The 141,891-nt window shown below is 42.0% G+C and overlaps 9 protein-coding genes across 19 annotated transcripts; 5 read left to right on the plus strand and 4 right to left on the minus strand.

The window, feature by feature from the left end:
- The first annotated feature begins 5,527 nt into the window (after positions 1-5,527).
- On the plus strand, positions 5,528-19,659 carry LOC103700901 (probable inactive receptor kinase At5g10020). Of its 3 annotated transcripts, none has more exons than XM_039130016.1 (3): positions 5,528-6,728; positions 11,232-12,884; positions 18,938-19,659. In XM_039130016.1, the coding sequence occupies exons 1-3, from the start codon at positions 5,795-5,797 to the stop codon at positions 19,045-19,047; spliced, it is 2,697 nt and encodes an 898-aa protein (XP_038985944.1). In that variant the 5' UTR covers positions 5,528-5,794; the 3' UTR covers positions 19,048-19,659. The 3 variants fall into 3 exon arrangements, with proteins under 3 accessions (XP_038985944.1, XP_038985945.1, XP_008781022.2); XM_039130017.1 differs by lacking the exon at positions 18,938-19,659 and adding an exon at positions 17,901-18,056; XM_008782800.4 differs by having other exon boundaries at positions 5,533-6,728; positions 18,081-19,463.
- A 9,002-nt stretch (positions 19,660-28,661) lies between these two features.
- On the plus strand, positions 28,662-36,704 carry LOC103700724 (alanine--glyoxylate aminotransferase 2 homolog 1, mitochondrial). The gene is made up of 9 exons (XM_008782608.4): positions 28,662-29,076; positions 29,514-29,744; positions 29,985-30,155; positions 33,647-33,790; positions 33,904-34,083; positions 34,293-34,518; positions 35,874-35,987; positions 36,093-36,179; positions 36,277-36,704. The coding sequence occupies exons 1-9, from the start codon at positions 28,855-28,857 to the stop codon at positions 36,318-36,320; spliced, it is 1,419 nt and encodes a 472-aa protein (XP_008780830.2). The 5' UTR covers positions 28,662-28,854; the 3' UTR covers positions 36,321-36,704.
- A 6,195-nt stretch (positions 36,705-42,899) lies between these two features.
- LOC103700736 (40S ribosomal protein S27-2) lies at positions 42,900-44,242 on the minus strand. Its single transcript, XM_008782616.3, has 4 exons — positions 43,997-44,242; positions 43,770-43,871; positions 43,632-43,660; positions 42,900-43,328 (listed from the first exon to the last, which is right to left on the minus strand). The coding sequence occupies exons 1-4, from the start codon at positions 43,997-43,999 to the stop codon at positions 43,202-43,204; spliced, it is 261 nt and encodes an 86-aa protein (XP_008780838.1). The 5' UTR covers positions 44,000-44,242; the 3' UTR covers positions 42,900-43,201.
- Positions 44,243-47,107: 2,865 nt separating this feature from the next.
- Positions 47,108-48,578, plus strand: LOC103700902 (ABSCISIC ACID-INSENSITIVE 5-like protein 2). Its single transcript, XM_017841263.2, has 2 exons — positions 47,108-47,898; positions 47,992-48,578. The coding sequence occupies exons 1-2, from the start codon at positions 47,125-47,127 to the stop codon at positions 48,103-48,105; spliced, it is 888 nt and encodes a 295-aa protein (XP_017696752.2). The 5' UTR covers positions 47,108-47,124; the 3' UTR covers positions 48,106-48,578.
- Positions 48,579-52,308: 3,730 nt separating this feature from the next.
- Positions 52,309-62,413, minus strand: LOC103700747 (UBP1-associated protein 2B-like). 2 transcript variants are annotated; one of them, XM_008782629.4, is made up of 2 exons: positions 61,006-62,413; positions 52,309-52,622 (listed from the first exon to the last, which is right to left on the minus strand). In XM_008782629.4, the coding sequence occupies exons 1-2, from the start codon at positions 62,302-62,304 to the stop codon at positions 52,617-52,619; spliced, it is 1,305 nt and encodes a 434-aa protein (XP_008780851.1). In that variant the 5' UTR covers positions 62,305-62,413; the 3' UTR covers positions 52,309-52,616. The 2 variants fall into 2 exon arrangements, with proteins under 2 accessions (XP_008780851.1, XP_008780845.1); XM_008782623.4 differs by having other exon boundaries at positions 61,001-62,412.
- Positions 62,414-79,382: 16,969 nt separating this feature from the next.
- LOC103700765 lies at positions 79,383-89,026 on the minus strand. 2 transcript variants are annotated; one of them, XM_008782636.4, is made up of 12 exons: positions 88,714-89,026; positions 88,487-88,574; positions 87,276-87,375; positions 87,102-87,175; positions 86,909-86,980; positions 85,639-85,716; positions 82,925-83,061; positions 82,542-82,614; positions 82,083-82,144; positions 81,611-81,991; positions 80,017-80,116; positions 79,383-79,928 (listed from the first exon to the last, which is right to left on the minus strand). In XM_008782636.4, exons 1-12 carry the CDS (start codon positions 88,794-88,796, stop codon positions 79,728-79,730), a joined length of 1,449 nt encoding a protein of 482 aa, XP_008780858.2. In that variant the 5' UTR covers positions 88,797-89,026; the 3' UTR covers positions 79,383-79,727. The 2 variants fall into 2 exon arrangements, with proteins under 2 accessions (XP_008780858.2, XP_008780862.2); XM_008782640.4 differs by having other exon boundaries at positions 82,925-83,049; positions 88,714-89,025.
- A 2,898-nt stretch (positions 89,027-91,924) lies between these two features.
- On the plus strand, positions 91,925-95,655 carry LOC103700782 (40S ribosomal protein S16-like). 2 transcript variants are annotated; one of them, XR_003384480.2, is made up of 3 exons: positions 91,925-92,548; positions 94,641-95,368; positions 95,450-95,655. XR_003384480.2 is itself a non-coding variant. In XM_008782643.3 (2 exons), exon 1 carries the CDS (start codon positions 91,948-91,950, stop codon positions 92,527-92,529), a length of 582 nt encoding a protein of 193 aa, XP_008780865.2. In that variant the 5' UTR covers positions 91,925-91,947; the 3' UTR covers positions 92,530-92,548; positions 94,641-95,655. The 2 variants fall into 2 exon arrangements, 1 of the variants encoding a protein (XP_008780865.2); XM_008782643.3 differs by having other exon boundaries at positions 94,641-95,655.
- Positions 95,656-110,204: 14,549 nt separating this feature from the next.
- Positions 110,205-118,573, plus strand: LOC103700793 (myosin-11-like). 6 transcript variants are annotated; one of them, XR_005513295.1, is made up of 5 exons: positions 110,205-115,160; positions 115,728-116,194; positions 116,679-116,786; positions 116,875-117,017; positions 117,887-118,573. XR_005513295.1 is itself a non-coding variant. In XM_039130018.1 (5 exons), exons 1-5 carry the CDS (start codon positions 110,631-110,633, stop codon positions 118,038-118,040), a joined length of 5,061 nt encoding a protein of 1,686 aa, XP_038985946.1. In that variant the 5' UTR covers positions 110,205-110,630; the 3' UTR covers positions 118,041-118,573. The 6 variants fall into 6 exon arrangements, 5 of the variants coding, with proteins under 5 accessions (XP_038985946.1, XP_038985948.1, XP_017696771.2 ...); XM_039130018.1 differs by having other exon boundaries at positions 115,728-115,853; XM_039130020.1 differs by lacking the exon at positions 117,887-118,573 and having other exon boundaries at positions 115,728-115,853; positions 116,679-116,684; positions 116,767-116,786; positions 116,875-117,016.
- A 506-nt stretch (positions 118,574-119,079) lies between these two features.
- Positions 119,080-138,674, minus strand: LOC103700796 (membrane-anchored ubiquitin-fold protein 3-like). Its single transcript, XM_008782654.4, has 3 exons — positions 137,933-138,674; positions 134,928-135,098; positions 119,080-119,539 (listed from the first exon to the last, which is right to left on the minus strand). The coding sequence occupies exons 1-3, from the start codon at positions 138,060-138,062 to the stop codon at positions 119,484-119,486; spliced, it is 357 nt and encodes a 118-aa protein (XP_008780876.2). The 5' UTR covers positions 138,063-138,674; the 3' UTR covers positions 119,080-119,483.
- Between the last annotated feature and the right edge of the window lie 3,217 nt (positions 138,675-141,891).

Genomic DNA, 141,891 nt, shown 5'->3' on the forward strand with positions numbered 1-141,891 from the left:
GATTCTTACTTTCTGATGAGCATTCAGAAACTTCTACTAGCTAATAAACCCAAACACAAATGCATCACTCTCTGTAAAACCGTTTATTAAAAGGAAAGATTCAAATAAAAGTCCAGCATGGAGGTAATCGTATCTAAGCAAGTGAAAAAAATGATGCAAATGTACTTGCAGATATGCATGGGTGCCTATGCGTGTACGTGCGCACGCATTCATGCAGAGAGAGAAGCCTCTCCTTGGTCAATTAAACCCCCTCTCTTTAATTTCAGGAGTAATTAAAGATTTTACGTATGCCAAATTTCTTGTTATTCCTCCCTTACATCTTGTCTCAGTATATAACGGTCACACCTTTTTATCTAGCAACCATAAGTTTAAGGGTTCAAATCTTAGATGATGCATGTCCAAATATTTGGATTTAGTATGAATGAGTCTCTTTGCCTTTTTCTTTTTCTCAATATAGAGAACATCTACTTTCATAATTCAAAAGAAGGGATAATATTCTACTTAATATTTCTCAAAAATAAAAGAGACTTCCATATTTTGACAATTAGGATTTGAGGAAATCTAATTGAAATCAAAATGAGGGTGGGATCGAATCCAAGTTCCTGGTATCTAACATCTAACGACTCCCCCAAGGAAAATACTGAGGTAACATAAATATATCAATCAAGATAATCACTCAAAGCAAACCTAAATTCATAGCAACTCAACCCTGACTTGGAATATATATATATATATAAACAAACAAGATCAGTTTTATATTTCCCTATGAAGTAAGAAAATTGGGAATTGCCACCTAGTGATGTCATGGTTAGATAGCATGTGGAAGCTTTTTAAAATTCTAAGTTTCTTACTCGGCCAGTATACCTAGTTTGGCCTGCCTAATAATATGAACATTTTTTTACCCTCAGGTTCAAATGCTGGTGCGGGACCCGAATATTAGGTAAGTTGGTCCGTCACAGACACATACCTAAGAATCTTCAATCTTTTCAGTTTCCGGTTCTGGGTTTCTTTTCCTCTTTCAAGCCACCATTCATGAGTCATGGAATGGAAGCAAGAACCTATCTCAATCAATCAAACCTTTCTGAAGAGTGACATGGGAGCATCAAAGCAAGAGGGAGATAAAATAAGAACGACGGCAGGAGCGAGGGAGATTGTGGGGGACAAAAGGGTGCGAGAGAGGAGAGGGGGACTGACCTTGGCCCGTGAAAGCTCTAGCTTTTCCTATGTTGCTTTTCCCCGTGTCAAAGTCAACTAGCTTGTTTCCTTGATCTGGTGAGAGGTCCCTTGGAAATCCCTTTTGAAGGGCCCAGAGGCTGTAATGCTGAAACTGGTCGGCTCTCCGGTCAGGTTTAGGAATTAGGCATGGTTGAGTTTGATCCTTAATTGGATTATGTTGTCATCATCACCATCTTCATATTATCCTCTCTTTTGTTTTTTTGTTTTTTTTTTGCATCAAAATGGAAGTGGCTGTGGAACACAACCTGAATCCGGAAATGTCCAAGACAAAAATTTGAAATAGATTAAAAATTGAAGATAATACGTCTTGAAACTAACCATAGTCGACAAGGCAGGCTGGCTGATTAGAGTTTGCCACGAAGCCTCCGACCAACTAGTCAAAACCTGCCATGTGGTTGACTCTAGAGTTGTGCAAAGAGTCTTGGAACTCTTCCTCCAACTGGAGGCACCTTGACACAATCATGAATGATTGTCCATAATCGCACGATGAACAAAAGAGGTGTGCGGAGCTTGATGCACGGGTGGAACGCCCATGCATGATCTTTGGGGCGTATAATCAGTTACCAAAACACGACCAATTCGCATACTCGAACTCTTCGACGACAGGCACTGATCCTTGTCTATAAAATCCTTTTCTCAGGGGCTTCTAGATAAGTGCTCTCAAGCCTTTTTACGTTCTTGTACTACCATATGGCCTATCTCACAGCATCTTCTTGAGAGTTCGTTTGACTTCGCCATCAGAGAATCCTCGCTGGACATTCTTTGGCAAGAGGACTTCTCTGTTTTGCTGTTTCAGATCGGATCCAACATCAGAGCGAAAGTCCAGGCACGATCATTTGTACCCAGTACTATTTTAGGAGCGACCAGCATTAAAACCATCATCACCCGAGCATAGTAGCCATTACATTGCCATCTCGAAGACACATTGCGATCTTCAACCGATCTTTACAATCTAAATAACTGATCGTCCAAGCAATCCACTAGCATAGCCAGCTCGACATTGTGGTCGAATCGATTTCTAACAAAAATAGAAGACGATGCAGTTATACTTGGATTTTGTTTAAAATGAATGCAATTGGTCGTTTAGGCTCCGGGTATATCAAGTCACAATCATCCCAAACACAATCAAATAATTGGACTACATTTAGGATGTCATTAGTGGCTCATTAGTTTCCAGATTCCAAAGAGGTTTAGGATGGTTAGGAAACAAACGCATGCATCTGTTTCGAGTCACATCGGGTCGACAAGTCTCAGAGTATCCTTGACCCATCCAAATCTTAGAGGAACTTAAAAAGTTTTGGAGCCAAGCTTGAACCAAACAATTCAAATTTAAACTCGAGTGGATCATTTTCAGACGAAAAACAGATTGATGAAATCCACTTCCAGCTCAGGATGTCACCACCATTTCAAACATATAATGCATGCCATCATGCATGTTGGGAACCGAAATTATTGGGGTTCACCGTAATGGAAAACATGCTACTATAATTTCTTAAATAAAGTAAAAGTTTATTGTAATGGTTATTATTAGCTATTAATTAGCTTATAGTCGACTATAGAATCATTGGTATTTGTATTTAAACAACTATACTATATGATATATAAAGCTTATTATCATGAAAAATAGAAGTCATGCGACTTTTTTGGTCATGAAATCACGTAATAGCGAATGTCACCAATTGCTACAATGGATTGGTTAACTTAACTTTGAGAATCATTTGGCCAATAAATAGCCAAAAGTTATTGCAAAGTTATCCCATAATCTACGGAATACTTTAAGCAGGGCACTAGCACACTACCCCAATCCCATCCCCAAATGAGAGTTTCTAAGGGTATTGGGCCTGTGCAATCTGGGTCGACACAACCGGATGCCCAAGGTGGGCTTTTTCTGGTGATGGTACCAGTATCCAATGCGCTGGATGGTCCCCCAATAGCACTCCTGTGTCCGCAGAGACACAGGAGGTGGGGATATGATTCGTTGATGCCCACATTATCACAGCCGTCTGTCTTTATGCTGGTACCGGTGTGGGTAGCTTCAGCAAAACCCATGCCCTCCCACCCACCATCCTGTTTGAAGATTAGTCTCACAACAAGTGGGACCCCCTGGGGGGACTGTAAACCTAAAAGAAATTATTGGACGGACCAAATCCAATCGTGAATCGAGGATGAAATTATTTTTGTAAAGACTTGTGCAGATATGCGTTTAGTCTCATATCAGTTATTCGCTGGATAGATCTTGCATACTTATGCAAGATCAAGAAACCGAAATAATACCTTGTAGCTAGTCATTTTGGATGAGATCCTGAATTGTTACAAATTGTATTAGAGTGAATCCGGCTCATAACCTATATGAACTAGGAAACACTGCAACACGAATTTATTGGGGCTGACGATAGGCCGATCATGGTGCTTGCGATTAGATTTGAATGGATTCGAATCCTTAGCCTCATGAGGACGTCAGGACATAAATAGAGAAATTATTTCATCCTACATCCACAGTGGATCTTACAGATCTTACATGGGCCCTATCTTTGAAGAAAGGGAGTTGCAGAGAAGGGAAGCAACAGGGAACATACATGGAAGTCAGAAAAAAGAGTAGGTCAACCAAGGTTGTTGGCTTCCTCCATGTGCTCGCAAACACAAGGGCCAACGTCTCTTTTATTTTTTTTCCTTGACCTGAACCTATAGCTCTGGTTTTAGATGCCACTTGGGATTCACATGGAATACAGGGCACAGGCTTCACAATCCAGACTATTTTCTTGATGATTTGGTCAGAGAGTTTAGGAAGAGAGGCAGGAAAAGACTTCATACATTATTCTGATTTTGACAATGCATTGTTCTCTGCTGTAATTCAAAGGACGAGCTCCGCAAAGCAAACGACATGAATAGTAGATTAGTAGTTTTAAATCACGAAATAGCTGTAGTTTGGGGCCAAGGGCTTGTTCTCCAACCAACAACGAAGCCTAGGGAGGAAACTTTTTCTCTGGGGCAGGTACCCTACCAACCAGGACCAGCACCCACTCACAAGAGCCCTGTGTTTGTTGTGCCCTCTCAGCTAGGACTAGGAGACTTTGGGCAGACTTCTAGCACTAGCCTTTGTGCTCTCATGATATTAAGAAATTAGAATGAGGTGCAACTGCAGAGCTTTTAAATTCATGCATACCTTTCCCATTCCAAGCATACGAACATCGGTGGTCATAACATCATCAGCAACAACAAACTGCGTTTACATCAACGATGGCAGCTAATAATATAACATTTCAACTTTCTAGGATTACTGCATCTTAACCCCCACCAATGTGAAAAATAATAACTTTTGATTAATCCAGCTTAACCATCCTGTTGAACCACAAAAATTTCGCCTCAGCTTGCACCTCACACGTTAATCTAACATAATCTGACTCGTACTAGTAAATTATCGGTGAAATCTCGCCACATAAAATTACGATCATTGATCTGGCTCGAAGATTTTAGGGAGATCACCCGGCCTTTGTAAACTGTAGGATGCTTAATTATAACTAGTGATAGATAAAACAATAATGATTATGAAGAAATCTTAATTATCACCATGCGAAAAAAATGAGTTTTTTTGCATGAATATCCTTCGAACAATTCAAATTTGCATGAATATCCTTTTAAAATTTATATTTATTTCTGTATCTTAAGAAAATACTATTTTTGCATAAATGCTTCAAATATAACGGTTCTTCTATGACCGTTAATAAAAATCATATTTATTTTAATTAAAAATAAAATATAATTTTGAAATTACTTTTTTGTTTTTCATCGCGATTGTCTTATAAATATTTTTTTTTGTATATCTACCCATTAAAGATATTTTAGTAATTTAAAACTATTAAGTTTTTAACGACGTTAGATGATGTTGGTACATATGCAAAAACAAGGATAAAAAAAAAGGGTAGAATAGCAAAATAAGTGTTTTACGAGGGTATACATGTATATATCAATTTTGGAAGAATATTTATACAAAATTCAATATTTAGAAGGATATTTATGTAAAAAAGTCTGAAAAAAAAGCATTTTAGCTAGTCTAATCCAAGGGCCTTGACCCAGGAACACCATGAGCAAATTACCAACTACAGCTACTTATAAATCATAACCACTTAACCATAATAAATCTAGATAGTGAGGATTTAAGATGACAACACAAAAGAAAATTATACAATTAAAACATATGCCATATGATAGTAAACTTTTTCCCGTGAGTTTAAAGAATACGATGCTGAAGTAGAATTCCCATGGGCTCCATAAATCATGTGCGGGTGTGGGAGGGCTTTGTTCCATTCGAAGTCACATTGTCCTTCACCGCCTGTGTTTGTTGTTCCTTCTTAGTTCTTCTCTCCACTCTCTCTCTCTCTCTCTCTCTCTCTCTCTCTCTCTCTCTGTGCACTGCACAATCCCCAACCTCCCTCTATATAAAAACCCGTCCTCTCCGCTCCCTCCGGTCTTCTTTCCCTTCTTTTTCTCCTCCATGTCCATTTCTAGGGTTTCTTCTTCCTCCTCCTCTTGAGCCGAGGGGGGAGCAAGAGACGACGAGATGAACCCCCACCTCCATCTCCTCCTCCTCTTCCACCTCCTCTTCTTCTACGCGCTCCGCCGGCTGTCCGCCGCCTCGCCCTCCGACGACATCCGCTCTCTCCTGGAGTTCAAGAAGGGCATCCTCACCGACCCCTCCCGTGTCGTCGACTCCTGGAAGCCCCCGCCGGCGGGATCCGCCGCCTGCCCCCGCGACTGGCGCGGGATCTCCTGCGACAACTCGGGCGCCGTCGTCTCCCTCGCCCTCGATGGCCTCGGCCTCGCCGGCGACCTTAAGTTCACCACCCTCACTGGCCTCAAGTCGCTCCGGAATCTCACCCTCTCCGGCAATGCCTTCACTGGCCGCCTGGTCCCGGCCATCGGGACCATGGCCTCGCTGCAGCACCTCGATCTGTCCGGCAACCAGTTCTACGGTCCGGTCCCCCGGCGGATCACGGAGCTGTCCAGGCTCGTCCACCTCAACCTCTCGAGGAACCACTTCACACAGGGATTCCCAACCGGGATCTGGAAACTCCAGCAGCTGAGGGTGCTGGACCTACGGTCCAATAACCTTTGGGGGGACATTGCGGTGCTGCTGTCCGAGCTCTGGAACGTTGAGTCAATTGATCTGAGTAACAATGCTTTCTATGGGGGGATCAGCATGGACTCGGGCAACCTCTCGAGCTTGGGGAATACACTCCGGTACTTGAACTTGAGCAACAATAAGCTAAATGGTGGCTTCTTGTCAAGCAATTCTTTACGGGTGTTTAAGAGCTTGGAGGTTTTGGATTTGGGTTACAATCAGCTTACTGGGGAGCTTCCGCCTTTCGATTCTTTGTACAATTTAAAAGTTTTCCAGGCGGCTAGCAATCAGCTGTATGGATATGTACCAGAAGCGCTCTTTGGGAGTACAATGCGGTTGATGGAGCTTGATCTCAGTGGGAATGGATTTACAGGTAAATGTATTTTAGCTTGTGGAAGCTGATTTTAGTTTTATGCCTGGTTGCTTTAGATGAAATGCTCATCCTTTTATGTCCGCCAACTTATTAAGAACCTGAGAAACTTACTAGAAATAATAAAAAAAGAAATGGAAATCTGCACCAATTTCATAGTTGCTTAGCCTGTTGGATTACAATATTATTTGAGGATCAACTAATGCTTTGAAACCAATGCTGCTAGGAAATGGCTGTCATTAAAAGTATTGGTGAAAGAAGTCCATGTTTCGTTAAGAAAAAATCTGATAGCAACATCTAACTAGAGCTTGAGGAACCTTTCATGTTTCCATCGAACAGGGAGATGGATGGAACTAGATGATGTTGGAACCATATGCAGAGGGATTGGTATTTGGCAAATGAACCTAGTGTAGTTATATCTACCTTTAAGAAGAATAGGGGGTTGTAACTAAACCAAAAGGAAAAGTTTGATGCACACACATGGCCACTTACATGCACGAGCTTTCACACTGATGGGCCTGCACATGGTTGGCTGTGCAGACTTGCACTGATGGGCCTGTACGTGATTGGTCGTGTGCCACATTAATTGCACTCTCAGGCCCGTGCATGGCTAGTTGTGTGCAAGCACATGTAGAAGTTGTTATGTGCCACGTGTATTGCAATCATAGGACCTGTGCATGGAAATGGCCGTGCATGTCTATAGGACCACTCTTTTTTGGTTTGTTAGGTAGAAGGATCTGATTGAATTGATGTTACTTACTAATAGCTTTGACAATCCAGATTTAGGGAAAAGCCTTCCATGTCAAGATATCTTGCTTGTTCAGGGAAAGTTCATAACTACTTCCTATTTTTTTTTTAAGGGTCCCTCAAACTTAGTGTAGATCAAACAAGAAAAAGATGAAGTCTGGAAATAAAAATCAGAGAATGAAACCTAAGTTCGTAATGTAGTCATAACATATGAAGTTTAGAGGGGATTCACGAGAATGATAAGGGAGTATGTAGGTTGAGAGAATTCAATAAATATTGTGGTGAATAAAGGAATTATGTCAACGAAAGAAAAGCATGAAGGGAGGATTGACTTTTGTAATATATGAGAAGTTGTTAGAATTGGTTATAAAATAAAAGAAAAAATATGTATCATTTTAAAAATGCCAGACTTTACAAGTGACCAAGAAAAACTGTAATTAAGGAGTGATCAATTTAAGTTAGAATATAAGAAGTGGCATAGAAGAGGAGAGGTGGAGACAAATATAAAAACGATATGGCTAGAGGAAGATGGTAGTGTTGAATATTTAATTGAAAAAGCAAGTGGTGAAGAAAAACAAATATAAATAGATCAAGGTCAATTGGTCTAAATATGAGAAAGATGGCGAGTGTTGCAAAATCTTTTTGATAGCTAGGAAGGTAGGCTTTGCCCATATGACCTTGAGTTTTGCAGATTAGTTGATTGGAATGAGGAAATCGAGAAGAGGTAGAAGAGATGAGGGCTTGGTGGCAAGAATCTTCTACCTAGGGTAACATACCTGTTGCAAAATCTCTTCGTAAATTCACCCTTACAGCTGCTCCGTGAGAATAGTTTTTTTTTTTTGAGTAAATTACAAAAACCCCATTGATACACCTAATAGTTTGAAAAACCTACATTTACCTTACTGAGATTTATTTTTATCCAACACTTTAACCTATAATTTACGTAGAATGTTAGCTAAACCGTTAACCTTAAATGGGATCCAATGCCACGTTAGAAAAAAATTCAAAATGACTTAAATAATCTTAAGCGACACAATAACCATCCAAAGGCATAAGAAAACATGTGCATCTTCCTCTCCATCGAAGGGCAATTTCGACTTTTCACACGAGGTAAAAGTTTTCACTAACGTTGTTAAGTTAATTGGGTGTAAGCATAGGTTTTACAAACTATTGAGTATAAGTATAATAAACATAAACTTCACAAGGGGAGTTTTGTAATTTACTCTTTTTTTATTTTTTTGAAGATATATGCCATCTTGCACACCCACACCTAAACTCCCACTTCTGGTAATGAATGATTGGTGTATGGAATGGAGCGATCTCAAAGTGGGCTAGATTGCTTTGTTATCTTGTTCCATCAAATCTTTGATGTTTCTTAAGGATAAATTAATACAATAAAAAGGTTCCTTAAGCATTTGCTACCTAATTATCCCTTATTGCCCAAAAGATGGCTCACGATTTTGAATTGCATAGACCATTTAGTTGATGGAATCAAATACAGCAATATACTTTTAAGAGTTTGATGGAAAACATTGATTAAGAAGAGCTGAACATGTTTTTGAAGGAATATAGAAGGCATCTTGGTACTATAAATTCCTCATTTTATTCTATTCAAGCTTTTATTTATGAGAGGGCACAACTAGCTGAGTTGGTAAAGTCACTAATTGTCGATACTCGTAATTATCCCGCCCTCACCCGATTTCAGCTAGGCTTCCTCTTGTTCTAGTTCTTGAAAAAAGCTTTGATTTTTTTCTTTGTACTTCAAGGCAGCAATGATATTTAAGGATCTCAACCTGTCTTTTTTTTTTTAATTAAGGCAATTTTATGCTGCCTTTATATTGCTTATTCACTATTAAATGTGGGCGGTGATATTAAATCCATAAATTAATTGCTCTATTGAATGAAATATGAAACCCTATCACCAAGCTTCTTGCTGATAGGTTGCTGAAAATGCTCTATTTAAGTGAACATAAATGCTTAACTAGTACCAATACTTGTTAGCCTGCTTTAGAAAAAGGATTCTCTCTTTAGAATTTTTCTATTATTCAGCTATGAGGAGGTGAATTAGTAATATCCATTATTTTGATTTACATTTAGGATTTTGGTCAATAAAATAAGAATCTATTGCCTTCATCTTCTGTGGTACAACTCCAGTCCTAGCTGCCGCAAACAGTAAGTTAATCCCTTTATCTTCTTCATCTTGTACCTTGCCTTAACCCATCTAAGTATCATCAAATGAAAAAAAATAAATAATCGTTCATCCTAAGGTCTACTCCATGTCTCCACATAATTAATTCAACCCTAACAATTTTTAGGCCTGCTATGAAATTTCAGTAAATATCCCTCATAAGGCCTCTGTCATGCCCAAATCAAACCCTAGATGCTATTACCTACACTTAACTTTGACATTCTAGCATATAATTCCTACAAGAAAACTTTTGTGCCACTCATCCGATGCATGCAAGTGCAAGACTGGATGACCATGATCCTTCCATCTGGTTAAGACTTGGAGAAAAGTGAGTGGGTTCACCATTGATAAAAGATTAACGGAGGGTGGGAAGGAGGGTGGGAGAGAGAGAAGGGGTTGGGGGGGGGGGGGGGGTAGAGAGAGGGAGAGGGGGAGAGAGAGAGAGAGATGGCTGAGACAGTAAATTTTTGGGATTCAGGAGTCCCAGTTTCTCCTGAATGAATTATTTCAGATTTTCTTTCCCTGGCGGCAATATTTGGTGAGTCTTTTTTTAAATCTTTCTTCATGGGTTTTCTTCCTCACATGACTGCATGCAGGATAGTTGAATGTCAACTTTAAGCTAGATAACTGTCACAGAAGACTCTTTATACAGTATATAGTTGTGCAGTTTTTTTTTTAAAATAATTATTTTGGTCTAATTTTGGGTTTTAGCAATTATATCTTACTGCTTTTGTTATCCAAAACTCTATCAAGCTGTGAGGATCATCACCCGTTCTTACATCAATTTGGGCATCCATAGTTATTTTGTATCACTTTGCCAGAACATGGTTTTGTAGGCATTAGAATATGATACCGCACTTGTAAAATGGTTGTAGCATTTTGCCCAGGGACTAATTTAATCTTTTTAATAAGTTAAGAAATTCATTTTAGTATTATGTGTATTGCGTGATTCTGTTTGATGTTATTGTGAAATTGTATACACAGCAAAGATGAACTGGTCAACATTCTGTTTGATGTTATTGTGAAATTGTATACACAGCAAAAAAGAACTGGTCAACATTAGGGAAAAACATTATTTTGGTGCAATCTAGTTGGTTCAGGTTGGATTTCTCGCTAGTGCAAAATCTGTTACTAGGTTTGGCTAATCATATCTGGGTAGGATCATTATTTTTGCAAAAATCATGTCAGGCAGGTCTGATAATTTTCATGGAGTGTTTTGTGGATGCTCAATAAAACCATCTGAGAAGAGGCAAATAATATTTTTAACAGTTTGGCTTAATAAATAGCATAGATCTTGCAAATGCTCATAAGATTAGTGCATAAATGAATGGGATATGTTAATTCTGGAGCAACAATGCGAATTATATTATTTTTAAAGCTAATGGGCTGCACTAGTAGAGCATCTGTGGTGGTAACATACAGGGCTTAACTGCTTTGCATGAGGCACATTTAGCTGCATTTTCCACTGAGAAGTCTCGGTGAAGTATGATTCAATATTCATTCTTTGCTGCTTATAATCAACTGCAACTATTAACCCACTAGTTGATAACAATATTTTGTCGCTTTTGCAGGTGGTGTCCCAGCTATTAACTCTACAACTTTGAAGCTTTTGAATCTGTCTTCAAATGCATTGTCGGGTTCCTTGCCCCCTAATTTAGGGATATGTGTGTCTGTGGATTTGAGTAAAAACATTCTCTCTGGTGACCTGTCTGTGATGCAGTATTGGGGAGATTCATTGGAGGCTATTGATTTAAGTTCAAATGCATTATCAGGACAGTATCCAAATGAGGCCTCTCAATTTGCAAATCTAATATCCATCAAGATTCGAAATAATTTTTTAGTAGGTTCCCTTCCTTCTGTATTAGGAACCTATCCTAAATTGTCTTTCGTTGACCTCAGTTTGAATAAACTTACAGGACCTATTTTGCCAAGCCTTTTTAGATCATTAACTTTGACAAGTTTGAATCTATCGGGAAATCACTTTACTGGAACTGTTCCACTTCAAAGCCCACACTCAACTGAGTCGCTCGTACTGCCTTCTTATACTCATCTAGAGATCCTTGATTTATCTAATAACTTGTTATCTGCTTCACTGCCTCCAGAAATTGGTAACATGCAAAGGCTCAAATTGCTTGACCTTGGAAATAATACTTTATCCGGAGAGCTTCCAAGTGAGTTAAGTAAGCTTGGTGGGTTGGAATTTCTTGACCTATCAATGAATAATTTCAAGGGTAGGATACCTGATATGCTTCAGCCAGGTCTAAAGGTATTTAACGTTTCCTACAACAATCTATCAGGAACTGTTCCTCAAAATTTGCAGAAGTTCCCAAGCACCTCATTTCATCCTGGCAATGCTTTACTAGTCTCCTCAGATGCCCTGCCTGCAGGAGATAATAACACTGGATTCTCTGGGAGCAGGAGTCATCATCTGAAGTCTAGCATTCGAGTAGCATTTATTGTTGGATCCATTGGTGCTGTCATGTTGGTTTTATTTGCAACAATGACATTATATATAGTAAGGACTCAAGAAATTTGTGGAAGAGGCCGAACTACTGGAAGAGATTTAAAACTTGGGACTTTTGGCTCGCTTAACACATTTAAGTTTCCAAAAGATAATGCTGTTCCTACTTCAATGAGTTTCTCAAATGACCATCTGCTAACATCAGCTGCTAGATCGATGTCTGCACAAAAAGAGTTGTTAACTGAGGCTGTGGAATATGGTTATTCTGATTCAAAAGGAGTTTCAGAATCTTCAAAGCTTGATGTGCTAGAGGATTGTCCTTCACTCACTGGATGGAAGTCTTCTCTAGGGTCACCATTATCATCTTCACCTCATGTTATTGATTCACATATATCTGAACAAGCAGTGAAGTTGGATGTATATTCACCAGATCGACTTGCTGGAGAGTTGTTTTTGTTGGACGACTCTTTAATATTCACGGCTGAAGAATTGTCTCATGCCCCTGCAGAAGTTCTTGGTAGAGGCAGCCATGGTACATCATATAAAGCAACAATAGATAGTGGGCATATGTTGACTGTGAAGTGGTTGCGGGTTGGCCTTGTGAAACATAAAAAAGAATTTGCAAGGGAGGCAAAAAGAATTGGAATCACTAAACATCCAAACATCGTCTCTTGGAGGGGTTATTATTGGGGCCCAAGGGAGCAAGAAAGGTTGATCGTTGCAGATTATGTTGATGGAGATAATCTAGCATTCTATCTTTATGGTAAGATTTTCAATAACCTCAATCTGCCAGTTCTTCAGATTTCCAACAGTTTCTGGATTGCTCTATGTCATTTATGGTTGATCTATTATGTTTTTGGTCTTCTCCTGGAAATTTGTATCTTTATGTTTTTGCCATCAGATATGTCCATCTTGTGCAAAAGATTAGAACTAGCTCAAGTTGGTAACTTATATTTTTTTCCTATGCAAATTATGGTAAAAGTAATATTTAAGCTGAATGTGTGTTGCTTTCACTTTTATCCATGTATTGCTGATGTTATAGATGTTGCACACACCACCAAACAGGAGACCATAGGAATGCGTAATAAAGTATTGTTGATAAGCAGTTATCCAGGCATGTTGCCTTAATTCATTCAAAATCCCTGGAACTTTAATACATGTGGAATCTTGGGAATGAAATAAATTTCAAAAAGATTAATCTAGGTGAAATATGACATGCTAATATAATTAACACCCAATATTTCCTCAAATTGTGTGATGATTCTTTTAAATCATGAGAAAAGCAGTGTCTTAAGTCACATATTCAAGAAATTTAGTGCAGTATCACTGTTTTTTTAAGGATTGGACGAGGTCTAATCAATTTAGTAATGAAATGAACAAGGAAAACCCTACATGACATCTAGAGTCCCAACTTCAGATTCGCGAAGGTTACACCCTTGACAAAACCTGTCTTTCCAACATCCTCTATGACAAAAGAACTCACCCTCGGATAGAGATACATCCTCTACTAGATGCTGAAGTCCATTCTACAATGGTTTCTAAGGTACAGGAACAATGTTCATGAGTTTCTTGTCGCTGCACGTACTTGCCCAATTGGCCACCAAGAATTTAATCTGTGAAGTTACTAACTTCGCTCTTGTTCCTTCATTTCTATTGAAGACCCTATTGTTCCTCTCCAGCCAGACATTCCGACCCCTTCCATCTATGTTGGAAACACTTTCCTCGCTAATTGATGCCCACTCCAGAGCTAATTTATGCCCGCTCCAGTACTAATTGATGCCCGCTTTAAAGACATTCCGGCCTCTTCCATCTAGTTGGAAACACTTTCCTCGCTGAGTTGACCATAATGCACTAAGATTGCCATGATAATAATCGAAGGAAAGCTTCCTCCCAAAGGTCCTTCAGATGACCAAGGAAAACTCGCAAGCAAGGAGTAAGTGGTCAGTGGTTTCCTTGGCTTTCCCACAAAGTTCACATCTTAATGGGCCATAGGAGTTTCTTTTCATTAAATTCTCGCCGGCTAGGATCTTGTTTTGGCTGGCCAACCATGAAAAGATCAATAGCTAAGAGAGAAAGGGGCATCTCCACAAATGCTAGGCAAAAGAAATGAGCTCCCCAAAATTTCATGCTCCTATAAGCAGGGTTTCAAATATCAGTACCGGATATCATATCGATTTTTTGCTGGAATGGCAAAAAGCTCCATCCGGACTCTGTTTCCACATGAACATAAAAATTAGTGTACCCAAATATAATTCAAGTCATTCATTTATATAAATCAGTAAATTCTACAATCGAGCAATCTATAAGTAAATGTAATTCAAATTATAGATTCATCTAAATTAGTCAGTTTATAAAATGAAAGTTTCATTAGGAACAAATATGTCAAACAGGTCTCATCAAAACTATTGCTGTGCGATGCCCCTTATGTTTCCTTAGATCTACAATATAAAAGCAAGAGAGGTGGATACAAAGGACATGCGCTTTTGCAGTGTCCTTGATCCCCACAAGTCTTTGAATGGCAGATAAAATTTTAGAGGGCATGAATAGGTTGGCACTAGTTTAAGGTTGGAGTGTTGGACAATAATAAGGTTGTAGGCATATGAGATGAGTGTAGTATAGATGCAATTATAAAGATAAAGTGTGTTATAAACAAGGTTTGCCGTACCAGTATGGATTGTACTATACCGGTATCAAATCAAGACTTGGTATGTGGGACGTATTGAGTCTCAATACGCCAAACTGACCCTGGACAAGATGTGCTGACATTGTACCAATGTGATATCGGTATAGGATCTGAAACCGAGATTGCAAACCTTGGTCATAAATTTGGGCTGGGCATAAGCATGAGAGGAACCATAAGAAGTTCACCTACTGGCAACAACATAGATCTACCCAATTGTGGATTGATAATTAATGGATTCAAACCCATTCCCACATTGCGAATCTTGTCTTAATGCTCTACTTTCTTTAGCCTTTTGTTCTATAAGCTATTGAAAGTGTAATATTTTTTCTAGTGGTTTTTTTTTTGCTGAAGTGAATTTCAAGAATCCAGATGGTATGGGATAAAGGGTTTGAAAAACCATTTTGAGTTGTGGATGGAACCTTGTTAAGAAGTGCTAATGAGGAAGGATAGTGTAGCTGACCTTCAAGTATATTTGATATGGCTTGATATTGACTTCATTGACTCTAGTATTTTTGACATTTTATAATCAGTTGGGTATGACTAGGTCATCTCAAGCTCTCTTGTCTATGCATCACTTTGAGTGCTCTTATAACCCGAAGAATGCATATGCTCAATGGTGTGAGCTATTTTAGCCCTGGTAGGAACAGCCATCAGAAAGTGTTTTAGAGACTACAAGAGGTAAACTCTTGCCTTTTAAGATAAATATAATTAAACTTCATTCCAATTGTTGAAGTGTAAGTCGTGAGGGATATCTTCAACTTCAGATATGTTCTGGACTTTGTTCAAGATTTGAAGATCTTTCTGGTTTTCTTTTTAATATGTTTGGTACTTGTTGTGATGGATTTCTTTTGTGGTTGACAGATTATTGCAAGAGATTTCATATTAGTCTTTTAGTTCATTTCTTCAGGTGACAATTCTTGTAAAGTAATGAAGTGGTGATGCATTGCTATGAAGATTATGCAATTTCAATGTAACCTAAATTGCCATCCACAGTTTTATTTCCCTTTTCTGTTGAATAAAAAATTTAGTTGGATACTCCATAAAACTCTGCCACTAAAACAAAAGGTCATGGAATACTGTTAGGTGGTCCTAGATTTTCGTAATGGTCCTCCCATAATGTGAATCACCGGAATTTGATAATTGTAGCTTGGGAAAACCATTGTGATTTAGTTTCTCCTATGATACTCGAGACTAAGTGTTCTTTAGAATAGCATAATGCTGTCCCCTTGATCCTTTTTATGTCCATCATGGAATCCACTTAATGGAAAGTGCAACTATGTGATAGATCAAAAATCTTGTGTTTTCAGTGTGGCAGCTTGCTAAACATGGCATAATTAAATCTAACTGTTACATTTTTCTAGAGCCGAAATCCTTTGAGGTGGGCCTTTGTGCAATGGTAATTTTGCTCCATTATGACCTGGTATCATGGGTTCGAAACACGAACACAACCTCTCTGCACATAGGGATAAGGCTGCCCAGACTCCGCAGTGGTAGGAGCCTCATGCCCTGCATGCTCTTTTGTTAAAGAACTGAAATCCTCTGAGTCGCAGCTCAGTTATGTGTGGTGGCTAGAGGTCTGCCTGTAGAGTGGGGCTGGCAATTTATAGCCAACTTGCTTAAATTCAAGTGTGGAGTAAAATTGTTTGATTTTGGACTCTGTATAAGTCAGGCATCACTAGCCCACACATCAAACAGGTTGAGCATGAGTAGCATCCACATGACTTGCTGGATCAGTGTTAAAGTATATTTTATATCATAGTTGAAGTTTTACAGTACCTCTATATGTTAATATGATACTATATTGAGCTCTTAACTTGTTTAAGAATTTTGCTGCTATGCCGACATGTTATATACATTTATTTATGTGATTGTTGTGTATTAGCCTGTTGGGTGGGTTGGGTAGACTTGAAGGAACTCGGGAAGTTAGTAGATTTAAGTAATCAGGTGCAGGTCACTAGGATTGATGATTAGTGGATATGGTTTGACTAAGAACACCCTGCTACAAGGTCGGAACATGTAATGGGACAGACCTACGTATGCAAGGCTAACCCAAGTTGAACCTGGCTGAACCCAGAACCCTGCCTTGTCCTGAACTAGGTGAAGTCAAAATTCCTGGTTCTCTTCCATGACTTTTCACAAGTGGGCACAAAGAATGTGTCTCCATATAACTTCGCAGCTGCGTTACAAGGTTGAACAAATATGCATCAGGGCAAATGGAAACTCTAGCACTACCTGCTTTCTGGTGGCAAATGTGAAGAATTTGACATCTACCTCCCTAGGGGTATTGCTCCGGGTCTGAATATGTGTCATCTACAACCCTGCCTGCACACAAACTATGCATATTCTAGGCATGCCCATTCATACTGCTTGAGATCATGAAGGTTCTCTGCAGAATGGTCTCAAAAGTAAAGATCGTTCTTGTCAGAAGTTCTAGACATGGACAAGGTTGAGCTTGAAAAGGCACTCCATGTCTTAAGATCCACCTCTATACAAAGCAACTCTTTTTTCATCATTTACAGGAAACTGCTGAAGGGTTAACGGTTAACCTTCTAAGCATCATCTCTAAAATCAGATCTCAACTGCATTCAAGTATATAGAAGTTAGTACAATTAGGAAGTGGTTTGATGATATCCTTGGTAACTTTAGATGTTCGGCCTTTGTGAGTAAGCTGTTCGCTGAAATGTAATTTTGCTCATCTGATCAATCTCACAGTACTTCATGGTGCTTGCGAGTTATAAACACGCAATCTAAGATGGAATTTAGATGAAAAATTGTGGCCAAGGCTGCAAAAATAATTATAGTGTACAGTCCAGTTGGATGTTTGGTTAAGAGGATTTTAATGACATGTATTTTACTATCTTTAATTGTCTACATCAAACCGATGTATCCCTTTTTCTTCTATTGATATCATCTGTCATCTTTATTCCATTAATGGTAGAACTTTTTTGCTTTTTGACTTCATCTTTGGTCTAATTTTACTACAATCAATGGTATAGAAACTATCTGGATTGATCATGATTGCTACTCTGATATTGTCCTTCACTCCTGCATCCCTTTTCCCCCCATCTTCACTATGGCTTCTGTTATTTCACCCAGATACATATGTTCCTTGATGCTGCATATTTTGGCTATTCAATTGACACCTTAGCAGTGACAATCTCCTTGTTTGGAAATTTGATGATTTTGTGGCCATATACCTGACCTTATATTTTTCCTACTAAAGATACGCTCCTCAGTGAAATATGTGATTCTATCTTTGCTCCTCATGCTGTGTAGAGTCAACACCAAGAAGATACTCGCGCCTATCAGTTCGCCAAAGGCTACAGGTTGCCATAGATGTGGCTGGCTGTTTGTTCTACCTTCATTATGAGAAGGGCCTGCCTCATGGTAATCTAAAGCCAACAAATATACTCCTGACTGGTCCAGACCTCACTGCTCGGCTGACAGACATTGGCCTTCATCGACTTATGACACAAAGTGGCATTGCCGAGCAGATGCTAAATTTGGGAGCACTAGGATACTGTGCACCTGAATTAGCTACCACAAGCAAACCATTCCCATCATTCAAGGCTGATGTGTATGCATTTGGGGTGATACTAATGGAAATGCTAACTCGAAGAAGTGCTGGTGATATTATTTCAGGCCTATCTGGGGCGGTTGATCTTACTGATTGGGTTCAGATGTGCAATAGGGAGGGGCGTGTAACAGATTGCTTTGACAAAGACATTGCTGGCTTGGAGGAAGCCCCAAGGGTGATGGATGAATTACTTGCTGTATCTCTTAGATGTATTGTTCCTGGAAATGAGAGGCCTAACATCAGGACAGTCTTGGAAGATCTTTGTTCCATAACAATGTGAACTTTTCTTTTGTACATGCTATTGGAATTAAAGTTTCCCTTTTTCCCTTCTGGGTTCCCAGGTCTTCTAATCAAGGCTGGTACAAGTTTGGTGTAAAAAAAAAGAACGATCCATTAATTGATCTGTTCGAGTTTGGGGTTGGAGTTGAAAGAAATGTAATTCTATTTCTTATCTGTTGGGTTGCTGCATCTGCAATCTTCCACATCTAATGTGCATATCAGGCTTCAAAATAATTACAAAAATAATCTTCCTCATGGAATTCCTCGGCATTTGCAGACAACGGGACAGCATGTTCTTCTTCTAGAACGAGCTCGGCGTTTCTAACTTGTGCAAGAATCTCTGCTGCTGCTGCTGCTGCTCATTCAGTGGATTCTGCAGCAGACTGAGCTGCAAGCAAGACATCTCGCAACCATTGCAGGTCTGCAAATGGCCGAACTCTTCTTCGTGTAGAAGGAAGTGGAGGACAGAATCGGAAATGAAACATCCGAACTTCTTATTATCCTCAGGAACAACTGATATATGATGTGGGTTTTACAGGGAAGTGATCGATGTCTTGGGCCATCTACTTCAGGTCCCTCAAGAAGATCATTTGGAAGAGCGAGTTCATGATCTCATGGTCAAGCCCCATGTCATAGAGTGGATAGTTCTAATGGGGGAATCAGTTTCTTTTGCTGATGAAGAAGCATAAGAAATGGATCAGACTGAAACTTTCCGAACTGCTGGAGTGCTAAAGGAATCAGACGTTGTACCTGGACCAAGCTTTTCATGAAAATATTACACATGGGTGGAAGATTTTCGTTTATCATCTCTCTCCATAGGATGGGGTGATATCAAACCAAACAATGATGTGGCTCATTTTGATGATTGGTAGAGCATCTCTGATTCTGTTGAGAGAATATGTAATCTTGATGATAGTATTTCTTGCAGCAGAATTTAACTAGAGAACTATCTTAACAAGGCTGCTATTGCCCTTAATATATTATATTGGAACAAATAACTTGGTTAACTCATGCAAATTCCTCTCGATCTAATGTGAAAGAAATGAACCTTAAACATGAGGAGCCAGATGAACAAACACTTTGGGAGAATTGAAAGGAGGCTTTCTAGTAGAAGAATAACATTATACGAGTATAGCTTTTATTTTATGTAACTATTATTAATATATAAATATTGATGCATGTAATAAAAATCTTGCACTAGCTCGAACTTGAAACATCTGAAACATCTTCAGATCGGTTCAAATTATATGAGCCTATCCGAAGGGAAGCAATGGCTTGAATTAGGTGTGGGTGCTAGGAAGTGCTTCGTGAAGGTCATGAAACAACCACATCAAAAATGTGCCCCTCTCTCTCTCTCTCTCTCTCTCTCTCTCTCTCTCTCTCTCTCTCTCTCTCTCTCTATATATATATATATATATATATATATATATATATATATATATATGTATATGTATATATATGTATATATATATATATATATATATATATATATGTATAGGTATATATATGTATATATATATATATATCTATATATGTATATGTATATATATGTGTATATGTATATGTATATATATATATACACATATATATATGTGTATATATATATATATATATATATACACATATATATATGTGTATATATATATGTATATATATATACACATATATATATGTGTATATATATATGTATATATATATACACATATATATATGTGTATATATATATATATATATATATATATATATATAAAATAAAACTTCAAACTTGTATAGAGTTTTCTATTCATCATATAGATATCGTTATTAATATACCCGGCTATCATTAAAGTTCGTTACTTAATGTACAATAAAAATTTTGTTATTAAAATATTCTATTTATTGGAATTTGTTATAGTATTGGATTATATATTTCACAAGCAATTGAAATTTTTTTAAAAAAATAGCGACTAAACCATGCATATCATCGGGTCAGTATTAGTGATGCCAATATTAATGATGAGAGTTTCTGCATTTGTGTATGATTCTCCATTTGCTATGTAAATAATGGTATTGATGACGAGAGTTTTTGCTAGACTATAATTAAATGTTAATTAAATTTTATTGTTTAATATGGCTCAACTTATGCAGAGTTCTTTATTCGTTATGTGGATGCATGTATTCGTGATGAGACCTTTTGTTGAGCCATCACTAAAATTTATTGTTAAATATGCAATAGAAATTTGTCTATTAAAATCTTATTATGATTTGTTACATTGCTATATTATATTTTAAAAATAATTTAAAAAAAAAAATCGTGTCCATACTAGTATTAATGACGTTGATATTAACGATAGAAATTATTGCATAGAGGATCAGCTTATCTAAAGTCATATGTCACTATGTCGATGCTGATATTAATGAATGCCAATATTAATGACATAAATTTTTACTTAGGATTAAGTTTATGGCTTAACATGTATTACAACTTAAGCTACTAAAACCTTCTATTTATTATAATTTATTATATTGCCATATTATATTTTAGGAACAATCGAAAAAAATGAGAAAGAAAAAGTTCCCTACTCATTGGAAGTGTTATATGCCAGCCTGGAACTATTTTTAAGAATAAAAAAAATAGTACTTTTTACAACAAAAAAAACACTTGTGGATGTAGTTTTTTTTTTCTCTTTGCTAAAGCATTTGGTTGCTGCAAAGAATGAAGGATGACAAGTGTAATAAATGCTATCGTTGTAGTTGATTTTTGTTGATTTGATTGAATATGGTGGTGTGGATGATATTCAAGTTTTTTTTTCTTTTTTATTTCTTTTATATATAGAGAAACATAAGAAGAATCTGCCTGGAGCAAATTACCAAGATGAATTATTAAAAAAAATATCAAAAAAATCATTTTCTTTCAAAAAATTATTTAAAAAATTATCTTTTTGCGAAAAAAATCTTTTTTCCAAAACTAAGAAACTAAGAAAGATCAATTGCCCCAAAGTGGATCTTCTTTAAAAAATCATTTTCATTCAAAAAGTTCCAAAAAAAACAGTTTTAAAATTTTTACAAAAATATTTAAGAAATCAATTGCACCATATCGAGTGTTCTAATTCTAAAAGTTTATTTTGTTTAAAAAAATATAAAAAAATTATTTTCTCAAAAAATACTTCCAATACACCAATGATACACTGGTTTCTCACAACCTTAGAGTGACCTTCAAGTGAACTTTTGGGAAATAGGCTTACGATTAGATATCAAATACCTACTAATGGGTCAATTTATAGGAATTGTGTTGTAAAATTTTAAGAAACATGAAAACTGTGATTCCATAAAAATCAACCATGTAATCTCAACTAATAGGAGTATTATCAAACAATCTAACTGTAAAAATTCATTTTCTTCCAAAAAAAAACACAAAAAATTCTTAAGAAAATCTTTTCATAGGCCAATCAAACACTGACAGGTTGTTACACTGAGGGGGGCATGGCTGTTCGGAAATTTTCTATTATTATGTTGGTTTCTCAATCAGCAGGTTAATGTTTAAACAATGGTTAATCTTATTATTGTTATATCGACAAAATGATTGCTCAACAAATAAGGAAAAATACTTTAGAGCTATTGCTTAATTGACCCCACCTACAGTTGAATATTGTAATTTTAAAAGAACTGAATATTAAATTGTTACGTAGCTTAAGTGGCCCTACCTGCTCTTTCCGGTCTACCCAGCTCCGACGACTGTTTGATTTGGTTGGGTTTTAGACATGATAAAATCATACTGCAAATATCTAAGATTTGACAATTAGTTCACTGCAATCTAGGGAGGTAGCTATAAAAAAGCTAAGGCCAGTACATTGTTGTCGGAAAAGAAAATTAACCAATTTCAAGATTACCTAAAATTTTAAAGTTTAGAGAAAAAGTAAACTTATTAATTTGAAGTTTAATAATCTCCAAGTGCAGCTTATATGATTTATTCTAAGATTATTTTATAAGCTGTTGGTAAAGATTCTCTCTCTCTCTCTTCTTTTTTTTTTTTAAGATTGAAGAGGCTAATGTCCACCATCTATCTTATATCTGTGGAGTCCAGGTTTCAGGCAGACCAAGCCACTGATTAACTGGACCAAAAATATGTATGTATATGTATGTATATGTATGTGTATGTATATGTATGTGTATGTGTATGTGTATGTATGTATACATATATGTATGTATGTATACATATACATATATATATGTATGTATGTATATATATATATATGTATGTATGTTTGTATGTATACATATATATATATATATATATATATATATATATATATATATATATATGTATGTATGTATGTATGTATACATATATATATATATATGTATGTATGTATGTATACATATATATATATATATATATATATATATATATATATATATATATATATATATATGTATGTATGTATGTATACATATATATGTATGTATGTATGTATGTATGTATGTATACATACATATATATATATATGTATGTATGTATACATACATATATACATATATATATATATATATATGTGTGTGTGTGTGTGTGTGTGTGTGTGTGTGTGTGTGTGTGTGTGTGTGTATATATATGTGTACACACACACACACATACATATATATATATATCTGTACACATGTATATATATGTACATATGTACACATATGTACACATGTACACATGTGTGTATATATATATATATATATATATATATATATATATATATATATATATATATATATATATATATATATATATATATATATATATATATATATAACGGTCGTTCACATTAATCTAGCATGAATGCAACCAATTGAGGGCCACTCAAAGTGTCAAAGAGTCAGGCTACTATATCCTCCAAACCAGAATTTGGTGTTTCATCTTGAAACCATGACCCAGGGTTCAACATCCGTTTGTATCTAGGCTTCCGAAGGCAATCTCCAGCTCCGTACAATTATTTGAATTTAATTTTATCTACAATATTTTTTTATATCATCATCTATCTAAACCGGCCAAGCTCTTTATATATCTATAGAATAATCGGGCTCAACACCTTTTTTTTTTTTTTTTTTGTAAAAACGGCAGTTCATATAACTCTAACTTGAGTACATCCAGCCATATCAAAAGAAAGTAAAGATAACAACGGAGTGGGACTATCAGCTGCTGAAGTTCAAAGAAACTCTCCGGAATGCCTAGCTACGTAAGAGGCGACCCAGTCAGCAGCTCTGTTCGCCTCCCGATACACATGTGTAGCATGAAAATCACCCATCTCCTGAACCAGCCTCCTAGTCTCACGGATGAGTGGGTGATCATCACCGAACCTATCCACCCCCTGGATCCAATCGATCACCACCGAAGAATCACCCTCTAGATGCACCCGGGCGGCGCCGAGGACCCTCCTCGCGTAAGATAAGCCCTCCCAAGCAGCCCTCAGCTCTGCTCCAACAATAGTAAGCCCTGGGATGCGACGGCCACCGGCGGCTATCAATCTGCCCCTCCCGTCTCTGATCACAAAACCCACACCTCCAGAGACACCATCCACCGACCGACTACCATCAAAATTCACCTTGAAATGACCAAGGGGTGGGGGTACCCAAGAAACAAGGGCGAACCTGGGCGCTGTAGCAGCGGGAAAGATACCCATGATGTCCCTAGCCATTCCAGAAGTGAACCACGCAGTAGTCGCGACCATCTCCCCTGCATGTAGCATAGCTCGATCCACCACCATCCTCGCGGACCACCTCCTGCCCTCAAATAGACCAGCATTCCTATCCAACCATATATGATAAGTCAAGTGTGCCATCATAATACCCGCCTCAACAGAACAAGGGCTCCGCATAGAGACTCTCAACACATGCATCAGGTCCTGGGCCGACTCCACTGAAAGGGGTAACATAACAGGAGACCTACTCCATATCTCTCTAGCCCTGGGGCATTGCAGCAAAACATGGTCAATGGTCTCCTCGATACCTGAACATCGCTCACAGCACTGAGAAATCTGCATGCCCCGTCCGGCTAGCATACCCCTGGTTGGTAGGCATCCCCATGCCACCTTCCAGAAGAAGAGCTCTACCCGCAGATGACATCGTAGCCGCCATATCCATCTGCCCTCAATCTGCCGGTCTGACACCCTACTCGTCAAAGTGTGGAGATCCCTGGCTCGCACCTGCGCTCGACCCGTCGGCCACCAGACTAATCTATCTGGCACCTCCTGCAAAGGAATCGGAAGGTCCATGATCATCACTGCCAACTCCTCCCCAAACACCTCCCGAATCAATCCCTCCCTCCAGCAGCCCCCCTCTGGATGTATCAGATCACTAACCCTAAATCCATCAATCCTCGCCGAGTCCACCAAGGTCGGAATCCGGCTGATCGGCTGCTCAGTCACCCACCTGTCCTCCAAAACATCTATAGACCGCCCATCACCAATGGCCCATCTCATCTCCGGTAGCACCAACGCAGCCCTAGCACACATCTCCCTCCACACCGGCGAATGTAATCGGCCTCCACGCACTCCAGGTATCAGAGCTCCATATTTGGCCCTCATCAACGAGGACCACATGCTGTCAGGCTCTAGCACAAACCTCGCTGCATGTCGAGCCACTAAAGCCTCCCTCCTAGCCATCAGAGACAACACCCCCAACCCACCGAACCTGATCGGCTGACACACCACCTCCCATGCCACCAGGTGAACACCACCTCTGCCCCTATTCCCACCCCAGATAAAGTTTCTAAAAGTCTGCTCCAAGGTCCTCACAAGAGACACCGGAATAAAGGAATTGGACAATAAATAGATGGGAAGTGAAGAAAGAACTGACCGAACCAATGTGATCCTCCCCATCATGGAAAGAGTATGCATCTGCCATCCCTCCAGTCTGTGTCTAATACTGAGCTCGAGTGAGAAGCAGTCCCTGCTCCGCAACCGCCGGCCAGAAATCGGAACCCCCAAATACCTCAGCATACCCTCCTGCTCACCCACCTCCAAAATCTCCAAGATAGAGGTCCTCACTGCCGACCTGATCCTCGGGCTAAAGCATACAGTAGACTTCCCCAAATTAACTCTCTGTCCTGATACCTCGCAATAGTGGCATAGAATCCTTCGAAGAGCCTCCGCAGTCCGCCTCGTAGCCCGGGCAAGTAATAAACAATCATCAGCAAAAAGAAGGTGAGACAATGGAGGAGCTCCCTCCGCCGGCCTGTAAACCTCTATCTCCTGAGTGACCATCGCCTGTCTGAGCGCTCTAGACAGCGCATCCGCACACATAATAAACAGTAGTGGTGAGAGGGGACAACCCTGTCGCAGCCCTCCGGCCGGCTCAAAAAATCGGGATGGCGAGCCATTCACCAAGATGGCAAATGAGGGAGCCCTCACACATCCCATAACCCAGCTAATCCATATCTCGGGAAAGCCAAACCCCTGCATGGATTGCTGCAGAAAATCCCAACTCATCCTGTCGTAGGCCCTCTCCATATCAAGCTTGATCCCCATCAAGCTCCTCCTCATCGGGGCTCTATGCATATCAAACATAAACTCCTGGGCAATCATCACATTATCTGAGATACTCCGCCCTCTCAAGAATGCACTCTGCTCCGGACTGATCAACCTCGGGAGAATCTCCCTCAACCTAACGGCAAGTATCTTCGCCATCGCCTTGTACAAGGTCGTACACAGGCTAATCGGGCGAAAATGGCCCGGCTCCGAGGCGTCCTGCCGTTTCGGTATCAGTGTGATGAAGGTCCGCTGCCACTCAGTAGGCATCGCAAATATACCAAAGAACTGCTGTATGGCTGCCGTCACATCATGTCCGACTATCATCCAGTACCTCTGAAAAAATAACGGAGGAAAACCATCTGGCCCCGGAGCCTTATCCCCCTCAAGGGACCCGACCGCCTCCCTAACCTCCCTCTCCAATACTGGCCTGATCAATGCTGCAGCCTCCTCCTCCGACACCCCAGCTAAAGGCGCCGGTATGTCCTCTGAACTCCCGCCCCCTAACTGCTCAGTCCATCGCGCTCTGAAAAAACTCTCCACAATCCGACTAATCTGAACAGGATCCTCCGTCATCTGCCCATCCTCACCCCTGATGGCTCTGACCCTATTCTGGTGCCTTCTGATAACTGTCGCCTGATGAAAATATCTGGTGTTCCGATCTCCCTCCAATATCCACTGTATCCTAGACTTCTGTCTCCAAAATACCTCCTGCTGTCTAAGTAAAGAATTATGCAGTGCCAAGTGAGATCTAAGCTCCCCCACCTCCTCCTCCGATAAGCCCCCTCCCTGGGCCTCCTGAAACTGTAACCTGGTGATCGCCCCCTCTAGATCCTCCACCCTCCTAAAAATGTTCCCCACCTCCTCACGATTCCACCTCCGAAGCCGTCTCCTCGTCATCTCCAGTCTACGAGATACTCAGTACATAGCATCTCCCCTAACAGGTACCCTCCAAGCCTCCCGCACCATCTCCCAGGATCTAGGATAACTGAGCCAAATCTTCTCGAACCTGAAGGGAGGGCGAACTAGTACAGGTGCATCAGTGCTCACCAATAGTGGGCAGTGGTCCGAGGCAATCCTCGGCAAATGACTGACCTGGTAATCCGGAAAACACTGGATCCACCCCGCAGTAGCACAGGCTCTATCTAGCCGCTCCCATACTCTGGCCTGTCCCTGCTGATTATTACACCATGTGAACTTTGGGCCAGAAAAACCCAAGTCAACCAAACCATTCATCATGAGGAAGTCCTGAAACTCCTTAACCTTCCTGTCACAAGAAAAAGGCTTCCCACCCCTCTTCTCCTGAGGATCCACAATGCAATTAAAGTCACCTGCCAATAACATTGGATATCCCTGCCTGATCAACTGAGTGGCCTCCACCCACAAATTCCGCCTCACCCTATACTCTGTGCTTGCATACACCGCTGCCAGAACCCACGGACTTCTATCCCCCACCGCTGCCTGCTCAACACCTGCTTTCAAAGTGCTTCGGCATCGAAATTCCGACAGCCGTGCCCTATCCGGATACCGTGAGGGAATCTCCAGCTCAGCGCAATTATTTTATGATAATTTCAATAGAGCATTCTATCTTCTGCATCATCTTCCAACAAGCCGTGGAAGTTGCTGTTCGAGTTTTAACTTCAAAAAACAAAAATTAAAAATTTTAAAAAATATGCCAGTTTTATTCCTAAATTTTAGATGATTTAAAAATTTCAAAACTTTTATCATTTTCTTTGTTAAAAGTTGTGACTCTTTTAAAAACAATGTTGATTTAGTTATAAATATGCGAATCACGTTCTTAAGCTAGTGTATATCACACATCTCGATCCAAATAATTTCTTTTCAATTTTTTGATTTTATTCTAGTAAATTATTTTTTATAATTTTTATAAAATAAAGATATAATAATTTCTAGATAATATTTGTAATAGTTTCATAGGACGAGGTTGTATCTTTCGCATCAAAGTCGATCCTCTATGGTGGAATTGAGAGTTATATGGGAAAGATCGTTGTATGCTATTTCTATTCTACTGGTTGATCATATCATGTTAGAACAAATTACAGAATAACTATTTTCTAAATTATGCCAGAAGATTTTTCATAAGGATATGCTCATCCATGATGTTTGACGACAAAAGATAAATATTACTTCTTATGTAGCTAAACATGTCTTCCGAAGGTGGCTGATTGAGAGCAGCTAATAGGTTGGGCAATATCTTTTGTTGCTGAACGTAAATAATGGACTCAAGCTGTGGAAATCCTCATCCATATTATTCGTTAAAAAAAAATAAAATTGCACGAAACAATTGTAAGATCACCGACCGCACATATCTTATAGTGCTTCCAACATCCACTGCACAGATCTCAAACCGGAAGGGGTGGATCCATCAGTGGATTCGCTGAATTTTTATTTTGCGTGAAAGATACGGATCCCTCTAAATTCCCACCGTATGATAGAACTCGGTACGATTCTCAATTGGAATTGAAGTAAAATACTTCCTATGAGAGTAGTACAGCCATAACTAGATTCCAATGGAAATTAGAATATAGCTTAGGTTACACTGACAAAGAAAAAATATTTCGATCGTTTTCTTCCATACTTTTCCACTGCGTGCTTTTCATCATATTGCTGGCTAACTGCGGCGTCTTACTAAAAACCGGCGCCAAAAGCCCTCCTTCCACCTTCCTACTTTCCCTTCTCCGTGATGTTTGTTCCCAGAGATCTATGGCGGAGGAGCCTTGGACTGAGGGCGGAGCTCCGGCGGCTTATCCTTCGGCGTGGCCTCGCGTCCTCGGCGGCCGCTCCGCCGTCGCTCCCGCCGTTCGACCACCAGCCGCGGCCATACAAGGGGATGCCGGGGGAGGAGATCCTCCAGAAAAGGAAGACTTTTCTCGGTCCCTCGCTCTTCTACTACTACCAGAAGCCGGTAATACTCCCCTTCTCTTTTCTCTTATCACCCTCTCTTGCTCCTGTTTATCTCTGGATTCCCTAATCACGGCGGTATCGGCACTCGGAAGCTCGAGAGTTTTGAACATGGATCGTGTTCCGATCATTTCTTCGAGGCATCAGATCAGTCGCAGATTTAAACATCCTCAATCATTAACATGTTTCTAGTATCATTTTTTTTTCCTGAAGAAAATAGTACTTTTAAGTTTATCACACAAGCTCCTCTTTTCGTATAACAGAAACTATTTTAATCTTTTGATCTAGAATCTAGTGCAAAATATCTCTTATGTGATCTAATATTACTAGCTTGGGATATCCTTTTACTTTAAAAAAACAAAAAATTGGTTGTTCAAAGAAATGTAAATGCGAAGGATCCTCCGTTTTGGTTCTTCAATCTTGCGTATATGCTTTCTGCAGCTCAACATTGTGGAAGGGAAGATGCAATATCTCTATGATGAGAACGGAAAGCGTTATCTTGATGCATTTGCTGGAATAGTTACAGTGTCCTGCGGGCATTGTCATCCCGACGTGGTGAATGCCGTGGTGGAGCAGACTAAGCTTCTTCAGCACACCACCACCATTTACTTGCATCATGCCATTGTTGAATTCGCTGAAGCTCTGGCATCAAAAATGCCAGGAAATCTGAAGGTAATATTCTTTAAAATTTTTCCAGTCTTTAATATCACTATGCTCCTCTCTGCTGCAATGACTAGGCAATATGATTGTTTCGGTAGCATGCCTTCTCATTGTCCTTTGGATTAATTACTTTTGAGATGTAAAAACAATGCAAATTAGTTGTTTAAGGATTCCTTATATTTTTGGGATGTAAAAAAAAGAAGCAAATACGTTATTTTTTGTTGCTATTAATTCATTCCGAGGAAAATGCAGGTTGTTTATTTTGTCAATTCTGGGACTGAAGCAAATGAATTAGCAATGATGATGGCTCGACTGTATACTGGTAACTTGAGCATGATTGCCTTGAGAAATGCATATCATGGTGGAAGTTCTGCAACAATAGGATTGACAGCTCTCCATACTTGGAAATACCCGATCCCTCAGGTTGTTGTATTATCGATAACTGATTACATTCTACGACAAATATATCAAGAGTTTTGTTCATTGCATATCTACAGTTAAAATATCTCTTGGCGCACAGGCCTTAATCCTGAAATTGAACTCATGAAATGATTTTTTATAACTGAAAAGCTTTTGATGTTCTTTCTCTCCTAGAGTAACTTCATCATGCTATTCTCACTGTGTTGGTTTATTAGTTGCAACATTAAAGTAGATTCAGTAAGTTAAAGATGGAACTATTCTATAAAAAAGAAAAAAATATATTGAGGAGAAAGGTCAAATTTGCACTGGCTTAAAGACAGGGAAGAATTACTAATTCTTTTCTCTTAATAGATTATCAAAGACTAATTTTTCTTTAATACATTGGAGAATAGCTGCATCTTCATAATGTATTTTGTAGAAGCCATGAATATGTTGAAGGGGATCTGCAGTACAACTAACATCACACCTACAACTACAGATGAGTATGTCAAAGGACGCAAGGAGTTGTGATAACAAGTGGAGTAATCTAGACAGTTTCAGGGAGCACCAAAAAAGCCAGAAAATGGTCCTCTCATGCAGAGAATACCTGATTTTGGGGAAGGATCTGATAAAACAGGGAAAAAAAGGAATACCTATTTGAACTTGGATAACAGTTGCAAGAAAGCTTTTATACCTGTTGGGAGGCTATGACCATATAGGAATGACCAACTGAACAAGCTTTATACAAGAATTTAAGGTAATTATAATGTTGACTAGCCAAGGTATTTTGTTACTATTATCATCCTTGTCTGCCTCCATTTGTGGAGAACATATTGATTTCATCTTAGAATCAGAGTACTCCTTGAGTTGTCAGACATTAATTTATTGTTGTCTAAACAATCAAGCCTACAGTAGGTTGAGGTTGACTTCTTGCTTGTCTAGTTATTTACTGAAATTCAGTTTCAGACCTTAATCAGTCAATGAATTTATCCAATATGTTCATTGATCGACAAAAGATGCTTCATTGTTCTATTTGATGATGTCAATTCCATGGCATTAAACAATTATATCGATTCATATCCATAACTTCAATCAAATCAAATTCTTACAGCCATTTGCCAAACCTAATCTTAAAAGCTATCAATGACACCCTCAATGCCAATCCAATCTATTCCTTCCTGAAGAAAGTAAAGATTTGGTAGCGGGGCTAACCATTGTGTTTAAGCATTAACATTAACTCCGAGATATGTGATCAGCATAGTGCCTTTGGTAGAAAGCAAAATTAAAATGACTTTTTTTAAGGCATCTTTTCTGGAAACATGTAATGAGACAAAAAACAAAAGGGAACTCTTGACTTCTCAGATTGGTACCAGGTACAATTTCTTGCTTATGCCTCATTTATAGGTGCTAACCTGTTACATATTTTTAAATTGCATAACCATGCAGATCTTCATAGCATTGACTTCACAGAAGATTGTTACCTGGTACAGTTTCTTGTTGATGCCTCACTTATAGGTGCTAAACTGATACATATTTTAGCTGCATAACCATGCGGATCTTCATAGCATCACTTTTAAAGTAACTACTTCCAATTATTAGACCTTTATGAACCTCAAGTGCTTGAGAGGAAAAAAATTATCACATGCTGTTACAAAATAAATACTTTCTGGGGATGCTCTAACACATTGGATAGGAGGAAAGAAACCTTGGAGTTCGATAGGATGAGGGAGAGAGAAACTAGAGATATAGACCAGGTTAAGTACAAGATAGTATTTCAGAAGAGTAAGGATAGTATGAGTTTGGTCATGAAAGATAAGGTCATGAAAGATAAGGAAGTAAAAGAAAGATGAAAATTTTATTTTAGAAATTAACAAATCAGGATTCTACAAGAGGACTTTATTAGAAGATTAGTATTATTAGAGAGTTATTAGGTCTGTACCAAGTCAACTAAACAAAGAAGTAGACCTAACTTAGAAAATGATGCAAAGGGAATGGTGCAAGGACCAAATGAACTACCATTAGAGTTATGGAAAATGATGGAAGAATTTGAGTTAATATGGTTTATTTGTTTATATAATAAATCCTGCAAATCAAGAAAACACTAGATCCTTTTTCCTTTTTTTAAAAAAGGAAAATGCCAGATTCTGTAGGACAACCATTATGCTAGCTATTTGTGATTAAGAATGATATACACAATTGCACTTAGAATACAACTTATGAGCTAATATAAATTATTGGTGAGATGGTGGAACAAAGATTAATAAAATTGACAATAAAATAGGAAACCAATTTGGAGGTTTTTTCTTGGAAGAATTGATGAGAATTTTAGATAAAAGAGAAGAATCCAGATATGCTCTCAGTCAAATCAGAGACAATATGTAAAAACCATAACAATTTGGTAGGCCTCAAGGAATAAAGACGGACACTAAGGATAGACTGATATTTTCGATGGCATATATGCTAGAGCAGCAGCAAACATCAGTAGTTGTGACCACTCAACTGAATTTCCAACCTTTTTGTGCCTGAATCAAGGGTCAGCACTCAGCGTTTATCTTTTCACATATCATAAATGAACTTGCTGCTGATGCATGTACAAGAACATGGCATCATGGGCCCACACAGTGGGGTCACAAACCGAGCTGCAAGTATGAGAAAACTGAAGAAAAGAGGTTCATGAAGGTTCATAATGGAAATTGAAAAGGTGGAGTTGGATAAACTGGAGCCTCAAATGTATGTATTTGGGAGAATATTTTTTTCTAGTCAAACAGATTTAGTGTTAGTAATATGATTAGGCCAAGGTCGAGTGCTGAATTGCAATTATACAGGAAATGCTTGGAGAACAATGGTTTAAAATGTTAGCTCAGCAATGCATATGTCAAGCACACTTTGTAAAAAAATAAAAACAATAATCAGGCTCCAACCAAAACTGGAGGCATAAGGAAATGTATTATTGTGATTAGTTTGTTGCCTTGCATCTTTACATATTTATTGCAATTAGGGCTAGGTGGATGCAGAGAAGTGCTTTGGGTTGTCATTTCAATGGCATGTTCATTGGCAATTTGAAGGAAAAGTTTATGAAGTGAGGGTATGGCCTGTCATGCCATATGCTATAGAATGTTGAACAGCAAAGAGGGTCCCAGCACAATATAAGCATGGTAAATACGAGAATGCTGGGATGGTTTATGGTCAATATTTTCTCTTTGAGTTCTTCCAATATATTTTCTGTTCTTTGGACAGATGTAAATATTGCAGAAGTCCTCTTTTTCCTTTGGATTATCTGATTATTTTTTAAGAATCTAACTAGAAAAGGAATATCTTTATTATCAGATTCAATGATGTTTGAGTTGCTTATTATTCTGTTCACAAGTATCCAGCACCAAATCTCTGTTTTGTTTAATCTATGACTAGTATTTGCCGTACAAAATGCAGCTGCTTCATGGAAATGCCATGAAACAAACATTTGTAGTTTTCTGTCAATATCACTCCTCATGTTTATCTGTCCTAAACTTCTGTAGGGTGAGATTCATCATGTCATGAACCCTGATCCTTATCGTGGGACATTTGGCTCTGATGCTGTACGTTATGCCAAAGAAGTTCAAGATCATATTAACTATGGTAGTCCTGGAAATGTTGCAGGTTTCATTGCAGAAACTTTTCAGGTCTTGCTAAGAGTAGATCAAAAATTATAATTCTGTTACTGCAGTAGAATGTGGTTTCTGTCCTTTTCTCGAGCAACTTAACCATTTAATGTTTTAATTCCTATTGTTGATAGGGTGTTGGCGGGGCAGTTGAGTTGGCCCCTGGGTACCTCAAATTGGTGTTTGATATTGTTCGTAAGGCTGGTGGAGTCTGCATAGCTGATGAGGTTCAGAGTGGGTTTGGTCGCACTGGAAGCCATTATTGGGGGTTTGAGACACAGGGTGTCATTCCGGATATTGTCACGATGGCAAAGGTCTTCTATTCCATCACATATATTTTTATAGTATTTGTATAACTTGAGATATTCATGTGCACTCTATTGAGGCTCTTCCGTGAGTATAAATTACATCATCACTTGGTGTAAAGCATACGATCAAATCTAGCATCAGTCCACCAGAAGCTTCATTTACCAATATTGCATTAAAGATGTGTGGTTTTATTTGGCTTCTCTGCATGTTTCAGGGTATTGGCAATGGTCTACCATTAGGAGCAGTTGTTACTACACCTGAGATAGCACAAGTAATGTCACAAAAAATTCAATTTAACACTTTTGGTGGGAATCCTGTGTGCTCTGCTGGTGGCCATGCAGTACTCAAGGTTCTTGATAATGAAAAACGTCAAACACATTGTGCTGATGTTGGTTCCCACTTGATCGAACGTTTAAAAATTCTTCAGCAAAAGCATGAAAGTAACTCCTTTTTCACCTTTCCTCTACTATCAATATCTTCTTTGCCTTTATATTGGTCTTTTGTTTGGTGATACCTGATATGTCATACATAAATATGAATTTACATAATCTACTGAGTTTTTCCTACTCGATAAATTGTGGTCATTTCTATCTGTACTCGATGACCATAGCTTATTGTATCCAGCACAGAGTTATCAATGGCTTAAAAATCAGATCTTGTGTCAAAATTCACATTTTGTAATTCAGTCAGAGACACATCATGGAACTTAGTCTTCTATGGGGAATTTACACAAAGGATTCTGTTTATATTTCAAGTCAGTCTGGTTGGTACTCTCTCCAAGTGAGAGGTCTCGGGTTTAAACCTGAGTGGTGGTGAATAACCACCATATTCTGTGAAAAAGAAAAGAAAAGAAAAAAGTCAATTCAGCCTGAGTTTAAATGCAAACCACCATCAAGGACTCTGATACTAGTGGCCTTTATGTTTATGTAAACATGGTGCAATCATTAAAAGAACTGAAGTTTGATCGGATTATTAGTTGAGAATTTGTTAATCTCACTATTCTCTATTATCCAGTGAATTTCATGACAGGTCCAGATGACAAAGGCCCATTAGTGGCAATCTAGCATTCCACATATTGACTATCTGTGTCATAATCCAATTATTCTGGATCTTGTTCCCAAACATTTTTAAAGGTTTTCAATAGTAAAGGATATAGAAAGACATTAGAAGACTTGAGAAACAATGTTAGGTGTCAAGAATTCATAATAGGGTCGTACCTGTGGTTTTTTACACTTTTTTCTCGTAGTTTGTTATCTTTGATCTTTACACAAAAGGGGGGGCTCGAGAGAAACTCCAGTGAATCACAACTGATTGTGTTCATCTATTCTTCCCAGCGACACCCTCAGCTTCTGAAGCTACATAAAGAATTTGTGGAGGGCAGGAAGAAACAAAGAATCATATGCAATTGTTGATACAAAAAGGCTGTATGACCTTTGGTAGGCATTGGACCAATATAAAACTAATTTCAAATTGGATGCAATGATATATGCTAACAGCCAAATAGTACATCAGTCAAGCATTCTATATTCCATGACTGGATACCATCTATGCACAACTCTAAGCAACTGACAATTTAATGACCATGTCTTTTTTCTATATGATGTCATGCCAGGTCAACTTGAGCTGAACCTGCAAATGCAGGAATGGTTGTTTTGTAATGTTATATCTATTTTATTTGGTGAATATTTATAAAAAATTGCTTCAGCAAGAGAGCAGGGATTCTTTGGTTAGTGCACCTTCACATGATATATGTGTTTGATTATATTCTCATTGATTATTGCTGTCCTCATTTCAGTCATAGGAGATGTCAGAGGCAGGGGATTGATGTTGGGAGTAGAATTTGTGACTGATAGGAAAGAGAAGACACCTGCCAAAGCAGAAGCAGCAATACTATTCGAGAAGCTTAAGGGTATGTTGTGGCCTTCTTTTCTCCTTTTTTTTTTCTCCCTCTGATGCAAGTCTTTTCTTTTATCCCTGAACTTTCCTTTATGCTAGTTGTTTCTCTTATTTGTAGATCTGGGAGTGCTAGTTGGGAAAGGGGGCATACATGGAAATGTCTTCAGAATAAAACCTCCGATGTGCTTCACCAAAGAGGATGCAGGTTCTTGCTAATTAATGCTTGCTAGGGTGCAAGCTAGGTGCCTTTTTTAAAAAAACTTAAGATTATTTTTTAATAATATTTCTGTTTCCTGTTGCAGACTTCCTTGTGGATGCACTGGATTATGCCATGGCAGGTATGTGAGCTCACCGACGTTAGAAGAGCAATAGACGAGTTTCCGTTGCTTTTCTTTAGCACCAATTCAAGTGGAGGAAGGGGCTCCACAGCGACGCGCAGCATTAAGTCTTTGGGGAGAGTGCATGTCTTTGCCTCATTTGGGATGGACGGTATGGAGAGATGCAAATAAATGAAACTTGGTTCATCTGAACATATCAACTTGAATTTAGCAGAAAGCATTGGATGAAATAAAAGAAATCCATTCAGAAGAAAATTGGATTCAGTTCTGATGTATTATTCTGAGCATGTTCACGACATCCAACCAAGTCATGCAATTTCATGGTATCGCTGTACATGTAATTTGCTAGTGCCATAGAGAGTCAATATGGTCAGTCTTGATGAGTTACTTAACCATACTGGCACAAACTGAGGTGCTTGAAACTCTTGCCTAGATCATATGTATGCACTCTGAAGCCTTATTTGCCAAAGCAAATTTGAAAATGGCGAGTGACTACGATTCTCGCGAGTGACACTTCACCTCTAAGCTGAAGTCCTGGATTGAGCCCCCTAAAAAAGGTCACGTAATTTTGAGTTGGAGTCGAGTTTAAGACATGAGCAAGACTAGTCCAGAACGGTTGTTTCAGATCTGACTTGAGCTGAGCTCATAGGCTAGTAGTTCTAATCAGAGGTAGTCTTAGTTTGGAGTGATTATAATGAGCAAAAAAATTTACAACTTTGAGTAGCTTAGTGGAAAAAAAAAAAAACATGTTAGTCCAGGTGGTAATTCAACAATATATCCCCTGCAGTGATGCAACACATGGGCAAGTGTTGCACCAATCGACTGAAGTGTTGTAGCATTTCCTTGTTTCGTCGCGGCACACCCTCCCCACAAGCACCCTCCGGTGGAGGGGAGATCGGAAAATGCCTTTCATTGTCCCCCCTACAGCGGCCCTTGCCGTCTTTCTTAACAAGCCCTCGAGCCTCCTTTGCAAATGAAAGCCGATACGCAATTTCATGTTTGTGAGCAAGACCTTGTTATCCATCTTTTCGATGGAGTGGAACCTTTGTCATATTTCTTGATTGGCCGAGGAGAGTGGATATATGGAAATAAAATAGGCATTATGATGGAGGTATGGTAGAGGATGGGTAGCAATTGATCCTATCATAGGACTCATCATTATTGAAAGAAAAATGGGTTACAGAGGCCACTTAGAAAAAAAATATTAGAGCCAGTTGAAATTACTGGAAAAAGGTTCGCTTTTGCATTATAAGTGACCCAGCACTCTGTGTCGAAATCATTAATGTGTCGGGTAGAGGTCCAAGGATAGAATATTTCTTTCTAATTAACAAAAAACCTCTAATTATTCAAATAAAATAACATCCTCAATCCCTTAATCTCATCTTTTTCAGTTGGATTTTGTTGCTATATTCTAAGAGAACTATCTTTTAACGCATGGCTTTGTTATTTCAGTCATTATTGTTGCAGAGGCAAGTTTATCTAAGCAATCCTCTAATCCCCAATGCTTGCTACATACTCCAAAGAACACACATTTTACTTCATTGGATATATTTTCTTGTTTCTTTTACCTCTAGCCCTCTTGCACTGCTGCTCTATGATCTCGTTCTTTATATTAGTGGTTTCTTTTCGTTGGCTAACTTTGGAAGAAGAAAACCACTTGCACTTGTCCTCCTCTACAAGATCAATACACATATTTCCATCAATGGAGGACAACAGTGTAGTATGGCATGCAGCATGCTCGTGTGAAGGATTAGGATGAATGATAATTGCACACCTGCATGCTTGATAGGGCTGTAAACTGCTTGTGTGTGTGTCTATCAATAGGGCTGGTTCTGAACAGAGAAAGGAGAATGTAGCAGGGGATGCTTGCAAGCACATTAGGACAACGTCAAAAGTAAAAAATTTCTATCAGAATGGCCGGTGCTGTTGCTTCTCTTGGATGACTAGGCCAGCATGATTCTAGTCAATGCCTCAAGGCTAAGTTTATTATCTGAACCAAGCATAGCCATTGACACAGCTACATACAACTTATTCCATGGGCGACGAGACACTACCGGGGCCTTCACAAGCCAAAGTAGAATCTAGGAACCCAAAGAACCACTACCCTTAAATAAAATTTAGGAAAAAACACCAACTTAAATAAAATTTCTGAAAAACACAAAGTATTGTGTCCATGGACCTAAGCGTTGCCTGCACCTGAACACCTTGACAGAACTTGCCTAATCTCATGAAAATCTAGGAACCACCCCCCTCTCCCGTAGAAATCAGTGTTACCTTGGCTTCTTTGCAATACTAAATTAGACTCAGTTCAAAAAATGATATAATTTATACCCTGTTTATTACTGGGACAGGGCGATTGAATGCGGTTACCAGGGTGGACGGTTATACCACTGCACATTTGTTGTGACACATGTATTCCTTGTGACTCCTCGTGATTCATGCATTCAATCATATGCATGCAAAAAAAATGATTTGCGATTTGAATGTATAAAACATTTTAGTTGTTTCATACCAATTCACTCCAAAATTGTTTTTGTTTTTTAAAAAATATTAAACTAAAAAATCTAATATTTTACTGTATACATAAATTTTAGATATGGGAGGAAATCAACGGCCTAAAAACAGACAATATTACATATTGAAAAAATATTAGCCACACCTTACTACTCCATCCTAGATACCATTAATTGTTTGCAATTTTAAATTCTTTTTTTAATATGTAGGGATGGTATTGTGCCTAAGAGTGCACCATAGAAGCCGACTGGTATTTCCATGAGCTTCAATTAATTCCTGGAAGTAGTTCAAGATATGCAGACATTTGCTCACAGTTAGTGCAGGAAAAATGAAATAATTTTTGCAAGCAAGATTGAAATTTTGACAGTGTGCAAGTAGAGACATCCGCGTTGGCACGGAGAAAGTTGATTACTTTGGTTGATCCCGCAACAATCATTTATGAGCTCTACGGTCTCAACCTTCCTAAGTTCAATTGTCTCTACCTTCCTCATGAGAGCTGTCATTCTAGCATTAAGATCATCCTCAGTTCTGAGGTTGTAAATGCCCCCATGTTCAAAGCTAGTAGGATTTGAATTTAGATATGTCAGAATTCTGAATCATTTCACTCTGCAAAAAGATAATCAATCAAAAGACTATAAAAATTTGCCAAACCCAGGACACCAAGACATCCCCACCCAAAAAGCATAGACTCACAATTTGGTCTACAAAACCAATATAGAATTGGATCAGAGAATAAAGACATGTAAGAGAATACTAACATTCATGTTAGAACCGTCCAATCGGGCAGTTTCGGCGATGTTGAATTGAGGTTACTCATGTGAAGAGAAAAAAAAAGACTATTCATGCTCTCTTTCTCTTTGGTAAAACTCATCTAGTGTTGTTGGTGAGAAGAAGAGCCCTCTTGGTAAAACTCATCTAATGTTGTTGGTGAGAAGAAGAAGAAATTCTCTCCAGTAAAATTCTTCCAACTTTTTTATAAAAATTATTTTCTATTAAGATTATGGTTCTGTGTGCATGCATACACATTCATATATGCGTGCCACAAACATGCTCACACCCACACAAGCACGTACCTAAGAGATATGAGAAAAGACACACTATATTGAATTTAAACTCAACAAAAATTAAAATGATGTATTATAACTAAAAAACAACAGCAGTCCATTTTTATTCCGTATTTAGCTAAATTACTTTAATTTATCAACTAAATCTAATAGCAAAATTCCAGTCCCGAAAAGATCAAAATTGATCGTCGACAGCACGCGCGGGCGCACTGCCCACTGCAGAGGAACTTTAAGGGCTTAAAGCAATTATTTTCATATCGTGATTAATACTAGATTTAGTTTTATGGGTTTTGCTGACAGAAAAATAATGTAATTACTTAATATCCACTTAGTTCTACAGATTTTAATTTGTACGCTCCGCCATGTTACTGTCTCATTTTACCTGATCCCTAGGGCCCCCCGAACGTAATAGTTTTCGCGAGCAATCTCGCTCGCTTTGCCCCCGCGCTCGCCCCCAACTGCTACGAGTGCTAACCTGAAGCGATACATACCTGGGAGGAATAGCTGATCCATGACCCATCCTCCCAGGATCTTATTTCAAAACAATTAAACTCCATCTCCTCTCTTTGATCCATTAGAAATCAAAACTTCTCTCCCTTGAAGGGGAGATGGTACAAGGATTGCACCGGCTGTGATCAGGTTGTAGGAGCTATGCATGGTTGATCAAAACTTGTCTCACTTGAAGGGGACATGGTAGCCAATTTAAATCCCAATTTGGGAGCTCGCCAACTAGGAGTGGATTCCAAAACATCTATATCTACAATTAGATTCCAAAAACGCTTTGGAATCCAACAGGCAGTAAACAACCCACAAACCATCTGGAAAAAAGTGAATCCAAAGCTATATGAAACCAACTGGAAGGCCGAAGCAAAAGACAAGATCCATCATCATCACTGATCGTCGACATCTACTTGCCATCCCCAACATAGTTTGAATATAAATTTTTAAAGTTATTTATGACGGATTGATCTTTCTGCTAAATTTTGTTATTAGTGGCATGCAAATGATAATATATCATTGACTGCAATAATATTGACAAAATTATAATACCTACAAACTAGATAAAGTGGGTGACTAATTAAACTAAATAAATAAATATGATGGTACTAAGAAAGATATAGCAAAAATTAGTTTTTACTAAGTACAAAAATAGTTAAGAGACTGAAGCTTATTTATTCATTTGTTACTATTTTAAAATTTAACTGCTATGCTCTAACCTCCAAAAACAGTTTCTAGAACTCTATATTTCTACACTATTTTAAAATATTGTTGGAGAATATTGGACGAGTTCGGAGGACACACTCTAACTCTGTCTCCACCAAATCAGCAATCCACCGGCCAATCGTCGCTAAGCAATCGGTATGACATAGATTTTGACAGCAACCCCAAATCCAAAATTCCAAATACAAGCATTATATACAACCTTATACCTAATACCCAATAAGGATCCAAAAATAATTTGGTATCTAGTCAAATGTCGGACAATAATCTGGGAAAAATCGACATTTGTTTGGAGAATTTTCCCATGCAGCTGTGATGCTTCCAAACCATCCCTCCCCAGACTCCTGGGGCGAAAAAAAAAAAAAAAAAAAAACCCAACATATGCACTAAGCAATAATAAGAAATAGGATATTTATGTCACCAAAGCCATTAATGTGCTAAAAAGTGAAGCAACCATTTCAATGTCAGGTAAAAAAAAAAAAAAAAGCATTGACAACATAGGCTATATGATGAAAACATAGATTTTCACATGTACATACATAAATTATATATCCCTGCTGCATAATTATCTTTTGAAATCATTATTTATATGTATAATCTTAAAATCATTCTATTTTTGCAATCATATTCCTTTCATTAAATTTTTGACCAATAACATTAATAAATAACTATTTTAAGTATAAAATGACTATACTACCATTTTGCATCAATATCCTTGAAAAATTTGTGCGCATAGCTATTTATATTACAAAATAAATGAAAATAAAATAATTTTACACTTAATATAGTTATTAACAATGTCAACCAAAATCCAAAATAGATAAACACGTAATAAGCAACATTGGAAGGGGTAAATATGCAAAAATACTCCAAAAAAACCCAATAAAACTATCTAGTACAATAAATAAAGATTAAACTCATCATTTGCCAGTAATAAATCAGTCCAGTCAAAGCAATATAAGTATAACCCTATGGATTTAGAGTTTTCAGATCTTGGTATATATAAATCAGTCTAAACCTAAGGTCTCAAACCCAATCCAATAACAATTTTACAGAGGTTCCCCAACCCCACCCAATTGGATATTTAGCCCTTTTACTGGACTCCAACCCAAAATTTTGGGTCAGGTTTGGCTTGAATTGGTGCGCTACCCGCAACCATTGGTGCGAGAGAGAAGCATGTTACCGACAACCACCAACCCAAGGAGGGCGGGCCAAAGAGGGTGCGGCAACAAGAGAAAGGAGACAAAGCATCGATGCAATTGGATATTGAGATCATATCCTTTTTACTATTGCTGCACTGCACTAGTTAAGAAAATCTTCAAAAGTGGGACAAATTATAATCGGGTTGAAAGTTTTAATCGTTATCATCAGGTAAATGATCGTTACCATTGATTATACACAAATAGAGACTCTCTTAAATACATGGAAACTTCAGGAAAAAATCAAAAAAAAAATCTTAAAAACAAGTATTGTTTAGCATACAAACATCTTCTGGACCGGCCATGTAAAATTAAGAAATGATAGATGAAACTCCGTAATGCAATTGAAGTGAAGCTCAAAATAAGACAATTACGGTATATGTGGTTAAAAAGAACACATTTCATGGAATAAATAACCTGCTGAGAAACAATTCCAAGAAGAATCATGTCATAATATGAACTAGCATCAATAAATGTCATTTTTGTGCTCAGCATGCTCACAATGTCATTTACATTGTCTCATGTGTGAAAAGAATGCGATGTCCACCACATTGCAGCAATCAGAAGATCCAATTATGAGCAGAACCCATTCAAGCAACACCTATACTCTTTGATATCAAAAAGAATATATAACAAACTTCTTCGATCATATTCAAAGTAATTCAAACATGGGCCAACAAAGCACAGCAAGAAAATCTTGATGTAAGTTCCCCCAAATTCATTGACAATTCCTAACAGCACAACCTCTTCCATCACTTAGCTCGTCCAGCTTCCAAAATTAAGTTGCCCAACAAAAACACAAACTAAACTTTAAACTATATAGACCTCATTGTTTCATCGTAAGAAAACACATTGCTAGCATCAGGAAAGAGGACGAAGCACACACCGTCCTCAGTCTCCCTTCCGCCGGAAGGAACATCCCTCGGTGAGCCTCGCACGCCCTCCGGTCGGCTGGCATAACACAGTCTGGCAGTTTCCACATACCACGACGGTCTGCGAGTGGCTAAACACAGTAGTTCTGCAACACAGATAGTCTTAGAACAATAACCACACTGAACAAGAAAAAGTTAGACACGCTTAACATATACAATCAAAATCCAAAAAACCTACACAATGGTTGTAAAACTACCATAATTAGGCAGAAACAGAATTGTTGCAACTCTACTAAATATTAGCATCATGACATTCAGAATTTAGGTCGTGAATTTTGTCAATCTAAGGCCTGACACTTGCAGTATTTGATGAAATCATAGTTCCACAACTACGCCATCTTGAAGCATAAAGAGAGAGACGAGCACATAAAGAGAGAGAAAATTCTTACATGTTGAAGCATCCTTGGCACTTGACGTCCTACAAATTGAGAAAGTTGAAAGTGAGGAAATAAGAACACAGATTGAGACTTTTGAAGAGAAATAAATGCAATAATTGAGGAGAGGAATGGGTAAGAGCTTGTTACTACCATAAAGAAGGAGTTTGGGGATTGGACAAGGCGCTTGAGCTTGTGCCTCCTCTTCTCGAGCTCCGCTGGGGGATTCAGGAGATCGATGTCGTTCGGAAGAACCTATCAATCCCCAAAAAGAAATTTAAGCAAGTAATCGTGAAAAGGAATTGCATAATAACTTCGAACTCGACTTCATAGGATCCTAGCGGCCCAAAAAAAGAAAAAGAAAAGGAGTAGAAGCTTACCATCTCGTAGAAGGTAAGAGGAAACGGTAGAAATGGATCGGATCGGACGGCAAGCTCGCAAGCTCCCTTGAAACCAAGAGCGGCAGAGAAAAGCGAGGGGGGAGAGGGGAAGGACAAAACCCTAACTTCGGAGGTGATATAGAGTCGTCAGTGTTTGGCCGTTCGTTTGGTTGTCAAAAGAGAAGCTGATCCATGGATCATAGCCGTCCACTTTAGAGATCGTCGGTCGACCGAGGCCGCTTAGCAGTTCGGGAGTCATCCAAAATTATATGATGCATCGGTGCATCCCTGGCCTGTGAGATTGGGAGGAACCTAAGGATTTAGGAGCTCCCACGATTGCCCGTAATATTCCAGCACGATGCATCGTGAATCCAAAATTATATGATGTTATCTATTGGATCCAGCAGGCCAACATTAGTAGATTTAGACAACTTTTCATGAGCATCACGTAGCATTTTTCTTCACATGATTTTTTTTCAAAGTCATGCAGATATATAAATTTATCTGCAATGTTTGGAATTTATAACCACGTAAGCCCCCCTATGTAGCGTGCAGGAAAAATCTTTTCTATGATCATATCTGGCTCATGTTATACATGAGCAAGCTCCGTAAGATTCCATAGAATAGAATAAATGATATGGCATAATCTAAAATTCTATCTGTTTCACTTACTTTATTTTATTTATAATATAGAAATGTATTCATTTTCTCTGCATCAAACACAATTTATGATATTATCGGAATGAAATAAAAAATCTAAGGAAGAATGGTGGCTAGACTTTATTAGTAACAAGTAAATACTATCTACATGATATTTAGAATGACATCAAAACATTGACGATCGATGTGCTACAAGACCGATATAAGAAGCCATAGATGATGTAGGTACTGTTTCCTTGTATGATGAAATATAGATCCCTTCTTCAGCAAAACCATGATAATTTTATTGGAACCATCGCTTAAGTGAGAGAGCATCAAATGGGAAAGCCAATTTTTCGGCACAGTCCATAAAAATATCTGTCATAAGAGGGCTGTTAACGAGTCGAGCTCGAGCCTGGGAGGCTCCAGCTCGGCTCATTTCACAAAATCTCGAGCTTGGGCTCAGTACCAAGCCCTATATTGGGCTTGAGCCCGGGCTTGCTTGGCACAGTAAAGACTTGAGCTTGAGCTCGTAAAGCTCGTTTGCCCAAGCCCGAGCCCAAGCTCGGGGATGGGGATAAGGCGAGCGGGGGAGCGAAGAAAGAAGAAAAGAAAGAAAGAAAGAAAAGAAGAAGAAGAAGAGAAGAAAGAAGGAAAAGAAAATAAGGAGAAGAGAAGAAAAAAGGAAAGAAAGAAAGATGAAAAAAGAAAAGAGAAGAAAGGACTCATCGATTCATCGTCGCGTGCAGCAGCCGCTGGCTTCGGCCGCGAGCACCGCCGACACGGGCGTCAGCCGCAGGCATGGCCGAGGCTGCCATAGGCATAGCCACGGGCGTTGTCGGCCGTGGCCCGACCCTCCCATGCAAGAGACTCCTCCCCTGATTCGCTGGTGGAGGAGGGTTTCTCCTCTCCTCTGTCGCGTTAGAGCAGAAAGGAGGAGTCGGAAAAGAAAGGGAGAAGAAAAGGAGTTCGTCGCTGGAAGGCTCTAGAGAAACCGAGAAAGGAGAAGAAAATAAAAAGAAAAGGGAGGAGGAGGGAATAGGTTAACGGGTTGAGTCCGAACCTAAACCAATCCAATCCGATTTAAAGAAATTAAATGGATTTTGGGTTAGTTCAGATTGAGTCTGATCTAAATCCAACGGGGTTCAATCATATTGGGATTTAAATTGATTAAGCCAAATAAAATTTAATTGGGTTGAGTCTAAGTTTAATTGGGATCCAATTAAATTGTTAATTGGATTGAGCCCTCATTTGGGCTCGTGGGTTGCTCGGGCTCGAGCTCGAACTCAGGCTTGGGTTTAAATGGGCCTCATTTCGGGCTCAGGCTCGTTTAACTAACGAGCCGAGCTCGAGTCGGGCTTTTACCGAGCCGTGGCTAAGCAGTTCGGCCAGTTAACAGCCCTACGAGTCTATACACGCGCACACAAAAATTAAAAATAAATAAATAAATAAATAAAAACTGTCATGAGCCATGAATCGAGCCCGCATAGACCGCACCACCCAGAGGCTCAAACCGCAGACTTGCTAAAATTGCATCCATAAAGCGATTTACCCAAAAAATTAAAAAAAAAAAAAACTCGCAGTGGAAGAAACTGAAAAATCTCAACGACAGTTCCGGTTCCTACTGAAGCAAAACGGCCCCCATCTCTCTCCTCTTATTTCTCTTCCCCTCCCCTTCTCTCCATACTATATAATACCCTCTCTCCCTCTTAACCTTTTCGATCAAATCGCCACCTTTGTGCTCATTCTCTTTTTCCTCCGCATTGTTTTTGCTGTGGCATGCCTTGGAGGTCAGTCACAGCGTTGATCATGCTAGCTGTTGTTTTCATCTTTTTTTCTTCCCTGGCAATTTAGAATTCCAATTTTGTGATGCATAGATTTCTGTGTTTGGTTTTATTTTTTCTGTCTTTGTTTTAATTTATAAGTGCGATTTGTTAATCCTCCTCTTGCATATTAAAGTGTCCTAGTTTGTTAACTATAGGGCATACTGCAATTCAGATTTGATCTTTAATTTTTCATTAATTCTCTGTTTTTGAATGTTTTGTTTTTTTAGTTATATTTGTTAGATTGATATGTTGTGGGGTTTGAAGACTTTTTGTACATTGTTGGATGAGTAGTATCCTCCATTTCCAAATTCCCCTATCCACCCAACTGAATTTCCGGGAGTCTTTGAATGTGATTTTTATAATTGGCTTCCACAGAATTACGTTTAATTTTTGTTTTTGTGGTCGTCCCTGATGTAAAACTGGTCCATTGTTTGGTTTTATATTCAGTCGATGTGGATTAAGCTTCTCGCGACCCTGTATTTAATCCGTGTTGTTGTACATATAGATGTGGGTTCCGCTGAACGATTTGGATTTTTAACTTGAGTTGAATCAATTCTTGCAAAACATGCAAAGTAATAGATATATGTTGAGAAGAATCAAATCCTGTAAAGTCGAACTAAGTTAAGAAAATTTTGATTTCAGATAATAGAGTTTTAGTTGTGAATGGGGCTTAGAACCATGGTCTCCCCAAACAGAGGTCATGGACCTCAATGCCCTCCCCCTTTCCTAAGACAAGGTTCAGTGTACAGCCTCACTGTTGATGAGGTCCAAGGCCCCCTGCCAGAACTTGGTATGCCATTGAATGCTATGAACTTGGATGGGTTATTAAATTCAGTCATTCCAGTGGAGCAGCAGATTCATGCGCCATCTTCATCATCGTCATCCAGCAGCATTGCTCAACTTCTGCCTGGAAATTGTAACTTGAACTGTTCTCTTAGCTGCAAGACCGTCGATGAGGCATGGCGAGAGATCCGACAAGAAGAGCAGGGTGATACCAAGAGTCCTGCAACATTTGGAGAGACTACACTCGAGGACTTCTTGGTTGGATCAGGTGTCGTTGGCATGGGATCTCGGGGGTGTGGCGGAGTTAAAGGGGATTCAGAGTCTTTATTGTCGGGCGATCCAGTGGAGCCAGAGGAGTGGATGCAATACCAATTGGCTGCTGCTCAGCAGCAACAGCAGGATCAACATATGGCTCTATTGGGTTCAGGCTTGTCGATGTTTGGGAATTCGATATCGAATGCAGGGTTTAACGAGAACCAACAAATGGGGCTTCCTATGGTGTCAGAGACTATGGCAAACTCCATTTCAGTAGACTCACGGACTGCAGCAGAGACACATCGGCCTGATGAGATCATCGATAGGAGTATAGAGAGGAGGCAGAAGAGGATGATAAAAAATCGGGAGTCAGCAGCTCGATCTAGAGCAAGGAAACAGGTGAGCTTCTTTGGGAATGTACAGAAGATCGCATGATACTTGGATAGATGGAATGATGATTCTTTTGTTTTTTTTCTTTTGACTTGATTGCAGGCTTACATAAACCAGTTAGAAGAGGAGGTGAGGCAATTGACTAACACAAATAAACGGCTCAAGAAGCAGAAGGTATGGAAGCTGATGAAAACTTTTTCATTTTTAGAATTTTGATTTTGCTTTGTGTAAGCAATTGTCCCAGGATTTTGCATTTTTGGGGGGGCCTTTAAGATTCTTCATGCACTGTATGTGAACTTGACTGTTTGCTGAAGAACCATAATATTTCTCACAATGGCAGAGATATATATGGATAAGTTTTACCAGGGGAACTTCCACATGAGTTAGTCCTAAACCTTCGAGGTGTTTCCTCGTTTGTTAATCAAACTTATGGTCAATTTAGGTAGTAGATGTAGCACAAACTCCTTCAGAGCTCATAGTGCCTCATGTTGATCATACAAATCATGCATGAAAGGAAAAGACTCTGAACTATATCTGGCATGATCTTTTTCTAGCATTTTTATACATTTAAAATGACTTCCACCCATCCCTTACACTGAGTTACTGATACAAATTTTGTACCATATCAAACATTCCTGTAAGAGGCCCATAAGAAATGGTTTAAGGGTCAGCTTAGGCAATAAGACTTGGAAGCAATGCTGGTAAAAATATCATCTCAAATCCTCTTGGCGAGCACCCAATCCATTTGGGAGGGAAATGAACATAAGATGGTGAATAGACAAGAATTACTTGCTAGCAGTCCAGTTGAGAGAGATTCTGTCACTGCCTCCAACGCAATCCGTAAAATTTGAGAGATAAATAAGTTGGCAAATAGACAAGAATAACTTCACACTTTTCTCCATTGGTAGCATCACTAACTTATTAAATTCTGCTTCAAAATTAAAATTGGAACTATATGCAGCCAGTTGTAGTTTTTGCTGATACAATCATACAGCTTAAGGCCATCCTTATCACCTTTTTCGGATATGCCTAGTTAGATTCAATTTTCAGGGTTCAGCTCAGTACTCTTTTTTCATTCTCTGCAATCAATATCTCTAGCATTTTCCCCTCCCTTAGCTATCTGATCCATATCCCTTTATTTTTTCTTAAGCATTCCTAGCTGTGGAAGTATTTCATGGTTGATGATAATCCAAGGCTTCGACAAGGATTTCTTTTTCCTTGTTGTGAATTCTAACTTTTTAGGTCTCGGTCAAAGTCTTAGAAACAAAAAAATTTCTCAAGTGAGATGAAGCACCATTGGAGGTTTTACAAAGTGGCTTCAAAGCCTACCACAAGGTGAACACTTCTTTCTTCTAATAAAACTAGCCTTTTGCTTAGCTTATATAACTCAATTTGGTTATCATCTTTCCAGCTGAAGGCAAAGAAGAAAATAAATAAATAAATAAAAAGAAAAAGATGACAAACATATGACGTCGTGGGATTGCATGCGAGGAATTAAAATATTCATCAGGCCTTAAGGCTTTTTAATAACAGATAATGGGCATAAATAATATAAAATTGTTCTCAACAGAAATTTGCTGGATGATATCTTACTTTGAATTTTAGATCCATAGTGCATGACTTCTTAAACAAAAAGGATTGATTGTATTTGCACTTCAACCATATGGATAAATTAGTGCATGGTTCTGGAGATAATGAATAGGTAGATTACTTCATTGTCTTTGTTTAATATTCAAAATATATGGTCGAGGGGTAGAGCCCTTTTTCCCCTTTCACCTCAGAAAACTGTAGACTTGACGTAATATACGAGTTTTCTGTTGCTATGCATGCTGCAATCACCACTTCTCTTTTGATAACAAAGAGAAAATATATATTTTTTTGTAATTTGGCACTCTCAAAGAAAAAGTTATGGAGACAAGGATCATTACTTGCAGCATAATATGACTTTGGGGTAATTTTGTCCACCACTGTTTCAAATCACAAATCTTTTTAGATGCCAGTTCATTTGTGGCTAATTGCGTATACTCTTGTGAGATTTTCTTTTTAACTTTCTTTTCTTCCTTAGTCATTTTTAAGAAGAAAAGCACTCGAGTTGCTGGATTTTCATACATATTTCCTCACATTCAATTCTGCAGCTCTTTGTTAGTTTTCAGGAAATGTTAGTGGTGATTTTCTTCCATAGTCTTGTGATTCAGACATTTTTTCCTAGTGACCTGCTCATTAGGAAGGAAAACTATTTAAAGAACTTTTAACTAAAATTTCTTGTTCCGAATTCTTTTATTTTTACAGGAAGAAGAGATGCTATTGCATTCAAAGCAAAAAAAAAAAGAGATGCTATTGCATTTAAACACACCTTCAAAACCAAGATACCAACTACGGAGAACTAGTTCTGCAACATTCTGAAGCATGTTTCCCTTATTTTGCTTCTGTGGTTTGACATGCGCCAATTTTGATAAGGGACTCATTCTTGTTTCTAGAGATATCCTCTGAAGATTAGGCTATATTGATTCACTTCAAATATAAATCTCTTGTTTTTGTGAAAATGTTTCCTCGGCTTGAGTTTCAAAAAAGAATAAAAATAGACAAACGGAGAAGGGGGTCAGGTCAAATCATTGAGGCCAGTCAAAGTTTTTTCTCCCTGCGGGGGAAGTTTTGTTTGCATTCTTTCATTGTTATTGGCAGTAATTCCTTATTTTAAATGAATAATTCAAAGAGTTGCTTTTTGTGTTGTAGACTTTCCTTCCCATACTATTTTTTTATGTTTCTTTTGAGAGATTACAATTACTTGATGTTAGGTTCATAATTTGTTGGCCAATAGTTTCTTTCAGAGGGAAATTTGTCGAGGTCAGTACTTCAAGCTTTCTCCCTTCACTAGATATACCCCAAGTGCTAAGAGGACTCATTAAAAAGTTAAATTTTAAAAGTAGTGTATGGATGTTGGGAGTCTAATGTACGCTACAGCTATTATTCAAGGGCATATGCACTGGGATTCAGCTGTGCTACTACTTACCAAGAGATTGGCTCATATTGGAGCTTCTATATGACAAAGAGAAGGTAAGATAGAACAGTCTGTAGTTAATTCTAGAGAACATTTGTGTGAATTAGTAAATTCTTAAAAGGAAAACAGTGAGCAATCTTCATGGGCTAGTGAATGCCATATTGATCGAACATTTTATAATGAAGCATAGTCACTAGTTTTTTTTTATTTTTAATTTGTAATCTAGTTCTTGCTTGAACACAACCACGTTATCTGATTTTCGAGCAACTAAAACAAATGAAAGCTAGAATCTATAAATCCTAATTGATGCTTTTGAGTATTATGGTTAGTGATTGGTTGCTCACCAGTGAGGTATGACCACTAGGGTAAATTAGAACCATCTAAGCAGGAGGAAATAATTACACAGAATTAAACGGGAGAATATTATGACATAAAACCCCATGTCCCATGATCAGATAGGCCAACTAGAGGACAGTCCCAAACAGGGATTAATTCTCTTCCTATAGAAGCTTGTAGAGACCGTGGTGTACTTCACATGCTGCCACACAAAAGACAATTGAGTTTTTGACTGATAAAACAACCACCTTCAAGAATTAAAGGAGAGTAGTTTATAGCATAGACTGAACGTGAAGCAGATCTAGAAAAGGGCTATCAGGACAGCATAAAAAAAAAAAAAACTCTGCAGTTGCTCAGCTAGCTCGCGCAGGATTTTCGGGTTCTATAATGTACACTTCTGCCAATAACACTACATAAGTTTGGAGTCTGATATTTGCTCAGCTATAAGAACCATACCAATATGCACTCGTGCCATCATTTACAAGTAAAGCCCTCTCGTTTAGGGATGCATATTTCCACCATGGACAGCTCCCATAAAGAGGATTGAGAAATTATAAATTTGACATTCATGAATAATACCTTCTTTGAGGCTGGAAAGGAAAACCTATTTCAACCATACATCTCAACATACTTCTCAGAAGATAGATCTCTAACAAAGGAATGATACATATTAGTGAAAGCTGTATTAGCACCAGCTTGAAAAGGGAAATTAAATAAATGAAAAATATAAAATATGCATGTAAAATAAATGAAAAGGTTGAAATCTTAAAATAGGAAGAACTAATGACTGTAAAGGACATGGATACATTGCACCTGCACTGGTCCAGGAAAGCATAACAACAACAAAGGAGAGAAACATTCTTCAGATCAAAAATAAAAACTAAAAAAAAAAAGAAAGAAAAGGAAACTCTTGACCACATGAAAGTGTAAACCAAAGTAAATTATTAAACAATAATAAAAACCATATGTAACTTCAAATGTCAAAACATGAACAATTTTCACAGCACATAAAAGACAAGGCATATGCAAGGATCATGAAAGAAGTTAAAATTTGCTAATCTTAAATAAGTAAAAAAATAAATCAGTTGGCAAAACAGAAACACAAATGAAATGATGAAATAATATAAGTTTTGACAGCAATACCAAAATATTTCAGATAAATAAAAGAAATGTCATAACTAAAAGATTGTCTGATAGAATTAAAGTACTAAGCCAAACTCAAAAAAAGGAAAGACTGAGCAAGCTCCAGAAAATGTACTCATTTGACCTTATACAGCACATGAGACGGAACTAGAACCAAATTCTTCAAGCAATGCGCCTTCCTCCGGTCACTGAAACAGAAGCCTTTGACACCCATGAGTGCACCAATACCTTCCATCTTAAAGTTGTTTCATCACATCTGCAAATAAGGGTTCCCATTATGTCAACAAAGTCCAAGAACAAATGTTGTGACGGCCTCTTCAATACTAACACCTTTCATAGAAGCAACATGTATATTCCCTGAAGTATCTAGAACGTAATTGCTCAACTAAAGGCAAATGTTCCATGAATTCCTGAAGGCTAAACACATGAAACAGGATAAATGTGCTTTTGAATGATGTAAACACTAAATAAGGGCTAGTAAAGATTATAAAAAGAAAGGGAGTCTCAAACGGTAAAACTTTGTAAAATCATAGGAAGAAAAATATAATTAAGAAAATGTAGAACATGAACTATGACACACAACCATCTTGGAAACATTGGTATGATAAGTGTTGTACATACTTAGTTAAATTGATGATAGAGTAATAATTAAATTAATTGAAACAAATTCTAAGAAATATTAAAATCATTAGAAGTAGAAACAGACCGCTTCATCTCTTCGAGGCCTTTAATGGATAATCAGATGTCTGAGATCCTGTCAAGAAAGTCATTTTTTTGGCAGACAGTCCTGAGAAAATCACTTGGTCTCCACAAACTAAGGACAGATTCCCTCTTCCCAGTCAAAATGGTATCAATATATTTCATCCAAAACCAAAAAGACCTATTAAAACCATTTCAGCTTGGTTTTAACTTCTGTCTTCCCACTCATTACAGTTAAGGAATGCCTCTATAATCAACACAAGCTCATTTAAATCCTTTCTCCCGACTCCATCCGTTTTATATTGATCTTTGCATCATTTTTCCAGACCTGATATACGAACTTGGGTCCCAAGAGCTTCAATCTATTTCCAATCACAACTTCAAATTGTGCACTTCCCACACTTCCACTATCATACTTGATCAATTAATTTTTCCCTTTATAGATTAAGAATTTAGATAAATCATCGATAATACATGCTTAAACACAATATGTTACCAAATCAAATATAACAAAGTAATAATAAGATTATAAGAACAACAAGAAGAAAGACCAAAAAGTACAAGAAAGACAAACTAAGCCAGGAAAGAAAAAGGTGCTGAAATATTATAAGAATCTTAAAGATAGTTTGGTACTTTGCAACAAAAATTACTACTTTGGTAACTTGTTCTGTCTATTTCTAGGCTAAGACTCATGTGACAACTTTAAAGCGATCATGAGATTTGATATATCAATATATTATCTTTTAAATTGTAATGTGACTTTTAAGTCAGTCAATGTAAATTACTTAATTTGAGGGGCTTTGGAGCTCTAAAGTTGAGGTTGCACTGCAACTCAAAGTCGTATTGCAACTTAAGTTGTAGTGGTTGACTTACAAGTAAGCTCACTTCTTGTATTTGAGAGTGTTTCAGAATCTTTGTCGTGTTGTCCTAGATAAGTCCACTTTGAAATCCATGCTCACATCTTCCCACGGCGCCTTTGGAACCCGCAATGGCAAATGGTCCAATATTCTAGCCTCCTGACTTAGCAATGTGGCAAACTCAACATCGTTCAATGTGATGCATTCCTTCCTTTTCCATGCTTGGCCAATAGAAATTTTTTCTGATAAGTACCACACTGCCTTATCTCGTCCAAAGTTTCCAACAAATCCACCATCATGGGCTTCAAAGATAATAGCATGTTACTCTTGCTGGTTACTCTTGAACAAGAATCCCTTTTGACGATGAAATTATTGATATGAACCTTCAATACTAAGCTTCCAAATCTTTCCAAAATCTGGATCTTTCTCGCATAATATCTTAACAACTTCAAATCTAACAACTTTCAGCTGCACAGTGGGAAAGAGTGCATGTTATCGACTCAAAGCATCCGCTACTCGATTCTAGATACCCAAGTTATGCTTGAGAAGGAAAGGAAAAGGCTGATGGAACTCACTCCAAACGGCGTGCCGATGGCTTAAGTTTAATTTAGATGCTTGAGCACCTTATGGTTGAAGTAGAGAATAAACTTCTTATACAGAAGATAATCACTCCAATGATCCAAAGCGCGTAGGCGTAGAATTCCTTGTCATATGTTGAGTATTGGAGCCTGGAATCATTCAACTTCTCACTAAAGAATGCAATCGAACAACCTTCTTGGCTGAGGATGGCACCAAAATACTGACACTGGAAGCATCGCAATCAACTTTGAAGACAATGTCAAAGTTTGAAAGCGCTAATGCTGCTTCAGTAATCCTTATCTTCAATTCTTCGAAGCTCCGTTGTGCTTTGTTAATCCACTGAAATTAATCTCCCTTCATGCACTCGGTCATTGGCGCAGCAATAGAACTAAAATTTTTAATAGATCGTTGAAAGAAAGAAGCTAAGCCATAAAAACTTTTCACCTCATGCAGCATCTTGGGGCGATGGCATCAACTTTATAGAATCCACTTCAATGCCTCAGCTTGACACAACAAATCCGAGGAATACTAAATTGTCGATGAGGAAATAGCACTTCAAGTTGGCGAACAACTTTTGCTCTCTTAAGGCCAAGAACACTTGTCAAAGATATGTCAAGTGCTCTTCCTTCCCCTTGTTATAGACAAGGACGTCATCAAAATACAAGACAACAAAGTTCCTAATGAATGACCTGAAGACTTAATGCATGAGACATATGAAAGTGATTGGAGCGTTAAAGAGATCAAAAGGCATGATTGTCCCTAATCCGATTCATTTTTTTGAATTATTTTATTTCAAGCCAGCTGGGCCTGCCGACATTGGTCCTGGACAAGCCCAGTTGGCCTGGTTCTCACATTCTTTCCTCCTTAAAAGAGTTTCATCCTCAAAACTTAACGTACCCTTATTCTTAAAAAAAATGGGAGTCCTTAGTCTTTAATCTAACATTCCACTAATTTGTATTAACTCTAACTTCCTCATCTAAGTGATAAAACTCTTAAACAAAAACATCTATAAGAATAACTTTCTTAAGAAAGATGACAACACATACTGGCTTGATTCAATTCGTCAGATATGCATTTCAAAGAAGTAGAAAATTGGAAGATGCAAAGGAATGGAAGAATCACAATCAAATCGTGCATGAACATTTATGGAGTTGACTAGAATGGTACTTGATCACCTGCACTGGCATCCTGCTGGATCAAAGTGAACCCCTACCCTTCTAGTCAACTCCATAAATGTTCATGCACTATTTGATTGTGATTCTTCTATTCCTTTGCATCTTCCAATTTTCTACTTCTTTGAAATGCATATCTGACGAATTGAATCAGCCAGTATGTGTTGTTATCTCTCTTAAAAAAGTTATTCTTAGAGATGTTTTTGTTTAAGAGTTTTATCACTTAGATGAGGAAGTTAGGGTTGATACAAACTAGTCTAGAGTTTTGAGCTATAGAAGAGTTGGTTTCGATCAGAGTGGCGCAGCAAAAGCATGGTGGAATGTTAGATGAAAGATTAAGTACTCCCATTGTTTAAGAATAAAGGTACGTTAAGTTTTGAGGATGAAAATCTTTTAAGGAGGGAAGAATGTGAGAACCAAGCCAACCGGGCCTATCCTGAACCAAAATCGGCAGGCCTAGCCGGCTTCAAATAAAATAATTCAAAAAAAGTAGAATTGGAACAGAGGATTATGATCCCTTGCCCGAACGGCCGTAGTTGAGGCGCGATCGATGCGAAAGGCCAGCGACCGTTGCGGACTGTTGCAACCAGCGAACGACAAGTCAGTACTGCCGTTGGGCCGTGATTACTCCCTCTCCCAAGGATCCTATTTAAACCCCTCTTTCCTCTCAATTGACCCATCACCGCTCACCTACCCACCTCTTTCCTCCCTCCTCTCCGGTGACCGGCGTGCCACCTCGGCCAAGCTCAGCCGCTCGAAGCACCTCCATTCTCTCTCTTTTCTTGCTTCAAAATCACAGCATCTTGTTACTGTGCTCACCGAAAATCGGGCCGACGACGCCATCCGAACCAAGATAATGCTCCGACCCTCTTCCCTTTTCCTTATTCTTTCCATGACACGAAATTATGGTCGTCGACCATGAAATTGGCCGAAAATCAACCGTATAAGGATCTCCTATTTCGCCTCTTTTTTCTTTTTCTGAATATGCCCATCGTCGACGTTCATCGTCGATGCCCATCGTCGACGTTCATCATCGATGCCCATCGTCGACGTTCATCGTCGATGCCCGTCACCACTTGCCCATGTTAGTCCATGGTCGGAGCCAGACCCTAGCCGCTAGCGAGCGGGCTGGGATCCGTGTACACCAAGGCAAGAAATCATCTCTATTCGGCCCTATTTTTTGTTTGATTTTGGTAGGCTGACCGCCGTCGGCGGCCGCCCTCCACCTTATGTCTCCACCGCTTGCTGCCCCCTCGTAGCCGCCCACCGCCTCATGTCCCCACCACTTGTTGCCACCTCGCCGGACCACTATGGTCAACCACCGTCAAAGCCTCCAGCCTATGTTTTGCCAAGAACAAAGAGGAGGAGAAAAAGAGAAAACAAGAGAGAGAAACAACAACACGAGAACTTTGTCAAATCTGATGATAGCTATTTTGGAAATCCATCCTGATGAAAACCAGGCCAAGTAGTGCATCGAGCAAATCAAGTCGAGGGATGGAAAATCAATATTTGATTGTGATCTTGTTAACAGCTCGACTATTGATGCACATGCGCCACAATCCATTCTTCCTAGGAACTAGCAACGCTATCGCGACACACAGACTGACGCTTTTCTAGACTAGCCCTTTCTCCATGCTCGTTCACTTGACGTTAAAGTTCTTCATACTCCTTGGGACTCACAGTAAGCAAGCTTATTGAGGATGACGGCACCAGATACAAAGTCGATAAAGTATTGGATGTCACGCATGGAGGCAGTCCAACTGGGATCTCAACTGGGATCTCAACATCCGCAAACTTCTCGAGGAGCGGTTTGATCGCCCTAGGAAGCTTTATGGACTCCTCGTTCTCTTCTAGCACGATCAGGGCACATGCAATAGCAAACTCCTTACATGCCTTGAAGGGTTTAGACTTGGAGGCCAAAGCGTTAGCATCCAATGAAGGCTTGAGGTGATGATCCATGTTCAAGGGTACTAGGGCGATCTTCATGCCATCTTTCTCAAAGATAAAAGTATTCTTGAAATCATGAATTGATCTATGATCATACTGCTACAGACGTCCTAACAACATATGCTAGGAGTCTATAAAAATAACATCGCACCACACCTCATTTTGATATTGTTTTCCAATGGAGAATTGGCCCAAGCAACGCTTTGTTACCTTTACTTTGTTGCCTTAGCCACTGCAACTTGTAGGGACGGGTGATCTACGCTAGGCAATTTTAGCTTGTTGGCCATCGGCGTTGCAACGATGTTCTCACAGCTGCCTCCGTCTATGATAGCACTGCATACCTTGCCATGCAACATGCACTTAGTATGGAAGATGTTGCATAACTAATCCTTTATCAACTACCACGATCGTATTCAAGCTGCGGCGGACCACTAAGGCTTCATCTTGATCGGCAAGTACTAGCTCTTCCTTGCTTGGGCCTTCCTCATCCCACTTGACTGGTTGATCTTCTTCCTCTTCCACGCACAACTCTTCCTCTATCAAAGTGACGAGCTTTCTATTTAGGCAGTCGATTGCAATATGCCCAAACCCTAGCACTTGAAATACTTGTGAGAGTTGGAGGCGACAGTGTTGGAATGGCTAGGACTGCTCAGGATGTCTGTCCTTTTTCTAAGACAGTTAGGAGGCACAGACTTTGGAGGGTGCAATGTTTTTGACACGGAACTCTCCCAATCGGACACACCATTTCTATATCTTGAAAAGCACAAATTATTTGTTCTTAGTTGCTGCTTTTCGTCCTTTCCGACCTTTGTTGCCAATCATATCACATCGTTTAGCGTCCAATAGAGTTTAAATTTCACAACTTGCTTAATTTCATGCTTTAATCCTCCAAGATATCCCATTATGGTTTGCTTATTAGGCTTCTTAATATCACACGTCACGAGGAGTTGCTCCAATTTCATTATAGACTCTTCTACGATCATGTCGCGTTGCCAGAGATTGTTTGAGCTCATGACGCATCTTGTCTCATGTTCAGATCTTATTGCATCTTTCATGCTCACATCGACGCTTCAAATTTTGCCACCAAAAATTAATACGTACTTCTTAAGCTTGATAGTGACTAGCTTTAGGCATTGATCATCGAAAACTTTATTAAGCTCGAAAACTGGTTCAACGTGTTGAGCCAGTCAACAAACTCATCAAGTTGCAGACGTCCTTCAAAGTCGAAGATGTCTATTTTGATACCGAAGTCACGATGATTGCAATGTGGTCTTCATTCACGTTGGTGCTGGGTATCTTCTTCACTCGATGAAGACGCTTTTCTGTTGCAAAACGAATTGAAATCTTCCACTTCATTGGAACACTCGCTTTCATCATCAAAGAGCTCTCTATCAAAGTGGTGATTGAAGCCCACGAGATGTCAGCATTCACATTGTTCTTACCATTGATGAAGCCGCAGATTTTCTTGTCAAGTTGTTCAAGCTAGGGGCACAATCCACCTAATTCAATATCTCATAAATCTCTCACATTCAACATGCTCTTCGAATTGCGGTAGAAGGACGGCATACTGAAACCGTGCTCTGATACCAACTGACACCGAAAGATGTTGAACTTAGGTTGAAAACTCAAAAAAAGAAGGATATGTTGGTGCAACCAATTGTAGCTAGGTAAAAACCTCACTACGGCACGTATGATACAGGATGTTAAAACAAGTGAATGGTAGTTGAAAGAGGCGCAGGGACGAAATACTCTCTTCTAAGACCAAAAATACCACCTTGGCTGGCCACTCCAGGGATACAGCTCTCACATACTCGCAAATCCTAAAAATCCACCAAAAGAGAGGAAAAAAACAATCGAAAGAAAAAATAAAGAAAAAATAATTCCCACGATAGAATCTTCAGTAATCAATATCTTAAGTATCTCTAGTATGATTACGAAAGGAGTCCCAATAGGGATATCTATAAATAGTACAAGAGAATTCTTTTCTTCAACCTTCCAATGTGGAATTCAAGTCTTATTCTAACTCAAAGAACTCTAACTACTTTTCTAAAAACATCAAAAGTTCTCAAAAAAAGGCCACAAAAATCAAAACTCCCTAGAATTTACTAGCATCGAACTTTTCTAACTAAGACAAAAAAAATAACTAATCATCAAAACTAGAAATATGCTGAGACTCATGCCTACAAGATCCGCAATACATGCGGTTGGGACAAGCGATCCGTGCACTCCGGCATCAAAAACATTGTTTTAACACTCTCTAGTTTCTTTTGTGGTCAAATTGACGCAACAATGACCCAATAGAACAAATTATTCATTTATTCTGAATAAATAATAAGAAGATATCGTCTTCAAATATGCCATCATGGTTTAATATGGAATCTAACATGCACTAAGAGATAAGAGCTTGTCTCCTCCTTGGCAATATGTGTTATTCCAAATCATAGTGAAAACAAGAGAAGCATCCCCTCTCGACTGGCCAACAAGACAAAAGCTCCAAATTTTGGAAAGATACAGGCTGGTTCCAGGCCTCTTCTGAAATCTACAATAGGCAACCCCATGTACCAAAAAAATATATAAAATGAACATGCAGAATGAGATCCCTCTACACTCATGTCACAAAACACCAACATGCTCATTGACATAAGCAACCTAAACCCCTTAAACTCGGGTAAGGGGAAGATCAGTCTCTTCAACCTTGCTTTAAAATATATTCACTTTATAGATGGGATCTCATAGTCCAACACTTTCATTCCTCTCTTAGTAACTAATACATTAGCACTGGAGACAATGGAAAGAAAACTTATACAGGAACTACAATTACTAGAAAAATCAATTATTTGCCTAAAGTTATAAAGTTTTGAAGTCAAAAATACTAATACCTAGTATCTACTAACTCATAAACAATAGTACAGTACAATTGTAATAACAGTATTATGGATTGGGTCCAGTCCACACAATCTCAAAATGGCCAATCTTCCGCATAATCCAGTGTCTGAATAGGTCCATACTCGACAGAAAGAAAACCATAAGAGGATCATCACCTACAGAAATTTACAAAATCCCGATTCTAACATCCTAACACTTGTTAGGAAAACTATTAAAGAAGGGAAAAAGTCATGCCTGGTGACTGAAAAATCTTAAAACGTGGTATTCTTGAAAAGGATTTTTTTATGAAACAATGGTGATCTTGTGAACATCAAAAGACAGTATAATCATGAGAATTTTTAATTGATGGGAAATGCAGAGCATAAAATCATAAAAATTCATTCAATACTTGGAAAAAATGTGAGGAAAGCATTAAGATCAGTATACAATATGGAAAATCAAAATAAAGATTAGAAAGTATAAAATCATCAAAAAATTAACGAGCATTGAGTTACCATACGTATGAAGGAAACCCTCCAAAAGAACCACCAGGCCTCAAGGATGATGACTGCCCAAGTTGCGTCCCGTCATATGACTGCAACCCCTGCAAACCAGCCGTCACCTGAGACCCATAAGCCCCGAGCAGAGAAGGAGCTGCTCCTCCCACCCCCATCCCCCCTCCCAATGTTTGACCCTGAGAAGCAACCAATCCAGCTGCTGCCGTATTCAGTGCTGCAGCCGCTCCCGGGTGCAAAGCTGTGGCCACTGCTGGGTTCAGCGCTGTAGCCGCTGCTGGATTCAGCGCTGCAGCTGCCAGCAGAGGATTCTGCCCAAGCAGCGCACTGTATGCCGGGTTCTGGCCAAGCAGTGCAAGGTTCTGCGCTGCTGCCACCGCTGCCAGAACGGGCTGCGAAGCCGCCCCGAGCAGCGCCGACGAGGGGGCCAAAGCCGGTGCCTTTCCCTTCTGGGAGTCGGTGGCAAGCTGGCAGTGGAGCTGGTGGCCCTCGAACATCTTGTAGGGCTCCTCGAGGGCCCTCCTGGCCCCCTCCTGGGTCTTGTACACGAAGAGGGCGAACCCCCTCGACTTCCCCGTGAGCATGTCGAAGCCGATTGGCCCGGCCTCGATCTCGCCGAAGCGGGCGAAGAAGGCCTTGAGCTTGTCGGGGGCGGCGTCGGCGTGGACGTTGCTGACGTGGATCTTCCGGCCAGCGGTGTCAGCAGCGCCGACAGAGGCAGGGACGGGGCCGATGGAGGCGAGCTGGCAGGAGGCGACGCGATTCTTGATCTTCTTCTGGGGCTGCTTGAGGGCGCGGACAGCGCCGGCGCGGGAGCGGAAGAGGACGAAGCCGTAGCCTTTGGCGCGGCCCGTGACCTTGTCAACGACAACGTTGCAGTCCTCGATGGGTCCGTAGGGATCGAAGGCCTGGAGGAGGGTCTCGCGTGTGGCGTCCCAGCCGAGGCCGTGGACGAAGATCTTGCGGTGGGAGACATCGCGGTCAGCGACGACATGGATGCGGGCGAGGACGTCGGGGTCGGCAGCGGCGGCGTCAAGGAGAAAGCCGATGAGCTGGTCCTTGGTGTAAGGCTCGAGGAGGCGGTGAAGGCGGTCGGGGGTGGGCAGGCCGGAGGAGTCGTCATCAGATCCCCCACCGCCACCACGGACGCCGGAGGCGCTGCCGCTTTCGGCGCCGAAGAGAACGAGGTCGTGGTCGTGGGCGGCGGCGGGGTGGTTCTGCTTTTTCTTGGGCTTGAGGCCGAGCTTGCGCCTCTTGTTGTTCCGCTTGTTGTTGCGAACCTTCTTCGCCTTCAACTTTCCCATGGCTAGATGGACTCGAGAGAGAGTTAGGTTTAGGGTTAGGGTTAGGATTAGGGTTAGGGTTTTTGAGGCAAAGGAGGGGGAGGGGAGAAGGAGAGGGGAAAGGGGGGATGAGCCGACGAGCGTTCGTAAATTGGGGGTAGATCTGAGGGGCCCGCGGGAAGAGTCGGCCGCGTCGATCTGGAAAGAGGCCGCCGAGTCAGATCGTCTGAACGAGCCGGGGAGGTGGGATCTTGACCTGGGTTAACGGTGAGCCGGAAGTTGGAGTTGCAACTTGCAACCGGTTGGATTCGGGTTGGGTTCAGCCATGTTGATATTCAAAATTCAACCATCAAGTATGTGTTAGATCCAAATCCACCTCCAAATCTAATTTACAGCTCTATATCTGTGCTTGATAGTGGAATATTTTAGCATGTTTTTGGAATTATTTTTTTTCAACTTTCTAGAGGCATCCAAGACAACGGAGATTATCTTGTGAAAATAACAATAAAAAAGTAGCATTATAATCAAAAAGAAAACCGACCAAGGGGAAAGAAAGGAATTCTTCTTTTTCGTACCAAAAGCACTCTTCACCGATCCCCGGCCCAGTTAGCTTTTCTACTGCAGTTGCCAGGGGGACGCCCATGGAGTGGAGGACATCAAATTTTAACCAGGGGGGCGCCCATGGAGTGGAGGACATCATAGTTTAACTCAAGGGTCTTCCCCCTTTTGTACTCCAAAAGAAATAATAATAAAGGGAAAGAAAATGAATTTGCTACTTAATTTTTTGCAGCTCTCTTCACACATGCACTCGCGCGCGCATATATATATATATATATATATATATATATATATATATATATATATATATATATATATATATATATATATGCATGCAAGCATAATTGCTTCGGTTTTTGGATTGGATTCAAATTAGATTTTGTTGCTGGTGGTCCAAACCGAGAACAATTGGCACAGCGGTGTGAACGGGGTTCCGTTTGAGTTGCCTTGGTTGGTGTTGATTGCGCTCCACCTTCCACCGGAAAACCTGCAAGCAAGCCTCGCACCACCACTGGGGTAGCGGGGGGCCTCCGACGATCAAGTCAGAGGAGATTGGAGGATAAGGAGAGATAATAGTAGCAAGTAAGAGAATGCTCTGGAAGTTCTTGCTTATCCCCCTCCTCCCCCCAGCCGCATATATACCAGGCTGGGGGGTCTTTCAGGGGGGTTCGTCATCGTGGGGCACGATGGAGCTGCCACTGACACGGCCGTTACAGGGCGTCGTGGGACAGCGCTGGGTACGGCCATGACAGGGCGTAGTGGAGCTCCGCCTTGTACGGCTGTTACAGGGGATCGTGGAGCAGCGCCAGATACAACCGTTGCAGGGAGTAGTGGAGCAGGAGGCTGCGGCGTGCCTCTGGGGAATAGCCTGTCGTTATCGAGAGATGTCCGACTCGGGGTCGGGCTGCGGAGACGAAGATGTCCGACTCGGGGTCGGATTGCTGGATCAAGGGGCAGCCGACTCGGGGTCGGGCTGCGGAGCCGAAGATGTCCGATTCGGGGTCGGATTGCTGGATCAAGGGGCTGCCGACTCGGGGTCGGGCTGCGGAGCCGAAGATGTCCGACTCGGGGTCGGATTGCTGGATCAAGGGGCTGCCGTAGTCTTCCTGGGCGCGCGTGCCGGTCACGTGGGGCATGATGGCTAAGTTCCCCCGTAACAGTAGCCCCCCACTTCCGAGCCCGGAACCAGAAGGGGAACGGGTGAAGGGAGTGATGCTTCGAGATTGCCGCCATCCCTCGGAGAGGCGCGCGCGCTTCGAGCTCCCCGCCTTCTTTATGGCGTATGGTGGTTGTTGCTGACCTGGCAGTCTGAGGATTTCGGCGGATATCCTTCCTTAATGGCGTCGATTCGCCTTTGGGGCGCGAGCGACCCTTCGGCAGCCAGGCGTCCTCTGGCGTCACCGAGGCGTCACCCACCTTTCCGCCTATTTAACCGGGGGCCCTCCTCCGTCCGCCTTTTTCTTTACAGACATCTTCGAGTTTCTCCTTTGCGCTGCCGTCATTGCCGTCGGACTGTTCGCTTGCTCCTCCTTTGACGCTCTCGGAGCCGTTCTTCCTTCTCTTCCGGTGAGTTGCCCCATTCTTCAATTTAAGGCTCTCCATACTTTCTCCTTCTGTATTAGTGTACTCCAGTCGTTCCGGTCCTTTCCCCCTTCTTGACCCCGTCCTGACCGTAGATTCACTGGCCATTAGGGATGGGCGAAGTGAGAGCAGACCGCATTAAGTCGGAGCTGGTCGCCGAAGACCTAGATAGGTTCGTGGCTCGATACCACCTTCCCGAGGCCTGCAATGTTACGCTCCCGGGGCCTGAGGAGAGAATGTCCCATCCTCCTCCAGGGAAGGTTGCCATCAATGAGGGCATTCTTCAGGCCGGGTCCGCTTTCCCCCCTCGGACTTAGTCGTTCAGGTGCTTCGGGGTTTAAGAGTGGCGCCGACGCAACTGGTGCCGAACTCATGGCGCGCCCTGACGGCCTTTCAGGTTCTCTGCCGCATGCACGAGGTTCCCGCCACCCTGAATGTCTTTTGGGAATGCTACGGCCTGAGCGGCCACCCCCAGGACAAAGGGTGGTGGTGCTTTGCGGCGCGGCGAGGGTGCGGCCTCGTCAAGGAGGCTCCTACCTCCATTCACGGCTGGAAGGGGCGCTTCTTTTTCGTTGACGCAGATCCCTCTTGGGGAATCAGGGCAACCTGGGAGACGCCGATGAAGTCCCCGATTGGCCTATCGAGGATGTCGAGGGAGGAATCCGATGGCGTCGCCGTCTTGAAGGGGTTGGTTGCCGAGGGCCGGCTCCCCCCGGTGGCTCGCCTTATTTCCGAGGATACCTTGGTGAACGTCGGTCTGAGCTCGGTCCCCGCTGACCGTGAGCCCGCCACCATTTCTTTTTTAGCTCTTTTCTCCTCTTTCGTCTCGTTCTTTCCTTCAGTTTCTCAACCTCCGACCACCTCGTCCTTTTTGCAGAGATCGACGACGTCATGCGGTCGGACAAGGCAACGACTGTTGGTAGGACGTCCCTACTGGAAGCAGTCCGGAGGAAGAAACGAGCTCCTCCGAGCGGGGCCCCACCGGCGAAGAAGTCCCGCCGGCAGGTGACTCCGACGCCGACAGACGGGTCCGGACCCACCGATCAGGGGGACGCCGCGGGTGCGGACCGGCAGTTGACGCTGTATCAGCCCTCCGATGCCGAGACTACCGTTTCTCCGGAGGCATCACCCGGGCGCGCCCGAGATGGACGGGTCGGACGTGATCGGTCACCAGCCCAGCCTTCGACTCGGTCGGCTCCGGATGATACGAGGAGGGACGCGCCGAGGCCCCGGCCGAGCGGGACCCTGTCAATTCCAGGGGCGGTCCCCGCCCCGAGCATGGTCAGCATGACTCTTCCCCAAGCGATGGGTAAGGGTAAGGCTGCAGAACCACCGTCCGACTCCGGAGAAAAGTCGGGGTCGGCCTTCACTTTCGCCGGCGCCCGAAACCTCATCGAGACGGTGCTGCTGGAGAAGGACCGCAGGCGGGTCCGGGAGATGAGGGTCCCTGACGTTGGGGCTGCCAGCTGCGTCTGTCTCATGTCGGTGAGTGTTCTTTTGGTCGCTTTCATCATTTATAGGCTCTGTTGATCCCCGCCTGACGCCCTCGTTTTTCTTATCTCTTAGCTCGCCCAGTTCATGATCCGCCTGGAGGAGTGCTATGAGGAACAGGCGAGGCTTCTGGCGAGGGCCGAGAGCCAACTGAAGGCAGTAGAGGAGGGAGGTCAGACTGCGGCGGGGAGGACGACCAGGGACCTCGAGATGAGGCTCCAGGTGGCCGAAGAGCGGGCACTCGGCTTCGTCACCCTCGAGAAGCAACTGTTGGAGGCTCAGGAGCAACTCAAGGTTGCCTCGGGTCTCGAGGGCGAGATCAAGAAGGCGGAGGAGCGGGCCGAGAAGCAGTTCCGGAAGGCTGCCGACTACCGGGAGAGGTGGGAGAAGGCCCAGCGGTCAGTCGACAACGCCCGCAACCGAACCCGGTCTCTTGAAGCCAAGCTGGGCGAATTGGAGTCGGCCTTGGAGAAGTCCCGCGCGAGCGACCAGGAGCTTCATTCGCGCCTGGAGGAGGCTGAGGCTGCTCGCATTGCTGCCGAGGCGAAGCACAAGGAGGCTCAGGCTGATCTGCTGAGGGTCTCCTCCGAGGCGGACGACCGGATTGTGGCGAAGGTCTTGGAGGCGAAAGCTCAGATTATAGAGCGGGCAGAGGCGGCGCTGGCCGAGAAGAGTGCGGAAATCGGGCGTCAGGCGGTACAGGCTTATCGTCAGTCCGCCGAGTTCACCCGTGATATGTCGGAGGCGGTACAGGCCTATCGTCAGTCTGACGAGTTCGTCCGTGACATGTCGGACGCGGGGTCCGACTCCTTTATCTTAGGCTTCGAGGAAGGCCTGACAAGGGTGTCGGCTAAGTACCTCGAAATTGACCTGAGTGGGATCTCTCTTCTAGACTCCTCTCCGGCGCCATTGCCTGCTGATTCTCCAACCGCCTCCCTACCCCCTGCGGACGTGCCCGGCGTTCCCGACCCGGGGGTTCCTCCAAGCTGACCTTCTATATTTTTGTTCTTTTCTTTGTGTGTTGGCGTTTTGCCAAGTTGTATGGGTCTCGGCCCTGAAACAATGAAAGTTAATGCAAATAGAGTTTCTTCATTTCACTTTCGTCCTTCTTCTTTTTAACTCTTGGTAGCGTCTCGCTGACTCCCGACTCTTGAAATTCTTCTGGCGCTAGGCCAGGTATCTGAGGGTTAGGCCTCAGGAACTTCTTCCGGCGCTAAGCCAGGCATCCGAGGGTTAAGCCTCAGGAACTTCTTCCGGCGCTAAGCCAGGCATCCGAGGGTTTGGCCTCAGGAAATTCTTCTGGCGCTAGGCCAGGCATCCGAGGGTTAGGCCTCAGGGAATTCTTCCGGCGCTAAGCCAGGCATCCGAGGGTTAGGCCTCAGGAACTTCTTCCGGCGCTAAGCCAGGCATCCGAGGGTTAGGCCTCAGGAACTTCTTCCGGCGCTAAGCCAGGCATCCGAGGGTTAGGCCTCAGGAAATTCCGCTCGTTGGTCAGCCAAGGCTGGCGCAAGCCGAGGCGACCGGTCGGGGCTTCAGGCTAGTTTGCTCCCGGGATGATCATCGGGTTAGCCTGGCATCCGAGGGCCAAGCCTCGGGAGATTCCGCTCGTTGGTCGGCCAAGGCTGGCGCAAGCCGAGGCGACCGGTCGGGGCTTCAGGCTAGTCTGCTCCCGGGATGATCATCGGGTTAGCCTAGCATCCGAGGGCCGAGCCTCGGGAGATTCCGCTCGTTGGTCGGCCAAGGCTGGCGCAAGCCGAGGCGACCGGTCGGGGCTTCAGGCTAGTCTGCTCCCGGGATGACCATCGGGTTAGCCTGGCATCCGAGGGCCGAGCCTCGGGAGATTCCGCTCGTTGGTCGGCCAAGGCTGGCGCAAGCCGAGGCGACCGGTCGGGGCTTCAGGCTAGTCTGCTCCCGGGATGATCATCGGGTTAGCCTGGCATCTGAGGGTTGTCAGGCCTCAGGAAATTCCGCTCGTTGGTCGGCCAAGGCTGGCGCAAGCCGAGGCGACCGGTCGGGGCTTCAGGCTAGTCTGCTCCCGGGATGATCATCGGGTTAGCCTGGCATCCGAGGGCCGAGCCTCGGAAAATTCCGCTCGTTGGTCGGCCAAGGCTGGCGCAAGCCGAGGCGACCGGTCGGGGCTTCAGGCTAGTCTGCTCCCGGGATGATCATCGGGTTAGCCTGGCATCCGAGGGCCGAGCCTCGGGAAATTCCGCTCGCTGGTCGTGCGCCTGTCGCTTGCCGCCCGACAGGATTTCTCCGTGGCCAGCTGCGATCGCATTTCTCCTCCTCTCCAAGCGTCGCCTGGGGAACACCAGATGGGCATTAAATGCTAATTGAGGGGTTACCTGGGAAATCGGATCGCCAGTTGCTGCTTGCGAGGAGTGTCAGTTAAGCGGCCGCGATACGCGCGTTCTTCGAGGCGGATGCGGCCTGGACGCGAGCGGAGATATGTGGACCTAGGGGTACAGGCCACCCGGAGTGTCCTGCACAAAGAATGCGATTAAGGAGAATAACGCTTAGGAAATCGCGGGAAGATACGCCTCGAGAGCCGGATCGGCTCCGGATTCAATGCGCCCACATTTATTGGAGCCACCCGCATCGGAACGACCGGGGGGCCGCAATTTGGCTATAAATATAGGTGCAGGTGCGATGGAGCCTGCCAAGCCGGAGCTGTTCAGGTTGCCATGGATCGTGGGCCTCCTCTCCGGCGCATGGTTGAGAGACCCCTACCGAAGGAACGGGAGGCGCCTTCGCGACTTCCGCCAACTAGCCGTTTCATCTGGGATCAACAAGGAGGTTCTCCCCGGCGGAACTCCGCTCTAGGCGTTTCATCCGGGATCACGTCTCCCCTCCTTGAAGTTCGGCCTCCCGATTGAGCTCCGCGCCAGACGCTTGATCCGGGACCGCGCCTCCATATGCTCTTCTCCCTTGTATTCCTTCTCTCCCCTAACACTGGGGAGGACCGGAATATCCCTTGGAGGTGGCGTTCCCCTGGAGGCAGCGGGAGCTTCTTCTGCGGCGGCTCCTCGTCTTTTTCGTGAGGCATGGATGGCGCCTCTGGGTAGGAGCAGTGTGGACTTCTCCTTCGTCCACTTCTTCTTCATCCGCGCTGGCTCTTCGTCTTTTTCGTGAGACGTCGATGGCGCCTCCGGTTGGAAGCACCCACTTCCGGTGGGATTGCAGCCGCTTCGGATGGAGGTTTCGGAATCCCAGATCTTCAGCTCCTCGGAGTCTCCACCTCTTCTTTACTTTCTTTACACCCTAATTCCCCTTTGGGAATTTCTTGTAATCACACGAGCACGTCATTGTAACCAGAAATTATTGAAATGAAAAGTGTTATACATTTTTGAACTGTCTTTCTGGCATTGTCGTTCTACTGGTAATACATCCGCAGGTTAGCGGAATTCCAGCTCCTTGGAATTTCTCGACCATCTAGGGCCTCCAACTGGTAGGAGCCAGGTCGGTTTACCCAGCGAACCCTATACGGGCCTTCCCAATTTGGCGCTAGCTTCCCACCTTCCGCAGGTTGAGATGCTTTAGCTCGCCTTAGCACCAGATCTCCGATTCTGAAAAGCTTCGGTTGGACCTTGGAGTTGTAATATCGGGCCACCCTCCGCTGATACATCGCCAGCCGAACTTGCACCATTTTCCTCGCTTCTTCCAAGAGATCCAGGTTCCCTCGGAGTTGCTCCGAATTGGCCTCGGGTCGGTGCGCGGCCACCCGAGGTGAGGGGAGTCCGAGCTCCACGGGGACAACGGCTTCCGTGCCATAGGTTAGGCTGAAAGGCGTCTCCCCGGTAGGGGTCCGATGCGTGGTCCGATACGCCCAAAGGACATTCTCGAGTTCTTCGACCCAAGCTTGCCCCGTCTGACCGATTCGCGCTTTGATTCCTTGGAGGATTGTCCGATTTGTGACCTCGGCTTCGCCGTTGGTTTGGGGATGCGACACAGATGTGAACCGATGCTCGATCCCGAACTCCTCGCAGAAGTCACGGAAATGCTTGTTGTCGAACTGTCGACCATTATCCGAGATGAGGACCCGAGGTACCCCAAATCGGACAATGATGTTCTTCTTCACGAACTTCCGGACTTGCGCCTCCGTGATAGTGGCCAGCGGCTCTACCTCCACCCACTTGGTGAAGTAGTCGATTGCAACAATCAAAAATTTCCGCTGAGCTGAAGCGACGGGAAATGGTCCGAGGATATCCATTCCCCACTGGGCGAAGGGCCAGGGTGCAGTGATTGGTGCCAAGGGGACAGAAGGGACTCTCTGGACGTTGGCGTGGCGCTGGCAGGCGTCGCATTTCCGTACATGATCCTTTGAGTCCTCCAACAAGGTAGGCCAATAATAGCCTTGCCTCATGATCTTGTGCGCCAAGGACCTAGCCCCCAAGTGTGATCCGCAAACGCCTTCGTGGACTTCGCCGAGGACGTAGGCCGCTTCCAAGGGGCGGAGGCACTTTAAGAGGGGGGCGGTGAACGAGGTCCGATACAGCCTCCCTTCATAGAGTACGTAGTGGGCGGACTTCATAACAAGTCGCCGAGCTTGATCTTCGTCTTCAGGGAGGATCCCTTCGGCGAGGTAGGCGACAAGCGGGTCCATCCAAGACGGCTCCGGATCAATCGCCATCACCGCTCCAGCCTCGCCGATGCTCGGGGCATCCAGGGTCTCCAGGTAGATCGCCCTCGACAAGTTGTGCGCGTCTGCGCCCACTAAGCGGGACAACCTGTCGGCCCTGGCATTTTCACTTCTTGGGACCTGCTGGATGTCGACACTGCCGAGGTCGGGAATGAGTGCTTGCACCTTCCGGACGTAATTCTGCATGGTCGGGTTCCGGGCCTCGAACTCCCCACGGACCTGCCCGACCACCAGCTGGGAGTCGGTGAAGACCTTCAGGCGCCGGATGCCGAGCTCCTTGGTGAGTTTGAGTCCCGCGACTAGGGCCTCGTACTCCGCCTCGTTGTTGGTCACTGGAAATCCGAACCTCAAGGCATACTCGGCTATCACTCCATCAGGACTGGTAAGGACCAGCCCGGCCCCTCCACCTTCGGGGTTCGACGACCCATCGATGTGAAGCGTCCAAATCGGGAGGTCGAGGCTGGGTGTTTCCAGCGACCTAGGTTCCGCCTCCTGCACCGTGCACTCAGCGAGGAAATCCGCGAGCGCCCGGGCCTTGATGGCGGGTCGGGGCTGGTAGCGGATGTCGAACTCACCAAGTTCTACTGCCCACTTCACCAGCCGTCCCGCATTCTCAGGATTGCTGAGGATCTGCCGCAGCGGTTGATCGGTCAAGAGGGTGACAGAATGGGCCTGGAAATAGGGGCGAAGCCTCCTGGTCGCTGTCAGCAGCGCGAAGGCGATCTTTTCAGCCTTCGTATACCGCATCTCGGCATCCCGTAGGACCCGGCTGATGTAGTACACAGGCTTCTGGAGCTTTGCCTCTTTTCGAACCAGTACCGCACTGACTGCGGTTGGGGAGACCGCCAGATAGAGGTAGAGCACCTCCCCTTCTTGCGGCTTGGACAGCAGGGGAGGAGACGCCAAGTATTCCTTGAGCTGGTCGAATGCTGCTTGACATTCGGCCGTCCAGAGGAAGTCTTTCGGGCGTTTCAACACCTTGAAGAAAGGTTGGCAGCGTTCGGCCGATTTTGCCACAAATCGTCCGAGCGCGGCGACCCTCCCAGCGAGCTCCTGAACCTCCTTCACTTTGGTCGGAGGGGACATATCTTGGATGGCCTTGATTTTGTCCGGGTTGGCTTCGATCCCCCGCTGGTTGACAATGAAACCGAGGAACCTCCCGGCCGAAGCGCCAAAGGCGCACTTCGCTGGGTTCAGCTTCATGCGAAACTTCTGCAAGGTGGCGAAAGTCTCCTCCAGATCCGCGATGTGCTGGTCTGCATGGCGGCTCTTCACCAGCATATCGTCCACGTACACCTCCATGTTCCGGCCGATTTGCTCTTTGAAGATTTTATTGACGAGGCGCTGGTAAGTGGCGCCAGCATTCTTCAGACCGAAGGGCATTACCTTGTAACAGTACAGCCCCCGGTCTGTTATAAAGGCAGTTTTCTCCTCGTCCTGTGGAGCCATCATTATCTGGTTGTAGCCGGAGAAGGCGTTCATGAAAGACAGCAGCTGATATCCGGAAGTCGCGTCGACCAGTTGGTCTATCCGCGGGAGCGGAAAGCTATCCTTGGGGCATGCCTTGTTCAGGTCGGTGTAGTCGACGCACATCCTCCACTTTCCGCTCGCCTTCCGGACAAGTACGACATTTGCCAGCCATTCGGGGTAGCTGACCTCCCTTATGAATCCTGCCTCCAAGAGCTTGTCTACCTCCTGGTCGACCACTCGGATCCGATCCGGGGCACAGTGTCTCTTCTTCTGTTTTACCGGTCGGTGGGTCGGGTCGACGTTGAGGGCGTGAGAAATGACCTCCGGGTCGATCCCAGGTACATCGGCCGCCGACCAGGCAAACACATCGACATTGGCTCGGAGGAATTCCACCAACCGGGCCCGAGCTCCCGGGTCGAGATTGGCGCCGACCCGGATCGTCCTGTCCGGGCGACCTTCCTCGAGGGGAACTTCGATCTCACCTTCGGCCGGCTCTCCGTGCCGCAAGGCCACCTCGTCTCTGGCGTCGAGGGACTCGACGCTTAAGGCTTCTACGGGCTTCTTCCCTTTGAGAGTTGCTAGAAAACATTGCCTTGCGGTCGGTTGGTCACCTCGGACCTCTCCAATAAGTGGTACGTAGAGACCACCGCGCGAAGGGCGTTCAGTCCGGGTCGTCCGAGGATAGCGTTGTAGGCCGAGGGAACACGGACGATCAAGAACCCGAGCCGCACCGTGGCTTCTGCGGGTGCAACGCCCGCAGTCACAGGCAGCTCAACGACACCTTCGGCCGAGATAGCGTCACCAGTGAATCCTATGAGGGGGGTGGATGTTTTGTGCAACAATTGTCTGGACAAGCTCATCTTTTGGAAGGCCTCGTAAAACAAAATATCAGCTGAGCTTCCACTATCCACAAGAACACGCCTTACATCATAGTTTGCCATAGTGAGGGAGATCACCATGGCGTCATCGTGGGGGGTCTGAACCCCCTTTACATCTTCATCACAAAAAGTGATTACATTACCGACCCTTTGCCTCTTTGCGACGGCTGCCCCTGACGCTTCAGTCGAGCCCCCTGCGTTCCTCTCGGGCCGGGGGCAGCCCCCAGTGATAGTGTGGATCACGCCCGCGACGGGTCGATTCTGCTCCCGAGGCTCCTGAGGGGCCGGGTCGGCCGGACGCGGGTCTGCGGGGGGACGTCGGTCGTTCACATATCGACCGAGACGCCCTCGGCGGATGAGAGCCTCGATCTCGTCCCGAAGCTGGAAGCAGTCTTCGGTGTCGTGGCCGTGGTCCCGGTGGTACTCACAGTACGCCCGAGAGGGCCTCCTCCCAGGAATCTTCTTCATCTGTCTCGGGACCGGGAGGTCCTCCCGCCCCTTGATTTCCATGAGGATCTGGGCCCGGGGAGTCAGGAGAGGAGTGTACCGGTTGAAACGTCGGGGCGGAGAACGAGGGCGTAGGGCGCCGTGGTTCCTCGCCGGCGACAGGCTTCTGCACCGACGTTGAGGCGTCGGGCTCCTCCTCTGGTGTGCCTCTTTTCGCCTTTTCTTTCCGAGCTTTGGAGGGATCTCGGCGGCCTCCTTGCTCCGGTGGGCGGCCGCCTCGTCGGCGTCCGCATACTGGTTCGCCCGGGACAACAGCTCCGGGAAGCTCCGCGGCAGGCGTTTGTCCAGGGAGAAGGTGAGTCTGCCCTTTCGGAAGCCACGCTTCAGGGCTGAAAGAGCCACCTCCTGGCTCAGGTTCCGGACTTCCAGCGTAGCCTTGTTGAAGCGGGTAAGATAATCCCGCAAGCTTTCTCCCTCGTTTTGCCGGACATCAAAGAGGGAGTCGGAGACCAGTCGCCGCCGGCTACTGACGGCGAAATGGGTGATGAAGAGGCGAGTAAACTGGTCGAAGGACTGGATTGAGTTAGCCTCCAAGCCGGCGAACCACGCCCTTGCCGGACCACGGAGGGTCGCCGGGAAGGCCTTGCAGAGGAGAGGATCTGATGCTCCGTGGAGGAGCATAAGGGTCCTGAAACTCTCGACGTGATCCCGCGGGTCCGCCGCCCCGTCATAGAGCTCGATCGCCGGCATTTTAAACCCCGGCGGATTCGGGGTCCGCAGGATCCTCGAGGCAAGCGCCGGCTGGGAGGAGATCTCCAAGTCGGCGAAGGGATCTTTGGAGTGGCCCTTCAGGACCTGGAGTTGTCGGTGGAGATCGTCCACCCGCCGGTCCAGGGAGCGCGACCGATGGGTGGGAGACAAGGAGCACCGAGAGGGGGACCGACTGGAGCGCGGGTTCCTTGAGGACTGGGGGGTCTGGAAACGCGCCCGGGCCCGCCTCTCGTACCCCGCGCAACTCCGATGGGAAGGTCCCGGCAGAATGGACCGTGCTCGAGAATCTTCCTCGCGCCGGCGCTCCTCTCCATGGGAGAGGAAGGAGCGCGGGTTGAGGAGGACAGGTGAGCGCTCAGGGAGCAGCGGCTCCTGGGCCCGCTGCGGCGCCCGAGACATCACACCCTGCAGGTTCTGCACTGCCTCCGCGAGGGTGCGAACCTGCTGGGCTAACTGGTCGAACTGAGCGGCTTCGACCATCTGAATGGGAGGTGGAGCGGTGGAGTGTTGCTGAGAATGTGTTGGAGACGCAGCGGCCTCCCGGCCGGAGGCGCGAGAGGCCCCGCGACCGAAGGCATTGGAAGCTCCACGACCACCTCGCCGTGCCATTACGATCGCTCTGAGATTCGGTTCCCTTCCTCTAGCGCCAACTGTTGCTGGTGGTCCAAACCGAGAACGATTGGCACAGCGGTGTGAACGGGGTTCCGTTTGAGTTGCCTTGGTTGGTGTTGATTGCGCTCCACCTTCCACCGGGAAACCTGCAAGCAAGCCTCGCACCACTACTGGGGTAGCGGGGGCCCTCCGACGATCAAGTCAGAGGAGATTGGAGGATAAGGAGAGATAATAGTAGCAAGTAAGAGAATGCTCTGGAAGTTCTTGCTTACCCCCCCTCCTCCCCCCAGCCGCATATATACCAGGCTGGGGGGTCTTTCAGGGGGGTTCGTCATCGTGGGGCACGATGGAGCTGCCACTGACACGGCCGTTACAGGGCGTCGTGGGGCAGCGCTGGTACGGCCATGACAGGGCGTAGTGGAGCTCCGCCTTGTACGGCTGTTACAGGGGATCGTGGAGCAGCGCCAGATACAACCGTTGCAGGGAGTAGTGGAGCAGGAGGCTGCGGCGTGCCTCTGGGGAATAGCCTGTCGTTATCGAGAGATGTCCGACTTGGGGTCGGGCTGCGAAGACGAAGATGTCCGACTCGGGGTCGGATTGCTGGATCAAGGGGCAGCCGACTCGGGGTCGGGCTGCGGAGCCGAAGATGTCCGACTCGGGGTCGGATTGCTGGATCAAGGGGCTGCCGACTCGGGGTCGGGCTGCGGAGCCGAAGATGTCCGACTCGGGGTCGGATTGCTGGATCAAGGGGCTGCCGTAGTCTTCCTGGGCGCGCGTGCCGGTCACGTGGGGCATGGTGGCTGAGTTCCCCCGTAACAGATTTGTAAGTGATTAGAGATGAAAGAAAAAAAATTCTTTCAATCCGCTCAACTTGGCCTCTCAAAGAAAATCCTAGTAAATAAACAAGTTAATATGTGTAATATTGTAATTATGAAAGTTTCAAATAGTAGTAAAAAGTTGATCAAATGAGCAAACTAATAAAGTATATTTAGAAATATAACAAAATATAAAAATATATGAATAAAATAAAATTAAATAAAAATATAGCTCCTTTTTCAGGCGAACTTAGACATGACTAATTCAAGTGTAATGCTAATTCTTACAACTTAGAGTCTTGTTTGAAGCAACATAGCTCGACTAACCTAACTTGACCTCACCAAATTTATGTTTACAACTCAAATTTTAGACTATATTAGCTTGCCTTATCCTCAGAAGGTCTAAGGTTAAAGTTCTTTAAAAAAAAACTAATGTATAATCAAAAATAATTATTATTTTATTTAAGAGAAGCAAAAAAAACACTTTTTTAGAGAAAATTATGGTACATTCCTTCTATATCTAATCATATGGGATATATGGATTTGCACAACTGAACTCTCCGATTCTTCAGTGAGATTAGTAATATGTTCATGGTATATCTAATCCCACTCCATAACCTTAATAGATACAATCAATTAATCACATAGCTATCAAAATTCTTATAAAGCTGATAAGGAGCCATTAACATGAATTCTTCGCTCGTGCTCTTCCATGTCTTGCTCATATTCCTCAAAACCACATTATTATCCAAATTTTCAATTTTTAAGTTGTTGCTTCTTTACATGGCTAGTAATGTCAGAGAATGAATGTCAACATGAATGCCAAATCAGATAGCTACTCTAATCACCAGTCACATATTTCTAAAATGATTTACAAATTATAACTAATTTTTAACTCATAGTAGTTGTTATTAGTTGACTTGATATCCAAACTAATGATTTTATTCACTCTTAAAATAACTCAAATGGCCTGGCAATCTTTTTAAAAAACACTTATACAGAAAATGCTTCAAAGTGATGGTAATGTAATTTTGAAAAGTTCACTGGTCCTTAATTGCTGATTTGGCAACTTTATAATTAACTAGCACATGGTGTTTGGCAACAAATCCTATGAGTTGCACCAATGCCGTCTTGCTGCATGGAGAATTATTCATTTGCATTTAGCGAGAGACCCATAACATTGCTCTACATATGATAACAGTTTGGCTTTGTCTCCATGAACGATGGAGGATACCTAACTTCAGATATAGTAGGCATTGTGTAATTTTATTTCAAAAAAGCTTCTACCATTGATGTCTGGGTGGTATAGTTGATTATTATCGATGACCAAATTTCAACCCAAGATCATTGCTCTTGAATGATCTTGGATATCCGTCCTTAATGATGGATATTCTAACACCGGGTTGGATGGTGATTTGAGAAGTGGAGATGATTTAAGATCACTACTACATAAGATCACCATGGTACAACCAAATGTGGTAATCTCATCATCTCCATCCATAACATCCTTGAGCTTAGACTGATCACCTCAAACCAAACATTCTTTCTTAAGTGATTATAGCGTGGAGGATGTTGATGGTGAGGGCACAGACCGATGCCCAGCACTCCTTCCACCTAAGCATGCTCGGCAGCTAAAGATATTAGAACTCATGTAATTCAATCCTTCATGTCAACATCATATCGTGCTCAGCAACTTAAGAGATGCATGTGGTAGGGGCTTGCGCCATATGTTTACATGGGCACTTTACTTCTGGCAATAGTTAATCTCCCTTATATGTCGCTTAATTTAAGCTCCACTTTATGTATAATTTCTACTTTTTGGCATTTTGAAAGGATGACATGCAGTAGCTCTGCCATACCGCATATTTCATGCTTCAATCATGGAATGCTACTTTTTGAGTAGAGCATACCTGAAGTCATGATTGCATCAAGGAAGCGTACACTTGTTCAAGTAGAAATGGATTTGGAACTATTTTATAGGAATTGGGGAGCATTCTCTGATTTTCTTGTCCCTTGGGTTGGAATTGGATCCGAAAAGGTGATGACTCGAGGCCCATTTACTTCGAGTTGGGTTTGGGTCTGAACCGAAAGGATTTGGATTCAGGGCTTAGTCCAAAAAATTTGAGCCCGACTCAAGCCAGACCTGGCCAGACTCGAACCCTAACTGACCATATAACCTCCACCGCCCCAGACGAACACTCCATATCACCTCCTTGTACCCTCTCTCTCTCACACTCACTTTCCTTGTACCCTCTCTCTCCTCCTACTGCCCATCCCACTCCCATTCAGCCTCTCTCTCTCTCTCTCTCTCTTCTCGGACTCACCCTGGACCCTTTCCCTCCTCCCGGTGCCGATCCCACTCTCATGCCGCTTCTCTCTCCGACTCTTCCCCTTCCCTGGGCCGGGCCTTGGACTGAAAAGTTTTCAACAACCCAGGCCCGAGCCCAATTGGGCCAGCCCGATAACATCCTGTCCAATCCGGCCCGAACCCTATCCCGAATTTACCCATTTGTGCCAAAAAAGGGTTAGACCGTGCTTTTCTATATATACCCAGTTCTTGAGCTTAGCATCGGGCTTTTGAAACAGGGCTCATTTTGGCCTAGTCGGAACTTCAGCTAGGTCTCCCTACCCATGTTTTTTGTACTTTAAGCAGACATAGGGTGGGTGTTGCACGCAGCCAAAGATTTACCATGACCTATGATTGCTTTGAGATCAGGCAATTTGGTTATGAATCCAACTACCAAAAGAATTAGAATAAGACAGAGGCGACATTCTTAGCAAGGAAACATGCTTCACCATTAGCATGTATAATCTGTGTCTACATTCGGCTTCCTTCACCTGAGGATTAATTAGAATCCTTTGCCGCACTTCTGATTCTGAGAAATGTAGATACCCTTATCCTTTTTTTGTGAGAGAGGGCGGGGAAACTACTTGGTGGTATATGGCATCCACCCATTCACAAATGCAAAGAATACTTTCAAAGGACATGGTAGGCAATGCTAATCCAAAAGCAAAAGGTCAGAAAATAAATTGGGCCGTGTCAACCCAATGGGTAAAGGCCTGCTTTTGGTCTCTAAGTTGGGCCTTGTTCGAACTCAGACTCAGGCCAGACCGATGACATACTCGAGCCCAGCCAAAAAAACAAATGAGCCCAAAGCTAGTCTATAGTCTAAATTCCTTCGGACGAAGCCATCAACCCAGCCCGAGCCTATTTCCTGCCTTATCAATATGCGTCGGTGGTGTCCACGACGAAGGATCGTTGCTACTACAGCATAACTACTAGTCCTTTGCGAGGTGGTTGTGTTAAGAGCTCTACCCAGGCTAGCGAAGAACCTAAAACTTTCGTTCCCATGACATTTTTAAGGCCAAATTTCATTGGAGTGCAGCTGTTGATTAAAAAGGGCGGTTTGAGGCATAAGGCTCTCGACATTGCAAAATCTGGAAAAAAGGCTGGTATATAATTTTATCCTAGGATACAGGATCCAAAAAAGCTATTTCCATATTTAGTCCAGATCACACTGCATCAACCTTACCATTGTATCGAAGCTCATCGTCTAGGGCAGCAGTTGATCACATGGCCATTCCAGCATTAAAAAAGAGAGCCGATCCACATAGGAAACTGTCTTGGATGAGAGGTTCTGCATGAAGAAATAGTCGCTGTGGGTGTAAATTCTCCTTCTCTTGGGCAGCTAGAGGCTTGCTGATTGTTTCACATACCAACAAATTAAGACACCTTACCTCTTACCACGTTACCCAACAATACCAGATTCTGATGTCAAAAGAGCCCTCCTTGAATGGTATGGGCATTTTACCAGCCACAAAAGTTGCTAAATTCCCTATTTTATCAATGTGCCGGTGGAGCACTGAATGCAAAAAATGGTAGATGTACCAAGGAATTGTCCTACAGAGCAATTATCCACATCATCTTAAGACTTTGTGTTTACATGGCCCAGTTAGCATAATGGAAGTTAATTGCCATTACCCTAATCACTGAACAACAAGAAATGAGCCCTCTTCCCAGCTAAAAAATAATTTGTTGGATAAAATCAGGAGCTATACATTCTGTGCTATAAAACCACCAAGGGAAAGTCTTCTGGAGCCAGAAAAACTGGATAGAGATCAGTTATGGACATCAAAGTTACATAGCAGCAGTGGTATTGTGAAAGAGCAGCTGGTGCCTTGCTATTTCTTTTTAGCATCTATGAACATGGCCCGCGTCCAGTGTTCAATATCTTCAACCTGTGATGGTGGAGGCGGAAGGGGAGGGTGCTCCACTATATCCCAACCTTCCACAAGGCTTTCAGACCTTCCTAACTCAGTCATCTCAGCCGAGTAAAGAAAACTAGCAGCAGAGTTTGATAGGTGGTTATCACGAGCATTTGGCTGATTGACACATTAAATTCATTAAACATGAGACAGTGAAGACATGAAAGGGGAAAAATAAAAGATAAGATATCCAGCTACGGCTCACCATTATTGCTGTGTGTGTACTCTCCACTAAACTACTTGATGAAACCCCTGCATTTACATTCCATACTGATCTGTTCAGCTGCTGAGCTTGCTTATCAGATCTGTAAATCAGAAAGGAGAAACATCATCACTAAATGCAGCATTGATTCCTGAAAATTATGAATATGAATAAGAAATTATGCCCGGATGAACTAATCATAATTTTTAACTGTTACAGTAGTTGTTCCGATTCTTTTACATGTGATTTCTTAGGCTCCTCTTGCATGCTCACTGTCTTGTCAACTACATGATGAGAGTAGTCATGTCAGACGAAGCATTCAGTTTTCTTTGCATGCATGCATGAATGCATATAGATATATAGATTCTTTTTTTTTCCCTTCAGGGAAATATGCTAACTGCAGCAAGTATGGAATTGTCCACAATGACTGCAAAACCTTCCGATATCATCTGAATGCACAGACACGACATGCACGAGTATTGGCACGTGACATGCATGGGACTTTCAAAGGGGGGTAGAGAGAGAAAGAGAGAGAGAGAGAAGAAAAGGTGGGGGGTTGAATTCGGGGGTGGGGACTCCCACACTTCCACCATGTAGAGGCTTCACTTTTGTGGAGTCCAGCTCCTTTACAAGCACTGGACAATAAGGCCCAAAATCCAGTATTTGCATCCATGCTATCACTTTAAAAAAAAAAGAGGCAATGCTGAACTAACATCAACACTCACAAACCACCATAAAAAATCAGGGTTCAACACCTACACTTTTGCTTACAGGGGTACCCACCGCCCAGGCACACTAGTCCTCCCTCTAAACAGGCAATAACCCTGATTTTTCATAGTTGTTTGTGAGGGTTGATGTTAGCTTAGCATTTTTTAGTAAGAAACCATCACCTTTCACTTCTTACTTCTTTCTCATGAAAACATCTTATAATAGATTAATGTTCAAGTTGTTAATTACGGTAACAGCATAAATGAGGACAAGATGGTTCAATCAAAATACTATTGAAATTTCAAGATTTGCTAAAGATGTTCTTGTGAAGGGTTAACCTTTCACTTCTAACTTCTTTCTCATAAAAACATCTTATAATAGATTAATGTTCAAGTTGTTAATTATGGAAGCAGCATAAATGAGGATAAGATAGTTTGATCAATATACTATTGAAATTTCAAGATTTGCTAAAGAGTGAATCTATTAGAAGCAGGACCTGATTTTATTGCCCCCTATTTTCAGTTGAATTTTTGATATAACCTTTCACAAGTACATCTTTTTTAGAGCAACCTACATCCTTCTTATAATTAAGCACACAATATACTATACATGCCTCTGAACTATTAATCCAACTATCTGACCACTCCCAAGAAAAATATTTGTCAATGTGCCATATCATAAAGCAATGGCAACACAGATTTATCAATGAGTTCCAAAAGAATCAACAAATCAGGGACTTATAATTAAAATAGCAAGTTTACATACTTCAACTGAGTAATGAAAAGCTATACTGACTAGAATAGGTATAACAGTTGACTGAAAACTAAAATGATAATCTGGAAACAATAAGTGCAAATATTCATCTAGAAAAACATGACTAAAGTTGTACCTTGAGCATGCCATCTTCAACGAGAAAAAGGATCGAAGTTCCTTTGAAGAAGATAAAGTGGCTAACAATTTTGCAAATGCTTCAAAAGTGGAAGTTTCAGAAGGTACATCCAAGCATAAGGAATTGTAGCAATAAGCTGTAATGCATGCCACACTTTTTTTGAGTAGCGATATGCCTTTCTGCAGGTCCTTGTGAGTTTCGACAGAATGTGGAGAAGCAGAAGAATAATTAAAGCTGCTACTTCTATAAGTATCTAAGTAAGGCCTCCCTTCTGACTCCACGGAAGCAACACCAAAATTGCTGGAGCTTCTGTCAGACCATGAATTTTCATCACCAGAGGAGCAGAAGTTCTGTCTTGGAATAAAAAGTGGATACTCCTTGCTGCACAAGAGGCCTATAATCATCATGCAATGTAAACCATGATTTTTAATTTCTTTTTGAAAAGAAAAAAAATCCTTTCCCAATATAGCACCTTTGTGAAGACGGACGTGCATCCCAATATGAATCTCTCTGCCATATGCGTGAACAAGATCCCTGAAGTAAAAAGGCAACAACAAGAGTGAAAATATCAGAACAAAACACTAGGAAAAGAAGAAGCTGGCATGAAAGCACATGGTGGAAACATAGAGCAATACTGAGGTAACCAAATGATTGCATTCCCCAAGTAAGATGCAATGCTCTTGTGGGATAAATAACACAGGTATAATAAGCATAGATTTCTGCCATTTATCTGATATATCTGTATACATATGCATCAACATGTGTGCATGCATTTGTAAATCATACATACATATGTAGATGGAAAGTTTGTTTTCTGATAGAATTCATACAAGCATGTGAATGATTATTAAGGTATTGATGCCTAGTTTATGAAATAAAAGCTCTAGTATTGCTTATGGTATTCTTATGCAACTTATCCATCATAGCTTACCGCAAAACCACAATTATGAAGGGCTGGAGCAGCCAAGTTTGGGACAACAAGATTTAAAAGTTGGACCATGTACCTGTCATACAACCAGAGACAAGAATTTTACAGTTAATTGTATTAAAAAATCTGAATGATGCATCAGCACTTGTTCTACGACATACCATTCTTTAAAAGAAGTGAATCTCAAACACAGAGAGAACAAAAAAAAAAGAAACGAAATAGTAAATCTCAATTTAAATATCCAGTATCATGAATCTCATACAGACAAATTTTCTCAAATGTATAGACACTTTGTAGATCTAACTGTGTCATTGTCTGGGAAATTAGCAAGCCCAAAAATTGAGGCACCCAAAAATAGTTGAGTTCTAACAGTAAGAAGAATTCACCCCAGAGAGGCTGCAAGCTCTTCAGATGAAACGGAATGCGGATCAAGTCCTCTAGGTAAGCGTGCATTGCATATTTGATCATATGGACCACTGGACCCATCCTTTCTTTCACCATCTAGATTGACCTGGGAAATCAACTACAAAAGCATTATCTGAAACTATCCAAGAACATCATCCAAATTATTTAATAAAAATCTTAATGGATCAAACAAACTTTTACTAAAGAAGTTACGCGACAGAAAATGACAAGGCTCATCAAATTTTACATGCATCTCCTGATGTAGGACAAACAAGGGAAAAGGCCTTGTTAGGGTTTAGGATAGCGATATACCTGTTGCTGGAATTTCAGGTTAAGACCTAAGTTTTCAATAAACTGAACTAAAAGAGTAATGTTCTTGAGTACAATCTAATCTACAGTTTAGGATTCTAGTGTTTAAATTGGATTTTAAGGGTTTATGCAATCAATTGAAATCAAATGCTTGCAGGAATTTCCAGGAAAAAAAATCTGAGATGCATGTGATATGAAAGATCTGTGGGAAATAAAATGGTGTTTTTGAAGAAAGGTAGATTACAAGTAGAAAAAAAACGAAAAGAAGAGAAAGAAAAAAGGCTAAAAGGGCGAAGGTTGACACTAGACTCACTCCAGGACCTAGGAATCACACCTAGGGTTGGTATTTTCACACCTCTATTGTGGAATCACACCACAAGAGAGAACCAAAGGATCATCCCTTTCTTCATTAATCAATCATCCAACTCTGTTATATAAAACATTAAGACCCCAAGTTATAGCAAAATAAACCCTAATAGGATTTTTTGCCTCCCTAAAATAAGGCCGAAACTTGGGCATCTTGACAAACCAACACCACCTCAATATCCTCCAACCCAAACCCAGACAAACCTAGGCTCAGATTGGGATTTCTCTAAGCCAATCCAACCCAACCCCATTTTAAGCAAAAAATTCACATTGGGTCAGGCTAATCGGGGTCAAGATGAGTTGTGCGATGTTAATTAGGTTAGATCCAATTGACTAGGAATTCTAAAAAGTTTGGGATGGTTTTGTTAGACTAATATTTGTTGGATCGAGGCCCCAACCATTTATCAATTTTATTGGTACACTTACGTAATTTAACAAGATGAAAGGTATGACAATAAAAATATATAAATAATTATATGAAATTTAAAATATGGATTATTTATTTATTTATATATTGGGTTGGGTTAGCTTGGGTTGGCTGGGTCAGGATCAAGTTGGGTTGAATATCAACCCTGACACCACCCTACATGAGGCCGGGTTGGGATATTTGTGCCCAAGCCTCAACCTAATACTACCAATGAACAGGTTGGGAAAGTGGATTTGGGTTGAACTCAACCCAAGTTGCACCCCCATGCTAAAATATCCTCATAACATGTGGTTACTATTATAGATACTATAGCATGAACAATACTGCAGGAATAGTGCCATGACCAAAAATTAGACCTATCATGATGTTAAATAATAAGTAATAAACTTAGCCCTTGCTTCAGAATAACCTACAAATAACTTAAAAAAACAAAAACTGCAGAAAATTGACTACTAAAATTAAGTCTTAAGAAATCACGTCTTTCTACCCTTCGTCGTGACAAGATTTTGGATATCCATCATTCACCATATTTATCATTCGTTTCTACTAAGCAAGAACTCATCTCGAGTTATATTACAACAAAGACAAAACTACACTGATTAATCCTCTGATTGATTGTTTACTGGTGCTGGATACCCCATAGTATTTCTATAACCCTCTTCCAGATTTGAACAACATATGACGGGCAATCTTCTTGACTCGCTGCTGGAACAGATTATGCATGTCAAATCAATTGAAGACAATTGTGTGTTGGAAGATTCCCATCAAACGAATCTGTGCCTGTAAACAATTCTTTAGAAGCAACATTAGAAACTTGATTATCCTCATAATTATCATAGAACTCTTCTTGAATGACAACTTCCTCAAGCTGTAATAGAACTGGTGATGTGTTTAATGGAATAGAATGAAAGTTCCCTGCTGGATTTACACATCAAGATCATGATGCGGCAGTTAAACAAATACATGCAGCAAAGGCTGGAAAACAACTTCAGCTAGCAAAGACTTATTTGCAAAGGGTTTAAGCATCATCCATTTTGGCATCCATGTGACACATAATATGCTTTAATCTGATTGCACTTGTTTAGGACTGTCAGGGCAGTCTTTCAACACCAAAAAAGTAACTTTGGCAGCTTATGTTTGTCCAAAAGATGTAACCAGACATCGTGGAGTTGTGTCCTGGTGAAAATAGATGCATTGTTCTGATCTTTTTGCAGGCTAATGCTGCTGATCTTAATTTCTGCACGTCTTTAGGTTGTTTACACCTGATACCATGTCACCTTTTGCTTCATCTATGAAAATCAAAGTTCATATGCAATGCATAACTTGTCTGCAAAAAGATAGCATTATGCAATATGATAAAACTAGCAAGGACTACTTCAGCCATGGATTCTTTAGATGAGACATATTAATTCTGTAATTTAAAACATCATGCTACAACTAGCATACACATGACCGGCAGATCTTGCACAAGTAGTTGGATTGGGTTTCTGGATCTCTTTTCACAATGATTCTTAACAGGATTAGCTAATGAACCCCATATGCATGGTATGTGTAAAGCCAAGAAATTGCATCAAAGATATAGATGGCACTTACTCGACGCACTGGGAACAGTTTGCATATCTGCTTTATAACTATTGACTGTTTGTGAAGACGTTCAGAGGTGATAGCCATCTGCAATAAACACAATAGCATGACAATCACTGAATGAAAGAGAACGAAGGTCAAAATATTTTAAGGAGAAAAACAATAGAGAAAGAAGAAACCAGGCAGAGAAAAAAAAAAGAATTGCAAAAAAAAATTTTCTCTTGCATTAAGGGAATGCACCCCTATTCTAAGGCCTGCATGATGACAGTTCAGCTAATAAATTAACCACTCTGCCACTTCTCATGGCCAAACTGAATGGAACATCTAGCTTATTGTCCATTCCTCCAATTAGGTCATCTGCTAGTGATCCGTCATCTACAAGTTGACATTGACAATTTGCCATAATCCTATCAGCTCATTCGCTATTTTGATTTCTGAGCAACAGCATATCTTATCTAGATGAAGGACATCCAATCATTCTTCCAGGAATTGATACAATCATATTTGTGGTTGATTCTTTTCTGGTTATATAAGATGGTGAGAGTTGCTAAGAAATTCTGAACTGTTTAGTCAGGATTTTGTTCATATGATGGTGAAGTAGTTGCTTATTAGAGACATTACATTAGGGCATACTGCATGGGGCTGCAATGTTCTTAAGAAACTCCTAGAACTTCCCAAGGAACAAGCTGAATGGACACATCCAGCTACTTGACCAGTCATACGCATCAGATCCTTTTAACTGTAGGAGGCATTTGAAGAACCAGATAGAATAATCCAACCATTTTGCTTTTAGCCTCCAAAACAAATGTTAAAACATTAATAAACTTCAATGCATTCTTTTGTCCTAATTTTCATCTTCTAGGTGCTATCCAAGTAGTTTTGAATAAGATTAGGTAAACAATAAGAAGAGGAAGAGGAACAGATCCAAGAACATGGATAGAAGCCATTGTTAAACAAGATTATGTTGTCCCCTTGGGAGTGCCCAAGGATCATAATGCCCCTAGAGAGAAGCCAAGTGCAATATGATTTTTTGCTTAGATATGATTCCAAAGCAGATTATTAAGTTACATAACAAAGGCCTGTATAACCCAATTAAGCTCATAATATCATAAAACCATGAAAACAAAATAAGCCTCAATATCAGTTAACCAAATAACTTAAACAAAAAAGAATAATTTGAAAAAGAAACAAAACTCAGAATACATAATTGAAACATGCACCTAGATTGCTATGAACTATACTAGGTATCTAAAAATTATTGCTGAAAAAGAAAAATTACATGGCCCAAATTCTGGGTGTAGATGAGATTGGTGTAGAACTTCTCCAACAACTCCACATGGTTCTTTTGTAACTGAAAGCATGAAAATAATGAATAGTTAACAAAATATTGGCATGCATGTGCAAAATACAGTATATTTACAATAGCAAAATTAAATTATGACAAAACCACAGCAAATGAGAAATTGTACTACCATTGCAAAAGCTGAATCTAACAACCCATATCTTAAGTTTAGATCATTTGATTGTTCCTCAACCTTAGCCTTCTCTGGAAAAGAATAAGAATTGTCAACATATATTTAGAAAATGATAATGTCACGCTATATGATGCCTGATCTTGCACATGCATTACATCTGAAGCGGCCAACCTTGTGAGAGTTGTTTCTTCAGGTGATTTAGTCGCTCCCTCAACTTCTTGAGTTTCTCATTTTGGCTTAATCTCCAATTAAATTGATCATCTGCTTTCCTCTGCCCGCAATAAAAATCAACAATAAAACTAATGAAGAAAAAGAAAACAGAAAAACAATAAAAAAGAATTCCAAAATTTTTCATAAAAGAAAAGCCAAAGGACCACATCTGTCTCCACATAAATTCTAATACCACTAAGAGGCTTCATAGTCAATCATGCATTTTAAAATTTCATCCTCTTGCTTGATGTACTACCATATTGTCTAAAATGTGTAATGCATATTATCATGTGTCAACAGCCAATGGAGAATTTTTTTAAGCAACCTATAATTGATCTTCTGGCAAATTTAAAAATTTTACACAGGGAAAATGCATGCAGGTTAAGCATAGAAGAAGAAATGTAAGAATGGGATTTATATGAAACAAATTTCAAAATGAATAGAGAACTATAAGGAAAAAATGATTGATGTATTTAAAAGTTAATATTCTAGGTAATGCAGAAATGATATAAAATTGTCTACAAAACAATGTAAAATGCAACAGATAAAACTCATAGGTAATTAATATCAAGGACTATGTTTTGCTCAATATGATATCATTAAATTTGACAAACTGAAGTAATATTATGAGTCCTTCATGACAAATCTGGACAAATGTAGCAATACGGGAGTAGATAAACGACTCATCCAAAACCAACTCCAAATAGTTCATAATAGTTCATGGATGCTTGTTACTTGTTGCTATGGTTGGGTGATGATCAAATGGGAAGCACCAGAATGGCTCGTAACTTATGGGGCTCACTAAAAAGTCACTTTCTAACTAGTATCTTGTTCCAGTGGCTTTCTTGGATACTCTATTTCAAATCAAGCTCATGTAACTTGTCTGGATATCTGATTTCTTATTCATCTTCTTTCACTTAATTGAGTACCATTATCAATAAAAAATGCTAATCTACAGAAAATTAAATAGTTAACCAACCGTGAACATTACAATGCTCAATGCAAACCAGAAGATATCCTATTCTATGGCAACCAGTTGGACAGCACCTAACACGATGAAATTCGATTTAATTGCAAACCAGGTAGAATACATGATGATAATTGAAAACCAATAAATTATGCCCAAAATAACGAAATAACAAATCTCATTGATGGTAGGCATGCAAACTAACCTTTTCCACCAGCTTTTCATCCAATCTCAAATAAAGAGAATCCCTGGTGCTCCTCAACGATTTCAACGAATTGTAGTAATCACTTAACCTTCATATATGGATAAGGGGGAATCAATTATTGAGATCTCTTGATCCAAAGACCCACTTTTCATTAAATATACAAAAAGAATCGGCGATTTTTCTCTACATAATCCGGTCAAACCCAAACGATCGAGGAATCGGGTTACCTGTAATTGACGCAGGCAACACAGATGGAGGCGAGGTTGGAATTCTCGCAGATGGCGCAGCTGCTGCTGGACTTCCTCGCCATGGCCGACTTCTCCGCTTGGCTTCGCTTCTCTTCTCCTCCTCCTTGGAATCAGGAATACGGCGTCGCAGAGAAGGAGAAAGAGGCGGGCCTTTATAGCCTCGATCGTTCGAAAGGCAAAGGTTTTGTAAGCTAGGGTTAGGGTTTCGGATCGGGGAGGGAGTCGGAGGGAGCTCGGAGGAGAGAAAAGGGGAAGGGGGTGTTTTCCGTAGAGAGAGAGAGAGAGAGAAGAATGGAGAAGGATTCCAAACGCCTTCGGATTCTCACTCGGATGTTGGAGGACTGGCCGTAGAGTTGCGTGCGCACGTGAGGTACACGTGCGAAAAAGGCCAGGGTGTACTGTCGCACGTGTGCCACGGTGCCGGCTGGGAGTTTGGAGACGCAAAATTCGGGGACTCGAAGGAGCGAGAATTAGTTTTACGTTTTAAACGTTTTTACATCGTGATGGGTCTGATTAGCTTTCGTTATATTAACTTGGTTAACATTATGGCTTATTTTGATAAAATATAACAAGTGCAGTGCATATGCATGGATAACATTGGTTGTTGGTTTTCATCCTAGCTAGTTAATTTGTGTATTATCTAGGTAGAATTTAAATTTTTAATTTTGAACATGCACCTTTCCGAACTTTGTTTTATATTGTGTTCAAAGCCTGAGTTTGATTATTTTCTAGCTGCTAGAGTTGGGATTTAATATTAGAAGCATAGGCAACATACTTGATATAACAAAAATGTGGACATTATTTTACCTTTTTCATCATTTGATGAATTGAAACTATGCTTTAAAAATTTAAAATATTCATATCGGGATATATATTTTGTTTCTAAATAAAAATAATCGGAGAGCATAATCATTTGCTTGTTGCACCTCATTATAGTGGCTAATAATACCACTTGTAAATGTTAACATTTTATTGCAAAAAATACGGCTAAAAATTAATGATGCAATTGACGACTGTTACTCGCATAATGGGAGATATAATGAACACAAATGAAACACAAAAATTTGCATGATGGAACTTTGCATTATAAATATTGTTTTATATCAATATTTCATGGCATTTATTCTTTGATTAGTGGCATTTATTTTCTATTAGTAGCATTTGGCTATTTGCTTGGGATAACAATAGATGACCTATTCATTAAATTTCATCTTCCATATCTCGTATAATGGCTGTATAACTACTTTGTAATCACTATATGCAAATAAAAATTATAATATTTCGAAATAGCTAACAAAAAATAGAGAGGCTTATCATTAAATTTTATTTCCTATGTTCCGTATGGTGACCCAACATAACTATATTATCATTGCACTGAAATATGAATTTGAATCTTACTACAATTAATAATTTATAAAAATTTGTCATTGAACTTATTTTTCTATATTTTATATAGTGACTCTAAATGTTTTTGTGGTCAACATAAGGAAATACAAAATTTGAATATTATTATAAACAATAGATTATAGAAAGTTCTATCATCTAATTTTATTTTCCATGTTTCATATGGTGACACAAAATGGTTCTATAGTTATTTTATAAAAATGCAAAATTTAAAATGATAATATAATTAAGGAATAATAGGATAACCCACAATGGGAGATATAATCATTATTTTGAGAATTTTTAAATTTGAAGGGTGTCAAGTAAAACTGACAAAGTGAAGGAGGTACCTACCTACTGCGTTGATGCACACCAGACAACTAATAGGTGATAGGCGCAGTATTGATGTGGCTGAGGACTCGTGGGTAGATGCCCTCCTCTTGCAGCATTGGCTAACTTTGGCTAGTGTCGAGGCGGCGGAGGGCATGCGGGTCAGTAATCTCCTTGGCCCTGGGGGCTGCTTGGGATGAGTCTAGGCTAGTCTAGTTTTTTGGGGGGCATCTGACTGAGAGGGTCTATTCCCTCCCGTTACCTGAGTGTACAGGTTCGGACGTGCAGGTCTGGAGCACCTCTACCAGGACCAGCATCAGGGTGGGCAACCTCTTTCGCATTCTCCAACGGTAGAATGAACCTGAACCAGACTGTGCTTGGATCTGGCGCTTGGGACTCCACCCGAGGGTAGCACTGTTCCTCTGGAAGGTAGTCTGGGACCGTCTTCCGACAATAGCAATACTTAGTGGACGAGGACTAAGGATTCCCTCGGTATGTGGGGACTGTGGTGTGGACGAGACGATGGACCAGGCCTTGTTCAGTACTCATGGGCTAAGGCAACTTGGCGACTGGCAGAGATCCCGCAGGAGATTCGGGGCTGAAGGGACCAGTTCTTACAGGCCATGCGCCGATGTTCAGAGTCCCCATTGCTTCGCGAGGAGGCGGCTTGAGTGATTTGCACGTCCTACCAGATCTGACTGGCTAGGAATGCACGAACCTTTGGCAAGCGCAGTGCGTTGCCGAGATTTGTTGTGGAGAGTACCCATGTGCAAGCAGCGAAGCTCAGTCACATCATACTTGACGTAGAGACCTTGACAACTGAGGATATCTAGGGTTCTCATTTTGCTTTGGCAGTATCCCGTACGATGTTTTTCACCTCAGAGCCCCCCTTCTAAGTTTTCTCAAAGTCAACTTCGATGGGTCTATCTTGGATGGAGGTTCGAGAGATGGCGCAAGTTTTGTTATTCGGGACCCATCTGCCAAGGTCGTGGCTACAGGAGGCAGTCAACTCTCTGATATATCGGTTCTGGGTGTGGAGCTGAGAGCCGCATGGGCGAGCCTTCATCACGCCTAGTGTGTGTTACATGCCAGTTCCATTGTCGTGGAAGGGGACTCAACCACAATCACTAGTTGAATCCAGGGGAGCCCTAGGGGTAATGGTTGTGTCCACCCGTTGCTTTGAGATATCTGGGCAATGGTAAGGGATAGAGGGGCCTTCGAGGCCAAGTATGTTTTCTGTGAAGTTAACGGGGATGCGGATTGGGTGGCTGCTTATGGAGCCCAGTCAATTCTCCAATAGTACCCTATGGGCTAGAGATGGGGAGTTGCCCCTGGCCTCAGAAGTATTTTATTTTTGGATTTTATTGGGTGCATTTGTACTCGTCAGGTAGGTTCCCCGCTTCAGCAAGGAAAAAAAAAAAGAAAAAAAAAAGTGAAGGAGTGTTTAAGCAAAAAAAAATTTAAGAGAGAAAAGTGAACGCATTGATAGGTATCCGCCACATGTCAATCACAGCCGTCCAATTTGTGTCTCCGATCTGCGACTACGATATGAAACCCGCATTGATAGCATTCCTCAACATCAGGCACACATTTCTGAGGTTCAGTTTTCTCTCCTCAACATTGTCTCCGGCGGCAGCGATAATAGCGGTGGCGATGGCGTCAGAGTCGGTGCAGTGCTTCGGGCGGAAGAAGACGGCCGTTGCGGTTACGTACTGTAAGCGCGGCCGCGGCCTGATCAAGGTGAACGGGAGCCCGATCGAGCTGGTGAAGCCGGAGATCCTCCGCTACAAGGCCTTCGAGCCCATCCTCCTCCTAGGCCGCCACCGATTTGCCGGCGTAGACATGCGCATCCGCGTGCGCGGCGGCGGGAAGACCTCCCAGATCTACGCGATCCGGCAGAGCATCGCGAAGGCGCTGGTGGCCTTCTACCAGAAGTACGTCGACGAGCAGTCCAAGAAGGAGATCAAGGACATCCTCGTCCGCTACGACCGCACCCTCCTCGTCGCCGACCCCCGCCGCTGCGAGCCCAAGAAGTTCGGCGGCCGCGGCGCTCGCGCCCGCTTCCAGAAGTCCTATCGTTAGTTCCCCATTCCGATCTGTGGTGGGGTTTTACTCTATCCCTCTCTCTCTCCTTTCCTATCTCTTTTGTTCCCCCACAAAAGAAAGAGTCTCTTTTATTTTGATGCTAGCTCTCGATCTTGTTCAATTTCGTGTTTTGGATGAAGATGCCAGAATTTTGGATTAAGCTGTTTTTATAGTTAATTGTATGGTTAAAATAGCTCTATATCTCTGTTCTATAGTATATTTGATATGTTCTGTTTCGATCCTATTGGAAATGCTATCAGTTGTCTCTTTGTTCTTTAATAAGAATATTGTGCTAAGACTGTGATTGGATTGCATCTTTAGGTTATTAAATTGCACTTGTCGCCCTGTTTTTCATGTCTTTTGGCTATTGGATTTGCTTTTATTAATTAATTATATGTCCAGCTGATTTTAGGCTTTTATTGTTCAAAATTTAGCATTCGTTTGACCATTTTGGTATATGTTTTTTTAGTGCAAACTGCTTCATCTAGACATGGCATTGCATATGAAATTTTGGACAAACAGTTAATTTGACATCGACTACAAATAGGTAGTGGCATAAGGTTGCTTCTTAATGTAGGCTTGCTGCAACTTGGAAGCTTGATCTAGACACAGCTACTTTGAATACTAGCAACCGGTCCTTTCTCAATGGCTATAGTTATCTATATATATTCTTCATAAGAGATCCCCTTTAATGTCCAGTAAATTGCTTCATCTTTTTTGCTTTCCAAGTTTCAGTTTTTGATCCCTCGTTAGCCAAGAAGTTCAGTAAATTTTATCTAAACCCTTTTACACCAGACTAATTCTGCATCTTGCTCGCCAAATATTTTAACCATGGATGGTCTAGATGCTTGATACTTTTGTAAAAGGTTAATTCTCAATAATTCTTCACTTTCCTCCATAAACCCTACCTAATATTTTGATGTCTAAACGCCCTCATCTCTTTTCTCATCAAATCCCTTTCACGACAACCTTTATATGATTCAAGGCCAATTAGCAACTCAGTCGGTATCTTGCTCATGTTTCATTTCCTAAATTTACTGTTAAATATCTCATCATTTATTTCCCTGCAATTCCCCCCCACCCCCCACCCCAATGTTTACATTTGCTGGGAATAGTTAGAAGCAAAAATTTAACATTTGCTAACCACACGAAACCTGGAGAATTACAATTGAACTAACATGAAATAAGTTTTAAGAGTCCTTAGCGGGAAAATTTAAGAAAACTATTGGTGAGATTCAAACTTCAATTTCTTAGCATTTTTAACCACATAAAACCATGGAACATTACAATTGAACTCAACCATGAATTGAGTTTTAACAATGTTTGGTGAAAAAATTTAAAAAAAACTATTGCCAAGATTCAAACCTCTTTTCTTCGCCATCATCTTATCTTCAATACCGACGCCCTTTCATTCTCATTCCTTATTCTTTTGTTCTGCTTCCTTTGAGCAGCTTTTCCCCCTCGACTTCTGACCTTGTCCTTCTCCACCCACCTTTCCCGCCTGTTGACAACAATTCAAAACCTCCTAGCCACTCCATACCAAAATTGGAGCCTTGGTGCATGTGGCCCATTATCTGCGAAACAACAAAAACAGTTGGTCACAAGATCAGTGGTCTTCTCCACCCATTAATAGCTTATTGTTGTGCTTTTCCTTGAGGATGTTGCCATATCCTCTATCTCTTTCTTCGTCAACCCTATTAAAAAAAAAGGGAAAAACAGAAAACGCCACATTAGTGAATGCAATTGATTCATGTAGAAGAAGTGAGATCAGTGGGTGTGCAGCACAGGATGAAGGATGAGAGCCTGATCTAAGCAAACCCCTCCCTGCCTTCCAATGACTGCATATCTGTAGTGTTATAGCAAAAGTCCATGCCAAATTTAAATTATAGCAAAAGAACAATTAAATTTTATTGGGATAATATAATCTTTAAGTTGTCATCAAATGTTGAACGATGGAATTTTAGATAGACCTACAATTGTGGTTGCTGGAAAATTGTCTATTAACTGTATTAGTCACCATGAACAAATGATATAAATTCGAAAACTGCGTGAAGCTACTTGTTGATTACCATTTTCGAATTGCTCAACTATTGAGTGGCTGTCTGCAGGAGCCACCAGTGACCGGATACATGCATTGACTATTTGGCAAATCAATGTTTCAGTGATGGTGAACCTTGATCAGTATGTGGGTATACTTCTTAATCTATCCTATCTTGTATGAAGCATCTGTTTAGAAGACTGCATGCTTACTACCATTAACAGTCGGTAATCACATTTCCTAGCTTAAGATCTCAGGGCTGAAAAAAATTGTATTTGCTTTTAAGAGCTATACTATCATAGGCAATTTGCATTGTATCATCTTTAGCCCCTGGATATCGAACGCGATGCCAGGGACTACAAACCTTAATCTCTCCTCCCAGGCCATCAGGTGCTTAATTCACTCGGTAATCCGGGTTGGAAAAAGTTGACTCAAGTCTGATATCAGGTGACCTGTTTATTGGTCGGATGGTTCACACGATTCTGACCAAAACCTGTATCTGATCCAATGTGGAAGAAGTCGCACTGACTATTTGAGGAAAGGGGTGGCCGCTCTCTCTCTCTCTCTCTAGGCAATTTTGTAGTGAGTCAAACATATTGTTTTCATCTTGTCGGGCTGGTTGTTATCTGTTTATCGAACGAGTTGAACATGTTATTTAGGGTGGCATCACTTGTTCAGAAAAGTGGTTGGATCAAGACTTGGGTGTTCTATTTGTTTATTAAGCAGGTTAGGTTTGAATCGGCCATTATCTTCTAATGCCCAGCCATGAAGAGACATGAGCATGATGGTGTTATTATGGTGAGGTAGTTCAGATGCAAGATTCCTTGGATATTATGGTGAATTTGGTTCAATTTAACTCATTCATAGTTTTTCTTCTAGGAACATGAGCATGATTGTGTGACTACAGAAGTATTGAAAACAAGAAGGTGAAGTTGCAGAAATGAAGTTTAAATCATATTCATTTTTGGTACTGGCAGTTAAGAGAAACTACATGATCAAAGAATTCTTGAAGGGATTCTTTTCCTATCTTTTGTTGGCTATGACTTACGATAAAAGAAAATAAAAAAAAAAGCTTGATTAATCAAGTTGGCTTGTTCTTATTCAACCTACTTGCTCCACAACGCAAAGGAGAAGAGTTTTTTTTTCCCCATATTCTCTTGGTGAAAATTTCCTTCGGCTTCTTGTTTTTCACTTTTTTCCCCTCCTTTTCACCGGAAATTTAGAGTTAGTCAACCATCTATCATAAAAGAAAATTGGTCTTCTACTTGAGTCCTTCATTGTTAAGTCCATCTTAAAATTTAGCGTGAGCTGATTGGTTGAGAGGAGAAGGACTTGGCCAATTTAAATGCTAACAGATCTGTTTTTGAGAGGGGGATGTTGCATAAAAAGATTATTCAATTATTGATTTTGGAATAAAATATTGGAATTTTGTAAATTTTTCTTTGTTGCAAAACAGTACATATTTAGGATTTCTCCAATAATTTTTCTCTTAGATCAATAGATGGTAATTTAATTTTGCTGCATAAAAAAATGGATGCTAATTTAAATAAACGTATGCTAGTTATTCAGAATATCAGTTGTTCGGATGTTTTGAATATACGTATGTCCATCTCGTATTTAGCTCTAGGAACAAAATTATCAAAAAATCTCTCAATATGTATTGTTCTTATAAAAAGAAATCTTTCGCTACAAATACATGATCAAGTGAAGTTTTTTATGCAAACTTTACCTTGGAAAGGAATGCACAATTCATTATCAGGAAAAAATTAAAAAAAATGCAAATTGAATCGGCTGTTAAGAGCAGCTGAGGCATTTGTTCCACAAACTTTTGGACCTTATCAAAGTCATAATTTTTTGATTGAGATGATGACTTATAACCACTACTGTTTCCTTAAGAATTAGGAGTTCTTCCAACATAGTTATACATTAAATATCGATTAGGGCTTTTACTATAATCGGTCTAGGACAATCTTTGTCTCAGGTAAGCATAGAGTTCATGAATGATGAACCTTTCCATATCCATATGACTCACACCAGGTACTATGAACACTTTCGAAATCCTGGTGACTCTAAATTTCTTTGAACCTCTCCAGTTTTGGGCCCCCACGGCGTCAAAATCTAAAGCCTTTTGCTTAGAATTAATTAATTTGGATCAAAAACTCCATAACCCAACATCGATTTCAAGAAATAGTGAAAGGAAGTGGAGTTTGATGATAAGAAAAAAAGGGACACCTCCATCCAGAGATCATGTTCCTTGTTTGCCTTTCCAAATCTATGAGGGCTGCCTGTTGGTCTAACCCACCGGAATTTTGGGCGATTTCCACCTGCCTGAAACAAAATACAAAACACAATATATTCAAATTCATGTTAGAACTGAAGGGAAAAAAATTTGCGCATATTTTACCATCAACCACTTGTTCAAATGGTATCATCTCTTGCTCCTTTGAAGAGGACGGGTTGGATTTCCAGACCTCCATGGAGTGAGGTTGTTTTAGATTAAAAAACCCTTTATGGGTGGGGTGGGTATGGGTGGAAGGTTTCATTGAAAATATTTGACCACTTCAATGATTTTTTTTTTGTAAAAGCTTTCATAATTTCCCTACAAAAGTAGTATCATTCAATTGCAATAGTATTAGAGCTGAAATCGGATTGGATGCTAATATATTTATATTCATATTTGTTTTGTTTGATAAATATAAATATGGATACGGATGTTACTCAGATATAAAAATTTATGTCCATATTTGTTTTAAACGGATATAAATACAAATCGAATACCGAAAGTATGAATATAAATACTAATTTAAATTGGATAATTAAATTTATGACTATAGAATCAAAGATATTATTAAGTGGATGATAAATTAAATTAATAGCATGTTAGTATAATCATTTATTTTTCTTAAGTCATTTAAGTCGGTTGTTATAGCTGAGATCCTTATCAGATGGTAGCACTCTAACTTGAAACATCACATAATAAAGAAGTCCTCTGGCCGGAACGTATCCGGCAGGAGACCCTCCAATGCCTAAATTGGTGTGGTAATCAGGGAACAGGAAGAGGTTGTCTTTCAATTTGTAAGAGCGTTCTTCTTTCTTACCTACTTTGTCTTTCTTTTTGTGTATATCCGGTAAAGAAGCCTATCTACCATCAGAGAATTAGAATATGTAGGTCCACTAGAAGTGATTAGCTTGAGCACAGCCTGAACATCGGGCGTGAACGCTTTGCATGCGAATGACGTTCTGCTTGTCAAACCGTGGGATCTCGATAATCACTAGGTCCTCCGGTTAGGATGCGACCAACTGTGGGGAGCTTTTAATATGCAAGGTCACCGCTTCTGATCCACCATGTGTTAGTGTCGTGGCATGTTTTAATTGGTTGGACAGCTATAGCTGATTTAGAGGCATATCACTATCTATCTATCAAGAGAAATGGACTCAACAAGCATACCATTCCGTTGGGATATATTTGGATTTAGTTCAGGGCGCATTTTGTCAAAGCCCGGCCTTTTTCCCCCGTGCCTAACTAGACCCAACGTGTCGCTTGGGGTCCGGTTCAGGTCCTCTCCCAGAGTCGACTTGTCTATTTAACATCAGGCTCCGGTCAAAATCAGGTTAGGCCTCGGTCTGATGCGTGCCGGCCCCACCCACTTCTCCCCGCCGGGAGAAAGAGTCTATGAATCGTTAATTCATTATCCTATGCCCTTTTCCTTGGATCCTTATCCCCACTCCGCACGTCCCTTACTTGAATTCCGAGCGAGAGCACTTACCGCAGGATCCAACTTGGAAGATCTTATCTTCTTAAAAGACCGGTAAGATATTTTGTGTCTCAAAGCTTATCAATTAGACATGGTAGGATGTGCAACTTTGCAGAAGCTGATTGGTTCGGATGAACCCGGTTGATGTATTGATGTATTCTCCCTACATTGATGTGGATCGTACAATTAGATCCATTTGGTGACTCTTGGCAAATGGTTTGCATGCGAGTAAAGTAGCATTAGCTGATTGGCCAATCTCTGGACCTAGTATTCTGTGTTTTGGGGCCACGCTTAGCCCATTATTGACCTCTAATAATAGTTGTGATTTTCATTAGTTGGCTGAATATTTTTTTTCCGCTAAAACAGCCATTTCATATATTACGAGTACGAATACATCCAATAAAATTTAAAAATAAATTACGGAATGCCCTAGACAACTTTTTCTCTTCGGCCTATAGCGCTCCAAAATGGCAGGTTATATAAGCAGCCATCGAGTTTTACAGCTCCATTAGCATCTTTGAACACATATTTGGCCTGAAAAAAATCATTTCGACTTTTACCATCGTCCAAATATTTCGAAGCAGGATGACTCCTCCATCACCACATGGCCCTTGGAGTTGGCTTTTCTTCTGAGAGCTCTTATCCAAAGTAGTAAATATCGCTCCACTTTCATTTGATGCGGACATGCCGCATGGCAATTGTACTTTTATTCCCAACGAGATCTTGGCATATCCGGTATGTGGGAGGAGAGATGCCTATCCAAAGAACCAACTGGGATTCTAATTTTTTGAGAGAAGAGATAGATGGCTGTGATATTTGCAATCCTCTCTTTTTCACCACCAGCTTTTTGATGCCAATTTCTTGAAAACGAAGAGTCTACGGCATTCAGAAATTCTTGGAAAGGGTAGGATGGACTGCAGGGTTAGCCCAGGAAGAATTCAGAAATTATTTGGAAAAAAAAATCCTATATCAAATGGCTAAAGGAAAGAAGGGTGATAGAAAGAGATTAAATTTTTTTTTTCTCCCCATTTTTAGTTGGAAGATCCAGAAAGAACTCAAAAGTTGTTAACGATGGTGGCTCCAGCATCATGGGGTAACTATTAACTAGTCTATCTAAACAATGAATTAGAAGCCTATGCAGATATCTTAGTTTGTTGCCGGTCTTTGTCATATAATTGACCACCATTCCATTATTGTACGGATGTTCATGTACTAAATGACAAAGTAAAATTATGTCATTGGATTCGAAGGGGGAAGAAAGAATAAAAAGAGTATCCATTATTAGGAGTTAAAAGAGTATTTTGTCACCATATGTTTTCGAAGGGAAGGTTGGGTAAAAAGCCCAACCATTCTTGCTAATGACACAAATTGACTGTATGAAATATTTTTGATCTTCATAATCTCAAACAAGTATATTAGCTATTAGATAATTTTTAATTTTGTCTTTAGATATATTTTAGTAAATAGCAATCAAAAGTTTGGGATTGGATTCTCAAATGATATCTAAATTTGAACCTAGATAATTAAAATAGTGAACGAAATCTAATTTAATATCTTTGTCATTGATCAAAACCGTGGATGGAGCAAAGAGAACCGGGCCGAACTGATCAATGGTTTCATCACCCATGGTCTAGCTCAATGATTGCATCCTTGCCACTTTAGCTGAATCTGTGGCTTGCCCACAGATATTTATGGATAACTTTCCAATAGATGGCAGACCTGAAAGGTACTTAAAACTGTTGCTTTGATCTGCTACAACCTACCGAATAAAGAAGAGAACTTCAATAAAACCATCCCTACCAAGTTCTATAAATACCAAACCGATGACCTCAATCCACGATATATAGAAACCTCACAGAAGCCTCAACCTTTGAAAAGAAGGCCTGAAATACTCTTTCTAGGTCTAACCATGATGTCTGTGGGAGTTAGCTATGCCCAACTCTATGTTCAACAAGAGCACTACAAGGAAAAGTTGAAGAAAAAAGAAGGGGAGAAGGCGGCCAAGCGAGAGAAGGGCTCCAAAGGGAAGGTCCATCCCAGTGGCCCGGTGATGCCAAGCTCGAACCCTTGAAAGAAGGCAAGGGGGGATGAAGGATGCTTGCCTGATTTACTGTAATTAGCTATTTCTAACTAGTTTTTGCGTTCAATAACAGCTCATGTAAAGTCCTAAACTTTTTGTTTTTAATTGTCCAAATTTGGTGGGAGTGGCCTTTATCTATCTATCTATCTATCTATATATTGTTTTTGGAATTTTCTTTCCAAGGGTGAAGAGGAAGGATGGAATTTGAGAGAGTTTTTCAGCAAAAGACTTTTTGGAGCATTACTTCACACACCATATTGTTATGTTATTTCTGCGAGCTCAATCCAATTTTCCAAGTGCTTTCCTCCATGTGAATTATTTAGACCAAATTCATCAGCTTAGCAGTGAATCAGTCTAACGACAATAGAATATATAGAAAAAAAGAGATGCAAGCGGAAAAGAAACAAAATAAAAAAGGAGCAATACAAATATATCCCTTTGTGGTTGCTTTGGTCCTGGTGGACCTAATCCAACCAATAATTTCACCTCTTGTATACAAAGCTCGCTGCAAGTGGGTCAAGCATATGAGAATCAAATGGGGACGTGCCTAATGGGTCTTGCACCTAGGCTTTGAACTAGTTAATATAGTGTTTAGAAAAATTAGGCATGGCTCATAAGGAGTGACCTGATGTTTAATATAAATTACAACTAATTTTGTTAATTGGTGAGAGTTGTAATTTATTTTGTACCCCTGGTTGATCCTGGTTAATTTGTGTGGAAGCTATTCGTTACAAAATATTTTGATTAGTTACCTGAGCCGATTTGTAAATATGGATCATGAGATTTTATCTGCAATATTATCAAAATATTGGTATCAAAACTCCCTTTCTTTAATTACGCTCCAACTGTGCATTCGTGCTTCTCTCTCCTTCTCTAGGACTTTCTCAGGATTTTTTTAATTAAAAAACTCCGTACATGATCTTATCGTCACAACCGTCCTGTATTTTTTATTATTTTTTTTAAAAAAACAAATCTATCGATCTCATGCTATAAACTGGAGTCACGTGATCTTTGTCCCTAGACGACTGGGTTTTCCGCAACAGTCCACGTGTCTGTTTCTACTCCTCCCGCTCACTTTAACCGCAACCACTTTGGGCCCACGAATCCCTCAAGCCCATGTGAGATGCTCCCGCGTGCACTGCAACCGCGAGTCGCGCAATAAAATCGGAAACTGTTTTAATTTTTGAAAGCTAAAAATATTTATTTTAAAAAATAAATATCATATTATATTGTTATACTATAGTATCAATATTATATTATACTATATTGTAATACTATTATGCAGAATAATAATATTTTAATATGTAATAATATATAATATTATATTGTATTATACTTCGATATGAAATACTATGCAATATTTTTTATTATTATTTTATAATATCAAAAGTATTTTTTTTATTTTGATTACAAACTTTAAGACACTTTAAAAATATAGTTACCAAATATTAAATAGCTTTTTTCTACAAACCCTACCTCCAAATGTTCTACTTTCCAAAAACTCTATTTTTAAAAGTTTTAGAAACTCTAAAAACTCTTTTGCCAAGTGCAATTCTAAATAAAGCCTAAGATGGTATACGATTAAGAAGACATGAGCAGTTTTAATATCACTGTCTGGATTAAATAATGAAGCAGAAAATGGATACATATACTACTGATTAATATTTACGGTAGTTTTGTACAGTCTCCCGTTGTATAATTAATCCGTGCTAACTGTTAAGTAAGCTTATTGGTACGCTACATTACTAGATGCATGACATGTGCTTGATAAAATTTAGCATTGGATAGTTGATTCAATTCTCTATTTTGAATTATCACAAAAAATGTTTCACGCCTTCTCAATACACTTTCAATACTTGTATTTCGTAACCAAACCTTTATTTATTTATTTTTTTTAAACACCAGCAATTTGTTCCAAGAATTAGATCTGCATGTACATCGATGTTAACTTCCTGTTTTCATCCAGATCTTACAATTTTCCAGTGAAATACTACAAGGACATCCATACTTATAAGGAAAAAATACGAAATTTGCCATATTCTCCAAAATTAAATGTCCATGTCAATTATAACGGTTAAAATAAAAACTTTTATCCTTAGAAGGCTTAATGCTTGTGAGCTGGATCACCTGTTTTAAAAGACGAGACTGTCCCATTACTTACATATACCGTTGAAACTGCACTTGAAAGGCTCCTAATTTCGTATCTAACACAAATTAAGAAATCAGCTGCAGATAAATATTTTTTTCTCCCTTCTTTCCCACTAATAAGTATAACCTGATCATTCTGTACTTTTGTACCATTTTTTCATACCACACATTCTTATTTCTGTATTTTGGAAGAGTATAACTAGCAGACTTAAATACTTGTTAGGAAATATAAAGTTAATTTATAATATTTCTTTCTATCAACATGAGATCAATCTTGTCTACTAAATCTATATTTTTTAATTAACATGAGTGATTTATGTATTATGTGGACTCATTTGATTCGTGGAAATAATATTTTTTTCAGAAAGTCAATGTTTGGATATATGATATCTGAAAAAATAATTTTTGCATATTTGATTTACTATGAAAAAAAGACATATTGCAGACGAACATTTACATTTTTACCAAAAATTATAAAGTATTTATTATATTTTAATAAAAAATTATATCTAAAAACTTAAGAATATATTTAGAAAAAATTATCTTAATTTTTAGCTGATAAAAATTAAATATTTCTATTTTCCATATAATTTTTTTCCCATAAAATATAAAAAATTTATTTTTACAACAAATTATTTTTCTATTTTTTAATATAAAATTTCAACTAAATATATATATATATATATATATATATATATATATATATATATATATATTTCCAAATACCAAACTCTTCTTCCACCTTTTACCATCTCTTCCCACAGACCAAACGAGTTTAACTTGTGCAATAAAACGAGCTTGACAGGCCTTTCCTCGATTCTGGACACTGGTCAGTCATTCATTTACATCTTCTACTTCTGCCACTCTCGTTTTCCGGAAGGTCTAGTTCCTTCAGCAAGGGTGTGATTACAAACAAAAGGGGGTGACAGTAGTACCGTAAATTAAGCCACAGCATGTCAAATTTGCCTTCCTTTCTGCGAGAAAATTACGGGCTTTGGCGGGACGTCGTTGTCTTGTCCCCTCCCTCTCGTGTACGTACGCCGTATCTCCTCTCTCTCCATCCAAAACCTTCGCACCAGGTCACCCATGGCGAGCTCGATCGAGCCTTAGACTTCCCTTACGAACCACGGGAGGCGAGGCCCCAATGCCCCAAAAACCTAGCCGCATTTCCTTTTCCACCGGCCTCTCGAGCCTTCTCGAGGACGGCTCCATCGCCCTCGGTTGATCTCAAAGCACTAGATCCGGGATTAGGTACTAGCGCGGCGAGCTGTCCCTTTTTCTCCACTCTCCCTCTCCACTTGTAGGGTTTCAGTTTTGCTGTCCTCCTGAATCTAGAGGGATTGTTCGGGAAATCCAGCCGCGGTTGCGGGCGTCTCAGGTTTGTGTCGGGATTTTGAATTCGTTGCTGGGATCGCACTGCTGGCACTCTAAGTTTTTGGATTCAGTGGTTGTAAGTTTAATTTGAGGAGTGTTTAGGTGAGATTCTAAATAAAGAGCTCTTTTTGACTTGCATTAGATTCTGTCATAGGGGAAAAGTTCCGAGCTTTCATGGAGAATCATTGCATTCTTTAGTCTGTCGGACTGATTTAGTTCTTTTGGTTCATTCCCGTAAAATTTGAGCTTCTTTGGGGAATCATTTTGCGGGATCTGATCAGAATTCGGGTTCTGTCAGATGTCGTTTCTCTTAATGAGTTTACCATTCTTTGGTTTTCTTTTTTCTCTTTTTTTGCAAGCAATATCATTATTTAAGTTTCGGAGGAATGTTGCATTTCTTGAGCAGTTCAGTGCGAATTTATCTTCTGGTTTTCTCACTTTTTACTTGCGTTCAGTGTATTTACATGGATCGATCAGAAATTTTTGTTGAATTTCAAAATTATTGTTCAAGTATAAGGGTATAAGGGTTCAGAATGTTGATTTGCCCTTGTTTTCTTGCTTTTCTAGAAAAGAAATGGGCTTCATGGTCTTGGTCGTTCGGTTCATGGGAGATAATTAAAGAGGAAAGGCGGTGTTTTTAGCTGTTAAATAGCTGGTTCTGAGACAATGTCGAGGATTCCTAAGTGGACGGCTGAAAAGACAAAAGTGAAAGCGGTTTTTCGGCTACAGTTTCATGCTACATGCGTAAGCTCTGCCTTTACACAATGGCTTTTATTTGTTTTTCTTTCATATTAATTTAATTGTTTGTTAAGTCTCAAAAATTGGGCATGTATCTTTGTTCACATGCAATCTTGTTCTTTATCCTTTCTTTTTATTCTTTTATCAAGTGATCACACATGCACGTGATCTTTCTTTAGTTGATTCTTTACTTGTTCATAGACCTTCAACGGTCGCGGAAGCTGTATTTGAAAACTAAAAGATCCCGAGACTTTTTTTTTTTACTATTTTTGGTTAAAAAAACATCTTGGGCTCAAAAGATTATCTTTCAAATTTTCTTTGCTTACTTTTTCCTCATCGAAGCCTTACTATATATGGCAATATTTGAAGTGCTTTTGTGTAGTATCGTGCTAAGGGTATTGTGTGCATTAGAGCCTCAGTCTTTCGAGTATATGAAATTTGAGAAGCCACTGGCTTTTTTGCTTAAATGGTTTGTGGTACTTCAGTTCTTTTCCCTGCTTGCAGCATCTTTATATGTTCGGGTGTCAGCTTACTCACTGGCAAGGAAGGATATATTGATAATTCATCTACATGTTGACACAGCATCGAAGTTTAATTTTGGGTTTAAAGCATTCATTCCCAATCTATCAAATGTTTCTACTGTGAATTTTGGCAAGTGGGTTGGTTCTCCAACTATAGTTTTTGATCAAAATTCTCTCTCCTGCTTCACTAGGTATTTGTCACAGTGATAAGAGCCAGGCAGATTTCAAAAATTATTAAATTTTAATGTCATGCATGTCCATAATATTTTATTATCGACTACTGGCACCACTGACCATGAATAGCTTGGATATTGCCATCGAGATTTTTACTGTTCTCATTGTGAAACAAATGCAGAAACCATGCCTTAATTGGCTAATCTTTCACAGGACCCACCTTCATGAGCTAGAAATATGATATAGAGCTTAAAGATGTATAGTTTTAGAAAGTGCTCTGCTTTACATGCAAGGCATGTCACTGTTATGAAACCATTATGCATTTAGATTAACAAAGTCTGTCTTTTATTCTACTAGAAGGGCTAATGTTCATCATGATCTTCATATGTATTGCTGCCTTGGGAAATATGGATTATGGAATATGGTAATTTAGATCCAGGTTATCACTGGTGCATCCGTTTCTTAATTCTCTGCATGACTTGGGAGATGAAAACAAATTCTCTCTGCTTGTTTCAGATTCCTCAACCAGGATGGGACAAATTATTTGTGTCCTTCATCCCTGCTGATGTAGGAAAAACGACTGCAAAGACAAACAAAGCAAATGTGAGGAATGGAAATTGTAAATGGCCAGATCCAATCTATGAAACTACAAGAATTCTGCAGGATATGAGGACCAAAAAGTATGATGAGAAGTTATATAAGCTTGTGGTGGCAATGGTATTCAACTCTTTTATAGCCATGGTTTTTCCATTTAATATCATTTATAGTGATACTATCACTATTTTTTTTTCCTTAGACTTCTGATCTGAAAAGCTTGTGCTTATATGTTCTTTAATGCTTCTCATTGTCTGAAATTATATGCCTGAGGCGTTTACTAGTAATTAGTACTCACTCCATGTTTCGGTGATCTTCTCAATATAACCAGGGATCCTCTCGGTCTAGTCTTCTTGGGGAGGTCAGTATCAACCTTGCTAACTTTGCAGATGCGCTGAAGCCTTCCTCTGTTGCACTACCTCTTCATGGTTGCGACTTTGGGACAGTTTTACATGTGAGAATGCTCTCGATTTTTGTTCTTTTTCTTTAGTTGCAGATGGTTTTATCCTTTGTAGTCAAATTCTAGTCAAAGAGGAAAGTTTTCTATTATTCATTTCTTAACTTATGATTGATCATCCAACAAGATGTCAGGTAGTGAGACCAAAGCTTGACAAATATTTATTTATATTTGGCGAATGAATTCTTTTGTGTGCTTCTCACTCTGTTTTTGTGCTTAACACTGAAAAGAAATTGCAATTATTAGAGTGTAAGATGTTTTTTTAATTTTCAATCAAGTAATGCCTTTCCTTTCTGTGGATTGTGGAACTATGAAATGGATTGTTAATATATGGTTTCTCTTTCTAAAATATGGTTGTTACTCTCTATTTTAGGTCACAGTACAGCTCCTCTCCTCCAAAACTGGCTTCAGGTACTGCTTCAGTAACAATACAATCTGGTTTTTGGTAATATTAACTACCAGTCTTATGCCTGGTTATGTTACGTCAGAGAATTTGAGCAGCAAAGGGAGCTTAGCGTGAAGAGATTTCAGACAACATCAAGCCAGAGAAATCATGATATGGATGAAAGTGTAGAAGCACTATCAGAGGCAGCCAGTGAACAGATAGACAAGGTTTGGTAATATTTGAACCGCAATAATTGTTAGTTTCAAATTATTTTAAGTTTCCAAGTATCTGCTATTTTCTGCTTTACTTAACTGATGACTCTATCTGTCCAACTGTCTAATTGCACCTTTGATATAAAATTGGAAGAGCACTTCTAATATTCATTGTTAGGTTGACCTTGGGTCTACTCAGAATTTTGCTTGATAAAATTAAGTTTTTTACTGTTATTGATCTACTTAGATAATATTTTTTTAAGAGAGCAGAAGGATAAAAGAATATTCATCTGTAACACAGAAGCTAACCAGAAGAAGGCCTAAGAGTTCATTTAGTGATATCCAACACGTGACATCTTTTTCTCTGATTTCTATTTCACTTAGCCTCTTAGCTCTAGCAGTATCATTGATTGATGGGAAGATGATCGATCAATGCATTTACTTTGAGGGTTCATTTTACTGACTAATGTTTTTCTTGAAAATATTCTCTCTTGGGGAGTTATCTCGAGATTCAGTATAATAGACTTTTTATAATTCATAATTTTGGATGCCTTTTGCTCAATTCTCAAGAGCATATTTTTTACATAACCATCCTCCAATTGCCCACTTAGTATATTCCTTGAAATTATATAATGTGCTTGACATGGTAGGATGGCAACATCCTGTCAATTTATCCTCTATTTCATTCTCCACTACATACAATCAGATGTATATCTTTTGCCTTTTAGGGGAAAAATGGCTGATATGTCCCTCTGACAGTTTTAGTGCCCTCTCCATGAAATGAAAAAGGCATGCAGAACTTACTGTTGTTGTTATCAGTAGAATTGTGAACTTTTGGTATTCTGATACTTACCGTCCATTATGCTTATGCTACTGGTAAAGTTATGCAGGCAAGATTATCATGACATACAATCTGATGTTTATTAGTAGCATTTGTGCAATTATTGGAGTAGATAATGTTATCTGGCTGCATCAAACTTCTAGATGGACTAGAAGTGCATTTTGAAGGGTTTAAAGGACTTTTTATTAATTAAGAGGGGGTCATTTTTGGTGTTTTCTTGAACTTCTAATGGGACATATTATGGTGATATGTGTATGCCCTAGGGGTTGTTTAGTAGAGAACTGAGCTTACAAATATTGCTGGTCGGCAAGGTGGCTAAAATGATTAAACAAGTATTACTATCTCGAACCCTTAAGCAATAAATTTTTGATGTGTCTAAATGGACTATTAAACAGGTCAATTATTCAAAGTAATGCAGACTAAAAATCAATCCATGCATAACTTTATTGTCACTTGCAGGAGTACGATCAGTGAATAGAAATCTTAACAAATAATAAATACAAGTTTAGGGTTAGGGGTAGTGGTGGTGGTAGTGGTGCAAGAAGCAAAAGAAGGGAAAAAATAAATAAAACTTGATTCATGGGTAGAAATAAATGAATACAGAGGAGAAATCCTAACATGAAAAGGAAGAAGTAGTAAAAGATAGAAATACAGAGAGAATTGGGGGGGGGGGGGGTGAGGGGGGAGGGAGAGGAGATAGACCTTCATCAATGGTTTATTGGAGTGCCTTGCTTATTGTGAGAACAAATGCTAACCTTGTGTGTAAATAGGAGCAAAAGGTCAATTTTCCTTTATCTTACCATAGTTATGTGTACTTATGTGAAACAAATTCTAGGTTGATGCCAAAAAAAGAGCATTGTTGAAATTTTGGGAGTAGAGGTTTAAAATTTATCGTAGATCTGGACCATGTGGATATACTGCTGAAATATGAAAATAAGTTTAGATTTTTCATTGCAGAATCCGCATGGTATTCTATGTAAACTCAATGTTCAAGAAAAGATGAATAATGAGGTTAGGAGAAGTACACACATGCACATACACTTGTATCCCATCTCTTAGGGATGGCCTTGCCTTTAAAAAATGTATAGTTCACGGAGGATTAACACCTACCAAATCTAGAATTAGTTTTAACAATTAATTTAGCTAAATTGATCCTCACTTGTAAATCAGTCTTATGACTAGATGGTGGAACAGATGTGGATACCTTTAAACCCATTAGCCCCTTCAAGCCATGATAACTTGGTTTAAGTGAGAGTGTGAGGTGCTTTTAACATCTCTAGAAGATTGGTCTTAGTGAGAGGCCCTAAAATCATGTCTTTTTTGAGATTAGGAGAGGGCAGTCCTGCTTTTTTCCACCCAATACCCACCTCATCCCTCGAGGGCTGATCCAACTGGAATCGAACCCTTGCCCCCTCATCTAAGTGGCAAGGGATGATACCTTCAAGCAAGGGCTCGATGATCCCAAAATCATATGTCAAATCAATGGATGACAGGATTTCAAGTTAGGACTTGTAAGATATATGACTGTAATTTCATCTAAAATTTGTAAAAATCAAAAGTATATTCTAAACATAAAGATTCAGTTGGGCCTATACCCTTAACTAAGCCCATGTCAGACCATCTAGTCATTGTTGAACCATGAAAATTTCATATCTCCTGGTTTCATTGCTTGATCCTTTAATGATGCAACTCTTCAGTTCCTACTTAAGTATTTGTTATCCTTTTTAGTTCTATATTGACCTTAACATTCTCATTTTATTATTATCTTGTAGTCGTGCATATTCGTCCATGAAAAATGAGGACATTATGTTTTGTTATGGAATTTTTCCCTAGACCAAGGACATGAGGTTATTGTGCCAAATCTAGAATTGCTTGTACAGCTGCCCATTCTGGCTTTATCCATGAATGTGTCTAAAACAAAGAAATGTTCTGGAGTGCAAATTGTAGCTAAGCTGTATCTACTACCATGGCTTGAAATTTCCTGACATTACTCGGAACATGGAAAGCATAAGAAGATAAACATGCATCCTGTATAATCCAGCGCTTATTTTACCATCAATCTTTATTTTTGAGCAAATCTTGTACTTTCATTGTTATTATGCTTTTAAAGATTGAAGAGATATCTAATTCCCTACAGGAAGTGGTTTACTTTCAATCTATAGTTAGGAGTTTCGGGTTGCTCTGTATGGTTACTGTCTCCCTAGTAAACTTGGTACCGGATTTGAATTTGGATGTACTGCCTTCATGGTTTGGTGATCATGAATATCTGCTGAGTACTAATAGCATATAATATTTGGTCACGTTTGCTAATGGTTGTAAATCTTTGTGTCATTTGGAAATAGGTTAGTGCAAGGGTCAGGCTTAGAGAAGATTTTGCAGGGCTTCCTTCACTTGAAGAGGTGGGGGAGTCAAATGAAGATTATGCAGACTCAGCTGCTGGAGTTGATGGTTCATCATATACCGCAGATATTTTATATGCTGAAAAGAATGACATTTCCTACACCCGTGAAATTGATAACTTTAATAGAATAATATCCGGTGATGTAGGTGAGTTTTCCCTTGATCACAGTCAGAGCCCTAGACCTCAGAAAGAGGACCAGCATGGGAGTCGGCTTTCTACACAAGGGAGCAATGATTGGACACATGGGTGGAGTTCAGACTACTCTATTGATAATGATCTAGCTACAGCTTATGAAGAAAATAATAGACTCAGAGTAAGATTGGAGGTAGCTGAGTCAGCTTTTCTACAGCTGAAAATGGAGGCAACATCGCTACAAACACATGACTGATGAATTAGGTGCTGAAACACACAACTTGGCCCAGCAGCTTGCAGTTGAGCTTGCTTCGGGAGAACAACTGACTAGAGAAGTTTTGATATTAAAATTGGAGTGTTCAAAGCTTAAAAATGACCTTGAAGAAATAAAATCTGTTAGAGTCAAGCAGCAAATTCCTGAAAGGAGAAGTCATTTTCCTCTAAAGATGACATATGACTTGGTAGATACTTCATTTGATGACAAGCTTGGGGATAATGTTCTTTCTGCGGATCAGGACTGCATGTTTCATAATTTGCAGGTCCAATGGCTCCAGGATATGTTGATTATTGAGGGCAAAGTTCGAGAAATTCAAAACAAGGCTTGCCTCGGATACTGTGGAAGTGATTTTGATCTTCATGGTGATTTTGAGGTTCTTGAATGTGTTCTCCATAATCTTAAGCAAAGTATTCTTAAAGGACTGGGTTTGGAAAGATCTTGCAGTGACTTTCATTATCCAGAAGTTATGGTTCATGGTATTAGTGTTTCTCACCAAGTATTTCACGAGCATGAGCCTCTCAGGAACAATCCAGCTGCTGCAAACAAGATGGAGGAGAAAATGAGTGAACTCTTACAGAAACTGGAGGACTCCAAAACTGAGAAGGAAAATCTCACCAAAAAAATGGACCAGATGGGTTGCTACTATGAAGCATTTATTCAGGAACTTGAGGTTAATCACAATCAAGCACTTAAGGAGTTGGAAAGCCTTAGAAATGAACATTCTTCTTGTCTTTATACAATCTCTATTCTCCGAGGTCGGATTGGAGAAATGAATGAACAGTTGATGAGGTTTGCTGAACATGAGAATAGCTTAGAATCTCATAGCAAGGAGCTTGAGAGAAGGGCTATTGCTTCAGAAACTGCACTGAAAAGGGTCCGTCAGAACTACTCTGTGGCAGTTGATCGTCTACAGAAAGACCTTGAATTACTCTCTTCCCAGGTTTTGTCCATGTATGAGACAAATGAAAACCTTGCAAAGCAAGCTTTCAGAGATGCTCCCCAACTCTTTTACAAGCATTACCCTGAAGAAAATTCAGAAGAGGCACGCTCATGCACGAACAAGGATCATGTCTTGACTTCATTTCATCAAGAACAGTGCAAGCCAGTTTTTCCTAGAATGCAGGCAGAAACTGGTTCTACAAAAGCCGACCTTGAATCATCTCAAATGCACAATGGTGCATCAGAGCATATCATTTACAAAATAGAGAGCGAAGTCTCTCAGAGAGGCATGCCCACAAATGTCGAAGTGCAACCCAAGGATGAAGCATATGTAAATGGATTTGCATCAGAGAATTTTGGGCATGATACTTCAGAACATGATATTATTCAGGTGAAGAAAGATCTTGTATTTTGCAGCGATCTATCTCCAGAGACTAAGAGAAACAAAGAACTTCCTGAAAGATCCATCTGTCAAAAGTCTAAGCATGATTCTCAACTATCTGATGATGCTGAACCAGTTCAGACTTGTAGTGAAACAGGTGACAACCAATTGGATGATTCAAATGACCTAGAAAAGATGGGACCATCAATTCATAAGCTTAAAGACCTCCTCTTAGAAACAGAAGTTGAACTCTTGGAAATGCATATGCATAACATGCATTGGAAAGTTTTCTCAGATGTTTTACAGGAAACTCTTTGTGATGTATATGATGGGATTAGGCACTTGAAGGACAAGATGGTCGAACTTGTACAGCAACTAGAACATTCGACTGCTATGAATGAATCCTTGATGCTAAAGTTGGCAAATGCCTTAAATGATGCCAGAATAGCGAGGGAGGATGAAGCTAAATGTGTCTGTAAATGTAATGATCTGTCAATGAAAAATCAAATCTTGGAAGCAAAATTGGAAGATGTCTCAGAAGAGCTTCTTGCTCAAAAAATTGCAGAGAATGAAAAATTGATTCTGGAGTACAGAGCTTATGAAAGTAAATCTAAGGCTTTTGCTGAAGAAAGGAAGAAATTTCAAAACTTGCTAAAAGAGGAAAGCCTGCAAAAAAGCAGTCTTCAGAGTGCAATTAGCTCTATGATTGATGACTTTAAAGCATTGAAGGAAGCATTTGATCAGCAGTCCTCTGCAAATGTTGATCTGCAGAAAACTGTTACTTATCTTCAAGAGAAATTGGCGAATTTAGTCACAAATTTGATTCATTGCAATGAGAAAATCAGTGGCTCAGCTTTTGATGGCATAACTCTACAACAAGATTTGGAAAACAAGAATTACTTTGCTGTCTTCATATGCTTTGAACAGTTCCAGAAAGAAGCATGTGAGAAAATACTCCAGTTTCTTCAGGAGAAGAAAGAGATGGAAGAACAAAGAGATATTGCTAAACTTTCACTGCACAAGACGGAATCACAAATGCTTCAAATGAAGCAGATGTTTGAATCTGACTTAGAAGAGATAACAAAGAAGCTAGATTTTTCCAACACACTTGTAGAGAAGCTTCAGCCCGAATTGCAAAATGTTGCAGAGAAGCTAAAGATTAGCTCAGAAGCAGAAGAAAAAAATGCATCAAAAAATAGAGAGTTGTCCTCAAAACTTGCAGTTCTGGAAATTGAACTACAACATGCTACTGATGAGAACAGGGATCTTGCTCAGCAGCAGCTGCTGGTATTTGGGAGTGTCAACGGGGAACTTCAAAGGACTAAAATCAGTCTTATGGATTGCATGCAGGAAAAAAGAGCATTGATGATGTCTATACAGTCTGGAAATGAGGCATCCACCCAGATAGAAAATGAGCTTAGAAGTCTAAAAGAAACCTTGCAATGTACTCATCAAGATCTGCAGATTGAAAGAGGATTGAGAGAGGAATTTGAGGTCGCAGTTACAAATCTTACGTCGCAACTGATGGAGAAAGATCAACAGTTGCTATCTTTTGAAGAACAAAAATCTGAATTGGGCCATCTCAGGAAAAGGGTTTCAGATATAGAAACAACAAATGTTGGATTGCAGCATCTTCTGTTGCAGAATGAAGAAAACCAAAGAAAAGTAGAGGATGAGAATTTGTTTCTTCACCTTAAAGTTTCCGACGCGGAAAATCACTTGGAAGCTATGCTTGAAAACTCATTAGCTGCTGAACTTAAAGTTACATATATGAGAAGTCAATTCCACACCAGGATGCAGGATCTTGTTGGCCACCTCAAGGCATTGGAGAGGGACCGTCAAGAGCTTCATTTAAAGCATACAGATGCTAAAGTCTTGCTTGAAAGACATATAGCTAGTAAAGCACAATTAGCTGATGAAAATGCAAGACTATCAGCAGCTCTGCAGTCATTGAAATCTGAATTTGCAACTATAGTTTGTGAAAAAGAAGGCCTTGTGGATTACATAAACAAATACAGGGCAATATGTACTGAAGATGCAGATAAGAAGGCTAGAGCGGCAACTATGGAAGTTGAGAATCTAGAAAGGCAAAAGTACAAAGATGAAATTTGGCAGCTGAAAAATATGCTGGTCAATTTTGAAGAAGAGATGGATGATTTGAAATTCTCTAGATGCGAGCTAGAAATTATGGATATAATACTCAGATCCAAATGGGATGAACAGCAAAGTCGAATATCATTGCTTGAGGAATTTGTTCATGAGTTGGGGAAGTTGAGAGAGCAAAACAATGAGTGTAGTTACAAACTCTCTGAACAAATTTTGAAGACAGAAGAATTTAAGAACCTTTCTATCCATCTTAGAGAACTCAAAGATGAAGCAGATCCTGAGTGTCATCAAGCTCGTGAAAAAAGAGAGACAGAGGGATCAACATTTGCCATTCAAGAATCACTGAGAATTGCTTTTATCAAGGAGCAATATGAATCTAAGCTTCAAGAGCTAAGAAATCAACTGTACATCTCTAAAAAATATGCAGAAGAAATGCTATTGAAATTGGAAAATGCTCTTAATGAAGTTGAAAACAGAAAGAAAAATGAGTTTGCCCTTGCAAAGAGAATTGAAGAGCTGTCAAAGAAAATCTTGGACTTGGAGACTGAGCTACAGACAGTTCTGACAGATAGAAAAGAATTAGACAAAACTTATGACAGAATGAAGGCTGAACTGGAGTGTACTATGTTAACTCTCGACTGCTGCAAGGAAAAAAAGCTTAAGCTTGAAGCTTCCTTGCAAGAGTGCAATGAGGAAAGGACAAAAATCAGAATTGAACTCGGCTTGGTGAAACAATTTTTAGAGAATATGACATCAACAGAAGATTTCCAGACACTAGGAGACCATAAATCTGTTATTCCCAATGTTGCATCAATTGGGCAACTTTTGGGAGATAGCAGTTCTGGTTCTGGTTTATCAGCTGTCTACCAAGAGACACAAAATTCAATAGGTATCTGTTCTGGAAAAGATACTGCAACTGCCGCTACTATGGATCCATTATATAATGTAGACAGAGACAAACTCCTGACCATGGGTTGCATGTTGAGCTCATGCGGAGATTTGGAAGATGTACAACCAACATGCATCAATGAAAACTTACATCTGACTCATCAATTAATCTCACAGTCCTTGCAGGTAATTTAATTTATTTAAGCCAGAATTTTTCTTTAATTCTTAGTGTTACCAAATATATTTCATACAATTTGGCGAGGCAATGCATAGCATGTAATGTTCTCACCCTTGCTAGAAAACAAAACTCATGCATAGGAATTTATAGCAACATCTATGCGGCTTCCCATAATCCATATCATTTTTTCCAAGTCGGCCCTCACCTACATCAGAATAAGTCACTGTTTTCATGCAAACGGAAAGTGGCTGAATGAATAGAGGGATGTATGTGATATATGATTTGAGGAAATGTGACGTCTTTGTGGGCATCCTCGGTCTTGCATATCCCTCTCAATGCATATTTTTCTGTCACTTGCTTGTTTAGAACATTCTTAAAAATCAAAGGCCAGGGAGAATGATAAAATCGAAAATCATTTAGTCTAAAAAATCCTTCGATATGACGACATCATCACTATTACATGGTTTTGGTTAATGAAAGGTTGTTTTACTTTAAGAGTAGATGTAGAGGTTATAGAACTAGTCAAGTTGATTAGATGGCGTCATCATTATTCCATTTTTTTAATTATTTGATAGGATTCCAAAAGTGCACTTGAACCAGAGGCTGTGTTGAAGAATCATATGGAAGACATTGCTGGTTTCGAGGAGCATGTCAAAGAACAGCAAAGATTGAAGGCAGGCATCGGCCTCCTTCAAAAAGAGGTATCCTGATGTCTAAGAGTTCATTAAATAATTAACCATCCAATTATGATGCATAGCATCATTTGTGGTAGAAGCCCCTTCGCAACATGCTCTTGTTAAATCTGCATCATCAAGATCCCACATGGAGAACATCTCTGGAAATTTCTAATGAAGTCCTGTTTATCCCCATAAAGTAACATGTCAAACTGCAAGAAGTATCTTCTTTTCTGATTCCTTTTTTCTATGTTTCTACTAAATTATTGAAGTGAATTTCTTCCATAAGCAGACTCCTAATGGATGTCAGACTGCAAGCCCAGAGGGGTTCGGAGCTAAAAGTGGGGGCAAATGTATTTACATGAATGGTAGTGAATCTTTAATCAGATGGCTGATCATTACCATCCATGTTAAACTAGGATGCATACTGTTAAAATTGGTTAGTGGAAACTCCGGAGTAGTTTTGGTAGAGGATGAAATGAGGGCCATTTTAGATGTCTAGACATTTGCTGTTTCATCAAGCGGAGAAAACGAGGGCAACTTTTTTGTGATGATTTAGTCATGCAAGATGGACTTCAGATGGCGTAACTTAAGAGGATATAGATTCAGGCTGGAGGATTATAGAGGTGAGAGACATCAAATAATAATTACATGATAGTACGGATAGGAATCCACTTCAGTTTTGGAGGGTTTCAGATAATAAATATTCATGGTTTCAGATCATAAATATTCATGAATGACGAAGGAGGTTCAATATACTGATCCCAAGTGGACAGGCTTAGTCATGCTATTCATGTTTATAGTTATTCTTATTTGCCTTCAGTCTAAGGAATACTGGCGCTGTACTTGCAGCTGGAAAATCTGAAGAATGAGAATTTGTCTTCTTTTCTTCCACTAGAAGATCATCATTTTGATCCATCCCTTCAGTGTTTACGAAGTGAATTATCACAGCTAGAGATGGTGCGTATATTGTGATTGCAAAAAATGAAAAATAGAAAGCACTCTGTATTCTGTCATTGAACAGTTTTAACCAATTCCTCGTGATCAGGCAAATGAACATTTGGGAGGCATTTTCCCTTCATTTAAAGAACTTCCTGGCAGTGGCAATGCATTGGAGAGGGTTCTTGCATTGGAAATTGAGCTTGCAGAAGAATTGCAATTAAAGGAAAAATCAGACATTCGCTTTCAGAGGTAAATGCATTGCTTTTCTTTGTTGTTGGATTCCCATGTCCTTCAGTTTCAGTGCTTGATCATGGGATTGCATATTTCCTTTTATTATCCTTTCATTCCATTTTCCAAGCATGCTCTGCTGTTGTTCATGCATCTCCATGTCTCCTATTTAGGGCTGTCAACTTGATGCTAAGGTTTAAAATAACATCCTTTGGAACATTAAGTGGCTGTTATAATGATTTCAGGCCCCCTCTAGTATGCTACATACATACATACATACCGTGTGCGCATAATTGTATCATTAAAATATTTTCAAATTTTAAACTTTTATACCAAGTTTTCCTCCCAAAAGAAAGCACCGTCCTTTTTTTAATTAGATATGAAAATAATGCTGTTATTCTTCAGTTACTGTCCGTTCTTTTTCATTATAACGGTAGTTGTGTTTCTAGTAAATAACTTAGAATCACAAAGGATGGGGTAAATAACAGTTGTTATAACAGAAACATTGCTTCATGCTCCCTCAAGACTTATCGTGACTTTCATCCAGATTTTTGCTGTGTCTCTTCTTGCAACCTATCATATGACATCTGCAAACTCTGCCTCATTTAGGCTGACTCTGATCTCACTGTGAGAGGGAGCATTGTTAGAATTTGAGATAGGGCAAGCTGGAGCTGATAACCATGCCAAGAAAGATTTCCACCAAACATTTTTCAAACATGCCGTAGTTGCTAATTTTGGGATCCTCATCCAGATTGAACTATGTTTTTTCTTGCCTCAAGTTTCCAGATGCAGCCATATAATCCATCAGAGTTCCTATGATGCCAAATTACTGCACACTCTTGATAGCTTACATGCATCATACTCATGTTTTCTTCCTTTGGTTTATTCAGCTCATTCTTGAAGCAACAAAATGATAAAGCAGCAATATGCCAGAGCTTCAGAGACATCAATGAACTAATACATGACATGCTTGAGTTGAAGCAGAGGCATGTTGCTGTAGAAACTGAGCTGAAAGAAATGCAGGGGTCGATACTCGCAGCTTAGCCTGCAGTTTGCTGAGTTAGAGGGAGAGAGACAGGAGCTTATAATGACACTCAAAAACAGAGTACCTAAGAAATCATAACCCTCTATTGGTTCGCAAGTGCCAGGGTGGACCAAGCAGTGGCAGCCAATATGTCACTAAGAGTCACTACCCTTTTCGGGAAGAGAGAATATGACAACTAGAACAGCCTCCATCTTTGTATGGGGATCAGGGCAGCAGTGAAGCAGGAGATATATATGTATATATTTGAGTATAAGCTTGGTTTTGAAGCATCAAGGGCAGAGCTTTTTCTTGGGTTGTGAATAAGATAAGCTGCTGCATGTCTCAGTTGTGTCCAAATGTGATGATTAATATGTTCCAACAAAAGCATACGACTGATATATGATTCATTTCTTGTATACCTCATGTAATTTCTTGTATTTTATAGCACATATAGAAATTCATTATTGATCTTGTAGCAAGTAAAGGATCTGCAGTTTAATTTGCTTAAAAATGTCATGACTGGTGCTTGCAGTACTGCAAGGACTTTCTGTTATAGGGTACTAAGAGATCAGTTGTAAAACCTTGATTTATAAGATATTAAGTGTAGAGCTCCAAATGAAAGAAACAAAGGAAATAAGCTTATCAAATAGCCATAAACGATAGATAGAAATTCATGTGACCATAAAATTCTTGTTTTATACAAGGAGAAGCCAATGAAGCTGGGATTTAGATTCAAGGGGTGGGAAACCAAAAGGTACTTCTGGTGAGGAGCTTGATGAAGCTTGCTACTGGAGGCCAAGTAACCAGACAGGACAGAATAAAAAAAAAAACAAACAAAAAGGTGGAAAAAACGATGGCTGCCTCTACTGCATATAAATGTAGCTATTCCTTTGATGAAGGTTATAATCAGTCCATCTAAGACGGCTTAGAGCTGATGATATTCACTCTATCATCACTCTTGAAATGAGGCACCTAGATATGAGGAATCAGGTAGCAAAAGCAATTTGTTTCATATGGGACCATTTCTTCTAAACTAAGAAAAACTATAGAAGGAAAAAACATTAAATTAGACAAGGATCACATAGAAGCAACAAATAACTAGTTTTTTTTGTCGTACCTGACATTTATACAAATGCAATAACAATCCCTAATACTTCAATTTTTGATTGCATGTCATGAAAACAAGAACCCAGAACCAAAAAATTGTGGTTGAAGCCAAATTCCTTTCGTACAGGAGTGTCGGTCATAACAAATTTGTACTCAAAAGAATGATAACTGCAAGTCTCACTTTGATGCCTTTTCCAATATTCCATGACAAAGATTGTGAAGCATTTTGCAAAACTTTTCACAGCCAGCCAAGTGAACAATGCCAAAACACTTGACCTGAACAAACAAGCCTTGCTTAATCAAACATGGCTGCCAAAAGTTCAACTAGACAAGATTCATCAAGCTATTATTTGGCATCACAAGATGGTACATGTACAACAGTTCTGTTTTTGTGTATCTCCCAGCTGCTTCTCTGTACAAACTACAAAGTCAGTATGATTTATGAAAAAATAAAAAAGAAGAGATTTACATTTTTTTTGAACAAAAGGTTCTACAATAACTAGCACGCAATCCATGTATATAAAATGTATGTAATGTCACAAAAGCGAAAGCAAAGACAAATTGTTGAAGTTGATTGGTTATACCTCATTATTTACAGGGACCTAGCATAGAAGTACAAAGAGGCCATAAATCCAAAGGATGAGGATAAAGTGTTTAGTTAATAGACATAGATACCATCTTTATCCCGAAAAAAGCAGGACTATCAGCACTAGAATCTATTGCTGGAACAATTCAAAGTCACATTAACAAATCTTATTGGTGCTAGAGGTGTTGCTATAATTGTGGTTACTGATGTGGGATCTAGTGACCATTCTAGTTCTATATTTTTATACATGTTCTCTCCACAGTGTGAATGGCTAATGTCTTTGTCTTCATTCTTCTTCTTCCAATCGTGGTGCTGGGGTTTTACTATTCATTATCACCTTATCCATGCCTTTGAATAGTAACAATTTTTTTTTGCTCTCTTTTTTATTTGTATATCTTTTGGAAGTTGTAAAGTTCCATCTTTCCTCAAGAAAAAAAAAGAAATTAACAGTTTTTTGTTACTGCCAACTATGTTTTCTTTCAAGTATAGAGCAGCTCATAAGAAAGCAAATCAACCCACTGTTAAACCAAGATGTATGAGAATGCATACTTCAGAAAGAAATACATAGTAACCAGAGCATTCCAATTTACATCACAGCTTTAAATCGTCTTAGAGAACACATTTGAATGGACAATCCTCATCTTCATCTTATCTATTTACCAAAATTAGGTAATTCAAGTGATAAATTTGGCCTGTAGTGTTGAACACCTCAAACCAGCCGAGAGAGAGAGAGAGAGGGGCTGAAGTTAACGGCATTTTCATAGTTTGTAGAAATGATGCAACAGAGAAAAAATAGAACATTGATAAAGAAAGCTATTTATATCACAATCATTTCAACCATTAGATGGTCCTTCCAATTTCAGAGTCGTGGAAACCTCTTGCTCACTTTGGACATGAATGTTTTTGTATTCAGAATCAACACCAATCTCTTGATCAAGGAAGTCCTTGATCATTCTGTAGAAAGTCTGCTTCCAATCTAAAATCAGCTAGTGTTATTTTCAAGAGCTTAAATGCCCCATTTATGAATTCCTATGCTTAAGATGCTCAAGAGGCAGTATTTGTGAATTTAAAACTGTTGGTTCATAACTCCTTAATGAACTTATCTTGGATTCCTTATAAGAGGATATCACTTGCTCCCTACTCAGATGTCCGAATGCCAGGGCTTGATACATGAAGATACTTTCTCTGAAATTTTCCATCTAAACAAAACATTAGCAGACAGATGGAGTAGGATTAGTAATTTCGTTGGAGATGGGCTTTTCAGTGAGTGACAGTTACATCACTTCATGGTAGAACAATAGCTCATGAGGTTGATCATGCACCACATTGAATGCAATAAACAGGGCCCACAGGTTGTGGGAGGAGCCATACACCACAGGGGCTCATGAGATACATCTGGCACATGATCAGCCCATAGGCAACAATGTTGAAATACTGCAAGGCAACTAATACGCCAGTCTCTCCAACTTCATATGGCAATCATTTTATAATGCAATTTATAGTATATGTTATATCTAGGCATTAATTATGAGCCCTATAATTTCCTCTATCTTCTTCCTCTTATCAGCTATACCTGCTGTTGCTGGAAATTGGACCGGGGGACGATCTTCGGTCGGAGAGAGGGGGCGGGGGGTCCCCGCAGGGGAGCGGCGATCCGTCGGCGGGCGGCGTCCTCCGTCTGGGTGCCTGCACACGAACCGGTGGCCGGGTTTCCGGCGCCGGCCCTCCGACGCTCAAGTCAGAAGGGGGGCAAAGTGGGTAGAGAGGAGATAAATAGTGTTTGTAGAGCACGGAATTTCCCCCAACCCCCTTCCTGAGAGGCCAAGGCTCCCTTTTATAGGCGGGGGTCGGTTTACCTGTGATGTAACGGGGCGAGGTCATAGTACGGCTCGGCATGTGGTTCAGGTCGGCGCACGCCGGATGAATCATTGTGTTTGATGTCGGCGGTGAGGTTGTCGTACGATCCGAACTAACACGCTATCAGGCGAATCATTGCATTGGTGTCGGAGGTAAGGCCGAGATCAGAGACTTTTCATAGTCGATTGGACTCTGCTGGGCTAACTTGCCGTGAGGAGCTAAGAGTCCGTAGATGACAGGAGCCATGCACATTAAATGTGGAGTAAGCCGGAGATTCGCATTAATTGTGGAGTAAACTGGAGGTTTACAGTGGCCATGCGCAATAAATGCCGGAGGGAGCGGCCAGAGTATGGCCCTTGGCCGGACCTCAGAGGGGTATGGCCGTAGTAGGTGGCTGACAAGGGTAGACCTTGAGCATCAGGGTTTTCCTAGGTCGGAGGTTCCGAGGTCGGATGTCTTGAGGTCGGATGTCCTGAGGTCGGACGTCGACTTCGGCCGTCCAGGGTCGGCGATTGTGCGACTTCTTAGGGCCATTTGTTCATCGGGGGGGGGGGGGGGGAATATCTTATTCTCCTAACACTACCCTCCGACTTCCGAGTTCGAGCGGCTTGCGGGCTCGGACGTGGGAAGTAGAGACTATCGTTAATTGGGGGGGATTTCGTCCGCACCCTTGCATTCTCGGCGCCTTTATGACGGACCCGCGCCCTTGGGCGCTTCGAGGTTGCTTTATTCAGCGGACTAATGATGGGGCGTGTATCCTTACGTTTTCCGAAGCAGCTGTAACGGGCGGTGGCGCCTCTCGGATCTCCGAGATCGCTTCGTGCGGCGGACCCATGATGAGGGTCCTCGAGCTCGACGAGGCAGCGCCTCGATCTTGTGGTCGGGGTTCCCGCTCATCAATGAGCATGCCGTTTCGTGCTTTAAAACGGACACGCGGCATGACCTAAGGTCGGACGCTTCCGGTCTTGTGTTAGTGGATCATAGATCTAGTGAGGTGGAGGCTGTATCGGGGCTCCACGTTTCCAGAGCCTTATTAAATGAGGGGAGCGAGGGTGATGTCCGCTCGTTCTTCAAGGCGATTTGATCCTGCGGACCCATGATGAAGGCCCCGAGATCCGATGGGACAGCGTTTCGATTTCGTACCCGATTTATTGATCCGGAGTGAATGCGGTACCTCGGCCTCCGAGGTCGACACGTGGCGTAATCGCAGTCGGGGGATGGGAACCGACCTTGCCGACTTGGGCCGTCAGGGGGGTCTATATAAACCCCAACGAGCCTGCCCTAAGAGGTTCCATTTGGTTGCTTTGCATTTTCCATTTTCGCCGTCTCCCTCCTTGCTCTACCCCCTGACCAAATTCTTGCCGTTGGTGCCCGGAGCGATTTCCGGCGATGTCCCGTAGGTCTCCTACCCTGTAACTGCTAGGGTTCCTCTTCCTTTTCCCTCCTCAGTTTTTCGACCTAGTTTCATTCTTTCTGTAAAATGGGTCTCGGTCCTGAGGAGGTGGGATCAAGTCCGTCGGGGGAAGGAGCTGGAGTTAATCCGCTCTCGGTTTTTCTTCCAGCCTGGGTTTCGCCTCGAAACTTGCGGGGCCGGAAGATAGGGTGACGCGGCCGCCCCCCAGGTCGGATCGCGGTTCACCGCGAGACCCTCTGGGCTGGCCTTCGGTTCCCTGTTCACGAGTTCGTGAACAACTTGCTGGCCGAGTAACCAACTCGTCCCAGCACAGCTTGCTCGAACTCGTGGAGAACTATCATCGGTTCCTCTCCCTGTGTCTCGGGCATGGGATCCCGATCACCGTGAGCGTCTTCCGTCGGTGTTTCTTATTAAAGAAGAACCCGGCGGACGCAGAGTGGCTATACTTCGCCTTTCGGCGGCGGTATGTCACTCTTTCATGGGGCCCCTTCCTCTATTCATGAGTGGAAGGGAAGTTTTTCTTTCCTCGCGTCCGAGGTGCCGTGGGATTCAACCCGATGTGGGGGCACCCTCGGCTGAAGACCCTCAACAAGCTCTCCGAGCCCTCGGGGAGGGAGCTGAGGGTCCTGGACTCTCTGCGGGCTCTCGGAAAGGGGTACGACCTGACCGAGCTCCTACGGGAGGACGCCCTGGCGAGCGTGGGTCTGAGCTCGGCGCGCCCTGAGGGTAAGAGCAGTTGCATTACCTTCTTGTCTGCCTTTTCTTTTCGCTTACATTGGTCTAACACTTGGAAAATTTTTGATTTCAGATATTCCTCACATGCCGACCAGCAATGTGTCCCTCTTCTCCCGTCTGAAGAGGCGAGAGGCCGAGCCGGGGAGCTATTCCCCAGCCTCGGAAGAAGGCGAGGTCGGCCGGTGCTTCCACATCGGCCGCGGACGAGTGGCCCCGAGGCGGGAGCCTCCACAGCCGACCCGAGGCGGATGCAGGCCGCCAGCGACGCGGGGCCCAGCGGCTCCTCCTTGTCCTGCCCCCATTGCCCAGCGGGAGGGGCCGTCCATGATCCGGCTGCAGCGCCCGGGCCCGAGCCCGACCCGAGGCCCCGAAGCGAGTGGTTCCGGGACCTCGGGCTCGGGTGTGCCGGGCTTTTCCTGGGCCTTCCGGAGAGGAGTCGGCCGAGCCGGACTCCCCTATTCTCGAGGGAGCTCGGCCATCCATGACGCCGAGGTCGCACGCGCTGTATTCGGCGTGCGATGCTTCCTGCAGATCGGGCCGAGTTCCGGAACCTGCCCTTAGAGGAAGTTGTTGACGGTACTTACCGCAACACCGCCGGGTAAGTTCTTTTTAATTTTCTTAAAGTTATTAGTGAAACTTACGTGCTTTTCGGACTCATGACCATCTTTGTTTCTTTCTTTGCAGCATATCCATGAACTTGACACCTTGGTGTTTATCGCCCAAGGGTGTCAAGAGGAGGCCCGGGGGCGTCGGCCGGCAGTTGGAGCCGGCCAAGAAAAGAATCGCCGAGCTGGAGCAGCGTTGGCCGAGGCCGAGGCTCGGAGGGAGGCCACCGCAGGCCGGGCGCCTTGCTATGGCGGAGGTGCTCGAGGAGGAAAAGGCCGCCCATGCCTTGACCAAGTCGGCCCTGCGCGCTTCGGAGGCGCCGCCTGGGGGAGGCCCAATCCGAGGTTGCGGGCCTCAAGTATGAGGGCGGGGTCTTCCGCCTTAAAATCGAGCAGCTCGAGCCCGGGAGAAGAGGGCGCTCGAGCGAGGCCGGGCATACCGTGGAACTCTTTAAGGAGTCGGAAGAGTTCCGCGACATGTTAGAGGAGGAGACGGTGGACGGGTTTCTCCGGGGTTTTGACAACTTCCGGAAGCAGATGGCTCGGATCTGCCCCCCAATTCGATCTTTCCACAGTTCGTCCGAGGATGAACCTGGGCTTACGGGTCAGATACGGACGACATCCCCGCCATCTTGACGTCCGAAGCGGGATTGTATGAAGGCGACGCCGCCGAGCCCGCACGGCGGTGGCCGAGTCGGAGGCACCTACCGAAGCCCCCGCTGCTGACCCCGAGCCTGCACCTGCCGAAGGCCCCCAGGTAATCACCGTGGACGACCCTGAGGGTGACGCGGATGTTGCTGCCGCCCCTTAAGACTTGGCGTATTTTTTCTTTTTTATTGTATCCGAGGTCGACTTTTGAATGGCTGACCTCCAATTTTGTTAATTGGCCTTTCGGCCCTTTATCAATGAAAGGCCCCCTTTATTACTTCGGTCTTCTCCCTTCTCTCTTGTCGTGAATGAGGCGGAGCCTTAATCTATCGTTCCTCCGACTTCTAACTTTGTATTTTAGTTTTCGGCTGCTTAACGAAGTCGCCCTTTTTCCTGGGCTATATCTTGGCCTTCTCGGATTCCGGTCATTCCGACCAAAGGGAGCTCCGAGCTTAGGTTTTTAGAAAATTTCTCTAAGTCCTATAACTCGGATCTTAGAATCGCAGAAGTTGCCATGCCTGGCCTTTAGGTTCCTAAGGCATCAGGGTCGGGCCTTAGCCCTTCAAGTAAGGACCGGACTAGGTCTGTACGTGCCGCTATTCGGGGAGTCTAGTCGGGTTTCCGAACTCGACTCCCGGATCCTTCGTAGGGAGCGGCGGGGCTAATAGTCGAATTATCGCCGAAGGTTTTCATAGCTATCGTTCTCGGACTCTGCCGAGATTTCGGTGAGCAAAGCTGGAACTTTCAAAGATTGCCTCGGCATCTTTCGTGTTCGACTGGGTACGCCCGCGGTCGGGGCGTCATTTCTCAGTTAGACATCGGAATCTACGTATGGGGGCCGAGTTGGGCCCTAATTATGAAGACTTGTAGAGCTTGTTAGAGATTTGACAAGCGGAGCATGCATAATGTTGTTAGGAGATCGGTCTTAGGCCGACTCATTGGAGTAGCCCAACTTTGGGCGAAATAAGGCTCCAACTTTGACTGAGATTCCGCTAGCAGAACGTAGATAAAACTTGACAAGGAGGGCGTTGAGTTAAATGTACCTTTTGTATTCCCAGAATTGTGTTCCACGCGGCAGAGTGGGTTTGTTCCCCTTGTTGACTTCCGGGGTCGCTTTGACTTGTTAGGGGGGCTCGAGCCTCTACGGGACCCGATGACGCCCGCCGAAGTCGAGAGGATCGGGGAAGGCTTTATTGATCTGTAGCTTTTCCGAGGCCGAAGGAGTTTGAGTCCCTACAATCGGACCTCGGGGTGCCTTGACCTTGGTCGAGAGTCTTGTGTCAGGTCGGCGGGTCTGAGGACGCTTTGCTGACCTGCAGTGCATCCCGAGGTCGAGGGAGTTTGGGACTCTATGGTCGACCCCGGGGCATCCCGACCTTAGTCGAGGAATCGTCGTCAGGTCGATGGGTCTGGACACGCTCTATCGACCTGCGACGCTTCCCGAGGTCGAGGGAGTTTGGGACTCTACGGCGACCCTCGGGGCATCCCGACCTTAGTCGAGGAATCGTTCGTCAGGTCGATGGGTCTGGGCACGCTCTATCGACCTGCGACGCTTCCCGAGGTCGAGGAGTTTGGGACTCTACGGTCGACCCTCGGGCATCCCGACCTTAATCGAGGAATCGCTCGTCAGGTCGATGGGTCTGGGCACGCTCTATCGACCTGCGACGCTTTCCGAGGTCGAGGGAGTTTGGGACTCTACGGTCGACCCTCGGGGCATCCCCGACCTTAAGTCGAGGAATCGCTCGTCAGGTCGATGGTCTGGGCACGCTCTATCGACCTGCGACGCTTTCCGAGGTCGAGGGAGTTTGGGACTCTACGGTCGACCCTCGGGCATCCCGACCTTAGTCGAGGAATCGTTCGTCAGGTCGATGGGTCTGGCACGCTCTATCGACCTGCGACGCTTTCCGAGGTCGAGGGAGTTTGGGACTCTACGGTCGACCCTCGGGGCATCCCGACCTTAGTCGAGGAATCTTGCGTCAAGTCGATGTTTCATCGTCCTGCGATACTTCCGAGGTCGAGGGAGTTTGGGACTCTACGGTCGAGCCTCGAGGCATCCCGATTTAGTCGAGGAATCTGAGGATCACAGACGACCCAACATTAGAAGAGAATTATAATCATTAAGAGGGAATATTTGCAGAAAAGAGGCTGAGTCCATTGTCCTGATTGTCTTGAACCCCTAGGGGTTTCATTGGTAGTACATTCGTAGATTCTCGGAGTTCCAGCTTCGCGGAATCAGAGTCCCCTCTAGGGACTTCAATTTGTATGCTCCGGGTCGCTGTACTCGGGCGATTTGATACGGCCCTTCCCAATTTGGGGCGAGCTTTCCTTGCTCGGTCGGTTGAGAAGCCTCGGCTCTCCTGAGGACGAGGTCCCCTACTTTGAAGAGCTTGGGCTTGACTCTGGAGTTGTAGTATTGGGCCGTTCTCTGTTGGTATCTTGCCATACGGACCCGGGCGACTCTCGTGTCTCTTCAACGAGGTCCAAGTTGCTCCTGAGCTGGGAGGAATTGGTGTCGGGTCGTAATGCTCCACCCTTGGAGAAGGAAGGCCGATCTCTAGCGGGATGACGGCTTCAGTGCCGTACGCTAGGTTGAAGGGGGTCTCTCCCGTGGGCAGTCGGAACGTAGTCCGGTACGCCCAGAGGACGTTGTACAAGTCCTCGACCCACTGTCCTTTGGACCGATCAAGCCTAGCCTTGAGCCCCTGCAAAATAGTACGGTTAGTTACCTCAGTTTCCCGTTTGTCTGGGGATGGGCAACCGAGGTGAAGCGGTGGTCAATGCCGAGCTCAGAGCAAAATTTCCTGAAGTGGACATTGTCGAACTGCCGACCATTGTCGGATATAAGGATACGGGGTAGTCCGAATCTGCAAATTATGGACTTCCACACGAAGTCCCGCATCTTTTGCTCGGTGATCCGGGCTACAGGTTCGGCTTCGACCCATTTGGTGAAGTAGTCGATGGAGACGACCAGGAACTTTCTTTGTCCGGTGGCCAGGGAAAAGGGCCCCAGAATGTCGATCCCCCATTGGGCAAACGGCCAGGGGGCGATGATGGAAGTCAGCAGGGCCGAAGGTCGGCGCTGGATATTAGCGTTCCGTTGACATCGGTCGCACTTCCGGACGAAATCCGTCGCATCTTTCTGGAGCGTGGGCCAGTAATATCCTTGCCAGGATCTTATGGGCTAATGCCCGACCCCCCAGGTGATTTCCGCAGATTCCTTCATGGACCTCTCGGAGGGCATAGTCCGCCTCGGAGGGGCGGAGGCATCTGAGAGAGGAGAAGTAAATGATCGACGATAGAGTCTATTCTCGTACAAGACATACCGGGGGCTTGGCGCTTGATTCGGCGAGCTTCTGTCTCGTCATGAGGTAGGGTCCCGTCTTGAGGTAGCAGACGAACCCGTCGATCCAGCTTGGCTCAAAGTCGATGCACATGGGGTTCTTCCTCCGTGCTGGGACCTGAAGATACTCGAGCGTTGTTCCCTTGGGAAGCTCGCTCATGCGGGAGGTCGCCAATTTGGACAACTGGTCTGCCCTGAGTTTTCCGCTCTGGGAATGTGCTGAATCTGAAAGAGTTCAGAGTAGACGTAAGTTCCCGCACCTTTTGGAGTATTTCTGCATGGATGGCTCTTTTGCTTCAAAGTCTCCCTGGATCTGGCTTACCACCAGCTGGGAGTCGCTGAAGGCCTCAGGTCCTCCACTTTCAGTTCTTTCGCCAGCTTGAGCCCGGCGATGAGAGCCTCATACTCAGCCTCGTTGTTCGAGGCCGGAACTCGAGGCGCAAGGCTTGCTCGGCCACCACTCCGTCTGGACTGGTGAGGATGAGTCCGGCCCGCTACCCCCGAAGTTGAAGACCCGTCCGAGTGTAGGACCCATGGTGGCCTTGGTGCTTCCTCCATGGATTGGATGGCAGCTCGGGGTCGTCCGGCAGGGTACACTCACGATGAAATCGGCGAGTATTTGAGCTTTGATAGCCGGCCTGGGCCGATATTCGAGGTCAAATTCCCGAGCTCGACCGCCCATTTGGCGATCCTCCCGCACGATCCGACCTTTGCAATATTTGCTTCATGGGCTGGTCGGTAGTATAGCTATTGTGTGGGCTTGGAAGTAAGGCCTGAGTCTCCGAGCCGATGATGAGAGCGAAGATGGTCTTCTCGAGCTTGGAGTATCGGGTCTCAGCATCCCTGAGGACCCGACTGATGTAGTAGACCGGCTTTTGGAGCTTGTCCTCTTCCCGGACGAGGACTGAGCTCACTGCAACTGGGGAGACGGCCAGGTATAAGTAAAGGACTTCGCCCCTCTGTGGCTTGGTGAGTAGCGGGGAGAGGCCAGAAGGCTCCGGAGCTCTCAAAGGCCGCTGGCATTCTTCTGTCCACCGGAAGTCCTTCGGCCGTTTGAGGCTCTTGAAGAATGGGAGGCAGCGTTCAGCGATCGGGAGACGAACCTCCCCAAGGCGGCAACCCGCCCTGTGCCGCTGCACCTCCTTGACTGTCTTCGGAGGCGCCATTTCTTGCAGCGCTCGGATTTTCTCGGGTTGGCTTCAATTCCGCGCTGGTGACTATGAAACCCAGGAATTTGCCCGAGGTGACTCCGAACGCGCACTTCGCCGGGTTGAGCTTCATTCGGTATCTCCTGAGCTTGGAGAATGTCTCGTTGAGGTCAGCTACGTGGTGTTCCGCCGCTCGGCTTTCACCAGCATGTCGTCCACGTAAACTTCCATATTTCGGCCGATCTGGTCTTTGAAAATTTGGCTGACCAGTCTCTGATAGGTGGCTCCAGCGTTCTTCAGGCCGAAGGGCATCACCTTGTAGCAGTAGGTGCCCTTGTCGGTGATGAAGGCCGTCTTCTCCTCGTCTTCTGGCGCCATTCGGATTTGATTGTATCCTGAAAAGGCGTCCATAAAAGTTAGCAGTTGGTGTCCTGAGGTGGAGTCGACGAGCTGGTCGATGCTTGGGAGGGGAAGCTGTCTTTTGGGCAAGCCTTGTTCAGGTCGGTGTAGTCCACGCACATGCGCCATTTTCCGTTGGCCTTCTTTACGAGGACTACGTTGGCGAGCCAGTCCGGGTAGGAGACCTCCCGGATGAAGCCGGCTCCGAGGAGTTTATCCACCTCCTCGGCGCAGCTCGTTGTCGTTCCGGGGCGGAGCCCCTTTTCTTCTGCTTTACAGGTCTGCTGGTTGGCTTCACCTGGAGTCGATGGACCATGACCTCAGGGTCAATTCCGGCACGTCCGCGGGCGACCAGGCGAAAACGTCAGCATTGTCCCGCAGGAAGCTGACGAGGCGATCCCTCTCGCAGGCGCCAAGGCCGGAGCCGACCTGCACAGTTAGCTCGGAAAAATTTTCTTGTAGTGGAACTTGAACAAGAAGCTCACCGGGCTCTACTTGCTTCTTCCAAAGGGTGTCCCTCGCATCGAGGGTTTCTATGGGTAGTGAGGGGCCCGTTGGCTGAATCGGCCCTCGGTTGGTTGCCTTACTCTGTGGGCCGCCATGTAGCATTGCTTGGCAACCAGCTGGTCTCCGCGGACCTCGCCTACTCCTTGGCCGGTGGGAACCGCATGAGCAAATGGCGGGTTGAAACCACGGCTCGAAGGGCGTTTAGCCCTGGCCGCCCAAGGATGGCGTTGTAGACCGAGGGCAGACGGACCACAAGGAAGTCCGTCCTCACAGTGCTCTCCCGGGGAGCGAGGCCAACTGTGACAAGGAAGCTGGCCTCACCTTCAACTGGGACCGAATCTCCGGTGAACCCAACCAGTGGGGCATTAATTCTCCGGAGATGTCCTTCTGGCAACCCCATTTTTTGGTAGGCATGATAATACAAAACGTTGGCTGAACTTCCATTGTCAACTAGGACACGCTTTACATCAAACCTATTTACAATCATAGAGATGACCACAGCGTCATCGTGAGGGGTCTCGACCCCTTCAAGTCCTCGTCCGAGAACGAGATGACTTCATCAGTGCGTGGGCGCTTCGGGGTGCTCCCTGGGCTGCTCCTGCCGAGGCCCTTCCAATCATGTTGATGGTGCCGGCGATGGGCCTGTTGTCGTCCGGATTTTCGGGCGGTACGGTATTCTCCGTCGGCCTCCTTTCCTCACGTCGGTTCCTCACGAACCGGTTGAGTACTCCCGACGGATGAGCCTCTATCTATTCCCGGAGCTGGAAGCAATCCTCCGTGTCGTGCCCACGGTCTCGATGGAAGCGACAGTACTTCCTGGGAGTCCTCCTTTCCTCACGTCGGTTCCTCACGAACCGGTTGAGTACTCCCCGACGGATGAGCGCCTCTATCTCGTCCCGGAGCTGGAAGCAGTCCTCCGTGTCGTGCCCACGGTCTCGATGGAACGACAGTACTTCCTGGGATTACGGGAACTCCCGTGTCTCGCAATAGGAGGGCGGGGGTCGGAAGAAGTCGCGACCCTCGATTTCCATCAGCGAATCTCGGCCCGGGGAGCGTTGACGGGTGTGTAGTTCTCGTACCTCCCTGTGTACGTCGAGGCCGGGTGGAGACCTCGGTCGAGGAGGGGTCCTCTGCTGAGGTCGTCCTTGTTGCCCGGGGCGGGCTCCTCAGCCGGGGAGATTCTTCTCTCGACGGGGGAGATGGCTCCTTTGTCGCCGCGTTCCTCGCGGCGTTTCTTCTGCTTTTTTGAGCGGGCTCAATTGCTCCCCGCCTGGAGGCGACCGCCCTCCTCGGCCTTGGCATACCTTCCGGGCTCGGCCAGCAATCTCGGTGAAGTCGGCCGGGAAGCTCTTCTCGATGGAGAAGAGGAATCGGTAGGAGCGAACCCCCAGTCTTCAAAAGCCGACATGGCTATTGACTGGTCTAGCTTCGCGAACTTCCCATGTGGCGGCAGTAAAGCGATCCAGATACTCCCTTGAGGGATTCCCCCTCCTTCTGTTTGATGTCTAAGAGCCGAATCTGACCGTCCGTCGTTGGCGTCGGCTAGCAAGCAAAATTGGTGGCGAACTGCCTGCCAGAGTTGCTCGAAGGAGGATATCGTGTTCGGCTTCAGTCCAGAGAACCAAAGCCGAGCGCGTCCCTCGGAGGGTTGCTGGGAAGGCCTTGCAAAGTATGGCCTCCGAGGACCCTGTAGGGCCATGAGGGCCGATAACTCTCTAAGTGGTCGAGGGGGTCGGTGATTCCACTGTACGGGCTCCCACCTGAGGCATTTTTGAACCTTGTGGGAACCGGCTCATCCTCGATCTGGCAAGAAAAGGGGACTTGGTAGTAACTCAAAAGTCTCCCTCTGTCTCGCCTTCCTTGCTGTGGAGCGCTGCAACTTGACGCTCCAGATGCTCGAGTTTCCTGTCGAGCTCCCCCCGCCCGTGGGATTGTCGCCCGTGGTCTGCGCCGGCTCACGGCGGTCCTGGGGCTGACTCAGCCTCAGAAGGCTGGGGTCTTCTGTTGAAATCTTCCTCCGGTAGCTCTCTCCGGGGGAAGTCCGCTCTTCATGTTGGCTCTGGAGGAGCCATGCAATTCTGGCCGGAAAGAACCGGGCCGTTGGGAGGAAATTCCGGCAGGACTGGGCCTGCGGGGGAAGCGTCGGTAAAGCCTCCTCGCGCCGCAGGCTTGGACGGCGGCGGTCAGGGCCTGGACTTGTTGCACCAGGCATTAAACTGTTCCGGCTGGACCTGAGGAATCGGGTAAGCCGGAGTAGGCGGATTCTGGACGGAATGTCCAGGACTCTGTGGGGGACGCCGAGAAGATGTTGGAGGCTCCTTGCCTTCTCACTTCAATGATCGCTACTCGGGCCTTTCCTAGGCCGCCAACTGTTCGCTAGAATCTGGAACGCCGGAGGCGATCTTCGGTCGGCAGAGAGGGGGGCGGGGGGTCCCCGCATTGGGAAGCGGCGATCCGTCGCGCCCGGGCGGCGTCCTCGTTGGTGCCTGCACACAGAAACCGGTGGCCCGGTTTTCCGGCGCCGGCCCTCCGACGCCTCAAGTCAGAAGGGGGGCAAAGTGGGTAGAGAGGAGATAAATAGTGTTTGTAGAGCACGGAATTTCCCCCAACCCCCTTCCCTGAGAGGCCAAGGCTTCCCTTTTATAGGCGGGGGTCGGTTTACCTGTGATGTAAGGGCGAGGCATAGTACGGCTCGGCATGTGGTTCAGGTCGGCGCACGCGGATGAATCATTGTGTTGATGTCGGCGGTGAGGTTGTCGTACGATCCGAACTAACACGCTATCAGGCCGAATCATTGCATTGGTGTCGGAGGTAAGGCCGAGATCAGAGACTTTTCATAGTCGATTGGACTCTGCTGGGCTAACTTGCCGTGAGGAGCTAAGAGTCCGTAGATGACAGGAGCCATGCACATTAAATGTGGAGTAAGCCGGAGATTCGCATTAATTGTGGAGTAAACTGGAGGTTTACAGTGGCATGGCGCAATAAATGCCGGGGGGAGCGGCAGAGTATGGCGCCTTGGCCGGACCTCAGAGGGGTATGGCCGTAGTAGGTGGCTGACAAGGGTAGACCTTGAGCATCAGGGTTTTTTCTAGGTCGGATGTCTTGAGGTCGGACTGTCTTGAGGTCGGATGTCCTGAGCGTCGGACGTCGACTGTCGGCCGTCCAGGGTCGGCGATTGTGCGACTTCTTAGGGCCATTTGTGTCACCGGGGGGGAATATCTATTCCCCAACACCTGCCATTCTAGCTATAGTCACAACTGGAAAACGATAACCTGGCATGTGACACCAAATACCTGCATGTCTGAAACTTACGATGTAAGCTTCTTAATCATCAGATCACTTCCCCTACCTCTCCAGATAGGTAGTAGCGCTAGCATTCTATGAAATCCTGTATTACTTCTCCAAAATTTGCATCATTGACATTCTTCCATGGATAACATTTAAGTATTTTTGATTTCAAGAGAACATCAATTCTTCCCCCTACATTAGAAGTCCTACCAAATCATCGGAATGCTCAAAACTATAACTGCTTCAAGGATTGTTACTATGGGTCAGAGAATGGTAACTGATGGAAGGCTGATTAACAAAGAAAAGAGGACAACAAGGAAGCAACAATGATGAACTAGATTTCTACCATTTAGTATGGGTGGAGAATTAAGTTTACTCTCATTACGGATGTGATTTAGATCCTATTCCTCACCTTTTAGCACAACAGAGATTCTTTTTCAACTTAGTTAATAATCATTTGAGAAATCAAGAATACTCTCTAATATCGGTCCTTGACATGGAAAAAATGATAGACAACTATGTTATTTTTTCCAATCACTGCCAAGTTTTCTAATAGCAGTATACAATTAATATCAATTTAGGAAACTAAATGGCATTGCCATCAACCCCTATAATAATTCACCAAAGCCCCTTGGATTTACGACCCACATCATACCCAATGAGATTCATCAAAACCAAAATAACAAACTGTCCCCAATCTGCCACCAATTTCTGAAAATGACTACCTTCTTCTCTAAGGTCTAACATCCTCGTAAGAAATATCATCTTTCAATCATATTAGAATTTGCTTCCAAACAGTCTCCTGACTATATTAGGAGTACATAAGTAAACTGACTCTTTGGTTTGCTGTTGGTTTAGCTTGCATTCAGTTTGTAGTAACAAATAAACCGGATGTGGAAAAGGTGTTATGTCAGCATTAGTTTAGATGTAGAGCGAGCAGGTTTCTTTAAAAAATATAAAAGTCCTACTCAAAATGTTGTTCCAAAATTTATGTATGTGAATGCTTATTTTCTATTATATTCTCAAAGTCTTTTCCCCCAAAATTTGCTTTCACGGCTAACACAAATTAATTGAACACAAGAAAACAGGGGCTAAAGGAGGCTAACATCATCTCAACTAAAGCTGCTAGAAGGGTACACCACAGTAATCGTGTGACAAAGCCATTTGAATGATGACTAATCTGAAAGCAGTATAGGTAAACAATCAAAAATGCAGGCAGTCTGAAAGCATACAGACAAACAAACAATAAGTTGCAGAAACAACAAAACAATACCATTATTTTTGTCAAGTTGGGGAGGCCGCACAACAACATGCATAGTGGTGACACCATCCAAAAGCTCTCCAACTGGCACTCTAGACTCCGAAAGTGTCTGGTTGTTCTCCAATATTTTTCCCGCATTAATGAGTTTCACATCATTTACGGTTCTTGGGGTAATTTCCTTGTCTGTTGATTCTCGGTAACAGAAGAACGACAATATCACAACTAGAAAACTAGAGAGAATGAATGCTTACATAAGAATTAGCAGCCCTTATTTCTAAATTTAAAGTGAGATAAAATGACAATATGATAAAATGGAGACAATCGCTACTACTTTGTTAGTTAATATGTTCCTATCTAACCATGAAAAGGGAATATCGTAGATGGAAATCAGCATTCCAGGTTTTGTTTCATTGTGGAAGTGATAAGCAGGCTTTGAGGTGTAAGATCATAGCATCATCCCTAACCGGTGCAACATAGAGTGCAACCAGCAAGTACTATGACTAGCTAGACTGTGCCAATTTAGTAATTTTTTTTAGAGAATTTTCTTTACCAAGCGAAGAGTTCTTCAATTCAGTTTACTTCTATTTGCATGTCAATCTTCAAAGCATAACCTCATCGATCAAATCGGCCCTTCTTCCTTTCCCGCTGCATCACTAACTTAATAGAATGTGATGAAAATATTGTCAATGATGATGCTCGGACATTTGGCACCACATATTTGTAGCACAGTACAATTATAATTCGCTTTCTCTATAGCTGGTTAGAAATAGGTGTGGAAATAAGTCCTTTATTTTTGATACCATCCAACTAGGTGCCCTATGTATTCCCGAATCCTTTCAGCTGCCAGGAGACTTCTGTTTGATTCTCATCCAACAGGTAACAGCTTCAGGTTCACCTAGAATACCTAAGTTCATCTATCAAGCAGTCTCAACTCTAAAGCCAAGGCCATTATAAATTAGTCCTAGTCTCTTTAGATCTACCATGAAAATATGATATTGTTTGAGGGTTTACATTTATCAGTCTACCAATAATTAAAAGACTAACATAGCATTATGAAGAGCCAAATCACTGCTCGGTTTCCAGCTCTCTAATCTCAGCCAGAGTCACCAAGAATATAGTTTACTCTTAGCTACTCGGCTGTCTGACACAATAGTCTTCCTCTTCTCTAGGATATCTTCACTCTATAGCTTCATCTCCCTACCATTGGAAGCCAAGAACTATTCTCCTTCCCAGTAGACTAAAATGTCAACATAATCAACCAAATCCAAAGTAGTCAATATTATAGCAGGAAGGAAACTAACAGATCCAGAAATACGACCTGAAGGCATATACTTTAGTAGACAACCACAAATGTGTTTCATAAGGTTGCAATATTATACTGAACAGTCTACACCTCCTCAGGAAATAGTACATATCAACATGATGGCCGGATTCTCAGGCTCATAAAGTGATGATCAATAAATATTTTGTCCCAAACTCTGAGCAAATGGTAGGGTGGTAGTTAGCTTAGTAGCACTTTGCACATTCACCAAACATGCTATATGATGGGGCTGAGGACAATCCCAGCTACTTCATTTGACTTTCTCAAGCTCATTCTATCAGCAGAGATAAACCTTTTTTGCCGAATAGAATACAAATGACATTTTTTCACACCTAGTTTCTATCATTAAGCATCATGATGCAGACACCCAAATGCTTGCCTGAGACTATTTCATTTTCATATCAGATCCATGGTGTAGAGCCTTAAAATATTGATGGTCAGGTAAGAGCTTTCATGTAAAAAGAATGGTGGTTACCTAATGAAGATACATATTTAATCAAGAAAATTCTTAGAGGTGGTAGTTCATCTCATCTGCATTGGAAGACATATCTGAAAAAATGGACCTTTCTGACAAGTACATGGTGCAATTTGGTTTTACGACCAAAAAGGCGAAATTGTGGATTATAAAACTTGACACCTCGCTTTCCCATTCCAGGTCCAACAGAACTTCCTTCCCCTACAACTAAATAGAACAGAGGAATATTTGACAGCATGCTGCTCTCATGGTGCATCAGTCCAATAACATTGATGAACTTGTGTTAATGTATCTGTGCTGTTAATAACATGGCAATGCAAAATTTAAGCACTAAAGATAGCATATATTAACATTCCAATGAATCCATAGATGAAGGACAGTGCAAGAAACAAGAGATGGTGGTGGAGAGTCTCAAATGGTTGGATGACACAATCAAAGCATGTGCCTCTGAAGAAAAAGCAGCTTATTGAGTGCTGGATGACAATAGCATTATCACAATATCCTAAGATGAGGATTGCCCCATGCACCACATAATATGTGCTCCTTTTAAACCAAGGATTCAGAAGTATTAGTTGCCAAAGCCAGAAAAACCACAAAAGGAGAAACAAGAGAAATAAATCCAACCAAGCCTAGTTATATGGCTGTTTGAGTTAAAAAAAATTACTAAAAGGGGAACTTGCATGAATAGCAAGATCACATAGCTGATCACAGTTTGACTCAGAATGGCCAATATGAACATCATTACAAACAAGCATCATCCGATCAAGCTGTGTGGCCCTTAACAATATGGGGAAAAATTCAAAAGCCACATTACTAGCGCCAATATATATCAAAGATGATAAATTAAATCAATAAGGTGCAATTTTTGGTGAGAAGAAACTTAACTAATTGCCATGCCGAATCTACAGATTACTAACCTCACATCAGATATTTGTCATGAACAGCTAACTGACAAGTCATGCATACACCCAAACTATAATCATAACTCAACATCTACAGAATTAATAAATATGCTAAGCTAGACTGCCTAAAAGATTTCTTGAAGGCCTATCAAATTAAAAAAAAAAAGAGGCAATATGTTAAACTAATAGGATTAAAATCACTGGACATAAATTTTTGCTCGTCCCAAATCACCAACAGTCCGAGTGTACAGCACGTGAAAATTCTTAAAAAAAAAGATCTGATCCTACTCTAAATTTTCAAAGACCATGATGCTCTTACCTTGCGGCCACCGAGCCAGTACGACTTCTTTGAGAGATGCCACGGTCGTGGAAGGATCATATTTGTCTGGCCCAATGTCAGAGCCATCAAAAAGCCTAAACTTTAGCTCAATCAAATCATCGTCTGCCATAGGAAAAGGACTGGAAAGAGAATCCTCCGCTCACTCAAATTCTCATGATTCTTGCTCTAGAAACATTTAATTCTGCCACAACCCACAAAAAATAATCAAGACACGATCTACAAAGAAAACCGCTAAAGATCCAGATCAAACCCCATGATTCTAAGTGAGAAACAGATCATATAAGTGTATCAAAACCGCTTCTTTTTCCCCAAACAACAGAAAAAACGGATCGTCAAAGACAGCAAGAAACAGCCAAATCGCTGCCTGAAACATTAGAATCTATCCGCACAAGCCCATGGCAGGCAAAACTCTCATCCAGGACCTATTCTGGACGATCCCCAAGAAAACTCGGATCAAATTAACCACGCCAAGGTCAAGATATCGCTCCAAAATCCCGTTCCGACACAACTCTTCGTATCCATTTTGACGGGGCCGGCACCCACCGAGAAAGATTCAAGAGAAAAAGGCTCCACTATTCTTTCCAAACACCTCTTTCTCTCTCCGTCTGCGTGTGGGCATTTATCCGTGGAGAAGAACCAAAGCATACGGCGAACGTCTCGATCCAAGAAAAATTTGACCGAATCTATTTTTCTCTCCCACACACACACAAAGAAGCCAAGGCCAAGGAAAGAAGACTTCTTGGCTTCACGTCAGTATTTTATTTTATTTTATTTTATTTTATTTTTTTGCTGAAAACGACAAGTCAGTATTTTATTTGAAGAGAACAAAAAATAAATAAAAAATTTCCTGCCGGCATCAGTCCAAGGTTTCAAACATAACGGCGTTAATATCTGCCGACGGTTATAAGGAAATTAATCGTCCCGGTTCTTCTCCGAGAAATTTTCGGATCAAAGATATCCAAAGTAAGAGCACTCAATTATTACAACAAAAAAAATATCGATAATAATGTTATTTATATGCATTAATATATCTGGACATCTAAAAAATATATAATAGTATAAAAAACGGATAGCAAATATTATTGGCATCGCGAAGCTATATGGTTGGGCCTCAGATCCAAGAAGTATATTTCTTGGCTATGCTACCAAAATAAATGTGCAAGTGTGGGTCTCTATTGCCTGCAAGTCGAATGTTAGTCGAGATGTTGCCTTGGATAAAGATTTTATGTAGAAAGAAAAAACTGCAACCTGAATTAGAAAAGAAGTGATATAACTTAAATTGAAGTACCATCAGATCAATTGATTGTTGCCATTTATTGGAAAATGTAGAAGAAGTGATATAACTTAAATTGAAGTACCATCAGCCGAAAATATCGCATTCAGTGAAGCTGCTAGATCCTCACTTCAAACTTTAGAATAATCTCGCATTATGTTAGGCGACATTGATTTCTCTTATTTAGAAAAAGGCTTGACTCATTTTAGGATACAGAGCTTCTGCAGTTATATATTGAAGGTACAGGGATCCTTCAAACTGCTTATGAGATTCTTCAGTTTGTTGGATAATTTAATGGATCTACTTACATACCACTATGTTTTGCAAAAAGACTTCTCTTGCTGCTGCTTCTTTTTTTTTTTATGTTCTTCTTTTTTGCAAATTCTTTGTAAATAGTTTATCTGAACTCTTTTTTTCTAATAAAGGCCAAGTAGCTTTACCTCCCTCTTAATAATAAAAAATAAAAATAAAAAAATGGAAGCACCAAAGCATAATGAGAAACAACAAGTTGGTCTAGAAAATCAGCAGGCGAGGATCGCCAGCCAGAACCTAAACAAGGGCATGCAGAAGAAGAACTACAAGAAGATCAAGGTAGGTCAGAACGACTCAAGACCATGCTACTGCTTATGCATGCATTACAGAATAAGGTGAGCCTAGTTCATGTCATGAGGCTTATGAAGCAACTAATGCTAGCTTATGGAGAGCATCCACACCTCTGATTTGGTGAAATTGCCCTAAGAGGCAAAAATCATTGGTTGCAGGTGGGTCGTCAAGCTAAGAAAGGATGCTATCAGTAATGTGGAAAGATACAGAGCCCGTTTAATGGTCAAAGGATATGCTTAAAAATTACTTCAGTGGGATTGGTTGTTCGCTCAGAAACTATTTGTACTATTTTGATTATGGCATTTGTACTTGACCTGGAGCTTGAGCAATTAGATGTGAATATTGCCTTTACATAGGAATCTAGATAAAGAGATCTTAATGATTCAATCTGAAGTTTTTGTTGAAGAAAACGAGAAGGAATAGGCTTGTAGGCTGAACGAATTGCTGTAGCTTATGATTTGAAGTATGTGAAGCTGATCATTGTGCCTATATATATACATGTAAATTCAAGAAAGATGACTTCATAATCTTGCTGTTTTATATTGACGATACGTTGGTTTCTGGAACGAGCAAGAATGCTTTGCAACATCAAAAGCTCAGTTAGGGAATTGAGACAAATAAATCAGATTCCTGTGATGATAGTGTTCGGAGACAGAAAGAACGAAAAAGCACGGATAAGTCAAGGTTTATGTGGAAAAGGTTTCTTGCAGCTTCGATATATATATAATGCTCAGCCAGTCAGTTTTCCATTTTCTATGAAGCACGTACAGGTTTAACTCCAGAACACTGGAATAGCATGGAACCGACGAAGACAGATATCTTGAATACCATATTCTCAAGCAGTGAGAATGGTCGGTCGGTATATGGTAAATTCAGGTTGAGATCATTGGAATGTTATGAAGTGGTTGGATCCTTGGTTGCTCGAGGGGTGTTATTGTAAGATTTTATTTAAAATAGAGGCTGCCATTGATTGCATGTTTTATACTATTTGCGAAAAACAAGGTGAAAATTGACGGGTAAAGCCTAAATAAAATTGTGGTCCATAAAGTTTTGGGCTAAGGTCCATCTCAGTGTTTTCCAAGTATATATATATATATGGAAAATTGGGAATGTGGTATAAAGGTGTTGTAACAACCGAGGACCTCACCTAAAATGGCTAGCCGGAAGGTATTATTTGGGTTTCTTGATCCTGTATAAGTACCCAAGATCTATACAGCGAATAACCGATGTGGGACTAAACATACGCCCGCACGGATCCTCACATACTCCCCCCGTTCAAGCCCTGACGTCCTCGTCAGGCTAAGGGTTCATATCTATTCAAATCAAATCATAAACACCACGATTGGCCCGTGGTCAGCACCAATGGATCCGTGTTGCAGTGTCCCCTAGTCCACATAGGTTATGGGCCGGATCCGCTCTGATATCATTAAACAAACCCAGGACCTCACCCAAAATGGCTAGCCGGAAGGTATTATTTGGGTTCCTTGATCCTGTATAAGTACCCAAGATCTACCCAGCGAATAATCGATGTGGGACTAAACGCACGCCCGCACGAGTCCTCACAAGTGTAGTGCCTGGTTCTTGGTTATTTAAGTACCTTAAAGGGAGGGCCTAATAACTGTTTTATTTATTTTGGCCCAGTTCTTTTTCTCATCCAAAACCCTACTCTGACTTAATATTATATATATGAGTTAGAGGGTTGTCTACCCCATTGCATGACAACATAAACTAAGGAGAGAGAGAGAGGAAGAGTCGGCCCTAGAGTTTCTCCAGAAATGATTCATGTATATATTTCATAGAAACGAAAGTAGGTGATAAAGTAGCTGGAAGACACGGGAATAAAGGTATCATTTCCAAAATTTTGCTTAGACAAGATATACCCTATTTGCAAGATGGGACACCTGTTGATATGGTCTTCAACCCATTAGGAGTACCCTCACGAATGAAAGTAGGATAGATATTTGAATGTTCGCCAAATTTCTCGCCATAAGGAACTCAGATCACATCCGTCCTATTTTCGTAACATGGTTTCAAGTATCCTTTTTCTTTTTCGAATTCAGCA

Source organism: Phoenix dactylifera, chromosome 9 (genome assembly GCF_009389715.1).
Source record: "Phoenix dactylifera cultivar Barhee BC4 chromosome 9, palm_55x_up_171113_PBpolish2nd_filt_p, whole genome shotgun sequence".
Taxonomy (NCBI): domain Eukaryota; kingdom Viridiplantae; phylum Streptophyta; class Magnoliopsida; order Arecales; family Arecaceae; genus Phoenix; species Phoenix dactylifera.

What these genes read in the sequence shown, in the direction of transcription:
- LOC103700901 (XM_008782800.4), top strand. Translation starts at nt 5,795, where the DNA reads ATGAACCCCCACCTCCATCTCCTCCTCCTCTTCCACCTCCTCTTCTTC. An exon ending in CAGTGGGAATGGATTTACAG is followed by an intron (nt 6,729 to 11,231) that starts GTAAATGTATTT and finishes TCGCTTTTGCAG; the next exon opens with GTGGTGTCCCAGCTATTAAC. An exon ending in TCTAGCATTCTATCTTTATG is followed by an intron (nt 12,885 to 18,080) that starts GTAAGATTTTCA and finishes CATGCTGTGTAG; the next exon opens with AGTCAACACCAAGAAGATAC.
- LOC103700724 (XM_008782608.4), top strand. Translation starts at nt 28,855, where the DNA reads ATGTTTGTTCCCAGAGATCTATGGCGGAGGAGCCTTGGACTGAGGGCG. An exon ending in AAATGCCAGGAAATCTGAAG is followed by an intron (nt 29,745 to 29,984) that starts GTAATATTCTTT and finishes AGGAAAATGCAG; the next exon opens with GTTGTTTATTTTGTCAATTC. An exon ending in CTTCACCAAAGAGGATGCAG is followed by an intron (nt 36,180 to 36,276) that starts GTTCTTGCTAAT and finishes TTCCTGTTGCAG; the next exon opens with ACTTCCTTGTGGATGCACTG.
- LOC103700736 (XM_008782616.3), bottom strand. An exon ending in CCCCAAACTCCTTCTTTATG is followed by an intron (nt 43,661 to 43,769) that starts GTAGTAACAAGC and finishes CTCAATTTGTAG; the next exon opens with GACGTCAAGTGCCAAGGATG. An exon ending in TGCCAAGGATGCTTCAACAT is followed by an intron (nt 43,329 to 43,631) that starts GTAAGAATTTTC and finishes TCTGTGTTGCAG; the next exon opens with AACTACTGTGTTTAGCCACT.
- LOC103700902 (XM_017841263.2), top strand. Translation starts at nt 47,125, where the DNA reads ATGGGGCTTAGAACCATGGTCTCCCCAAACAGAGGTCATGGACCTCAA. An exon ending in GATCTAGAGCAAGGAAACAG is followed by an intron (nt 47,899 to 47,991) that starts GTGAGCTTCTTT and finishes ACTTGATTGCAG; the next exon opens with GCTTACATAAACCAGTTAGA.
- LOC103700747 (XM_008782629.4), bottom strand. Translation starts at nt 62,304, where the DNA reads ATGGGAAAGTTGAAGGCGAAGAAGGTTCGCAACAACAAGCGGAACAAC.
- LOC103700765 (XM_008782636.4), bottom strand. Translation starts at nt 88,796, where the DNA reads ATGGCGAGGAAGTCCAGCAGCAGCTGCGCCATCTGCGAGAATTCCAAC. An exon ending in GTTGCCTGCGTCAATTACAG is followed by an intron (nt 88,575 to 88,713) that starts GTAACCCGATTC and finishes CCATATATGAAG; the next exon opens with GTTAAGTGATTACTACAATT. An exon ending in TTCATAATTGTGGTTTTGCG is followed by an intron (nt 82,145 to 82,541) that starts GTAAGCTATGAT and finishes TTTTTACTTCAG; the next exon opens with GGATCTTGTTCACGCATATG.
- LOC103700782 (XM_008782643.3), top strand. Translation starts at nt 91,948, where the DNA reads ATGTCAATCACAGCCGTCCAATTTGTGTCTCCGATCTGCGACTACGAT.
- LOC103700793 (XM_039130018.1), top strand. Translation starts at nt 110,631, where the DNA reads ATGACTGATGAATTAGGTGCTGAAACACACAACTTGGCCCAGCAGCTT. An exon ending in TAATCTCACAGTCCTTGCAG is followed by an intron (nt 115,161 to 115,727) that starts GTAATTTAATTT and finishes ATTATTTGATAG; the next exon opens with GATTCCAAAAGTGCACTTGA. An exon ending in TCGGCCTCCTTCAAAAAGAG is followed by an intron (nt 115,854 to 116,678) that starts GTATCCTGATGT and finishes CTGTACTTGCAG; the next exon opens with CTGGAAAATCTGAAGAATGA.
- LOC103700796 (XM_008782654.4), bottom strand. Translation starts at nt 138,062, where the DNA reads ATGGCAGACGATGATTTGATTGAGCTAAAGTTTAGGCTTTTTGATGGC. An exon ending in ACTGGCTCGGTGGCCGCAAG is followed by an intron (nt 135,099 to 137,932) that starts GTAAGAGCATCA and finishes GAGAATCAACAG; the next exon opens with ACAAGGAAATTACCCCAAGA. An exon ending in CCAACTTGACAAAAATAATG is followed by an intron (nt 119,540 to 134,927) that starts GTATTGTTTTGT and finishes TAGTTTGTACAG; the next exon opens with AGAAGCAGCTGGGAGATACA.